Here is a 124,565-nt window from a genome sequence, read left to right on the forward strand (position 1 = left end):
CACCTCTGGTGGGTTGAGTCACGCTCAGTGTGGTGAGTATTAGCGCGTTCAAAAGGAAGTGGGGGCGCCGATACACTGGGCATCCTCGTGACCGTGGTAATCGGGCCCTCTGTGAACGCAGCATGGGTCTGAATCGCACTAACCGAGACCTTAGTCTGCGATAGTGCGCCATCCCCAAATAGCGGCTGCGTCATCATGTCTCCTGACTGAGACTACAGTACTCTTTGGAGTCTGTAATGTGAGGTCTCCTTGAGATAAACCAAGACGGCGTCTTGGTATCTTTCCTCCTTTCACCTCCTGTGTGCGTTCAGCTCTGCACCTCTGGTGGGCTGAACAACACTCAGTGTGGTGAGCATTGGCGCGTTCAGAAAGAAGTGAGGGCGCCGATACACTGGGCACCTTCGTGACCGTGGTAATCGGGCCCTCCGTGAACGCATCATGGGTCTGAATCGCACTAACGGAGACCTTATTCTGTGATAGTGCGCCATCCCCAAATAACGACTGCGTCATCATGTCAGAGTCTGACAGAGACTGCCGTCTGCTATGTGAAGCACTTCTTATACCTGAAGTGTTATGTGAACCTACTCAATGCCTGTTCAGCAGCGCACCTTTGGTGGGCTGAACGGCGCTTAGAGTGATAGGGAAGAGAGGGTGAGATTTGAATGCTCTCGGACGTATTATGGAAAAGGGGCTCTTTTTTGACAAAGTCAGGTGGAGACAACTCTTTATTCAACACATCAACAAAAGCATTTACATCATCACCCATCCCTTCAACCGAAGGGTGGGGGGGAACAGTGGTCACGTTCAAAGATGACGTGTCCTCCATTCGCTCCCCCGCATCCCGTCATGTGCGCCTCCTCTTGTGGCCTCCCTTAGGGGCCCAGGTCGGCGCTCTCACCACCTCCCTCGCCAGCTGCAATGGGGCCACCGTGGCTGCTGGGGGGGCCCGCTCTCCTGCCTCCTGCGGCCGCCGACTGGCGCCGGATATGCCGCCTCGCTGTAGATCCCTGTCTACTCTGGGGGGCGGAAGTGGATGGTTTACGAGACGGTGCAGGGCCTAACCTCCCTGCCAGTGGCAGGTGTCTGGCCAGCTGCTTCTTTTCCTCGTCCAACTTGGAAAACCTCTCAGTCGCATCTTTGACGGCGACTCCAAAGAGCCCGTCGTCAGAGAGGGGGGCATTCAACAGGGACGTTCTGTCTGCTTCCTTCATGGTTGTCAGGGACAACCAGAGGTGTCGCTCCGCGACCACCGAGGTGGCCATGGACCTCCCCGAGCAGATGGCCGATGCCTGTGTTAGGTGTAGGATGGCGCCAGAAATTCTAGACGCCTCCTCCACCTCCAGCGCTGTCTTACCCGTGGTTAAACTGGACAGAGCGGCTGCCAAGAGGGCAATGTTGTTAGCTGCTGCTACAGCTTGGGCTCCCAAATTGAAGGACTTCTCTAACAGCTGTGCTGTGAGACGGTCCTTCTGAGATGGCAATGTGGCCTTCCTGGAAGAGGGCCAGGGACTCGAACCCGGTACGAGATACGCCGCCATGGCGCTCTCTAACCTGGGGATTCCCTTAGCTTGGCCCTGGAACCTTCCCTCCACTCTAGTGAATGGGAGGTACGTTTTAGCCAGCGAACGTGCCGCTAAAGGTGCCTCCCATGAGCCCTCTACGTATTTTGCCAATGAAGGCATGGCAGGAGCTAGTGGCTCTGCCGCTCTTCTTGGCCTGGAATAAGGGCCGCCCTCCATTAAGTCAACCTCCGGTGCGGAGGGAATAGGGGGCAGCGGTATTTCCAGCCGTCTAGCAGCTCTCTCAATGAGACCCGGAAAGTCCGTTCTCAGAGACGCTGCGGTGAAGGACAGGGCTTCTGATTCTCAGAGCCCGTGTCGTCATCGCCATAGGAACTACAAGCCCTCTCGCTAACCAAAGGAAAGTGGGGCTTGAATGTATGAGGGACGGGGTCTGACTGTTCCATAGGAATGTCAGCCTCCTCCTCATAGTCCCCATCATCCCCTGAGTCTGCGCCGTCAGATGACGCCTCTGAAGCAGAGGCTAGTATCGACAACACGTCCTCTAGGGGGATATCCTCCCTAAAAAACGCCCAACGCTGCTTCCTCTCCTTTGTAGAAAGGAGGGCGCAGGAGGCGCAGTTAGGGGGACTGCAGACGCCCTCTTTGGCATGCTGGGACCCTAGACACACGAAACATAAGTCATGGGAGTCGCCAGCCGCCATGGAGGAGCATCTGCATTGAGCTCTGAAAAGAGCTTTTGGGGGTGGAAAATCTCCTGGCGTGCTCATTTTAGGACGACGTCGATGACTGGAAATCCGACGGCGTTCTCGTCCTGAGTCTTCTCTTCTTCTCTTTGTCTCTTCTTGGCTTCTTCAGTCTAGTCCAGTCGCTGAAGATAAAGGGAGGCTGATTGAGGGGAGGCATCCCCTCTTATAGGGACACCTGTACTCCTATTGGCTGCAGGTGTGTGCATAATTTTGTCTCAGGCTGATGCTGCCTTAGGGCAGTGGGTAAACCAATAGGAGCAGAGCTCCCCTATGGGGCGGAGCTCCACGATATAGAACTCAATTGTATTGAGTTGACCGACTGAAAGGGAACTTACAGTTATGACTATAACTACTGTTCCCTAAAGGAGGGAAACGAGGTACATCTGGTCGGCCTCCGGCCGTCCAAGTCTGGGCTCAGTGAAGAGAGGTACTTAATTGAAGGAATGAATCCGTGCCTCTGGGTTATCACCTGTGGAAAGCGGGGATTCTGGTGAGGCAGTGTTCATTGGCCTTGTCAGGCGTTATTCTAATGTTCTTCAGTAGAGGGCGCCAGAGCATGAACTCCCCATAGCTGTGTTGTACCTTGCTTCCTTCCATCAGGCAACAATAGTTATAGTCATAACTGTACGTTTCTAACATGGCTTCATTCAGTTACAGTATTACCATTTACACATACTTGACTTGATACAATTGAAATGAAGGCAACAAGAACCCAAAAAGGCGTTACAGCTTCCTCCTCTTGGGTTCTCAGCTGAAGGTATGAACCACAGCTGGCTCCATGTGAACTACAATCCCGACGCTCCGTTTAAAAGTTTTCGAACCTGTTCTTGGCGTTACTTTCTTCCTTTTCGATTCGGAAGAAGAGTATTTCTTATAAAAGTCTGTGTCCAGTTGAAGGTGGTTCTCCAAAAACCAGATAATATTCAAAAGATATTAAATCCACACATGGAAACCATGTGTTTGATACCATTCCACTTATTCTGCTCTGGCCATTACCATGAGCCCGTCCTCCCCAATTAAGGTGCGACCTACCTCCTGTGGTTTCTATGGGAAGTGGAGAAGTACATGACAACGCGTTACACAGTGTGATCAAAACAAAGATGTTCACACAGGCAAGAGGCATTTCTCAGTGAATAGAAAACGACAGGTACATTGAAAAATTCCTCCCGGCAGTTTACATTAGCTAAGCTGTAAGAGGTAATGGAGCATTACATATCCCATTACAATTCTGTAGCTAGTCTCTCTCTCTCTCTCACTCACTCACTCACTCCGGCATCAGAGTGGAAGACTGATCAACCCCTAAGGAATATCAGGTATTTTAACATAATCCGGATCAAGTCAACAGGAAACAGTGTGCGACTTCCCAAAAGTAACTTTTCTAGAAAACATAAAATCATGTTTGGTTATTGGAATGGTGTTGACTATTAAAGTCTTAATGAGATAATAATGAAACATGTCTCAGAGTGCAAATTGTCACACTAGCTAGGTTCCCATCTAATTGGCGAAAGATTTCCATGTGTACTTTCTAGAATCCACATAAAGAAAATAATATATGCATTTTCCCAACAGTGGTGTTTCCACCAAATGGAGTTGTTGCAGATAAAAATCAGCGCATGATGAAGTAGTGCACACAAAATCAGTTCGTGATGACGTAGTGCACACAAAATGTACTTTTTCAATTAAGTTTTCATGTACAGAATGAACATCTAAAATTCTGTTTCCATCGCATTTTCAATTCTACCACTAGTTTTGTCACAAAAACTATTGAGTTAAATAGAAAATGTGCCTACTCTGGTCTTGGCACCTGCGCTCTAATCAACAGCTCCCAGATACAGTGCGAGTAGGCTGTGCAGGTAGGCTAGTCTACATGATGAGATTATTATGGATAAGAGCGAGAATATTTTTATTAGTTAAACGGAAGTCAAGCATCGATCATCATGCCACCAGAATAAGACCCTCGATACTTATTGGAAAGGAGCATCAAGATCACTGTGCACTTTCACCACCCTGTGAAGTTCATAATTTATTTAATCTGTAGCCTAATAAACTGCATAGTTTTCCCAAGTCATAGTGGGAGGACCACACATCATATCATCATGTGACTCCAAGTTTAGTTCAATATGATGGTCCCAAGTAGCAAAAATACATTTTATAAAAGTTTTTTTTAGGTGTTGGATTGGTTGTCTAAACATTCTGAATGCATTCTAATAAATGTTCGGTTTTGGTTCAAGTGTAGGGGACAGATTACGTTTTGTAAACATTTGTCATAGGTGTTATCAACATTTGGTAAACGTTGGTATTAGTGTAATTTACAACGTTGGCTATTAGTTCCTTTTTAAACGTTAATGAACATCCAAAATAGGTGATTTTACAACATTGGTTTGGTTGGGTTTCAAACCTCAATCAACATTCGCCAATGTTTAACAAATGTGAAGATGGCTTCAACTAATAAAGGCAGGAAATGTCAACTATATATATATTATTTATTTATTTTAACCAACAAGGAAATACAAAATACAATATCCCCTGTAGCTCAGTTGGTAGAGCATGGTGCTTGCAACGCCAGTGTTGTGGGTTCGTTTCCCACGGGGGGCCAGTATGAAAATGTATGCACTCACTAACTGTAAGTCGCTCTGGATAAGAGCGTCTGCTAAATTACGTAAATGTAAATATACAACTGTTAGTTACTAACTCTTGATGAACTATAATTGGATTAGCAACTAATTACATTACTATTTCCCTTTCTTTCTTTTTTTTTACCACTTGACACATTTAATAAACTCCCTGGAGTTACAAAATGTCCTCTTTAGTCAAAAAGCATTAGGGTCGACTCAGTGCTTGTGCTCCTTCTGTCTCTTGGGCTCGTGCTTAAACTTCAGTCTCTCTCCATTATTTCAGGTGCTGTGGCCTGAAACAAAGTTACTGAGTGTTAAAACTCATAATTGGACAGGTAACATTTATTTGAGGGGCACAGTCAGCTCGTGCTCTCTCACACCATTTGGGCACACAGAGCTCTTTCTGTTTATCTGCGACTCTTCTTCTCTGGAGACAGGTGTGTCAATTTTGACAAGTAACGTTACAGAAGAAGAAAGTTACCAAGCTTTATGGGATAGTGGTGAAGTAAACAACGGTATTTAGCTAGACTAGGCTAAACATCCAGCTGTTGTGTTAGCGAGCTACGACAGAGTCGATCATACAAATGAATTATTCAGAGAAATTACAATGAAGAACAACATGTTCATGTAAGTAAAACACTTGTGCTACTGTTGCGTATTCCATAGCAATCTCTGACTCCGCAGGATCGATATGCCTTTCTTGGCCTGGCCTATTTAAGCTACAGTCCTTTAGTAGCTTTCTCCTTGAGGCAATCCATTTCCTGTTGTAGCAGCGTTTTCTCGCTCTATCCATTATATCCTGAAATAAATGTATTGGTTGTGTCATTGAGATGTAAACACAGTGGCAATGGGTGCTTAGTTGAGTAATTGGGTGGGTTAATTCATTTCAATAATTCAGATAAATCGCCTTACGTTAGCTGGCTGGAGGAGGAGGAAGACTCTTACGAAGAGTAAGTTACCAAGGGCTACAGCTGGTTCGTTGACTGGCTGGTTGGCAGGCTGTAACTGTAGACAGAAAACATAGATTGCCATGTTTCAGTGCAAGGTGACTTGATCTAAATTACATTGGAACATCTGTGTAAGTGTTAGCGAACACACCCGGGGCTTGAGAAATCCGAGGCAGCAGTAACTTACTTGGCAAAAGGAGAATGATGATCCGAAGAACACAAGGCAAGGGGGTAACGTAACGTTACGGCTGGTCAGCTGGCTGTACTAACTAGCGGAACGGTAAAGTTAGTGTTAATAAACCTAGTTTACTAGTGAGTCAGGTAAGCTAACGTTACCTTGTACTAAAACGTTAACTTACTTAACGCTAGCTTGCTAGCTAACACCAGGCATTCAGTTGTTTAATAATCTAACATCAACACTGATTACATGTTATTACATATAGAAATTACCAAGTGACCCGACGACGTTACTGCAGTGAATTCACTTAAGTGACAGTTAGAAAAGAGAGTCTTATCTGCGCGTGTCGGCATTCCACAAACAAGTTGATGGAACTGTGCATTTCTATGTCAATGGGAGTGCAAGCAAAAGTTCATTTTGAAAACTAGTGACAACGTTTATAAACGTCAAGAGTTCCCTTTCGTACGTGTCAAACAGTACCAAATCCCTATTGGCTACGTTGGAATAGGTTTCAAATACATTTATTTTTAAATTTCATTTTGAAACCTCCTGACAACGTTTAGAAACGTTGGCCAAGAGTTACTTCTTGTAAGTGACAAACAGTACCAAATCCCAACCTATTAGCTACGTTGGAAAGGGTTCAAATGCATTTATTTTGAAACATTCATTTTGAAACCTCCTGACGACGTTTAGAAACGTTGACTTCGAGTTCCCTTTCATACGTGTCAAACAGTACCAAAATGTCAACCTATTGGCAATGCTGGAATATGCCGGTTTCAAATACATGTATTTTTAAATGTTTATTTAGGAATGTTGAGAGAACGTTGTTACGTTTGTTTTTGCAACACCAATATACAACCTTTCCCAAACTAAGTCCAAAGTTGGTTTAGGTTCCAGGAACGTTTTGTGCTACGTGAGTTATTATATCAATATTAAGGCATAAAGGCGTTTCCACCGCCATTTCTCGCATAATTCATTTTACCGACACAAAAAGATCCCACCATGTCAAATTATATGTCTGCATTTATAAAATTGTACCAAAACTTCCTGTTTCCATCACAGCTGTCGTGATTTTTTTGCATATGGTATGACTTTACTCACATAAAAGCTTTGAATGGAAACGTGGTTAATGTAACCTGAGAGAGCAAGGGAAGGGAGGGGCATTGTTATGATGAGTTTCTGGTATTGAGAAGTTCAAGATGCAAGAATTTACTTAGACATTCTATGGAGATTTTACGAAGTATTTATTTGATCACGAGCCCGTGGGTTCATCTAACAAACGGACATAGCCTTGCCCCCTTGTCAGTTGAACTGCCCACACAAACAAATCTCACAGCTTTTATACTCTCTCGTTACACGTTTCTTCAACCACATCTGGCCATCGTCAATGAGCACTACCCCTTCTATGTCATGACCTCTTACCCCCAAGCAAGATATTCCCTCCGTACATAATTCTAATATAAACCCCACTATCTTCCTTGGACAGATTGGAATTTCTGCTTCAGACTTAGTCACCAATACTCACTCATCCATGCTAACTTTAACATAGTTATACACACTCATATGAAATGGCCTCATACCCTCATCATATCAGGCATTCAATCATTATTTACCAGTTTCAAATGGAATGATGACATAAGCATCAGCCAAATGTAGGACAGAGAGGTGACAGGCTTCAAAGAAGAGTATATTGTTAGCTACTTTCTTGAAAGCAATAACTTATAAATCTCTGGAGGGAAGATCAACACTTTCATATCAACTGAAGGCAGGCGATTATAAGCGCCTCAAATTTGAACCTTTCACAAAAACGCCAGACTGCCAGAGAAGCTTTTCTAGTAACGCTGATTCTGACTGAAAAATAGGGTCCAATGTTCCATCCATTCTGCGTTAGTTTCTGTGTTGAATGGGCGTGTCAGTCTTACTTTTCATTTTTTTAACCATTGGGCTGTCAGTGATTGGTCGTATATTGAAAAGGGTTGAGTCGCGGTCGTTCAAGGAAGAGACAGGCTGTGACGTCGGGGGTTGTGAATCTAGAGGGATTTTTTAAATAGTTGAAAAACAAACAAACTTCACTCGGTGTGGTGGAGGTTCGGGACGGCCGTGCTGTGAATGGGTCAGAGATGGTAGGAGATAGTGATGGAGAGGAAAGTGAAGCAAGTATGGAACATAGTGGTACAAATAAAGGAGGGAGTAAGAAAGAGAAAAAGAAAGCGGGAGAGAAAGGGAGTAGGGGTATGAAGGGGAGCGAGAGGTCTACGGAGGTAGAGGAGGCAGAAAAGGAAGTTTGAGGAGAGCAACCTAGCTTCCAACGCTAGCGGAAGTTCGGAGGTAGAAAGTGCAGAGGAAGAGCAAGATAAGACACGAGAGGAACATGGAGGTGAGGAGGAGCATAAAGTGATTATGAAGTTTAGGGAGGAAGGGGGAGTTGGGGCGATGAGTCCGATAAGGTTGACGGCTGTGATAAAATAGTTGATTGGGGAAGTTGTCAATGCTAAAGTGTTAAGAGATGGGAGCCTGTTGGTGAGCTGTAAGGACATGGCGCAGAGGGAAAAAGCTATCGGAGTGAAGCAAATAGGGAAGTGTAAGGTGGTGTCAAGCAGCTGGACTGATCAAGCAGGGAAGCAGTGGAGTAAAGGGGTGATAACAGGAGTGCCGGTGAGTGTTAGCACTACAGAGGTAAGGGAACATTTGAGAGGAGGCGTTCTAGTGATTGTACACAGATTGCAAGCAACAAGGGGTGGAGATAGGGTAGATAGCACGTCAATGCTGTTACATTTTAAGGACTGGGTACTGCCAAATAAGGTAACAATAGGATATATGAGTTATTATGTGAGGGCTTATGTACCGAAGCCTTTAAGATGTTATAAGTGCCAGAGGTTTGGGCATGTGGCAACAGTCTGTAAAGAGAAAAAGAGGTGTGCCAGGTGTGGAGGAGAGCATGAGTATGGGAAGTGTGGAGATGGTGTACAACCAAAGTGCTGCAACTGTGGGGGTGCTCATAGTGTGGCATATAGTGGGTGTGTGGCTATGAAGAAGGCAGTTGAGGTGCAACAAGTGAGAGCGGAGAGAAGGGTGTCATATGCTGAGGCAGTGAGGGTGGTCCAGGAGAGAAGGGTGTCATATGCTGAGGCAGCGAGGGAGGTCCAGGTCCAGGGAGATACAGGTTCAAGGGAGAGATGGGTAGGAGCATCTAGACCGGGGATTATGGGGCAGGTGGGCAGCGATATGGTGTACATAGAAAAGAGAAAGTTGGTGACGTTCATAGCAGGAGCTATCAATAGCACTGATAAAGTAGAGTCTAAAATGGAGAGGATTAAACTAATAGTGAAAGCTGCTGGGAGACATTTGAGTATGACAGGGTTGACATGGGAAGAGGTTTGAGATGACCTCAATCAGCCGATGGTGGAGTCATGTATTACTGGATCTTAGTTATGGTGGTAGTACTACAATGGAATGCTCGAAGCCTGTTGGCTAATGGGCAGGAATTCAAGCAGTTCATTGTTGATATGATAGTTAAGCCTGATGTGATTTGTGTGCAGGAAACATGGCTCAAACCGAATGTGGAGTTTATCATACAGGGATATGTTGTGGTTCGTAGGGACCGAGATATAGGGGGAGGGGGGGGATGTGCCACCTTCATAAAGCAAGGAATTCCCTACAAGATGATAGGCAAAGGTATTGAACAGGAGTACAGTGAGGGAAAAAAGTATTTGATCCCCTGCTGATTTTGTACGTTTGCCCACTGACAAAGAAATGATCAGTCTATAATTTTAATGGTAGGTTTATTTGAACAGTGAGAGACAGAATAACAACAAAAAAATCCAGAAAAACGCATGTCAAAATTGTTATAAATTTATTTGCATTTTAATGAGGGAAATAAGTATTTGAACCCCTCTCAATCAGAAAGATTTCTGGCTCCCAGGTGTCTTTTATACAGGTAACGAGCTGAGATTAGGAGCACACTCTTAAAGGGAGTGCTCCTAATCTCAGCATGTTACCTGTATAAAAGATACCTGTCCACAGAAGCAATCAATCAATCAGATTCCAAACTCTCCACCATGGCCAAGACCAAAGAGCTATCCAAGGATGTCAGGGACAAGATTGTAGACCTACACAAGGCTGGAATGGGCTACAAGACCATCGCCAAGCAGCTTGGTGAGAAGGTGACAACAGTTGGTGCGATTATTCGCAAATGGAAGAAACACAAAATAACTAAATCGTCCTCGGCCTGGGGCTTCATGCAAGATCTCACCTCGTGGAGTTGCAATGATCATGAGAAGGGTGAGGAATCAGCCCAGAACTACACGGGAGGATCTTGTCAATGATCTCAAGGCAGCTGGGACCATAGTCACCAAGAAAACAATTGGTAACACACTACGCTGTGAAGGACTGAAATCCTGCAGCGCCCGCAAGGTCCCCCTGCTCAAGAAAGCACATATACAGGCCCATCTGAAGTTTGCCAATGAACATCTGAATGATTCAGAGGAGAACTGGGTGAAAGTGTTGTGGTCAGATGAGACCAAAATGGAGCTCTTTGGCATCAACTCAACTCGGCGTGTTTGGAGGAGGAGGAATGCTGCCTATGACCCCAAGAACACCATCCCCACCGTCAAACATGGAGGTGGAAACATTATGCTTTGGGGGTGTTTTTCTGCTAAGGGGACAGGACAACTTCACCGCATCAAAGGGACGATGGACGGGGCCATGTACCGTTAAATCTTGGGTGAGAACCTCCTTCCCTCAGCCAGGGCATTGAAAATGGGTCGTGGATGGGTATTCCAGCATGACAATGACCCAAAACACACGGCCAAGGCAACAAAAGAGTGGCTCAAGAAGAAGCACATTAAGGTCCTGGAGTGGCCTAGCCAGTCTCCAGACCTTAATCCCATAGAAAATCTGTGGAGGGAGCTGAAGGTTAGAGTTGCCAAACGTTAGCCTCGAAACCTTAATGACTTGGAGAAGATCTGCAAAGAGGAGTGGGACAAAATCCCTCCTGAGATGTGTGCAAACCTGGTGGCCAACTACAAGAAACGTCTGGGATGGATGGATGGATGTAAATGGACAAGTGATGGAAAATTTGATAGAAAGGAAGGATCTGGTGTGTCTGAATGATGGCCGAGGGACCAGGATTGATGTAGCCACAGGGAAAGAGTCTGCCTTGGACCTCACTCTGGTATCTAGTGCGATGGCAGGAATCTGTGAGTGGGAGGTATGGGAGGAGTCGACAGTAGGGAGTGATCATTACCCCATTGTATGTACAGTAGGCTGGAGGGAGGAGGAGGTGTTAGTGGATGGAGTAGGCAGGTGGGTGTTTGGAAGGGCAAAGTGGGATCCGTTTCAGGAGCTGAGTGAGCAGGTGATGGCTCGGGTGGATATGAGAGGGGATGTAGATAGTATGAATAACTGGGTGAGAACAGCGTTAGTGGGGGCAGCTACTGAGGCTATACCTAAGAGTTCAGGGAGGAGGAGGAGGAAAGCAGTCCCATGGTGGATGGAGGAATGTGGGGCAATGGTGAGGATTAGGAACAGGGCATTTACAGTACTGAAAAGGACGATTAACTTCCAACATCTGATTCAGTATAAACAGGCCCAGGCCCTGGTGAGGAGAACTATCAGTCAGGCAAAGAGGTCATGTTGGCATAGGTTCTGTGACACCATTGGAAGGGAAACACCTGTGGGAGAAGTGTGGGGGATGATTAAGAGGATGAGTGGGATCAGAAGGGAGTGGGATTATCCAGTGTTGACGAGTGGGGAGGATGTGGCATTAACAGATGAGGAGAAAGCAGAGATGATGTCCAAATCATTTGTCCAAGTGCATAGCTCCGCAAATCTGTCAGAGTAGGGGCAGAGGGGGAGAGAGAACACGAGAGAGGAGCATCCTGGAGTGCTGGAAAGGAGGGAGGATGTAAATTATGCGTTGAGTGCACCATTTACCAGGGCAGAGGTGAAAAGGGCAATAGGTAAGGGTGGGTTAACTTCACCTGGGAAAGATGAGGTGTGCTATGCTATGTTGGCCCACCTTAGTGATGAGTCACTGGGTAAGGTATTGGTGTTGTACAACAGAGTGTGGGAGGAGGGGAAACTACCAGGCAGTTGGAAGGAGGCAGTAGTGGTACCAATCCGGAAGCCTGGGAAGGATCCAACGAAGCCAACAAGCTATCGGCCAATAGCTTTAACATCACATGTATGTAAGATTATGGAACGTATGATTACGGAGAGGCTAACTTACTTCCTTGAGAGCAGAGGGCTAGTAACACCATATCAGAGTGGGCTCAGGAAGGGTAGGGGAACTATGGATTCAGTGCTCTGCTTAGAAGCAGAGGTCAGGAAGGCTCAGGTGAACAAGGAAACTGTTGTAGCTGTCTTTTTTGATGTGGAGAAGGCGTATGATATGATTTGGAAGGAGGGGTTGTTAACCAAGCTTGATATTATGGGGGTAGGAGGAAGAATGTACAACTGGATAAGGACTTCCTGTTTGGAAGGTCTATCCAGGTGAGGGTAGGGAAGTCTTTATCAGGCAGCTACTTGGTGGATAATGGTACACCGCAGGGGAGCGTGATTAGTCCTCTGTTGGTCTCAATCATGATCAATGATGTTTACTCTCAGGTACAGCCGGATATAGGAAGGTCGTTATTTGCAGATGAAGTTAAGTTAAGCCAGATAGAATAGTTATTTGCTCTGACTCAAGTGCAGTGTTAATGAGCCTCCAGTCCTTTAACTCACGTAGCAGACAAGACCTGCTTTATGAGGTGCAACAAACCCATGGCAGGATTAAACAGATGGGTATACAGATAAGATTTACTTGGGTTCCAGCCCATGTGGGGGTGGAGGGGAACGAGGCTGTAGATGAACAGGCTTAACAAGCACTTAGTAGTGGGGATGTTGATGTTGAAGTGTCAATGAGCAAGGCAGAGGCAAAAAGACTGATATATACAGTGATGGTGCAGAGATGGCAGGAGCAGTGGAATATAAATAATAAGGGAAGGCATTTATTTCAGGTACAGAGGAAAGTTGGGGAGGGGGATGGCAGGAAGGGACAGAAGAGAGGAGGCTATTTTTACAAGATTAAGGGTGGGACACAGGCAGTTGAATAAGACATTAAACATGATAGGAAAGCATCCATAAGGAAAGTGTGATTATTGTCAGGAAATAGACTGTGGAGCATGTATTGCTACAGTGTTGGCAGTATCAGAGGGAAAGAGAGAGGATGAGATTTAGTATGAGGGAGAAGGGGATACAGGAAATTAGTTTAAAGAGTATATTGAGCAGAACGTCATTAGATATACTCCTGAGTGGCGCAGTGGTCTAAGGCACTGCATCGCAGTGCTAACTGTGCCACACAATTGGCCCAGCGTCGTCCAGGGTAGGGGAGGGAATGGCCGGCAGGGATGTAGCTCAGTTGATAGAGCATGGCGTTTGCAACGCCAGGGTTGTGGGTTCGATTCCCACGGGGGGCCAGTATAAAAAAAATATATATGTATTCACTAACTGTAAGTCGCTCTGGATAAGAGCGTCTGCTAAATGACTAAAATGTAAATATAGTTTCAAATATTTTTCTATCTTTTTTAAGAGAAACGGGGTTGTCAGGTAGGATTTAGTTTCTCCCTGTCTCTGGCCCACACTCCAGTACAGTAGGTGGCGGTAATGCACCATAATGTTGGATGCCAACCGCCGATAAACCCCACTGAAGAAGAAGTTCATCCGGGGCGTGGCATAGACAACGCGGGAACTGTTACTTTTAATTAAGTGTAAAGCGTTACTACCATAGAATAAATAGGATATCTATGGTTACAACCGGCTCAATTGATCCCTTTTATTTATTGTTGGATTGTCTTATTACAGTCTATGGATAATACTGATGTGCTCCCGCTACAAGTTGCAGTTTTTTCCCCCCACATAATTTTACTTAGTTCGCATGCTAACGTTACGTTTTCTTTGTTTAAAAAAATACAACGGTTTGTATCGTTAGCCAAACAGAACTCTTGACATGGAATTGTTTCAGAAAGTGGAAAAGATTGGAGAAGGGACGTACGGGGTGGTGTACAAGGCAAAGAACAAAGTCACGGGAGAGACTGTTGCCCTCAAGAAAATCAGACTAGACACGTAAGTGGTGTCTGACTGACACAACTAGCTGGCTAACTAAGTGTCGTTAGCCATCTAATTGTCGCCCTGTCAAGCAGCTGAATGACTCTCCTCACGGTAACGTTAGTCCGGATGTGACTATGTTTTCAATTTCCACAGTTGCTTGCTAGCTAACCTAGTTCACTATGTCGCTCCTCTAACTAATTATTTGACCTGAATTGATAACTAGTGAGTCTTGAAAGTAGGTAACGTAATTCTAGTTAATAACTAGCGAACTTTAAGCTAGCTAACGTTAGTTGCCTGGAAACCCGACGTTGAATTGCATTGAATTCTACGTCTGGCGTTTGAATCAGGAAAGTTTCTACTAGCCAGAACTTTGAATAAAATGATATTTTAACATAATTTACCGGTTGTCCGTGCGGTTCATCCTTTTGGCGGTAGGAATGTGAGACAAACGTCGAGTTTCCAGGCTAGCTAGCTATATAGCTTTGTATGACAAACAAGTCACTCATGACAGCTACTGCTCTAATATGGCATTGGTCACATGGACTATCTCATAAAACGATTCAGCTAGCTAGAAGCAGGAAGGAATCACGTATATATTTTGTTTTTATTAAATTTCAAATTACAATACAATAACAAAAAACAGGACATCACTACATTTGCATTTTCTCTTAAACAAAATAACAAAGTACAAAAAAAGTAAACATAAAAAAAAAATCATCACACATGAAGTGAGTTAAAAAAATTAATGTACCTAAAATAAATCAAATAAGGTCAGGGGTTACATTTGTATAAACCTATGATAGAGTTGTAAGAAGTGTTTTTTATTGTTAGACTCAATCTAGAGATTTGATTAAATATTGGATTTCAAGTAAAAATATATTGCATTTGGGGACAGATTTCAACTATTTGTTTTTGTGTATATAAAAGTTACCAGAGAGAATTAAGAAATTAACAACTAATTCAGTAGTTTTGTTTTCATTTGAATAATAACATATTACATCTCTCATTGTAAATACATGGGTCTTATTAATGAAATAAAAACGTAATTACTTATCTCGCTCCAAAATAACTTGAGTCACGCTCAAAAAGTGTATAATAGTTTCCCCTTATTTATCACAGAAAAGGTCCATGAATTTAAACGTTATTGCAATCACATCTATACTGAACAAAAATAAACGAAACATGCAACTATGAGGAAATTAGTCAATTGAAATAAATAAATTAGGCCCTAATCTAGCTATGGGCCTCAAAATGGGCCTCAGGATTTCATCACGGTATTTTTGTGCATTCAAATTGCCATGTTCGTTGTCTGTATCTTATGCCTGCCCATACGATAACCCCACCGCTACCATGGGGCACTCTGTTCACAACGTTGACATCAGCAAACCGCTTGCCCACACGACGCCATACACATGGGTCTGCGGTTGTGAGGCAGGTTGGATGTACTGCCAAACTCTAAAATGACGCTGGAGGCGGCTTATGGTACAGAAATGAACATTTAATCCTCTGACAACAGCTCTGGTGGACATTCCTGCAGTCAGCATGCCAATTGCAAGCGTCCTCAAAACTTGACACTTTTGTTCAGTGTAGATAGTGTAGATCCATGTAAAAGGGGAGGTATTAGCTGTGCACCATGTGTGCCGCACCCGGCTTTCCCACTGTTGTGTCAGCAGCCAATATACACATTACACAATCATGGATGGGTCTGCTTCTTCTTCTTCAGAGTTTAACGGCGGTTTGCATCCAATATGTTGCATTACCGCCCCCAACTGGACTATGTTATAAATCCATTATACTTGGTGATACAAAACGGGAAAAGGAAAAACAAAAATGACACCTTTCCAACTAACCCTACTCTCATTAAAAACCCACTACCCCATTCCATTACTTTGACCCTTAGTGAAACATATACACTACATTACCAAAAGTATGTGGACACCTGCTCGTCAAACATCTCAATCCAAAATCATGGGCGTTAATATGGAGTTGGCCCCCCTTTGCTGCTATAACGGCCTCCACTCTTCTGGGAAGGATTTCCACTAGATGTTGGAACATTGCTGCGGTGACTTGCTTCCATTCAGCCACAAGCAAATTAGTGAGGTTGGGCACTGATGTTGGGCGATTAGGCCTGGCTCGCAGTCGGCATTCCAATTAATCCCAAAGGTGTTCGATGGGGTTGAGGTCAGGGTTTTGTGCAGGCCAGTCAAGTTCTTCCACACCGATCTCGACAAACTATTTCTGTATGGACATGGCTTTGTGCACTGGGGCATTGTAATACTGAAACAGGAAAGGGCCTTCCCAAAACTGTTGCCACAAAGCAGGTAGCGTTCTCCTGGCATCCGCCAAACCCAGATTTGTCCGTCGGACTGCCAGATGGTGAAGCGTGATTCATCACTCCAGAGAACGCGTTTCCACTGCTCCAGAGTCCAACGGCGGCGAGCTTTACACCACTTCAGCCAACGCTTGGCATTGCGCATGGTGATATTAGGCTTGTGTGCGACTGCATGGAAACCCATTTCACGAAGCGCCCGACAAACAGTTATTGTGCTGACGTTGCTTCCAGAGGCAGTTTGGAACTCGGTAGTGAGTGTTGGAACCTAGGGGATATATATATATACACACACACAGGTAATGAGTGGAGAACAGGAGGGCTTCTTAAAGAAAAACTAACAGGTCTGTGAGAGCCGGAATTCTTACTGGTTGGTAGGTGATCAAATACTTATGTCATGCAATAAAAATGCAAATTAATTACTTAAAAATCATACAATGTGATTTTCTGTATTTTTGTTTTAGATTCCGTCTCTCACAGTTGAAGTGTACCTATGATAAAAATTACAGACCTCTACATGCTTTGTAAGTAGGAAAACCTGCAAAATCGGTAGTGTATCAAATACTTGTTCTCCCCACTGTGTGTGTATGTGTGTGTGTGTGTGTATCAGAGCATATGAGCGGAGTGGAGCGAGCGTGGAGCGTGAGCGGACGGATTTTGAACAGAGCGCAGAGCGGCATTTTTAAAAGGACGGAGCGTCGCCCTATGTCCCGCTCCAATTTCGCTCGCTCACACCACGAGTCTGAAGCATGCTCAAGCCTGACCCAGAATCCATCTGTTTAATTTAATTTGTGTCGTCCATGAATTTGTATTTTATAGAGCGAGAGGAGCAGCAGCAGCAACAAGAGAAAAGGGTTGAGGAATTCAAAAGTGTATTCACTGCACGCAAAGGCCCAACCATAACAAGGGAGAGAAAAAGAGAGCTGGATGTAGCATTTTTTGAAATTATTTTCATGGACTATGAACCGCTGAGTAAAGGAGAACGCGAAGGGATGCAACACTTCGCCAGCGCAGCTCAACCGGGCTACACCTCCCAAGAAGAATTTACATCTGAGATGCCCCATTCACATGCTTCAGCTGGCGATCAAAAACGCCTTTAACGAGCACGACAACATTAATAGGCTGTTAGTGAAAGTCGGGCACCTGGTGAAAAGTGTACGCAAGAGCACAGAGGAAACCGACCAATTAGGTGTCCGCCCCACAAATGCCTGCGCCATTCGATGGAGCAGCCAGCTGCGGATGATTCAGTCGTTCATCCGGTTGTTCCAAAAATACCCGTTATGGCAAAACAAACTCAAGTCTAATGTTGCTAACATCACCCTGAATCAAGTACGGCAGCTGACGCACCTTGTCAGTGTGCTGACACCACTAGCAGATCTCACAGACAAAATGCAGAAGGAGCTGGGGAACCTGGGGATGATCCTCCCTGCTGTCACAAAAATCAAATCCCTGCTCACCGATTACACTCACGCTGCACTTCCAATGGGCATCGCTGCTTTTGCAGAAACATTGGCAAACAACGTGTCAATTCGCTATGGAATATACTATACTGATTAACATCTCATTTTAGCGTCAGTGTTAGATCCCCGTTTCAAGACAGAATGGATAATCCGAGATGAGTCTGTATGCAACAAATTCGGGGAGATAAAGTAAGGCTGTGGTTTAAGCTAAAAGTGAAATACATGCAGATTTTGTTCCTTTTTTGGAGTGAGCGGGGGGCGATTTGAGTGGAGCGCGATGCAAACTGCGTTGAGCGCTGAGCGATAATGAGCGGACTGGCCTGATGTGGCTTTGAGCGGGGGAGCGGAGGGGTGAACAGCTCCGTGAGCGAGGAGCTGAGATTCTCACCGCTCCACTCCGCTCATATGCTCTGGTGTGTGTATGTATATATATATATATATATATATATATATATATATATACATACATACATACATACATACATACATACATACATACATACATACATACAGCTCTGGAAAAAAATAAGACTACTGCAAAATTCAGTTTCTCTGTATTTACTATTTATAGGTATGTGTTTGGGTAAAAAAAAAAATTGTTTTGTTTTATTGTATTAACTGACAACATTTCTCCCAAATTCCAAATAAAAATATTGTCATTTAGAGCATTTATTTGCAGAAAATGACAACTAGTCAAAATAACCAAAAAGATGCAGTGTTGTCAGACATCGAATAATGCAAAGAAAATAAGTTAATGTTCATTTTTAAACAACACAATACTAATGTTTTAACTTGGGAAGAGTTCAGAAATCAATATTTGGTGGAATAACCCTGATTTTCAATCACAGTTTTCATGCGTCCTGGCATGCTCTCCACCAGTCTTTCACATTGATGTTGGCTGACTTTATGCCACTCCTGGCGCAAAAATTCAAGCAGCTCGGCTTTGTTTGATGGCTTGTGACCATCCATCTTCCTTTTGATCACATTCCAGAAGTTTTCAATGGGGTTCAGGTCTGGAGATTGGGCTGGCCATGACAGGGTCTTGATCTGGTGGTCCTCCATCCACACCTTGATTGACCTGGCTGTGTGGCATGGCGCATTGTCCTGCTGGAAAAACCAATCCTCAGAGTTGGGGAACAATGTCAGAGCAAAAGGAAGCAAGTTTTCTTCCAGGACAACCTTGTACGTTGCTTGATTCATGCGTCCTTCACAAAGACAAATCTGCCCGATTTCAGCCTTGCTGAAGCACCCCCAGATCATCACCGATCCTCCACCAAATTTCACAGTGGGTGCGAGACACTGTGGCTTGTAGGCCTCTCCAGGTCTCCGTCTAACCATTAGAAGACCAGGTGTTGGGCAAAGCTGAAAATTGGACTCATCAGAGAAGATGACCTTACTCCAGTCCTCTACGGTCCAATCCTTATGGTCTTTTGCAAACCTCAGCCTGGCTCTTCTTTGCTTCTCATTGATGAAGTGCTTTTTTCTAGCTTTGCACGACTTCAGCCCTGCCCCTAGGAGCCTGTTTCGAACCATCCTCGCCGTGCACTTCACCCCAGCTGCCATTTGCCATTCTTTTTGTAGGTCACTTGATGTCATCCTACAGTTGTTGAGTGACATTCGAATGAGTTGGTGGTCATCCCGGTCAGTAGAGTCGTTTTCGCCCTCTGCCGGTCTGTAGCTTTGTTGTCCATACGTAAAAATGTATGCACACATGACTGTAAGTCGCTTTGGATAAAAGCGTCTGCTAAATGGCTTATTATTATTATTATTATTATTATTATATTATTATTGTCCCCAATGTCTGCTGCTTGACCTTGTTCTTATGAACCGCCGTCTTTGACATTTTATGGATGGAAGCAACCTGACGCTCACTGTATCCCTCTGCCAGTAAAGCCAGAATTGATCCCTTCTTTTCAACTCCTTTGGCATGGTCAATATTTATTTTTTGATTAATATTACTTTTGAGGTACTATTAGCACTGTTTTTGCCATCCAGCTGGTCCTATTGCAAGAGGATAGTGATGACCACAGCAGTGGTTTTTATAATTTTCCTTGTTAAATAAGATTTGGTTCAGGTGATCACCTAATCAGTACCTAATTCAGTAGAATGATGTGTGCCTGTGTTGGAATTCAACAGACACTGGAATGGAATGGCTGTCATTCTCTTAATTTTTTCCAGAGCTGTATATACACACACATGTATGTATGTATGTGTGTGTGTGTGTGTGTGTGTGTGTGTGTATATATATATATATATATATATATGTATATATATATATGTATGTATGTATGTGTATATATATATATATATGTATATATATATATATATATGTATGTATGTATGTATATATATATATATACAGTGGGGAAAAAAAGTATTTAGTCAGCCACCAATTGTGCAAGTTCTCCCACTTAAAAAGATGAGAGAGGCCTTTAATTTTCATCATAGGTACACGTCAACTATGACAGACAAAATGAGAAAAAAAATTCCAGAAAATCACATTGTAGGATTTTTTATGATTTTATTTGCAAATTATGTTGGAAAATAAGTATTTGGTCAATAACAAAAGTTTCTCAATACTTTGTTATATACCCTTTGTTGGCAATGACACAGGTCAAAAGTTTTCTGTAAGTCTTCACAAGGTTTTCACACACTATTTTGGCCCATTCCTCCATGCAGATCTCCTCTAGAGCAGTGATGTTTTGGGGCTGTCGCTGGGCAACACGGACTTTCAACTCCCTCAAAGATTTTCTATGGGGTTGAGATCTGGAGACTGGCTAGGCCACTCCAGGACCTTGAAATGCTTCTTACGAAGCCACTCCTTCGTTGCCCGGGCAGTGTGTTTGGGATCATTGTCATGCTGAAAGACCCAGCCACGTTTCATGTTCAATGCCCTTGCTGATGGAAGGAGGTTTTCACTCAAAATCTCACGATACATGGCCCCATTCATTCTTTCCTTTACACGGATCAGTCGTCCTGGTCTCTTTGCAGAAAAACAGCCCCAAAGCATGATGTTTACACCCCCATGCTTCACAGTAGGTATGGTGTTCTTTGGATGCAACTCAGCATTCTTTGTCCTCCAAACACGACGAGTTGAGTTTTTACCAGAAAGTTCTATTTTGGTTTCATCTGACCATATGACATTCTCCCAATCCTCTTCTGGATCATCCAAATGCACTCTAGCAAACTTCAGACGGGCCTGGACATGTACTGGCTTAAGCAGGGGGACACGTCTGGAACTGCAGGATTTGAGTCCCTGGCGGCGTAGTGTGTTACTGATGGTAGGCTTTGTTACTTTGGTCCCAGCTCTCTGCAGGTCATTCACTAGGTCCCCCTGTGTTGTTCTGGGATTTTTGCTCACCGTTCTTGTGATCATTTTGACCCCACGGGGTGAGATCTTGCGTGGAGCCCCAGATCGAGGGAGATTATCAGTGAACTTGTATGTCTTCCATTTCCTAATAATTGCTCCCACAGTTGATTTCTTCAAACCAAGCTGCTCACCTATTGCAGATTCAGTCTTCCCAGCCTGGTGCAGGTCTACAATTTTGTTTCTGGTGTCCTTTGACAGCTCTTTGGTCTTGGCCATAGTGGAGTTTGGAGTGTGACTGTTTGAGGTTGTGGACAGGTGTCTTTTATACTGATAACAAGTTCAAACAGGTGCTATTAATACAGGTAACGAGTGGAGGACAGAGGAGCCTCTTAAAGAAGAAGTTACAGGTCTGTGAGAGCCAGAAATCTTGCTTGTTTGTAGGTGACCAAATACTTATTTTCCACCATAATCTGCAAATAAATTCATTAAAAATCCTACAGTGTGATTTTCTGGATTTTTTCTTCTTAATTTGTCTGTCATAGTTGACGTGTACCTATGATGAAAATTACAGGCCTCTCTCATCTTTTTAAGTGGGAGAACTTGCACAATTGGTGGCTGACTAAATACTTTTTTTCCCCACTGTATATATGTATATGTATGTATGTATGTATATATATATATATATATATATACGTGTATATATATACGTATATATATATACGTATGTGTGTGCACACACACACACACACACAGAGTACCAGTCAAAAGTTTGGACACCTACTCATTCAAGGGTTTTTCTTTATTTTTACTATTTTCTAATAATGAAGACATCAAAACTATGAAATAACACATGGAATCATGTAGTAACCAAAAAAGTGTTAAACAAATCAAAATATATTTAATATTTGAGATTCTTCAAAGTAGTCACCCTTTGCCTTGATGACAGCTTTGCACATTCTTGGCATTCTCTCAACCAGCTTCACCTGGAATGCTTATTCAACGGTCTTGAATGAGTTCCCACATATGCTGAGCACTTGTTGGCTGCTTTTTCTTCACTCTGTGATCCAACTCATCCCAAATATTTCAATTGGGTTGAGGTCGGGTGATTGTGGAGGCCAGGTCATCTGATGCAGCACTCCATCACTCTCCTTCTTGGTAAAATAGCCCTTACGCAGCCTGGAGGTTTGTTGGGTCATTGTCCTGTTGAAAAACAAATGATAGTCACACTAAGCGCAAACCAGATAATAATAATAAATAATATGCCATTTAGCTTTTTATCCAAAGCGACTTACAGTCATGCGTGCATAAATTTTTTGTGTATGGGTGGTCCCGAACCCACTACCTTGGCGTTGAAAGCGCCGTGCTCTACCAGCTGAGCTACAGAGGACCACATGGCGTATCGCTGCAGAATGCTGTGGTAGCCATGCTGGTTAAGTGTGCCTTGAATTCTAAACAAATCACTGACAGTGTCACCAGCAAAGCACCATCACACCACCACCTCCATGCTTTACGGGGGGAACCACACATGCAGAGATCCTCTGTTCACCTTCTCTGCGTCTCACAAAGACACGGCGGTTGGAACCAAAAATCTCAAATTTGGACTCCTCAGACCAAGGACAGATTTCCACCAGTCTGTCTATTGCTCGTGTTTCTTGGCCCAAGCAAGTCTGTTCTTCTTATTGGTGTCCTTTTAGTAGTGGTTTCTTTGCAGCAATTTGACCATGAAGGCCTGATTCACGCAGTCTCCTCTGAACACTTGATGTTGAGATGTGTTTGTTACTTGAACTCTGAAGCATTTATTTGGGCTGCAACTTCTGAGGCTGGTAACTAATGAACTTATCCTCTGCAGTAGAGGTAACTCTGGGTCTTCCTTTCCTGTGGCGGTCCTCATGAGAGCCAGTTTCATCATAGCGCTTGATGGTTGTTGCGACTGCACTTGAAACTTTAAAAGTTCTTGAAATGTTCCGTATTGACTGACCTTCATGTCTTAAAGTAATGATGGACTGTCGTTTCTCTTTGCTTATTTGAGCTGTTCTTGCCATAATATTGACTTGGTCTTTTACCAAATAGGGCTATGTTCTGTATACCACCCCTACCTTGTCACAACACAGCTGATTGACTCAAACGCATTAAGTTAAATTAACTTTTAAGAAGGCACACGTGTTAATTGAAATGCATTCCAGGTGACTACCTCATGAAGCTGGTTGAGAGAATGCCAAGAGTGTGCAAAGCTGTCTTCAAAGCAAAGGGTGGCTATTTGAAGAATCTCAAATATAAAATATATTTGGATTTGTTTAACACTTTTTTGGTTACTACATGATTCCATATGTGTTATTTCATAGTTTTGATGTCATCACTATTATTCTACAATGTAGAAAATAGTAAAAAATAAAGAAAAACCCTTGAATGAGTAGGTGTTCTAAAACTTTTGACTGGTAGTGTAGAGTATAGTTCAGTACAGTACATTTCTGCAGCATTGAAGGTCACCAAGAACTCAGAGGCCTCCATTATTCTTAAATGGAAGAAGTTTGAAACCACCAACACTCTTCCTAGAGCTGGCCAACCGGCCAAATTGAACAAATCGGGGGAGAAGGGCCTTGGTCAGGGAGGTGACAAAGAACCCGATGGTCACTCTGACAGAGCTCTAGAGTTCCTGTGTGGAGATGGGAGAACCTTCCAGAAGGACAACCATCTTTGCAGCACTCCACCAATCAGGCCTTTATGGTAGAGTGGCCAGACAGAAGCCACTCCTCAGTAAAAGGCACGTGACAGCCCACTTGGAGTTTGCCAAAAGGCACCTAAAGACTCTCAGACCATGAGACACAAGATTCTCTGGTCTGATGAAACCAAGATTGAACTCTTTGGCCTGAATGCCAAGCGTCACGTCTGGAGGAAACCTGGCACCATCCCTACTTTGAAGCATAGTGGTGGCATCATCATGTTGTGGGGATGTTTTTCAGCGGCAGGGACTGGGAGACTAGTCAGGATCGAGGAAAAGATGAATGGAGCAATGTACAGAGAGATCCTTGATGAAAACCGTCTCCAGAGTGCTCAGGACCTCAGACTGGGGCAAGGTTCACCTTCCAACAGGACAATGACCGTGAGCACACAGCCAAGACAACGCAGGAGTGGCTTCGGGACAAGTCTCTGCATGTCTTTGAGTGGCCCAGCCAGAGCCCGGACTTGAACCCGATCTAACATCTCTGGAGAGACCTGAAAATAGCTGTGCAGCAACGCTCCCCATCCAACCTGACAGAGCTTGAGAGGATCTGCAGAGAAGAATGGGAGAAACTCCGCAAATACAGGTGTGCCAATCTTGTATCGTCATACCCAAGAAGACTCGAGGCTGTAATTCTTGCCAAAGGTGCTTCAACAAAATACTGAATAAAGGGTCTGAATACTTAAGTAAATGTGATATTTCCGTTTTTATTTTTCATAAATTAGCAAAAATAACTGATATATCCTAACAAGACTAACTCAAAAGGACACAGTGACTCCACCGGCTCTGCGTCGCACCCAACGGCGAGCATCATAAACACCACAAAGCTTCAACTGCAATTACTCTACCTACACACTTAACGCTACCCCAGAAATCACTCCTTTCAATGGTGCCCTGTTCCTAAGAGCAAAGCAAGAAACAGATCTTGACCCTAGTTGCGTGACACAGAGCGCCCGCTCCCTCTAGTCAGAAGAAACACAAACAAATATTCACTACAGGTTACCTTCACTGATTCAACTGCACCCAACTCCTTTCCCCCACCCACCCTGAAACCACAAATGGATCTGCCAAAAGGCAAGGATCCACTATCTCCAGAAATGTCACTCCTACTGGACCAGATTATTCTTTATCATGTCCATTGATGCCAGGCTCGGGTTTCAAGCTCTTCACCACATCTTCCACTTCACTTAACTTGCCCTCATTCAGTTCCATTTCACCCAAAGAACTCGGTCTGGCGCATGGCTCACTCTGTCTGCACTTGACGCCACTCCATCTCCATTTTTATCACCATCTTCCTCAAATTCAAATCCAACCTCTGCTTTCCTCATTCTCTTCAACCTCTTCTTCGTATTTCCCCACCCCTCCATTCCTCCTAAGAAATCCACGTTTCTGTGTCCCTGTCCCAATATTCCTCTTCTTCCGACTTTGCTTGCGGCCTGGTGGCATCCCGACGTCTCATAATCGTCCTGCTCACCTCGTAAGTGTGTCTTCTCCGGGCGCCAACATTTTGAGAGCATGAGCAGTGGCCACACACAGAAAAATGACACCCAAACTCAACTCTGTTCTACTCCCGTCACGGCGGAAAACCTTCAGCTCTCTCTTGATACACAGCTCCTGCGCTTTTCGTGGATGGGCCCCATGCGAATTCATATTGCTGTCAATAACCACGTTTCCATCCAACCATTTAATGCGGATGAATTACCTGACGCATGAAAAAAGTCACGACCGTGCTGATGAAAACATGAAATGCCGGTACAATTTTATGCCAACAGACAATTTGTTCGTTCGACATGGTATCTTTTTGTTTCTGTAAAATTAATTATGTGAAAAATGGTGGTGGAAACGCAAATATTGATATAATAAACTAGCTAGTAATCTTGTTTCCATTCAGTTTATATGCGAGTAAAGTCATACCATATAGAAAAAAAATCACGACAGCTGTGATGGAAACAGGAAGTTCGTACCATTTATTTAAATGCCGACAGATTGTACGTTTGAAATGGTGGGTTCTTTTTATGTCTAAAATATATTATGCGAGAAATGACGTTGGAAATGCCTTTATGCGCAAATATTGATATGATGGTTATATTGAAGTAAACTTGGGAGTCACGAATGACATGTTGTGTGGTCCTCCCACTACGACTTGTCGGGAAAGCATGCAGTTTGAGGCTACAGATTAAATAAATGATGATGAACTTCACATGGTGGTGAAAGTGCAAGGTGATGAGCTTGATGCACCTTTCCAATAAATATTAAGGGTCTTATTCTGGTGACATGATAATCGATGCCATTTGACAAATAAAAATAATCACGCTCTTTTGTCCATGATGATGATAATAATCTCATAATGTAGGCTATATGTGCGCTCTAGCCAACAGCGTGCAGATAGCACTGTTTGCTAAAGCGCAAGTGCCAATACCAGACTATATAACGCTACATTTCTGTGAGAAAACCATCAGTAGAGTTAAATGCGATGGAAACCCATTTAACTTGTATTTTTTATTCGGTAACAGCAATAAGTATTTTTATGTGCACTACGTCATCATGCACATCCTTTTATCTGCAAGAAGTCAATTTGATGGAAACAACACTGGTGGGAAAATGTTTTCATGTGGATTGTAGAATATTCGCATAAACCTGTCGCCAATTGGATGGAAACCTAGCTAGTGTCTGTGTGAGTAAAGGGATGATATTGTGTGACTAATGTCGTAGCTATATGCCTTCTTTTAGGGAAACAGAGGGAGTACCAAGCACTGCCATCCGAGAGATATCGCTCCTCAAAGAGCTCAGCCACCCAAATATTGTCAAGTATGTACAATTAAGCTACTTATGTTAAACACCAACTGTCTCTGTTAAATTGTGCTTACATTGACATCTCTATGTACTTTCACCCTGACAGGCTCTGTGATGTCATCCACACGGAGAACAAACTGTACCTGGTTTTTGAGTTCCTTCATCAGGACCTTAAGAAGTTCATGGACTCCTCCTCGGTCTCTGGTATCCCTCTGCCACTTGTCAAGGTACGCACATCCAACTTGTTCAGTTGAAGAAAAATAAAAAAGGCTTATAAAAGGAGTGATATGCCCCCATTGTGATTTAGGAAACGCACAAAACAATGTCTCCATCCCATTTGGGTCTTTGTCAGGTTGGCATATCATCTAACAACTGCTTTGCAATGTTATCAAGGTGAAAGAGCCAAGTGAAAAGTATACAGTTGAAGTCGGAAATTTACATACACCTTAGCCAAATACATTTAAACTCAGTTTTTCACAATTCCTGACATTTAATCCTAGTAAACATTCCCTGTCTTAGGTCAGTTAGGATCACCACTCTATTTTAAGAATGTGAAATGTCAGAATAATAGTAGAGAGAATGATTTATTTCAGCTTTGATTTCTTTCATCACATTCCCAGTGGGTCAGAAGTATACATACACTCAATTAGTATTTGGTAGCATTGCCTTTCAATTGTTTAACTTGGGTCAAACGTTTCGGGTAGCCTTCCAAAAGCTTCCCACAATAAATTGGGTGAATTATGGCCAATTCCTCCTGACAGAGCTGGTGTAACTGAGTCATGTTTGTAGGCCTCCTTGCTCGCACACGCTTTTTCAGTTCTGCCCACAACTTTTCTATAGGATTGAGGTCAGGGCTTTGTGATGGCCACTCCAATACCTTGACTTTGTCCTTAAGCCATTTTGCCACAACTTTGGAAGTATGGGTCATTGTCCATTTGGAAGACCCATTTGCAACCAAGCTTTAACTTCCTGACTGATGTCTTGAGATGTTGCTTCAATATATCCACATACTTTTCCTTCCTCATGATGCCATCTATTTTGTGAAGTGCACCAGTCCCCCCTGCAGCAAAGCACCCCCACAGCATGATGCTGCCACCCCTGTGCTTCACAGTTGGGATGGTGTTCTTCGGCTTGCAAGGGACCCCCTTTTTCCTCCAAACATAACGATGGTCATTATGGCCAAACAGTTCTATTTTTGTTTCATCAGACCAGAGGACATTTCTCCAAAAAGTATTGGAGATGTGCAGTTGCAAACTGTACTCTGGCTTTTTTATGGCGGTTTTGGAGCAGTGGCTTCTTCCTTGCTGAGCGGCTTTTCAGGTTATGTCGATATAGGACTCATTTTACTGTGGATATAGATACTTTTGTACCTCTTTCCTCCAGCATCTTCACAAGGTCCTTTGCTGTTGTTCTGGGATTGATTTGCACTTTTCGCACCAAGGTACGTTCATCTCTAGGAGACAGAACGCATCTCCTTCCTGAGCGGTATGACGGCTGTGTGGTCCCATGGTGTTTATACTTGCGTACTGTTGTACAGATGAACGTGGTACCTTCAGGCGTTTGGAAATTGCTCCCAAGGATGAATCAGACTTGTGGAGGTCTACAAATTTTTTTCTGAGGTCTTGGCTGATTTCTTTTGATTTTCCCATGATGTCAAGCAAAGAGGCACTGAGTTTGAAGGTAGGCATTGAAATACATCCACAGGTACACCTCCAATTGACTCAAAAGATGTCAATTAGCCTATCAGAAGCTTCTAAAGCCATGACATCATTTTCTGGAATTTTCCAAGCTGTTTAAAGGCACAGTCAACTTAGTGTATGTAACTTCTGACCCACTGGAATTGTGATACAGTGAAATAATCTGTCTGTAAACAATTGTTGGAAAAATTACTTGTGTCATGCACAAAGTAGATGTCCTAACCGACTTGCCAAAACTATAGTTTGTTAACAAGAAATTTGTGGAGTGGTTGAAAAACGAGTTTTAATGACTCCAACCTGTGTATGTAAACTTCCGACTTCATCTGTATGAATGGGAATTGTTTGAATATTTCCAAACTAAAACATTGTTTCTGTATGTGTAATGTTGTTGTGGTTTTGTTTATTACCAGGTCGTAGCATTACTTTTTTTGTAGATTTTGTATGCCAGTGCTTCATATATTTTGTCACATTAAATAACAATATGGAAACCTACGAGGTTGTCTGACTGTGTGCCTCTCTCTTAAGCTAATTAGGTGTGTATGTTTTGTGTGTGTGCAGAGTTACCTGTTCCAGCTGCTGCAGGGCCTGGCCTTCTGTCACTCCCACAGGGTTCTCCATCGGGACCTGAAGCCCCAGAACCTGCTCATTAACGCCCAGGGGGAGATCAAGCTGGCTGACTTCGGCCTGGCTAGGGCCTTTGGGGTGCCTGTCCGCACCTACACTCATGAGGTGAAGCATACACCCACCATACAGAATACATATACCACACTGTATTTTGCTGTGTTTTTTAGTTGGCCAATGGCTAGCAACATGAGTCTTTAGTGTTTCACTTGTGTTATGCTGCTGTAAGTATCTCAAATTATTTCTGAACCCATGATGGGGAAGCTAACGTTTTAGCATGTCTCAGGTGGTAACTCTATGGTACCGAGCTCCAGAAATTCTCTTGGGTTGCAAATACTACTCCACACCGGTTGACATCTGGAGTTTGGGCTGCATCTTTGCTGAAATGGTAAATGTATTCTCTGGCTATACTATTTTGTAGCTTTAACATTTATAAAGCAAGGTCTCACTTTATGTCCAAACCTTCCAATTGTTCCTTCAGATCACCAGGAGGGCCTTGTTTCCAGGCGACTCAGAGATCGATCAGCTGTTCCGGATCTTCCGTACCCTGGGCACACCGGACGAGGCGGCCTGGCCAGGGGTCACTTCCATGCCAGACTACAAGCCATCCTTCCCCAAGTGGGCCCGGCAGGAGCTGTCCAAAGTGGTGCCCCCTCTGGATGATAACGGAAGAGAGCTGCTCAGGGTGAGAACTCTAACAACATTGACCACTTTAATTATGTTTTGGTATTAGGCTGGTACCAATAAGGTTAATAATGGGCAGAATCTACTGCACATCCAAAGCTGATTTGTAAAGATACTGGAGGCAAAAGGCAAAACAGGAAAAAGTATCCGCGCACTTCCAGTCAGATGTACATTTATTCTAATTATAGCTGAGCTTTCGGTCAGTCGACCTTCATCAGAGCATATCTCCACAAACAACAGTGGGACAGATAAGGCCACACAGCGAGCCAGAGGTAATTGCAGATACCTGTGGTAATCGAAAGTACCCAAAAGGGCCACTAGATGTCATCACATAGAAAGTCATGATAGAACAGAATATGTTATAGATGTATTTCTACTAGAACAAAACACATGTACACAGGGAATGTGGTGTTAGTATAAGGAACCCATACTCTCAAAGAGAGCAATAAAGCTGAAAAACTGTGAAAGAAAAGGAAAACATACAACACTATATACATATGTAGAACCAGGGGAAATCTAGAAAACAACTAGATAAAGGTTAAGGTAACCTGTCGGGGAAGTATCGGGCCACTAGGGCCGTCATGAATACAGGACACCCTAATACCAGGGAGGGGGTGTGTGTGTGTGGCTCAGAGGATGACAATAGGAATTACAACATGACCCTCATTAAGTCCTTACGGCTGTAAGGTGCCTAAAGTATGAAACCAGAAGAGTTCTCTCTGGCAGAGTTTACGGTAGTTTTCTCCTCTTTATTAATAGGGTTAATAAAATAGAATTAATTGAAATTAGTGCTCAGAGCTACACTTTGCTTTCACATAGGCCTATGACACATGTAATCGATATGTCCCTTTTATGACGTATTTGTTCTTTCTTATTTTTCCAGCAAATGCTGAGCTATGACCCAAACAAGAGGATATCTGCCAAAAATGCCCTCGTCCATCGGTTTTTCCGTGATGTCACCATGCCAATGCCACACCTACGACTGTGAGACATGCAGACTGACAGGAACAATACATAGCCCAGGGTCTTTCCATGAGAGATCCCTGAGCAGAAGGACTGCCCCAGCTCTTATCCACACCTGAATACTACAGTCCAGGAGATGGGAGAGATCACAGTGAAATATGGGTGCCTTTCCAAAAATCATTCTAGCAGCCAAAACCAGCATTTTAATAAATTAGATGTCCTGTGAGTTTTTTTCTCTACAGCTATGAGTGCCTGTTATGTCATGGAGAATGAACTCTACAATTATTACAGCATTTTATGTGTGTTGAAAGGGTTAACTTGGTTTGTGGGAGGGGGGGATGTACATTTACATTTTAGTCATTTAGCAGATGCAAGCTCTTTATTCGTTCATTGCATAATTTATGATAGTTTATTAAATTCATTTGAGGTTTATATTGTGTGAAAATATTTGAATATTACTCATTTGGCCTGTGTTATAACCTCACTGGCAGTAAATCCTATTTAGCATATTTTTAATCTAGGCTTGACATAGGAAATCTGAATAATGCTGCATTCGTAACCAAGTGGGAGGTGGGAATTTACCAGTTGTAAAGTCGTAAATACCAGTTGGATGCATTCACGTGCTTTGAACTTGTTGAGCAACGCTGATTTGGCTAATGGCCAACAAGCTGCCTAAACCATAAACTAAAAGTACATCTATCATGCTTGTAAACAAATTAGTTTAAAAAACATAGTTGCTTTTTATAATGTTTTGTTGCATTTAACTGCCGAAAATGCAGTTAGAGGTAATTTCCATAGTAGGTCACGTCAGAGGTCAGCATGTGGGAGAAGTGGGAGCTCATGATAGAAGAGTTTCCCACTAGCAATTACCAGTTGGAGGGCCATTCAATTGGATTGTTCCCAGTCCTATGTGGTAAATTTCAACTTCCCACTTGGATATGAGTGGGAAACTCCTATAAATTCTCCCACATGCTGACCACTGACCTCACCTACTAAGGAAATGACCTCGGTAACAGCATTTTCTGCAGTTAAATGCAACAAAACATTTATAAAAAGTAATCTATTAATATGGCTTTTGAACACTAATTTCTTTACAAGCATGATAGCTTTACTTTTAGTTTGTTTTATGCAGCTTGTTGTGGGGCTGGTTTGGATATGACAGCCTAATACGGACAGAAGCATGTCTGTTCTACAAAATATATAACCAAATATTTTTATTTTACGCTGTGTGCACTGAACTGACATGCATGATGTTGATGACACTCCGATGTTCAGATGAAGGGAATTAAATAGTCTATAATAGTCGCTCTGGATAAGAGCGTCTGCTAAATGACGTAAATGTATAATGCGCACCACAGCAGCGCTGAACTCAGTGGTTTGTAGCCTATTGTAGCTGCTGGCAAAGTAATTCAAAGCCTACAGTGCTGTGAAAAAGTCCAGACCTAATCCCAATTGAGATGTTGTGGCAGGTCTTGAAACGAGCCGTTCATGCTTGAAAAACCCACAAATGTCACTGAGTTAAAGCAGTTTTGCATGCAAGAGTGGGCCATAATTCCTCCACAATTATGTGAGAGACTGATTAACAACTACAGGAAGCATTTGGTTGCATTTGGTTGCAGCTAAAGGTGGCACAACCAGTTATTGAGTGCAAGGGGGCAATTACTTTTGGGTGTTGTATAACTTTAAAAAAAAAAATAATAAACATACATTTTTGTTATTTGTAAACTCAGGGTCCCTTTATCTAATTATTAGGTTTTGGTTGACGATCTGACAACATTCAGTATCAAAAATAGAGAAAATCAGAAAGGGGGCAAATACTTTTTCACAGCAGGATGTAACTTTCCAGTGGTACTTTTTTTGCCATGTAATATTGTTATTAAAACAAAATCAGACAACCCCATAGTAGAAAAGCTAAATTACTTAAATGTAAATGCAGATGAACAAAACGCATGCTTCAGCCTATGTACATTTTATAGCCACTATGCTTCATCAGTTGGGATACAAGTCATAATGCTTACACCTGATAATATAGACTATGCGTAGGCTATATGCATGGTACAATATGTTAAAATAATTTTACCAATATGTTATTGGGCCCATTTCTGGAGGTGGAATTTATGTTTTAGATGGTGTCAACATTTTATTTTCATTAATTTTGAAGTAGAATGTCCTTTTAAAAAGAACTGAGCTTCTCAGTTGGTCAAATTCGCAGTTTAATACATTTATTTATTTATTTATTATCCCCTTTCCCTAAAAGCATGGTGGTCATGGCTTTCTTACATGAAAGGGGAGGTTAACTTGGACTCCTCAGTCATGGGATTTTCTTTAACCCATGTGAATGCATCCAACTGGTAAATTCCCACCTCCCACTTAGTTATGAACGAAGCATAAGGCCCAATCACAAATCGACCCCTTAACCCTATGCACTTGTGAGAGGATTTGATTGGTATAAGCAATATGGCAAAACTTCCATGTATCCTACAGAAGGCAAGGTTATGATTATCATATTGCTTACATCTGTCGAATCCACTCAGATCTCCACAAATGCATAGGGTGGGATTGGGCCTAAATTAGATTTTGGGCTGGATCAAAGATGTTCTATTATATTGAGAAGATAGTCGAGTGACCGCTCTAACAATGGAAATGTGTGTCCTCAAATATAGAAGTCAGGTGGGAGGAGGCAAGATCAGGTGGGACCATAGAATACCACAGTATGAGTCATAATACCCATAAAACCTAGCGGTCAAACAGGGAAATGGTTCCAATTGTTTTTCCCAAAAAAAAATCCAAAGGGGATTTTAGAATCACTTTAAATAAGCATTTCAACCATAAACGCAGCTTGTTGGCCATTCGCTAACCTAACGTAGCAGGCATAAAATAAACTCCTGTAACTATATATCCTACATACTGGTCTTGACGAGAAGGAAAAAAACAGTTGGGGGAAGTTCTCTTCTGCACTGTTGAACCAATCCAGTAAATGTGGAGAAGTTAAGATGGAGTGTCGCCTCGCTAATGTCCAAAAGCGGAAGTCGTGTCACAGGCTCTCTTTCCATTTCCCCTGAAAACCGGAACATCCGTTTGTTGGGGACTCGGCAGAGGCTATCCATTAGCCAATCAGTGTTTCTCAAGGAGTTAAAAGCATGTGAATGCGTCCAACTGGTATTTACGACTTCACAACTTATAACTTTCCCACTTGGTTATGAATGCAGCATCATTATACACTACATTACCAAAAGTATGTGGACAGCTGCTCGTCAAACGTCTTATTCCAAAATCATGGGCATTAATTTGGAGTTGGTCCCCCCTTTGCTACTATAACAGCCTCCACTCTTCTGGGAAGGCTTTCCACTAGATGTTAGAACATTGCTGCGCAGACTTGCTTCCATTCAGCCACAAGAGCATTAGTGAGGTCGGGCACTGATGTTGGGCGATTAGGCCTGACTCGCAGTCGGCGTTCCAATTCATCCCAAAGGTGTTCGATGGGGTTGAGGTCAGGGCTCTGTGCAGGCCAGTCAAGTTCTTCCACACCAATCTCGACAAACCATTTCTGGGCAGGTAGCGTTCTCCTGCCATCCGTCAAACCGAGATTCTCCCGTCAGACTGCCAGATGGTAAAGCGTGATTAATCACTCCAGAGAATACGTTTCCACTGCTCCAGAGTGTAATGGCAACGAACTGTGTGCGGCTGCTCGGCCATAGAAACCCATTTCATGAAGCTCCTGACGAACAGTTCTTGTGCTGACGTTGCTTCCAGAGGCAGTTTGGAACTCGCTAGTGAGTGTTGCAACCGAGGACAGATTATTTTTATGCACTTCACCACACCGCGGTCCTGTTCTGTGAGCTTCTGTGGCCTACCACTTCCCGGCTGAGCCTTGTTGCTTCTAGATGTTTCCACTTCACAATAACAGCACTTACAGTTGACTGGGGAAGCTCTAGCAGGGCAGACATTTTACGAACTGAAGGTGGCATCCTATGACGGTGCCATGTTGAAAGTCACTGAGCCCTTCAGTAAGCCCATTCTACTGCCAATGTTTGTCTATGGAAATTGCATGACTGTGCTCGATTTTATACACTTGTCAGCAACTGATGTGGCTTAAATAGCCGAATCCACTAATTTGAAGGGGTGTCCACATATTTTTGTAGATATAGTGACCATAATTATATCCTCCTGATTCCTGCTTGCAAGCAAAAACTAAAGCAGGAATTAAAAGTGACTCGCTCAATACGGAAGTGCTCAGATGATGCAGATGCTACGCTACAGGACTGTTTTGCTAGCACAGACTGGAATATGTTCCGGGATTCATCCAATGGCATTGAGGAGTATACCACCTCAGTCACCAGCTTCATCAATAAGTGCATCGATGACGTCGTCCCCACAGTGACCGTACGTACATATCCCAACTAGAAGCCATGGATTACAGGCAACATCTGCACGAAGCTAAAGGCTAGATCTGCCGCTTTCAAGGAGCGGGACACTAATCCGGACACTTATAAGAAATCCTGCTATACCCTCAGACGAACCATCAAACAGGCAAAGCGTCAATACAGGAGTAAGATTTAATCCTACTACACTGGCTCTGACACTCGTCGGATGTGGCAGGGCTTGCAAACTATTACGGACTACAAAGGGAAACCCAGCCGCGAGCTGCCCAGTGACGCGAGCCTACCAGACGGGCTAAATGCCTTTTATGCTCGCTTCGAGGCAAGCAACACTGAAGCATGCATGAGAGCACCAGCTGTTCCAGGCGACTGTGTGATCATGCTCTCCGTAGCCGATGTGAGCAAGACCTTTAAATAGGTCAACATTCACAAGGCCGCGGGGCCAGATGGATTACCAGGACGTGTACTCCGAGCATGCGCGGACCAACTGGCAAGTGTCTTCACTGACATTTTCAACCTCTCCCTGACTGAGTCTGTAATACCTACATTTTCCAAGCAGACCACCATAGTCCCTGTGCCCAAGAAAGCGAAGGTAACCTGCCTAAATGACTACTGCCCCGTAGCACTCACGTCGGTAGCCATGAAGTGCTTTGAAAGGCTGGTCATGGCTCACATCAATACCATCATCCCGGAAACCCTAGACCCACTCCAATTCGCATAACGCCCCAACAGATGCACAGATGATGCAATCTCAATCGCACTCCACACTGCACTTTCCCACCTGGACAAAAGGAACACCTATGTGAGAATGATGTTCATTGACTACAGCTCAGCGTTCAACACCATAGTGCCCTCAAAGCTCATCACTGAACTAAGGACCATGGGACTAAACACCTCCCTCTGCAACTGGATCCTGGACTTCCTGACGGCCCGCCCCCAGGTGGTAAGGGTAGGCAACAACACATATGCCAAGCTGATCCTCAACACGGGGGCCCCTCAGGGGTACCTGCTTAGTCCCCTCCTGTACTCCCTGTTCACCCACGACTGCGTGGCCAAGCACGACTCCAACACCATTGTTTGCTGACGACACAACGGTTGTAGGCCTGATCACCGACAACGATGAGACAGCCTATATGGAGGAGGCCAGAGACCTGGCAGTGTGGTGCCAAGACAACAACCTCTCCCTCAACGTGAATAAGACAAAGTGATGATCGTGGACTACAGGAAAATGAGGGCCAAACACGCCCCTATTCACATCGACGGGGCTGTAGTGGAGCGGGTCGAGAGTTTCAAGTTTCTTGGTGTCCACATCACCAACAAACTATCATGGTCCAAACACACCAAGAAAGTCGTGAAGAGGGCACGACAACGCCTTTTCCCACTCAGGAGACTGAAAAGATTTGGCATGTGTTCCCAGATCCTCAAAATGTTCTACAGCTGCACCATCGAGAGCATCCTGACCGGTTGCATCACCGCCTGGTATGGCAACTGCTTGCCATCCGACCGTAAGGCGCTACAGAGAGTAGTGCGTACGGCCCAGTACATCACTGGGGCCAAGCTTCCTGCCATCCCGGACCTATATACTAGGCGGTGTCAGAGGAAGGCCCAAAAAAATTGTCAAAGACTCCAGTCACCCAAGTCATAGACTGTTCTCTCTGCTACCACACTGCAAGCGGTACCGGAGCGCCAAATCTAGGTCCAAAAGGCTCCTTAACAGCTTCTACTGCTGAACAATTAATCAAATGGCCACCTGAACTATTTGCATTGACACCCCCTCCCCTCCCCTCTTTGTTTTTACATTGCTGCTACTCGCTGTTTATTATGCATGCACAGTCACTTTACCCCTACCTACATGTACAAATTACCTTGACTAACCTGTACCCCCGCACATTGACTCAGTACTGGTACACCCTGTAAAAGGCTTCTTAACAGCTTCTACCCCCAAGCCATAAGACTCCTGAACAGCTAATCATGGCTACCCAGACTATTTGCACTGCCCTGTTCCGAAGAGACACACACGACACATCAAACTTATCAAATCGGGTGAGACGCAACGCACGTTCCTTCTGATCCGCAGAAGCACAAAAAATCAAAACAAGCCCGCCTCTCGTGATCCTCACAGCCTTCACTTTACCCAGAACTCTCTTCACCAGTTTGTATATCTCAAATGGTTTCTTCAAGATTGGTAATCTGCTCCTCATTAACAAACCATACAAGGTACGAAGGGACAGTCTCATCACTGTACACTATTTTGCTCCGTTTTCCATTCTTTTGGACAATACTCAAATTCTCCTTGATTCTACCGCCATTGGATTCAGAATCCACTTCCGCCATCTTTTTCCAGCCATTTGAGTCACCATGGATAACTGGGTGTGCGCTAAAGAAAATAAACACAAGTTGCTAGCCAAAAGCCTTCTGATGTGTGATACGTCCTCTACACCGGTTGTATTCGGCGCATGTGACAAATAAGATTTGATTTAGTGTAGCTAACAATCACTTAGTTAGGCTGTGTTTACACAGGAATAATAATTCTGATGTTTTGCACAATAATTGGCAAAAGATCTGATCTGATTGGTCAAAAGACCAATGCTTTGGCAAAGCATAAGATATGGGTTGCCAGTGTATATGCAACGTAGTTGCTGTGGGAATGACGAAAAAAGACAGTGAAAATCTTCAAGCAAAGCTTCGGAAGATGGCAGCACCACTGAACATTTCTACCGTTTCACACGAGTACAAGCGGCATACAGCCAATCATCGGTCGTTTTTATTATACGTTTCCCTAAAACGTATTACCATTGGATCATTTTCTTCCGCTCTTACCCTATACAAAGAAGATGGCTGGGGTTGTTGAACTCCAGAAATTGAAGGTGAGAACTATTTAAAAATGCAATACAGACATAATTCTTTATAGTCTGGCTTTATGTAAAAGGTATAAGTAATTGAAATGTGCGTATTGTACGGTTTACAACTCACTTGATAATGTAGTTGTGCGTTAGTAATACTCGGTGTGATTTGCCAGCAAATGGAAGCTAGCTACCTAACACAGCTGTCTGCTAGTGTGAGCTAACTAGCTAGTTATCTAACATGCGCACGTTCGTTACTGTCACATGAAATCACGTCATTTTACCAGCTAGTTGTACGAATTAATTTAGCTAATAAATACATTTCACCTAGCAAAGTAATTATGTTCTTAGCTAGTTCTTGTAGCTACCTAGTCTGATTAGTCCGGATGTAATACACAATTGGTATATAACGTTACAGCATTATAGCCGATTTATGTTTGATCTGGCAATGTGAGCAGAGGGCTCCGTACGGAGGGTGTGACACAATTGTGGAGGCCAAATCGAGCTTCGTACGGCGTATCTTCTTCTGCAATGAGGTTTAACGGCGGTTGGCATCCAATTTGTTGCATTACCGCCACCTACTAGACTGGAGTTCAACTACCTTATCTTTCCTTGAAAAATAAAGCAAAGAAATATCCTACCCTAAAACCTATCTAAAACTACACTCACACCTTCAACACTACAACTAATAATTAACCCCACCCTTCACCACTGTTTAAATACACTCACTCCTACCTCATGCCCTCAACCTGAATTGATGGGACATCACCACTTAACACTCCCTGTAACTCTTCTGTCAAGTCTCGCACACCCAAATATCTCTCTGCAGCTGCCACCACCACCTCAATTTTCTTTGATTTGCGTTCCATCCCTGCAGTACAATTAATAACCATTGCTATAAACGCTAAAAATCCAATCTTGCTGAACCATATATCACTTTTTGGTTTATCCCTCTGTACTGGTACATCTCTACTACTCACACCATATCTCTCAGGATCCCTCCCCCTTGACCCATCTTCCTCTACTTTCTTCACTGCCTCCGCATATGACAACTTCTTCTCTACTCTTACCTTGGATACCTCAACCTGCTTCTCTCGCACTGGACATGTCTGATCCCCAGCCCCATGGCCACCCCTACAATTAGCACACACCACCACTTTCCCCACTGCTTCACACTCCTTTGTCTCATGCCCTTCTGCACACTTCTCACACCTTGGAATCTCCCTCCTACACACTGCTGCCACATGCCCAGAAGTTTGACACCTGTAACATCTTAAGGTATTCGGCACATACAGTGAGGGAAAAAAGTATTTGATCCCCTGCTGATTTTGTATGTTTGCCCACTGACAAAGCCATGATCAGTCTATAATTTTAATGGTAGGTTTATTTGAACAGTGAGAGACAGAATAACAAAAAAATAAAAAAAATAAACGCATGTCAAAAATCTTATAAATTAATTTGCATTTTAATGAGGGAAATAAGTATTTGACCCCTCTGCAAAACATGACTTAGTACTTGGTGGCAAAACCCTTGTTGGCAGTCACAGAGGTAAGACGTTTATTGTAGTTGGCCACCAGGTTTGCACACATCTCAGGAGAAATTTTGTCCCACTCCTCTTTGCAGATCTTCTCCAAGTCATTAAGGTTTCGAGCCTGACGTTTGGCAACTCGAACCTTCAGCTCCCTCCACAGATTTTCTATGGGATTAAGGTCTGGGGACTGGCAGGCCACTCCAGGACCTTAATGTGCTTCTTCTTGAGCCACTCCTTTGTTGCCTTGGCCATGTGTTTTGGGTCATTGTCATGCTGGAATACCCATCCACGACCCATTTTCAATGCCCTGGCTGAGGGAAGGAGGTTCTCACCCAAGATTTAACGGTACATGGCGCCGTCCATCGTCCCTTTGATGCAGTGAAGTTGTCCTGTCCCCTTAGCAGAAAAACACCCTCAAAGCATAATGTTTCCACCTCCATGTTTGACGGTGGGGATGGTGTTCTTTGGGTCATAGCAGCATTCCTCCTCCTCCAAACACGGCGAGTTGAGTTGATGCCAAAGAGCTCGATTTTGGTCTCATCTGACCACAACACTTTCACCCAGTTCTCCACTGAATCATTCAGATGTTCATTGGCAAACTTCAGACGGGCCTGTATATGTGCTTTCTTGAGCAGGGGTACCTTGCGGGCGCTGCAGGATTTCAGTCCTTCACGGCATAGTGTGTTACCAATTGTTTTCTTGGTGACTATGGTCCCAGCTGCCTTGAGATCATTGACAAGATCCTCCCGTGTAGTTCTGGGCTGATTCCTCACCGTTCTCATGATCATTGCAACTCCATGAGGTGAGATCTTGCATCGAGCCCCAGGCCGAGGGAGATTGACAGTTCTTTTGTGTTTCTTCCATTTGCGAATAATCGCACCAACTGTTGTCAACTTCTCACCAAGCTGCTTGGCGATGGTCTTGTAGCCCATTCCAGCCTTGTGTAGGTCTACAATTTTGTCCCTGACATCCTTGGAGAGCTCTTTGGTCTTGGCCATGGTGGAGAGTTTGGAATCTGATTGATTGATTGCTTCTGTGGACAGGTGTCTTTTATACAGGTAACAATCTGAGGTTAGGAGCACTCCCTTTAAGAGTGTGCTCTAATCTCAGCTCGTTACCTGTATAAAAGACACCTGGGTGGCAGAAATCTTTCTGATTGAGAGGGGGTCAAATACTTATTTCCTTCATTAAAATGCAAATCAATTTTTATAACATTTTTGACATGCGTTTTTCTGTTTTTTTTTTGTTCTTTTGTCTCTCACTGTTCAAATAAACCTACCATTAAAATTATAGACTGATCATTTCTTTGTCAGTGGGCAAACGTACAAAATCAGCAGGAGATCAAATACTTTTTTCCCTCACTGTATGCTCGCACTGGATAACTTATATCCTAACCTCACTTTCTCAGGCAAAGACTCAACTTCAAAACTCAAAAGAACAGACAATGACTCTTCTGTTTCCCCACTTTCGCCACCCTGTTTACGTCGCACCAAACGACGATCATCACACACACCAGGAATCATCTCCTTCAGTTGGTCAACTTTTACATTCACTGCTACTCCAGTAATCACTCCTCTCAATGGCGCCCTTTTCTTTAGAGCGAAACAATTCACAATTCTTTCCCCCATTTGTTTAACTCTGAGCGCCTTCTCCCTCTGCCCAACAGAAACACAAACAATTATCACTAGACCACTTCTGGTTACTCTCACTGATTCCACTTTACCCAACGGTCTTTTCACCCATCTTGAAACCACAATTGGATCAGCCAAAAGGCAAGGATCCATTTTTTCCACAAACTTCACTCCTACTGTCACAGACTCATCTTTATCCTGACATGCTGTGCAATCCTCGGGCTCCGAGTACTTCACCACACCTTCCACCTCTGATACATCACCCTCATTCACTTCCATTTCTACTCTTGTCTTCAGCTCACTTTGCTTACATTTCCTACTACTCTTCTTTAACAAACCTCCTCCCTTTGTCCCGCCATTTTTAACTGACTCAAACTCACAATCTTCCTCCATCTCTCTCTTAGACCTCCTCTGCCTCTTTTTCCCTCCATTCCTCCTCATTCATCCAAGTATACGTCTCCTTATGATAATACTGCATTTCTCCAAACCTATATCTGTTTCTTGCCTTCTCTAAGGACTCCATTTCCCCCTCCTTTCCCTTCCGGCGTCTATTCTATCCTCGGCCTTGACCTCTTCATTGCTCTCCTCTTCTGATCCGCTGTCCTCCTCTCCTGAATCACCATCGTCTTCCGATCCCTCATCCGAGCTGTTATCTTCACTATCATCAGGACTTACTCCCTTTCCAACTGCTCGTCTTTTCGCTGAAGACGCCATGCTCCATCCCCCTTCTTCCAATCCCTCTCTCTTCGTACGGCGATGCCTTGTGTCTCCCACATTTTGTAGCAATGTGGAGGGCTCCACATTGACATGATTGGTTGATGGAGGTGGGGGCGGGAGGTCCTCTATAAACACAAACTCACTTTCTTGACGACAGCTCTGCCCTGTTACCTGAAGTGCAAGAAGTATGAATGCCCTGGCCAGGTGTAAGCGCAATAAGTATGAATGCCCTGGCCAGGTGTAAAGTACTTAAGTATAAATATTTTAAAGTACTACTTATTTCGTTTTTTTGGAGTACTTTACTATTTATATTTTGGACAACTTTTACTTCACTACATTCCTAAAGAATGTAATGTACTTTTTACTCCATACATTTTCCCAGACACCCAAAGGTACTCGTACATTTTTTATGCTTAGCAGGACTCAATAAACACAGATGCTTCGTTTGTAAATTATGTCTGAGTGTTGGAGTGTGCTACTGGCTAGGCCCCGTGTAGCTCAGTTGGTAGAGCATGGCGCTTGCAACGCCAGGGTTGTTGGTTCGATTCCCACGGGGGGCCAGTATGAAAAAATAAATAATGTATGCACTCACTAACTGTAAAGTCGCTCTGGATAAGAGCGTCTGCTAAATTACTAAAATGTAAATGTATCTGTAAATAAAAAAATGTGTGCCGTCTGGTTTTCTTAATATAAGTAATTTGAAATGATTTATACTTTTACTTTTGATACTTAAGTGTATATTAGCAATTACATTTACTTTTGATACTTAAGTATATTTAAAACCACATACTTTTAGACTTTTACTCAAGTTGTATTTTACTGGGTGACTTTCACTTGAGTCATATTCTATTAAGGTATCTTTACTTTTACTCAAGTATGACAATTGAGTATGTTTTCCACCACTGGCCCTGACCTCTGCTGAGACTGTATCGCCATAAATTCGGATTGACCATACAGAGCCTTTAATGCCTCATGTCCACCAGATGCATCTAAGTCTTTGTGGTGGAAGTCATTCATTGTCAATGGAGCAGTCCGCAATGTTACGTTGGTGATGCTGCACTAGGCTGCGGTGCGTTCTGTGTACCGCATACATTCAATATTTTCAACTTGTGCGTTGCTTTACTGTGCGGTGGTACAAACGAAAGTACACACAGACTCCAACTAGCTAGCATTTAGCTAGTTGAAAAGCGAAGCACGTGCTTCAAGTACGGAAAATGCGGGCTTGACATCCAGCAAAACAAAACTCATATGGACCTGGTGGACATGGGGGTTAGCTCTTGAAAACTGCCTTCTCCCTTGCCTGGAAACCCAAAGTTGAATTGCATTGAGTTCTACGTCAGGCAGAAGGTCTGTTGCCAATGGTTGCATTGTTGTGTGCCAATACTGTTTACTCATGGTAGCCATGTTATTATGACTGATTTAGTTCATTGTTTGTAGTTGACCATTTTATATAAATGTAATCAATGTTAATTAACAGCTGTATTATATGCATACACTCTTCACTAACAGTCTTCTACATTTGTCGACCCTACCTTCTTCAGTTGGCTGAGCTCAAGCAGGAGTGTGCTGTGAGGGGTTTGGGCGTGAAAGGCAACAAAGGTGACCTTATTGGCCGGTTGCAGGCGTACCTTGAGGAGCATGGTATGATGGTCTTTCTTGCACTAACACTCACTCTTTTCTTACCAGCACTGATTGTAAAATGTAGCCTAAATGTGTGTTTTTTTTGTCGTACGAAAGCATAATGTTCCCCTGCCCTGTGAATGATGTGATGGGGAGTTCACTTCAGTTCCAACTATTTGCAGATTGTGTTGTCATGTTTAGGTGTCGGTATGTCTGTGGTTTCTTCTTTTTGCTCAGTAACAAACACTTTCCATCAGATCTACTTTTTCTCTTGACTTGTTTCTGAACTCACCTTAACAAAACCACTGCAATATAAACCTTACTCTTTCTTGGATGTTGTCATCAAATGTCTTGATTTCTCCAATAACTGAACCTTGGTTTGGTAGATGTATGTAGCATTATTCACTCTGACAGATGGGATATACATTATCTTCTGTACTATGCTCGGATAAACATTCTCGTTTTTACATCCAACTTGATGTCTTGAAAATGTGAGGAAAATATATATTTTACATTTTATGTTCCAGAAGATGAGGTGAACGAAGAGGAGGTTTTGGGAGAGTTAGAGGTAAGCATGTGAAACATGTTTAATCAAAAATTATATTATTGTTTAAAGCTGACTTTTTGTTCAGAATATTTAAAAATTGTGGTGATTTACGTGCTTGGTGTATATTTACAGGATGATCCTAAAGAGGAGGAAATCAGTGAAACACCTGCAGAAGAGGCAGCAGAAGAGGCAGCAGAAGAGGCAGTAGAAGAGGCAGCTGTACCTGAAAAGTCAGTACTCTATTTGTTACTCACACCTACCTATAGGATGTTTCATGTCCTAATGACTGGTTATTATGTGATTGAAGTAGGCCTAGCCTAATCATTGTTATCGTGATTCTCATTGAAAATTCAGCAGTTTTTCAACATGTTAAGATAAAGCTTGATGTCGGCATCTTCCTTTTTTGGTCTATGAATGTCAGTTATGATCAATTTATGTTGTCATACGGTATGCAAGATGTCTTTGGGGGATTATTTCACTGGCCGTGCAGTGGATTATTTTTGACCAATAGAGGGCAGGCTAGGTTTACAAAGTTTTCCGCTGGATAGTTTATTCAACTTCACATTTTGTCTTGCTTTTAGGGATGCTGAAAAGAAAGTTGTGAAAATCACTGCCCCATCAGTTGCGGATGAGGTATGTAGTACAGTATTCTAATTGTGTGCATGATGCACACAATAACTGCATTAAATAACTGGATTTAAAATCATTGTTTTACCCAATGTTATACTCATCAGCTCTGGGTCGTTCCATTTGATTTCAATCACTTTTGACTGCAGCCCATTTTATTTGACTGAAACTTTCTACCCATGGTCGAAGTGGTCAGAAAGTTACTTCTCGGAACTGAAAGCCAAAACATTTAGGTGATGGAGGTGCTAATAATTCACCCATTTTGTAAACCCCACCCTAGCATGAGACATCCATGTCTTCTTCAGTGGAAAATATAAACATTTGAGTTTGATATAATTGAAAAGCTTACAAACAGGGTTGTCAAACTATTTAATCATTTCTAGAATGTTTTAAAAATGTAAATAAACATCGTCATTTTTTGACCTTTAACATCAATTATCTAAAAGTCAGATGTTTTTCATTTTCACATATGTTGTAGATTAGACCCTATTTTACGTCATCTGAGGTGTTTGTGTTGTGCCCAACATCGGTTGAGACACAGCATACTCTTGAATACAGGGTGGATGTCATTTAAATCATAGAAATAGAATTCATAGAATGGACATATCCCTTCAGACTAAGGGCTGTGGCAGTCATGACATATTGTCAACCGGTTATTGTCATTCAAAAGACTGCCGGTTTCACGGTAATTGACCGTTAGTAAACATAAACACATTTAGCATCTCCAGGCCTCCATGCATACAAGCCGCTGATGCGCACCTTTGGAACATCTAGATAAATAAATAAAAAGTATATCAAATCAATTTAATATACACCATCACAATAAATCCATTATTTTAGGCAGGTCTAAAGAAACATTATGATATGAAGAAATTGTATTTCAGAAGAACAGAATATGAGTTGGCCTACTTACTGTATGTTATCTGGCTATGCACCTTGCCATAGGCTGTAGGCTAGTTCATTTAGCAGACAAGATATGCTCATAAGTCCCGTGCCATTATTTCATATTATATGATTTTATAGGAGGAAGAATATAATTTAACTTAGCAGAATAAAATAGAATGGATATTTTTCCCATTCCAGAGTGCACATATGAAGTGACTATGTTGAGCGTGTAAAAATGATCATTTGAAACAGGTCCTATATGCTAGATTTAGAGTTATTTGGCAACTTTACTTGTGAATGATACGAACCTTAGAATGTCTTAGAAATCAAAACATACAGTATATGGGCTGCATGATGCGACTATAGGCTATTGATGATTTGAGAAAGTCCCAAAAAAAGTTTGCGCTGTTCTTTCATCAAGTGATCATATACTGAACAAAAATATAAACACAACATGCAAAAATATATGATTTTACTGAGTTACAGTTCATATAAGGAAATCAGTCAATTGAAATAAATAAATTAGGCCCTAATCTATGGATTTCACATGACTGGGTAGGGGAGCAGCCATGGGTGGGCCTGGGAGGCCCAACCACTTGGGAGCCAGGTGCACCCACTAGGGAGCCTGGCCCAGCCAATCAGAATTAGTTTTTCCCCACAAAAGGGCTTTATTACAGACATAATTACTCCTCAGTTTCATTAGCTGTCCGGGTGGTTGGTCGATCCCGCAGGTGAAGAAGCCGAATGTGAAGGTGCTGGACTGGTATGGTTACGCGTGGTCTGTGGTTGTGAGGCCGGTTGGACGTACTGCCAAATTCTATAAAACGGCTAATGGTAGAGAAATTAACATTAAATTATCTGGCAACAGGTCTGGTGGACATTCCTGCAGTCAGCATGCAAATTGCACGCTCCCTCAGAACTTGAGACATCTGTGGCATTGTGTTGTGTGACAAAACTGCACATTTTAGTGTGGCCTTTTATTGGTGCACCTATGTAAATATCATACTGTTTAATCAGCTTCTTAATATTCCACAACTGTCAGGTGGATGGATTATCTTGGCAAAGGAAAATGCTCACAAACACGGATGCACAACATTTGAGAGAAATAAGCTTTTTGTACGTGTGGAACATTTCAGGGATCTTTTATTTCAGCTCATGAAACATGGGACCAACATTTTACATATTGCGTTTTATATTTTTGTTCAGTATATTTTCACCCATCAGACTAATCTCAATTTAATCTTGTCTTTACTCATATGTAAAATTAGTTTAGATTTAGAATGGCCAATTATCAAAGGGGCAGGAAGAAAAAAGACGTAATCAGTATGCACTCGAATAGCGAATGGAGACTGCTTTCCCGCTGGTTCGTTTTTTTCAATCTGGGTAGGCTACTCTGGTTATTTCACTCAATGCATCAACCACTGTTTGAGGATGCAACCTCTTGCTCAGCAACATGTGATATTCCGCCCAAATGCTGTATGCCATGGGTTCTCCAACCTTGTTCCTGCAGCTACCCAGTGCTTAATTGGGAAACAAAGTGAAATCTGTTCGGGAACATCGATAGTAACATGTTTTCACAACATAACATATTTCACTAAACTGTTGACAGCCCCTCTGTGTGCTCGAGAAAGGAATGAAGGAGAGATAGGAGATGGAAATACACGGTGGTGAGATATTCTGTAACTAAAGGTAATGTCAGCCTATTAATTATGAAGAAAAAAAAAAGCCCTATTACTAGGCTATTCAAAAACAAATGTACTATAATTTTAAGCTAACCCTGTAAGCCGCCCTGCACAATCAATGAAATAAAAGCATCGCCTAGGCCTATAGGTTCTCTCCCAGACTAATGGATAGAACGTTTGGAGGATAGCATAAGGTAACCAGTCTATCCAATACGCATAATTATACAGTCCACACTCGAAGACGATTACTAGAATTTGTTTAATTTTGGAGTATAGGCTAGACCAATTATGTACCAAAGACATCTTAAATCAGTTTTTTAAATGTTTTTCTGCCATGCGTAATATGCAGTAGGCAATGTATTGTATAACTTTTTTGGGGCTTGGGCTCATATATAGGCCTATGTGTATACATAAACTTTAATATGCCTATGGGTGTTTTTAATTAATCATCACCTTAGAATGCGCTGCCCATTTCGTTGTGTTAGGCTTTGAAACAACATCCACAATGACCATGCTTTCCACTCAGTTTCAACCTATTGTTTATCTTCTTTCTTCAAATTGATCAATCACAGTGAGGTGAGTTTTAAAAGCAAGATACTGTTTTAATGATGTGTTTGTGATTTCATTTACATTGTCAGAGTGGTTAGAGGGACAATAGAGCCCTGAGTACCAGGTCATTATGATGGTCATTAGCGAGTTGGGTACTACAAATGCATGTCACATGGAATTTTACTGCGGTCATGACTCATGACTGCAGGTGTGGTGGTAATACGGTCACCAACGCAATTTAGCTCGTACATCATTGACATTTTAATTGAGTACAAATGTGTACTTCTAATTACTACCACAAAGATGGCCACCGGTCCACCCACAGTCGAATGTCAACTTAAATGGTAATGTCTATTCTATTATCTGAACAGTGCATTGGGAAACTATTCAGACCCCTTCACTTTTTCCACATTTTGTTACGTTACAGCCTTATTCTAAAATTGATTAAATTGTTTTTTTCCCTCATCAATCTACACACAATACCCCATAATGACAAAGCAAAAACAGGTTTTTAGAAATGTTTGCAAGTTTATAAAAAATAAACTGAAATCTCACATTTACATAAGTGTTCAGACCCTTTACTCAGAGCTTTGTTTAAGCACCATTGGCAGCGATTACAGCCTAGAGTCTTCTTGGGTATGACGCTACAAGCTTGGCACACCTGTATTTGGGGAGTTTCTCCCATTCTTCTCTGCACATCCTCTCAAGCTCTGTCAGGTTGGATGGGGAGCGTTGCTGCACAGCTATTTTCAAGTCTATTTTCAAGTTTCTCCAAAGATGTTCGATCGGGTTCAAGTCTGATGGCTGGGCCATTTAGGACATTCAGAGACTTGTCCCGAAGCCACTCCTGCGTTGTTTTCGCTGTGTGCTTAGGGTCATTGTCCTGTTGGAAGGTGAACCTTCGCCCCCAGTCTGAGGTCCTGAGTGCTCTGGAGCAGGTTTGCATCAAGGATCTCTCTCTACTTTTCTCAGTTCATCTTTCCCTCGATCCTGACATGTCTTACAGTCGCTGCCGCTGAAAAACATCCCCACAGCATGATGCTGCCACCACCATGCTTCACCGTAGGTATGGTGCCAGGTTTCTTCCAGACGTGGCGCTTGGCATTCAGGCCAAAGAGTTCAATCTTGGTTTCATCAGACCAGAGAATCTTGTTTCTCATGGTCTGAGAGTCCTTTAGGTGCCATTTGGCAAACTCGAAGCGGGCTGTCATGTGCCTTTTACTGAGGAGTGGCTTCCGTCTGGCCACTCTACCATAAAGGCCTGATTGGTGGAGTGCTGCAGAGATGGTTGTCTTTCTGGAAGTTTCTCCCAACTCCACAGAGGAACTCTAGAGCTCTGTCAGAGTGACCATCGGGTTCTTGGTCACCTCCCTGACCAAGACCCTTCTCCCCCGATTGCTCAGTTTGGCCAGACGGCTAGATCTAGGAAGATTCTTGGTGGTTCCAAACTTATTCCATTTAAGAATGATGGAGGCCACTGTGTTCTTGGGGACCTTCAATGCTGCAGACATTTTTTGGTACCCTTCCCCAGATCTGTGCCTCGACACAATCCTGTCTCGGAGGTCTACGGACAATTCCTTCGACCTCATGGCATGGTTTTTGCTCTGACATGCACTATCAACTGTGGGACCTTTTATATAGACAGGTGTGTGCCTTTCCAAATCATGTCCAATCAATTGAATTTACAACAGGTGGACTCCAATCAAGTTGTAGAAACCTCTCAAGGATGATCAATGGAAACAGGATGCACCTGAGCTCAATTTCGAGTCTCATAGCAAAGGGTCTGAATACTTATGTAAATAAGGTATTTTTATTTTTTATATATTTGCAAAAATGTCTAAAAACCTGTTTTCACTTTGTCGTTATGGGGTATTGTGTGTAGATGGATGAGATTATTATATATATTTTGTAATCCGTTTTAGAATAAGGATGTAACGTAACAAAATGTGGAAAAAGTCAAGGGGTCTGAATACTTTCCGAAGGCACTATTATTTCAATAGGTTTCCTACGGAGGATTGACAGTAAAAAAAAATGATAAATTATATTCCCATTCAAGTCAACATTCTCTGATGTGTGGACCTCCAACCATCTTTGTGCTACCATTTGAAAGTTGACATTTCAATTCTATTCCCATTTTATTACATTTATTAGCCAAAACATGACTCCCACCCTGTATTCAAGAGCATGTTGTGTCTCAACCGATTGCGGGCACAACACAAACCACCTGATGATGTAAAGTAGGGTCTAAGCTACAACATATGCGAAAATGAAAAACATTGGATTTGATGCTTTTTTTGATAATTTAAGTTAAAGGTTTAAAAAAATCATTTTTATTCAAACAATTGTTTTTCAAGAAATTATCAAATAGTTTGCCAACCCTGTTTGTAAGCTTTTTAAATTATATCAAACTAAACTGTTTATTTTTTCCCAGAGATGAGGACATGGATGTCTCATGGTAGGGTGGGGTATGCAAAGTGGATTCACTTTTTACCAACTCTTTCTGGTAAATGTTTTGGCATTCAGGTCCAAAAAGTTACTTTCGGACTAATTCTACCATTGGCAAATATGCATAGAAAGTTTCATTCAAATCAAAAGGGGTGCAGTCAAAAAGTGATTGAAATCAAATGGAATGACCCCTCTGGTAATCCACACTGTTGGAATGTGAAACTGATCTATTGTAGGTCTGACCCCAATTAGTCAACTGGTCGATTGTTTGGTTGTTAGGCTGTTGGTCGACCGAGATTGTTTTAGTCAAGCAGTAACATATACACTACCAGTCAAAAGTTTGGACACACCTACTCATTCAAGGGTTTTTCATTATTTTTACTATTTTTTATATTGTAGAATAATAGTGAAGACATCAAAACTATGAAATAACACATATGGAATCATGTAGTAACCAAAGAAGTGTTACACAAAATAAAATATATTTGAGATTCTTCAAAGTAGCCACCCTTTGCCTTGACAGCTTTGCACACTCTTGGCATTCTTTCAACCAGCTTCACCTGGAATGCTTTTCCAACAGTCTTGAAGGAGTTCCCACATATGCTGAGCACTTGTTGGCTGCTTTTCCTTCACTCTGCCGTCCGACTCATCCCAAACCATCTCAATTGTGTTGAGGTCGGGGGATTGTGGAGGCCAGGTCATCTGATGCAGCACGCCATCACTCTCCTTCTTGGTAAAATAGCCCTTACACAGTCTGGAGGTGTGATGGGTCATTGTCCTGTTGAAAAACAAATGATAGTCAAACTAAGCCCAAACCAGATGGGATGGCGTATCGCTGCAGAATGCTGTGGTAGCCTTGCTGGTTAAGTTTGCCTTGAATTCTAAATAAATCACAGACAGTGTCACCAGCAAAGCACCCCCACACCATAACATCTCCTCCTCAATAGACATGGCGGTTTGAACCAAAAATCTCAAATTCGGACTCGAGACCAAAGGACAAATTTCTACCGGTCTAATGTCCGTTGCTTGTGTTTCTTGGCCCAAGCAGGTCTCTTCTTCTTATTGGTGTCCTTTAGGAGTGGTTTCTTTGCAGCAATTCGACCACGAAGGCCTGATTCACACAGTCCCCTCTAAACAGTTGATGTTGAGATGTCTGTTACTTGAACTCTGTGAAGCATTTATTTGGGATGCAATTTCTGAGGCTGGTAACTCTAATGAACTCTGGTTCTTCCATTCCTGTTGCGGTCCTCATGAGCGCCAGTTTCATCATAGCGCTTGATGGTTTTTGCGACTGCACTGTTCTTGAAATGTTCAGGATTGACTGACCTTCATGTCTTAAAGTATACCACCGCTACCTTTCCATAACACAACTGATTGGCTCCAACGCATTAAGAAGGAAATAAATTCCACACATTTTAAGGCACACCTGTTAATTGAAATGCATTCCAGGTGACTACCTCCATGAAGCTGGTTGAGAGAATGGCAAGAGTGTACAAAGCTGTCATCAAGGCAAAGGGTGGCTATTTGAAGAATCTCAAAGATAAAATATATTTTGATTTGTTTAACACTTTTTTTGGTTACTACATGATTCCATATGTGTTATTTCATAGTTATGATGTCTTCACTATTATTCTACAATGTAAAAAATAGTAAAAATAAAGAAAAACCCTTGAATGAGTATGTGTCCAAACTTTTGACTGGTTGTGTGTGTGTGTGTGTGTGTGTGTATATATGACAGACACAGCAAACCTTCTTGCCACAGCTCGCATTGATGTGCCATCCTGGATGAGCTGCACTACCAGAGCCACTTGTGTGGGTTGTAGACTCCGTTTAGCAAGAGCTCCCCCAATAAAGGACTGGTTTTGCAGGTGGTGACCACAGACCACTTCTCAGTTCCTATGCTTCCTGGCTGATGTTTTGGTCACTTTTGAAGGCTGGCGGTGCTTTCACTCTAGTGGTAGCATGAGACGGAGTCTACAACCCACACAAGTGGCTCTGGTAGTGCAGCTCATCCAGGATGGCACATCAATGCGAGCTGTGGCAAGAAGGTTTGCTGTGTCTGTCAGCGTAGTGTCCAGAGCATGGAGGCGCTACCAGGAGACAGGCCAGTACATCAGGAGACGTGGAGGAGGCTGTAGGAGGGCAACAACCCAGCAGCAGGACTGCTACCTCCGCCTTTGTGCAAGGAGGAGCAGGCGGAGCACTGCCAGAGCCCTGCAAAATGACCTCTAGCAGGCCACAAATGTGCATGTGTCTGCTCAAACGGTCAGAAACAGACTCCATGAGGGTGGTATGAGGGCCCGACGTCCACAGGTGGGGGTTGTGCTTACAGCCCAACACCGTGCAGGACGTTTGGCATTTGCCAGAGAACACCAAGATTGGCAAATTCGCCACTGGCGCCCTGTGCTCTTCACAGATGAAAGCAGGTTCACACTGAGCACGTGACAGACGTGACAGAGTCTGGAGACGCTGTGGAGAACGTTCTGCTGCCTGCAACATCCTCCAGCATGACCGGTTTGGCGGTGGGTCAGTCATGGTGTGGGGTGGCATTTCTTTGGGGGGCTGCACAGCCCTCCATGTGCTCGCCAGAGGTAGCCTGACTGCCATTAGGTACCCGAGATGAGATCCTCAGACCCCTTGTGAGACCATATGCTGGTGCGGTTGGCCCTTGGTTCCTCCTAATGCAAGACAATGCTAGACCTCATGTGACTGGAGTGTGTCAGCAGTTCCTGCAAGAGGAAGGCATTAATGCTATGGACCGCCCATTCCCCAGACCTGAATCCAATTGAGCACATCTGGGACATCATGTCTCGCTCCATCCACCAACGCCACGTTGCACCACAGACTGTCCAGGAGTTGGCGGATGCTTTAGTCCAGGTCTGGGAGGAGATCCCTCAGGAGACCATCTGCCACCTCATCAGGAGCATGCCTGGAGGCCACACACACTACTGAGCCTCATTTTGACTTGTTTTAAGGACATTACATCAAAGTTGGATCAGCCTGTAGTGTGGTTTTCCACTTTAATTTTGAGTGTGACTCCAAATCCAGACCTCCATGGGTTGATAATTTTGATTTCCATTGATTATTTTTGTGTGATTTTGTTGTCAGCACATTCAACTATGTAAAGAAAAAAGTATTTAATAAGATTATTTCATTCATTCAGATCTAGGATGTGTTATTTTAGTGTTCCCTTTATTTTTTTGACAGTGTGTATATATATATATATATATATATATATATACAGGGGTGCACATAACCTTTTCAGTGAGTTACTCAGGTGAGTACCAGCAGATGGTGTCTGGTACTCACCCCATATGTAGCGTGGTCTTAATAAGTGCAGTCTTCCTCACTGTCCTCCTCAGTGCCGCCACCACTGTCCTCTGCTTCAGCTTCCTGCATGGTAGATGATGAAGATGCTGCAGATGCACCTCACTGTCCTTGGTTGAGCCTCCGATTAGCTGTCTCCATCCACAGGTCAACAGCAGGCTTTGGGTCAAATGTCTCTGTGGTCTGCTTTGACAGGTGAATGTACATCAGGGCTGAGAGACGAGCATGTGACAGACGAGATCTGTACTTGGTTTTTATTATGTTGAGATATGAGAATCCCCTCTCACAAGCTGCACTGCTTAAAGGCAGTGTAAGAGACAGCTTAACCACCTTGTTGATGTTGGAGTAGCATCTGGGTTACTTGTATTTACTATTTGGACCAAGTCATACACAGAAGAGGCTCCCAGGCGTTTTCCTGCCTGCTTTAAGCGCATCCATTCTGTCACAGTGGTATCTTTGTCAAGTTGCAAGGTGGCCTCATATTTCTTGAGAATGCTGCAAACTGTTGTGTTTCCAAAACTGTGGAGGTCTTGCATTTCCTGAGGCCATGTTGAAGGATCAAATACTAAGAAATGATCACATGACTTGAGGGAGTCATATTTGATTTCAAACTCTTTGATTAACCCCCTGAGTAAGTGTGTCTTGTCTCTGTCAGCATCAGCATTGGAAACAGTGTGTGCCCTGTGGCTTTCACCATCAAGCAGAAGTGTGAACTGTCCAATGGCCACCATGAGTTCATCCTTACATTCTCCAATGGTCAGCTTTTCCTTCTGAAACCTAATGGAGGTGGTCTTCAAAATGTTGCAAATGTCAAGCATGTTTGACAGAAAGCACTGAAAACGCTCTGTGCAGATATGCTGCAAGTCACTGTTATCACTCGTAACCAGTTGCATTTTAATGGCTGGCAATAGTCTTGATATTTTTAACAGTGTTTCATGCCTCCATGCAGACCATCTGATATTATGAAACTTACCCAGTTTCACAAAGGAGATCCCATTTTCTTCACATAGCTTATTCAGTGCAGCAGTTTTTTTTGTAAATAAAACTGCAGCAGCTTGACCACAGAGCGATTAAATGTCTCACAGTAAGGAACGTTGCGATCAGCTGATTTCACGCAATTCTCCAGTGTGTGTACGGTGCACAGAATGTGCACAAGGGAGTCTCCAACCGCAGCAAGTTGCCTGAGTTTTGGCACAACGCCGTTGTAGATACCTACGTTGACAGCAGCCCAGTCTGTGCACACAGCGACCATCTTTGTTGTCCAGTCATCCAAGCCTGTGTCCTGGAAAAGTCTCACAAGTCCGTCTGTTATGGCCTGCGCGGTTCGGTCAGCACCCAATTCAATCAGTCCAATAAAGTCCGAAGTAAACTCTCCGTTGCTGGACACAGACACAATGTAAACGATTTCCTGCTCAGTTTTTGTGATGTCCTCAGATCCATCAAAAAGCTGCCCCCAAAATTCAGCAGACTGCAACTTGGCTCGTAACTCCCCGCTGATGGTGTGAGCGATGCTCTGCATGATCCGTGTGCCCCCTTCACGTGAATGATATGCACCTCCGACATTTACTCCTAGCCGCTTCAGTAAAGGAACAACCTCATAATAGGAAGACATGGGACGTGCGTGTTTAGCTTTATGGAAGGCGAGGAGAAAAATATTAAACAGAGCTTGCCGCTGTTCTTCATTCAGCTTGTTTTTTTTCCGAAAAAAGTATTTTCTTCAGCTCTTGCTCCAGTTGGCGTTTCTTTGTAGGTGGCGAAACGCCAAAGAAGCTGCTTAATGTCTGTTGCTTTTTGGACATCCCTGACAGTAGTTGACAAGCAACATGTCATGTGTAAGGTTAGATGAGAAGATCGGTCAAGTACGCAAAGGCGCGTAGTAAAAAAAAAAAAAAAAAAAAAAAAAAAAACATTGTAAAGTGGTTATCCCACTGGCTATAAGGTGAATGCACCAATTTGTAAGTCGCTCTGGATAAAAGCGTCTGCTAAATGACGTAAATGTAACACAAGTGGCATTACGCATTCATGATTTTGTCACGCTTGCGTACCTGCGTACCAGTTATGTGCACCCCTGTGTGTATATACAGTGGGGAGAACAAGTATTTGATACACTGCCGATTTTGCAGGTTTTCCTACTTACAAAGCATGTAGAGGTCTGTAATTGTTATCATAGGTACACTTCAACTGTGAGAGACGGAATCTAAAACAAAAATCCAGAAAAACACATTGTATGATTTTTAAGTAATTAATTTGCATTTTATTGCATGACATAAGTATTTGATACATCAGAAAAGCAGAACTTAATATTTGGTACAGAAACCTTTGTTTGCAATTACAGAGATCATACGTTTCCTGTAGGTCTTGACCAGGTTTGCACACACTGCAGCAGGGATTTTGGCCCACTCCTCCATACAGACCTTCTCCAGATCCTTCAGGTTTTGGGGCTGTCGCTGGGCAATACAGACTTTCAGCTCCCTCCAAAGATTTTATATTGGGTTCAGGTCTGGAGACTGGCTAGGCCACTCCAGGACCTTGAGATTATTCTTACGGAGCCACTCTTTAGTTGCCATGGCTGTGTGTTTCGGGTCGTTGTCATGCTGGAAGACCCAGCCACGACCCATCTTCAATGCTCTTACTGAGGGAAGGAGGTTGTTGGCCAAGATCTCGCGATACATGGCCCCATCCATCCTCCCCTCAATACGGTACAGTCGTCCTGTCCCCTTTGCAGAAAAGCATCCCCAAAGAATGATGTTTCCACCTCCATGCTTCACGGTTGGGATGGTGTTCTTGGGGTTGTACTCATCCTTCTTCCTCCAAACATGGTTTTCTTTGAGACTGTGGTCCCAGCTCTCTTCAGGTCATTGACCAGGTCCTGCCGTGTAGTTCTGGGCTGATCCCTCACCTTCCTCATGATCATTGATGCCCCACGAGGTGAGATCTTGCATGGAGCCCCAGACCGAGAGTGATTGACCGTCATCTTGAACTTCTTCCATTTTCTAATAATTGCGCCAACAGTTGTTGCCTTCTCACCAAGCTGCTTGGCTATGGTCCTGTAGCCCATCCCAGCCTTGTGCAGGTATACAATTGTATCCCTGATGTCCTTACACAGCTCTCTGGTCTTGGCCATTGTGGAGAGGTTGGAGTCTGTTTGATTGAGAGTGTGGACAGGTGTCTTTTATACAGGTAACGAGTTCAAACAGGTGCAGTTAATACAGGTAATGAGTGGAGAACAGGAGGGCTTCTTAAAGAAAAACTAACAGGTCTGTGAGAGCTGGAATTCTTACTGGTTGGTAGGTGATCAAATACTTATGTCATGCAATAAAATGCACATTAATTACTTAAAAATCATACAATGTGATTTTCTGGATTTTTGTTTTAGATTCCGTCCCTCACAGTTGAAGTGTACCTATGATAAAATTACAGACCTCTACATGCTTTGTAAGTAGGAAAACCTGCAAAATCAGCAGTGTATCAAATACTTGTTCTCCCCACTGTATATATATGTATATATGTATGTATGTATGTATGTGTGTGTGTATATAGTCGGAAGTTTACATACACCTTAGCCAAATACATCTAAACTCAGTTTTTCACAATTCCTGACATTTAGTCCTAGTAAAAATTCCCTGTCTTAGGCCTCCTTGCTCGCACACGCTTTTTCAGTTCTGCCCACAAATGTTCTATAGGATTGAGGTCAGGGCTTTGTGATGGTCACTCCAATACCTTGACTTTGTTGTCCTTAAGTCATTTTGCCACAACTTTGGAAGTATGCTTGGGGTCATTGTCCATTTGGAAGCCCCATTTGCGACCAAGCTTTAACTTCCTGACTGATGTCTTGAGATGTTGCTTCAATATATCCACATAATTTTCCTTCCTCATGATGCTATCCATCTATTTTGTGAAGGGCACCAGTCCCTCCTGCAGCAATGCCCCCACAGCATGATGCTGCCACCCCCGTGCATCACGGTTGGGATGGTGTTCTTTGGCTTGCAAGCTACCCCCTTTTTCCTCCAAACATAACGATGGTCATTATGGCCAAACAGTTCTATTTTTGTTTCATCAAACCAGAGTACATTTCTCCAAAAAGTACGATCTTTGTCCCCATGTGCAGTTGCAAACCGTAGTCTGGCTTTTGTATGGCGGTTTTGGAGCAGTGGCTTCTTCCTTGCTGAGCGACCTTTCAGGTTATGTCGATACAGGACTCGTTTTACTGTGGATATAGATACTTTTGTACCTGTTTCCTCCAGCATCTTCACAAGGTCCTTTGCTGTTGTTCTGGGATTGATTTGCACTTTTTGCACCAAAGTATGTATATGTGTGTGTGTATATATATGTATATGTGTATATACATATATATGTATGTGTGTATGTATGTGTATATATACATACTGTTCTTGATAAAAGACCAAGTCAATATTATGGCAAGAACAGCTCAAATAAGCAAAGAGAAACGACAGTCCATCATTACTTTAAGACATGTAGGTCATTCAATCCGGAAAATTTCAACAACTGTGAAAGTTTCTTAAAGTGCAGTCGCAAAAACCATCAAGCGCTATGATGAAACTGGCTCTCATGAGGACCACCACAGGAAAGGAAGACCCAGAGTTACCTCTTCTGCAGAGGATAGTTTCATTAGAGTTACCAGCCTCAGAAATTGCAGCCCAAATAAATGCTTCACAAAGTTCAAGTAACAGACACATCTAAACATCAACTGTTCAGAGGAGACTGTGTGAATCAGGCCTTCATGGTCGAATTGCTTTCTTGGTTACTACATGATTCCATGTGTTATTTCATAGTTTTGATGTCTTCACTATTATTCTACAATGTAGAAAATAGTAAAAATAAAGAAAAACCCTTGAATGAGTAGTTGTGTCCAAACTTTTGACTGGTACTGTATATTACCAGTAGTACATTTACCATTAATTCCTATAATTTCTAATCTACAATATTTGTTACTTTGGTTACGGTAATTTCTGTTAATGCATTCAATATTATTATTCCAGTCTTCCCGTTCTCATTGTCGGAGTGGAAACATTGTTTGCAGAGTGCACAACCTATGCTACACTTGTGAGAAACAAGTTTTGGTTAATTTCATTCCATTCACGAGTTTTGTCAATTTAGTAATTGTCTTTTTGTTTTGAGCGCTCCTGTCAATGTTGAGTAAGGATGTGCACGCATAGAAGTAGGCCTATTGGCTACCTGGCCTGGATGCAAATGTAGGCATATAAATGTGCCCATTTGGGGATCTGATAGTATTTCTGATTGGCTTAACGCACCACTACTAACGACCTGTGGAGCTTCTCAAAGTCATGTTTTTTTCACAACAAACAGCAAGCAAATGAAGTCTGTTTTTACATCCATTGAGAATTACAATAGTTCCTCAATGTGTTTGTATTTCGATTACCACTCAGCGTGACAGGGAAAAATGTCATGCTCTGATCCAGTGGAAATGTCATAAAATTGGCCTACCTGATTACTTCTTATCAGTGCTTGACTTGGACTGAAATAGGTTCTGGTACTCATTTTGGGTGCTGGTACTGTTTATATTTAGGTGCAGGAGCTCCACAATACCTTTTGAGCTAATATTCTATAAGAGGAACAGGAGCTCAAGCAGTAGAACATTTGAGGTGCTGGTACTCAGCTCCGGTGAGCTCCTTGCCCAAGTCAAGCACTGCTTAGCCCTTGCGCAAATAGCCTACAGCTGTGTCTGTGCGCAGGAAACTCTGAGGGCCCAGAATATTTTATACAATGTTGCAAGTTTGCTAGCTCAAGCTTCAGGCTGGACCCAAGTTAATAGTTGATACAATGTTTCAAGTTCGTTGCAGACAGGCCATGTGTAGCCAATGTGATTTATAGAATATTTATTTTTATCATAATATTTTCTACCTGCAGGTTGTAATGTTTTTATTTGTTGGCTTTATGTAGGCTACTTTTACATAGTAGGCAATGGCAATAGAAGGTACTTTTTAGGTTAGTATTATTTTCATTTAGATTTGGATAGAATTTTGATTAACCACATGACAATGATTTTGAGATGTGAAGACATTATTATAAATTAAATGAAACTGTTTCACGAAAACTGCCACGCAGATTGGTAGAAATGGTAAGATAAATTGAGAAAGGTTGCCGACTCCTCGTGTAGCCTATTACCGGCAACTTCAGGAGAGTATTGGCAGAATCTGCGAAAGCCAGCAGGAGCAGGAGGAGAATAGTTGGGTCAGGTTGAGTTTTTTTTTCTTCTGGTCATCTAGATCTCTGGCACCCTCTTGATGGATTTGTCTTATTTCATCAAACCGTAAGCTAAAAGCATCAGACAAGCTCAATGCGTATAGTTGATTTTATTACAACACATAGGGTGTGTCTATACAGTGGGGAGAACAAGTATTTGATACACTGCTGATTTTGCAGGTTTTCCTACTTACAAAGCATGTAGAGGTCTGTAATCTTTATCATAGGTACACTTCAACTGTGAGAGACGGAATCTAAAACAAAAATCCAGAAAATCACATTGTATGATTTTTAAGTAATTAATTTGCATTTTATTGCATGACATAAGTATTTGATCACCTACCAACCAGTAAGAATTCCGGCTCTCACAGACCTGTTAGTTTTTCTTTAAGAAGCCCTCCTGTTCTCCACTCATTACCTGTATTAACTGCACCTGTTTGAACTCGTTACCTGTATAAAAGACACCTGTCCACACACTCAATCAAACAGACTCCAACCTCTCCACAATGGCCAAGACCAGAGAGCTGTGTAAGGACATCAGGGATAAAATTGTAGACCTGCACAAGGCTGGGATGTGCTACAGGACAATAGGCAAGCAGCTTGGTGAGAAGGCAACAACTGTTGGCGCAATTATTAGAAAATGGAAGAAGTTCAAGATGACGGTCAATCACCCTCGGTCTGGGGCTCCATGCAAGATCTCACCTCGTGGGGCATCAATGATCATGAGGAAGGTGAGGGATCAGCCCAGAACTACACGGCAGGACCTGGTCAATGACCTGAAGAGAGCTGGGACCACAGTCGCAAAGAAAACCATTAGTAACACACTACGCCGTCATGGATTAAAATCCTGCAGTGCACGCAAGGTCCCCCTACTCAAGCCAGCGCATGTCCAGGCCCGTTTGAAGTTTGCCAATGACCATCTGGATGATCCAGAGGAGGAATGGGAGAAGGTCATGTGGTCTGATGAGACAAAAATATAGCTTTTTGGTCTAAACTCCACTCTCTGTGTTTGGAGGAAGAAGAAGGATGAGTACAACCCCAAGAACACCATCCCAACCGTGAAGCATGGAGGTGGAAACATCATTCTTTGGGGATGCTTTTCTGCAAAGGGGACAGGACGACTGCACCGTATTGAGGGGAGGATGGATGGGGCCATGTATCGCGAGATCTTGGCCAACAACCTCCTTCCCTCAGTAAGAGCATTGAAGATGGGTCGTGGCTGGGTCTTCCAGCATGACAACGACCCAAAACACACAGCCAGGGCAACTAAAGAGTGGCTCCGTAAGAAGCATCTCAAGGTCCAGGAGTGGCCTAGCCAGTCTCCAGACCTGAACCCAATAGAAAATCTTTGGAGGGAGCTGAAAGTCCGTATTGCCCAGCGACAGCCCCGAAACCTGAAGGATCTGGAGAAGGTCTGTATGGATGAGTGGGCTAAAATCCCTGCTGCAGTGTGTGCAAACCTGGTCAACACCTACAGGAAACGTATGATCTCTGTAATTGCAAACAAAGGTTTCTGTACCAAATATTAAGTTCTGCTTTTCTGATCTATCAAATACTTATGTCATGCAATAAAATGCAAATTAATTACTTAAAAATCATACAATGTGATTTTTTGGATTTTTGTTTTAGATTCCGTCTCTCACAGTTGAAGTGTACCTATGATAAAAATTACAGACCTCTACATGCTTTGTAAGTAGGAAAACCTGCAAAATCGGCAGTGTGTCAAATACTTGTTCTCCCCACTGTATATGGAAAAATACACATAATTTGTTTTCAACCAAAAGAACAGACTGCTTTCGGTCGACCAATATTTTTTTAGTTGGGGACAGCCCTAATCTATTGGTACTACATTGTTGAAGTAGTATTAATATTTAACTTGTATCTATTTGTGTCCATCACAGAGGCTGCAGAAGAGGGCGGAGCGTTTCAACCTGCCTGCCACTACTGATAGTAAGAAAGAGGCCCGCGCTGCCAGGTGAGGACCGAATTACACATTATCCCTGCACCGAATTACACATTATAATGGATCATATGTTGACTTTGGATAAAACTAGGGTTATACAGATTTTGGATAAAAAGAATGGGTTGCAGTCAGAATGCACCTCTGTCTGGTGACTGTTAGACGCGCGCGCATAGACAGAGAGTTCAGTTCCAAGCCTAAGAAGCTTGTCTGTTGGCGAGGAGTGAGACAACTCTTTTTCCTGTTTATCAGGAAACCCAGATTGCGGATATGATTTATCACTATCCTGCTGTGTGTCTTGGCCAATTCTCTCGACTTCGCTATTATATGTCAGTCGTCTAGATAGCACATTATCCGTATCCCCTATTGATCGTAGGGGGGCGATAGCTGCATTCACGCAAACGGTGAAGTAGCGAGGGCTTAAGCTCAGGCTGAACGAGAAGACACAACTTGTATTCTTTGTTCTGAAATGAGAACCTGACAAATTTCCTGTGCCTTTCCACAATAGGTACGTGAAAGAACGCGTCCTTCAGGTCCACCGTGGTGAAATAATCTGCCTGTCTGACTACTTTGAATAGACGGCGGTGTGTTAACATGCGAAAAGGTAGTTTTCGAAATTATTTGTTCAACACCCTCAACTCTAAGATCGGTCTCATGCCACAGTCTTTCTTTGGCACTAGAAAATATTTCTGATAATGACCCGTATTTTTGTCTGCTTCCCTCACTGGGTGAATAGCTCCTTTTCCTACAAGGGAGGTTATTTCCTGTTCTAGAATAGGGGCCTCCTGAGCTGAAACTGTCGTGGGCGTGACACCAGTGAAGCCCGGTGGACTGCGAGCGAAAGGCAACGCTTAACACTTCCGAATTGTATTCAGTACCCAAGGGGGAGCTGTGCATGCGTATTTCCACACACTGTCTGCTGGACAGGTCCGCTCTTTCTATTAGAGAGGGCAGGGCTGTCATTTGATTGGGAATATCTAACTGGGCTAAAGGCAGAGGTTGCTGTGCGGTTTGACGATTTAGATTTTGACTGTTTAGCCAAGTCACAGGCAGGGGGCTACTGCGTGACTGGATTTAAACTGTCTCGGTGAAACCTAACTGTCCCAGCCTTATATTTGGCCTTAGGCTCATGGAATATTTCTCTAAGGCTGTGATGCTTGTAAGAGCGAGTGGATGTGGGCACGAGAATGGGTGGGAGACATAGGAGTGTGCGCTGGAGGGATGTGTGGAAGTGTGTGTCTTGTGTGCACATATACCGGGCGGCTTTTGCTGGCAGTGGGCAATGTGTAGCTAGTCTTCTCTTTCGTGTTGCTAACAGGCGTGGAGCGGATTTCTCTGACTGTAAGATACAACACGAAGTCCCTCTCAGGAAGGCTGTCAGGCCCTCCGCGGTTTCTTCCCTCTGTACGCCTGGGCAGCCTGCTGCTGCTGAAGGCGGAAAGGATTACGGTTCCAGGCTCTCGCACCAGCTGCTGGAACGGCGCAGGACACCTCAGGCGTCTGTGTGGGTCTGTCCTGGGCCCGGAAGCACTCGCAGAGCGATGGCGAGGTGGAGGGCCTTCCCTGTTTTGGCGAGGCTGGTTGGGATGAGGTCGTGGGGCAGGGAAAGGAGCCGGGTGAATGATAGCCTTGAAGGCTGCAGAGCCTTTCTGTTGCTGCTCAAACTTGTGTGTGATGGTCTCCACGATAGGCCCGAAGAGCCCAGATACTGTGACAGGAGCTTTCAGCAGCATGTTCTTCTCTCGTTCTCAAATGAAATGAAATCAAGCTTTATTTATACAGCACATTTCAGACATGGAATGCAACGCAATGTGCTTTACAGGAAAAACGAATAAAAAACAATCAAAATCAAAGCTGAAATACACTACATAACCAAAAGTATGTGGACACCTGCTCGTCGAACATCTCATTCCAAAATCATGGGCATTAATATGGAGTTGGTCCCCCCTTTGCTGCTATAACAGCTTCCATTCTTCTGGAAAGGCTTTCCACTAGATGTTGGAACATTGCTGCGGGGACTTGCTTCCGTTCAGCCACGAGCATTAGTGAGGTCGGGCACTGATGTTGGGCGATTAGGCCTGGCTCGCAGTCGGCGTTCCAATTCATCCCAAAGGTGTTTGATGGGGTTGAGGTCAGGGCTCTGTGCAGGCCAGTCAAGTTCTTCCACACCGATCTCGACAAACCATTTCTGTATGGACCTTGCTTTGTGCACGGGGGCATTGTCATGCTGAAACAGGAAAGGGCCTTCCCCAAACTGTTGCCACAAAGTTGGAAGCACAGAATCGTCTAAAATGTCATTTTATGCTGTCTCGTTAAGATTTCCCTTCACTGGAACTAAGGGGCCTAGCCCGAACCATGAGAAACAGCCCCAGACCATTATTCCTACTCCACCAAACTTTACAGTTGGCACGATGCATTGGGGCAGGTAGCGTTCTCCTGACATCCGCCAAACCCAGATTAGTCTGTTGGACTGCCAGATTGTGAAGCGTGATTCATCACTCCAGAGAACGCGTATCCACTGCTCCAGAGTCCAATGGCGGCGAGCTTTACACCACTCCAGCCGACGCTTGGCATTACGCATGGTGATCTTAGGCTTGTGTGCAGCTGCTCGGCCATGGAAAGCCATTTCATGAAGTTCCTGACAAACAGTTCTTGTGCTGACGTTGCTTCCAGAGGCAGTTTGGGACTCTGTAGTGAGTGTTGCAACCGAGGACAGACAATTTTTGCGCGCCGCACGCTTCAGCACTCGGAGGTCCTGTTCTGTGAGCTTGTGTGGCCTACCACTTCGCGGCTGAGCTGTTGAAGTAAAAACGTCCTAGACGTTTTTACTTCACAATAACAGCACTTACAGTTGACCAGGGCAGCTCTAGCAGGGCAGAAATTTGACCTACTGACTTGTTGGAAAGGTGGCATAATATGACAGTGCCACGTTGAAAGTCACTGAGCTCTTCAGTAAGGCCATTCTACTGCCAATGTTTGTCTATGGAGATTGCATGGCGGCGTGCTCCATTTTTTTATACACCTGTCAGCAACGGGTGTGGCTGAAATAGCCAAATCCACTAATTTGGGGGGGTGTCCACATACTTTTGTATATATAGTGTATTTACTACATAACAAACATAAGATAAAAAACTAAAGAATGAAACAAACTGAACGACTAAAAAGCACCCTAAGGAAAAGCAAAGCAAAAAATATGTGTTTTAAGATGTCTTTTAAATATGTCCACAGTTTTTGACCCCCTTCTCTGGCAGGCTATTCAAGAGGCTGGGGGCATAATAACTCAAGGCTGCCTCTCCATGCCTCTTGGTCCTAGGCTTTGGGATAGTTAAAAGGCCAGTGCCAGAGGACCTGAGGTACATACTGGGTACATAACTTACAAGCATGTCTGACATGTATTGAGGTGCACAATCGTGGATTGATTTAAAAACCAATAGAAGAATCTTAAAATAAATTCTAAAACTCACAGGCAGCTAGTGCAGAGACCTGTTGCCTTCCTGAGCTCGACGTACATCTCTGGAGTAGCCTGGCCTTCCATGTCCCGGAGGAGATGGGCCTGGTAGGCCTGGAGGAGGGCCATGGTGTTCAGCATGGCTGCTGACTGGCCGGCTGCCTTGTAACACTTCTCCGCCAGGGAAGCGGTAATATGGCATGCTCTGGATGACAGCTGCGGTGGGAAGTAAGCCCCTGCCAGCATGGTTTCAGGGGCTGGTTGTGGATTTGGCCAAGACAGGCCTAGCTTAGTCACAGCCCTGCCCAGGACATGAACTCCTTGTTGTAAGGGTCCTTGTCAGAGATCGGAGGGGCAGCCTGCATCTCCTCCTTGTCCTCCTCCTCTATTCCACCCTCACTCTGAGCCCCTTCATCTTAGCCAGGATCTCCATAGGCGTCCCACTGGCTGTATGGAAGCCTCTCAGCTCCCGGTGCGCTGCGTCCTCGAAAGAAGCAGCAGGTTGAGGAAGGGCTGGGGTGGAGGCTCTGTCGCGTATTGGAGCGCCGCATCTCGGCCACTCGTCCGTAGGTGGAGAGATAGAGATCAGCACTACTCGATGGTGGAGGGAAGGCCGGGGAAGCCCACAGCAGTGGATACAGAAGAAGGCGTCCGTAAGAGCCACCTCCGCGTGTTCTGGTCCAAGGCATCGGGCGCACTCTCCGTGACCGTCCCTCCCCGACATGTTCGCCTTGCACTTGACGCACTGTTTTATCCCGGCAGGGAACGTCATCTCGGCCTGAGAAGAAATATCTTTAAAAAACAGAAAAACCTGAATGAATCCGTCTGGTATCTACACTCAAAGCTTACGAACACTGTTTGAGTGTGATTGGGAAGGCGATTATAAAATAATTACCTCAGAATCCTTGGTCTCCTCAAGCTTCCCTGGCGGAGAAGTGTTACAAGGCAGCCGGCCAGTCAGTCACTCACCACCTTCCGGAGACATTTGAAACCCCACCTCTTTAAGGAATACCTGGGATAGGATAAAGTAATCCTTCTACCCCCCCCTTACCCCAACCCACCCCGCCCCCCCTAAAAAAAAAAACATTGTAAAGTGGTTGTACTACTGGCTATAAGGTGAATGCACCTATTTGTAAGTCGCTCTGGATAAGAGCGTCTGCTAAATGACGTAAATGTAAATGTAAATGTAAATGTAAGTGCGACACGTTAGCTAGCAAGATAGCTAGAAGGACCATTAGCAAAGAGTGGCTAGCAAGCTAGCTGACTCAGGCTACTAAATGGACCGACGCCGAAGGAATCTAAATTAAATCTAAAATATCTTATTCACTGCTAGGTTGAATGTGTAGGCCGTCCGAAATTGAGCAGTTTAGACGAAAAATAAGAATAGATGAATTTACAGGTGATAAAATGGTGGCTTCGATAAACAGTGGTGGCTGAATAAAGCAAGAGTGACACTCCGGCAGGGCAGTGCGTATTATACCTTCAGGGGTGGGGCATTATGCGTCATGGCCCGGAAGGGGCAATCACTGCCTGCCGTGGCCTTGATGGGACTTGGGTGGCTTCAAAGTTGAAAATTTATTCAGTGGTGCTGTCTGGAGATAGCTTATAGCATAGTAAGAACTCAAGTTCGAAATGAAGTAAAACCAATCATATACTGTACATCTTGCATGTAGGCATCAGCAATGTTTCACACTTTTATGACCCTTCCCTTGACATCCTCAAATTGATTAAATATAGTAGTTGACAATCAAGTTTTGATCATTACTCAGTGAACAATGTCAGGTAGTTATGTTAAAATAATATTGAATGTATTATGTGGCAATTATCTACTCCAGGGTCAACTCGAATTGGACTGTCGAAAGGATAGTAAAATGGATGTTAAAAAGATGTAGGCTGTGCAAGTGAATATTAACTGAATTGATCTGATGTTTGTCAGATTTGGTTTACCGGCTCCAACACCGGCTTCCACACCAGGTGAGTTGGATTTTTAGCTTTTCATAAGTTCTTCAGCATGACCAGTCAAAATTGTATGTTGTAATTCATGTATATTTTTTCTCTTTTTCTATTAGGTGCAGCAGTTGCAAATAGTAAACTAACTGTGAGTATCAATGGGGTTTATCTATTTATTTATTTTTTCTATTGTGACAGTGACTGGACTTAAAATGGCTCATTTACAGTAGGTTGCTATGACAATGTTGGTGTTTCCCCTGTATTAATTTAGCAAACAAATATGGTACAGGAAAAAATATAGCGATGCTAATGGTAGATGGAAAGGCTTTCCCAAAAACCTTCTCAATTAAAGGACCCCCCCAGAGGAAGTTGCCGCCACTATTTCGAGGCAATTTCCTGTCATATGCACTTTTTGGTTCCACCTCTGAGGAATGACGAAGGCTACGTATACATATTCATGAATTGGGTGTGGGAATTTCCATAATTAAGATAAACATCAACAACAAGGCCACTGACAGCTGTCAGAGTAGCTAGCTAACATGCTAACCTTATATAGCTAGCTATCCTGCTAATCTTATTTAGCTAGCTAATGTTATCTGTTGTCTGTTGTTGCTGGGTTTTACTACACCGTATTCAAAAGATTACCCAGATGGCTCTATTGCTGGTTCTGTAGATGGATTTATCATAAGCATTGATTTAGGCAAAACTTTGCCACAGATGGAAACCACTGGCCTATCTTTGACTTCGCATCTATTGTTATTTCCAAGGTTTTGGCATCTTCCATAAATTGCGGCCGCGAATCCGACATAGAAATAGTTAGAAAGAATAAAATGAAGCACCGGGAATATGGACACGGTGCAACCATTGGTGGGTAGGCTGCTGGCAGGCTTGCAACCATTGGTGGGTAGGCTGCTGGCAGGCTTCGGGGCGGTACAGCAAAGCTGGCCCGTGTTCATGTTTCTCACAGGGGAAGTGAAATGATAAGCTACAATGACTTTGCCCATTATCATGTAAATTACATGTAACTAAATTACATGTAACTACTAAGTTCTTTGAATTTTCTTTCGCATGTGCCTTTTCATTATCTGGATAGACACTTGTATGGGCGAGTGGGTGTATGGGTGAGTGGGTGTGTCGGAAGGAGTGTGTGTGTATGGAAAGCAAATCAGCTAATTGGGCAGATTTGTTGCCACTCAAGAACGTTTTGTGTGGCTGATCGGGCTGCACAATAAGTCGGCAACCAGTGCAACAGTGTTGTATTGGCCTGCCTGCTGACTTGAAGTGCTTCCTACAGGGTATCACGGTCATGTCGCCGGCGGTAGCTAACATGATAATTTTTTCCCCAAATAGGATAGCAGCCAACACAAGAAATAACTAATATTGATAACCATCTACATGATACATAGCCTACATACAGTCTACTACTCAATGGGGAGGGCGTGAACGGCAACACCGGGACACAGTGCCCTTCGCTTCCACTTGACAAGCACTACTGTCCGGCAACGGCGTAGGAAGTAGCTGCCTAGTAGCCATTAGCCAATACCCATCATAAATACTTTTAATCAAAAATAAACAATCGTCAGGTTTTATAACTGAAAATTGACAGTTATTTGTGTAAAAGTAATAGTGAAATATGACTCAGACTCATCCATCCAGTCCAAACTCTCGCGTTACGGTAGCTCAATGTACAGTAGTTGCGTAGTAAGAAACAGGAGAGAAAAAAACAGCTCAATCAAAACCGTCTAACTTATAGCAGAGCGCTTTCGACACACCCATTCCATTCCATTCCACACGCCCACTACTTTCCTTTGGACACACCCATTGCTTTCCACACACCCACTACTTTCCTTTCGACGCACCCACTCGCCCATACTCAAATCAAATGTTATTTGCCACATGCACTGAATAAAACAGGTGTAGACCTTACAGTGAAATGCTTACTTACAAGCCCTTAACCAACAATGCAGTTTTAAGGAACAAAAAGTGTTAAGTATAGAATAGATGAGTACAATTGTTTACAGACAGATTATTTCACTGTATCTCAATTCCAGTGGGTCAGAAGGTTACATACACTAAGTTGACTGTGCCTTTAAACAGCTTGGAAAATTCCAGAAAATGATGTCATGGCTTTAGAAGCTTCTGATAGGCTAATTGACATAATTTGAGTCAATTGGAGGTGTACCTGTGGATGTATTTCAAGGCCTACCTTCAAACTCAGTGCCTCTTTGCTTGACATCATGGGTAAATCAAAAGAAATCAGCCAAGACCTCAGAAAAAAGATTGTAGACCTCCACAAGTCTGGTTCATCCTTGGGAGCAATTTCCAAACGCCTGAAGGTACCACGTTCATCTGTACAAACAATAGTATGAAAGTATAAACACCATGGGACCACACAGCCGTCATACCGCTCAGGAAGGAGACGCGTTCTGTCTCCTAGAGATGAATGTACTTTGGTGCGAAAAAGTGCAAATCAATCCCAGAACAACAGCAAAGGACCTTGTGAAGATGCTGGAGGAAACAGGTACAAAAGTATCTATATCCACAGTAAAACAAGTCCTATATCGACATAACCTGAAAGGCCGCTCAGCAAGGAAGAAGCCACTGCTCCAAAACCTCCATTAAAAAAAGCCAGACTACGGTTTGCAACTGCACATGGGGACAAAGATCATACTTTTTGGAGAAATGTCCTCTGGTCTGATGAAACAAAATTAGAACTGTTTGGCCATAATGACCATCGTTATGTTTGGAGGAAAAAGGCGGATGCTTGCAAGCCGAAGAACACCATCCCAACCGTGAAGCACGGGGGTGGCAGCTTCATGCTGTGGGGGTGCTTTACTGCAGGAGGGACTGGTGCACTTCACAAAATAGATGGCATCATGAGGAAGGAAAATTATGTGGATATATTGAAACAACATCTCAAGACATCAGTCAGGAAGTTAAAGCTTGGTCACAAATGGGTCTTCCAAATGGACAATGACCCCAAGCATACTTCCAAAGTTGTGGCAAAATGGCTTAAGGACAACAAAGTCAAGGTATTGGAGTGGCCATCTCAAAGCCCTGACCTCAATCCTATAGAACATTTGTGGGCAGAACTGAAAAAGCGTGTGCGAGCAAGGAGGCCTACAAACCTGACTCAGTTACACCAGCTCTGTCAGGAGGAATGGGCCAAAATTCACCCAACTTATTGTGGGAAGCTTGTGGAAGGCTACCTGAAACGTTTGACCCAAGTTAAATAATTTAAAGGCAATGCTACCAAATACTAATTGAGTGTATGTAAACTTCTGACCCACTGGGAATGTGATGAAATAAATAAAAGCTGAAATAAATCATTTTCTCTAATATTATGCTGACATTTCACATTCTTAAAATAAAGTGGTGATCCTAACTGACCTAAGACAGGGAATTTTTACTAGGATTAAATGTCAAGAATTGTGAAAAACTGAGTAAATGTATTTGGCTAAGGCGTATGTAAACTTCCGACTTCAACTGTGTGTGTATGTGTATATATATATATATATATATATATATATATATATATATATATATATATATATATATATATATATATATATACATACATACATACATACATACATACATACATACATACATACATACATACATACATACATACATACATACATACATACATACATACATACATACATACATACATACATACATACATACATACATACATACATATATATATATATATATATATATATATATATATATATATATATATATATATATATATATATATATATATATATATATATACATACATACATACATACATACACACAGTGCTATGAAAAAGTATTTGCCCCCTTTCTAATTTTCTCTACTTTTGCATATTTGTGATACTGAATGTTATCAGATCTTCAACCAAAACCTAATATTAGATAAAGGGAACATAAGTGAACAAATAACAACAATTACATATTTATTTCATATACAAAGTTATGCAACACCCAATTCCCCTGTGTGAAAAAGTAATTGCCCCCTTACACTCAATAACTGGTTGTGCCACCTTTAGCTGCAATGACTCCAACCAAATGCTTCCTGTAGTTGTTGATCAGTCTCTCACGTCGCTGTGGAGGAATTTTGGCCCACTCTTCCATGCAGAACTGCTTTAACTCAGTGACGGATGGGTTTTCAAGCATGAACTGCTCGTTTCAAATCCTGCCACAACATCTCAATTGGGATTAGGTCTGGACTTTGACTAGGCCATTCCAAAACTTCCAATTTGTTGCTTTTTAGCAATTTTCATGTAGACTTGATTGTGTGTTTTGGATCATTGTCTTGCTGCATGACCCAGCTGCGCTTCAGCTTCAGCTCACAGACAGATGGTCTGACATTCTCCTGTAGAATTATCTGATACAGAGCAGAATTCATGGTTGATTCTATTAAGGCCAAGTGGACACGAGGCTGTTTGGCTCATCTCAGTCCCGAAGAGGAATAACTTTGCAGCTTTCTGATTAATAAGCAATGCCATACTGGTGGGTTGTAACGTTCAAATAAAACTAAATGTAGGCTAAAAATAATTTCTATGTCAAAACATAGGAAAATACAGAAAAAGTGGGCAGTTCAGATTTGTCACTTCAAGCCCAAATATATCATACTTTGACTAAATCGTTGTGCAACATCATGGGTAAGGTTTGGCCATTTAGTTTTCAGCTTGAAAAAGTGGATTTCTACTGGTGTGGGCGTTTTTAAATGTTAACTAGCTACAAAGTAGCCTATGCCTACCTGACAGAATGAGATCGTGATTATTTGCATCAATCCAGTGGGCATTTGTTTTGCAAACTCCAACACGTGTGCTACAGAAACACTGCTAACCAAACAACAGTGCTAGGTGCATGCACACTTGAATTAAAGGGTAACTACATTCAAAAATAGAAATGTCTTAATGTTTCGAAGACCTCAAAAGCGGTCTCCTTGTGTTGTTTTAGCATTGTTGTGTACTTAGAACATCCAATTTTGTTGTTTTTCTATTTTAAAAAGTGTGATTTGAAAGATCTAATCCCTGAAAAAAGTGGGGAAAATCCGAAACCTGAACACTCCCAACCTCCCCACCACCCTTCTGACATTCTTGCAGGGAAGCAAACTTGTCACTTTTCGGCGGTATTCACCGCTTTGATCTCAAAATAGTCATCCACGTGAACCGTGTAGAGCTGTAAAAAAAAATTTGTGGGGGGAGGGGTCTGACTTAAAGTGGGCAGACGCAGTGCGTATCACCCATTGAACTATAAAAGAGAGGCGCGAACAGATCTTCTCCCTGTGTGATCCCCGTGGTCCTCTGTAGCTCAGCTGGTAGAGCACGGCGCTTGTAACGCCATGGTAGTGGGTTCGAACCCCGGGACCACCCATACACAAAAATGTATGCACGCATGACTGTAAGCCGCTTTGGATAAAAGCGTCTGCTAAATGGCATATTATTATTATTATTATTATTGTTATTATTATCACTACCTTCTCTGGCGGCTGTGTCGTCACTCACTCAACGCAACAAACTTTGTTCCTGACTGGGAAATTCGGAATGTAACTCGAGGTAAGCAACCTGTGTATGAAAAAGGCTGTGATTATACTTGATGAAAAGCAAATTATAATTGCATGTATGTTTCAATAGCACAAATTATTACACACAAAGTTAACATTAGCTAGCTGACGTTAGCTAGCTAGCTACGTTAGCATCTAAGTTGGCAAGCTAACATTACCACCTTCATGCCTCCACTAACTTTGTGTTGCCTCAGCTTACTTCACATGTCTGTGTGTAATAACCCACGGAACAAATTAATTAAATGCATTGGAGGAAGCGAGGGAGTAACTTTATAAACTTGGTTGGTTTATTACTAAACCTAGCATGGTGGCGTAGGCAGCTGCACAACAGCGGTGTATATTGGGGCCATGACGTTCCAATACTCTTAACAATGATACCAATGAATAAGTACCCGCTGGTGGCGTTTGTGTAAAGACCTTAGGCAAACCCACATTACCACACTGTGTGTGAGTAGTCTCTAGTTACTATGTAGGAAATTAGAAAATCAAATGTAATTATTATACTGTGTTGTTGGCATCTTTGTATTAAATCGTGTAATTTATGCTTTGGTTTTCAGAATTTGAGGAGAGGGTGTCTAAGCCTGAGTCAGGGCTGAGGTGCAAGTGGAGCTGGGCCTGGCTGAAATTGGATGCACAGACTGATGTCAAGGAAGTGCAGCACACCTTCCCACTTTTTTTTATTTATTTGTTTAAAGGTAGACAAGCCAGGTCATGCAATATGCAGGCTCTGCTGTATGTGTGATGCCAGTAACACAGATGCCAGTAACACAGGGCCCTGAAAATATGAGATAAAGGGTGCAGGTGCCAGTCCCTGCTTTTGAAAGAGTTGGAAATGCTGAGGTGGGTGCATTTAAGCTACTATAGGCTAGTCAGTATCTCCTGTGTTACTATATCAATATAATATCAGCGCTCCAACCATAGATTACTTTGGTGGGCAGGGTAGGCCTACCATGTGCGTTGCAAGTGTTAACGTACTGTTTTCCAGGTGTGTATTTTGACATTTTTAAGTTAATTCTTCATTCCTGATTGATAAACTAGATATATTCTCTGGGTCTCATCAGTTGGAATGTCATAAGCAAACCATTTGCCCTTAAAACTGAAAACCATCACTCTGTGTGGTCTTAAAATAGATGAAGTTGCATTTTACAATAACATGCCATAATTCATTCACAGGGCAGCCAAACCCTTGTCCACAAGCTGCATGCTTGAAGTGATCACCACTTTCATGGCATGCTTCCTCAAGGCTGTGCATCACCACACCCAAGAAAGAAGCAAATGGAGATGGACTTCATTGACAAGATGCTGCCTTCCAGAGAGTTGTATGTTGGACCAGTGGCTGATAAATCCAGGACACCCGCTTATTATATGTATAATGCTAATGAGAAATAATTTTGGGGTAACACGTTACTTGACACCCAGCGTTATGACACAGTCATAATGTCATAACAGCTGACATAACTTGTCATAACCTGTTATAATATGGTCATAACACTGTCATGACACATATTTAGACCGGGTGTGACATATATTGCTACAATGGTTGTGAGATGTATCCTAACAAGCAAAGTTTGAAATGTGTTCTACCCTCTTGTGGCTTTGAGTCTCTAGTGACTCTTGTCAAGGAGTGAAATTTAGGTAATAAAAAAACGTGTTGCCATGATATACTATAGATTGATTGCTTTTTGGATTCTTCTAGATGCACACAGCTAAAGAAAAAGAGCACTAGATGTCTTACTCCAGGCAAAAAGGAAGAAGGCTAACGTGTAACGTGGGCTATAGGTGTAGGTGAGTGTAGGCTAGATATGTGAGTGATAACCAGTTACTGTTATGTTTATTATATTGACTGTCTGGTCCTCTCCTACGGTTCCTGTTCCACTGGCTGAGAGAACTAAGCCTAGGAGAAGGTGGCTGCAAATGAGTGAGTGTATGCTAGATATGTAAGTGATAACCTGTTACTGTTTATTATTTTGAGCATTAAAATGATTTTCTTAAAAATAATGGGGGTTATGAGTCGTGTGTGTTAGACTGACAGGTCAGATTCTACTAAGATGAGACGGAGTTGTTTAATGTTGGCTGAAAATAATTAGTTATTTAGCAGATAGCCTAGTCCTTGACCTTCACCTTACAGTTCTTAATTAAACCCACTGGAAAGTACATGTCCTAAACAAGAAAATAAGAAAATCCTAACTTAAACTAAACCTTAAACCCAGACCAAAGAGCCCAACTCCCCCCAACCCCAGGACATACTTTTCTCTGTCTATTGTGGTTTGGAAAGTTAGGAGGATTGAGATTGTTCAAATATTTATTATGTTCATGTTATTCTCTGACAATATGTAAATTATATGCAAATTGTCACCTTTTTGGACCCTCACCTGTTTGCATCCCTGTTTATTGGAGAAGAACAAACCTGTGGTTTTCTGTTTGTAAGAAGATGATAGGACTTGGTTTCCCTCGCTTTTTCAATGTGATGTTATGAATAGGAATTTGTAAACACCTGACTTTTCTTTATGGAGCTCATAACTAACACCTCTCCTCCCTCTGTGGTGTTAGGTCAGCGTTGAGGTCCTGAAGAAGCGGGCAGAGCGCTTTGGCATGAACGTCTCCTCTGTCGCCAAAACGGTGAGCTGACTCATGAATTCACTACATGACCAAAAGTATGTGGACACATGCTCGTCGAACATCTCGTTCCAAAATCATGGGCATTAATATGGAGTTGGTCCCTCCTTTGCTGCTATAACAGCCTCCACTCTTCTGGGAAGGCTTTCCACTAGATGTTGGAACATTACTGCGGGGACTTGGTCCATTCAGCCACAAGAGCATTAGTGAAGAGGCAATTAGGCCTGGCTCGCAGTCGGCTTGCCAATTCATCCCAAAGGGGTTTGGTGGGGTTGAGGTCAGGGCTCTGTGCAGGCCAGCCAAGTTCTTCCACACCGATCTTGACAAACCATTTCTGTATGGACCTCGCTATGTGCACGGGGGCATTGTCATGCTGAAACAGGAAAGGGCGTTCCCTAAACTGTTGCCACAAAGTTGGAAGCACAGAATCGTCTAGAATGTCATTGTATGCAGTAGTGTTAAGATTTCTCTTCACTGGAACTAAGGGGCCTAGCCCGAACCATGAAAAACAGCCCCAGACCATTATTCCTCCTCCACCAAACTTTAGAGTTTGCTTCCAGAGGCAGTTTGGAACTCTGAAGTGAGTGTTGCAACCGAGGACAGACGATTTTTACGCCCTACGCTCTGTGAGCTTGTGTGGCCTACCACTTCGCGGCTGAGCCGTTGTTGCTCCTAGACGTTTCCACTTCACAATAACAGCACTTAGTTGACCGGGGCAGCTCTAGCAGGGCAGAAATTTGACAAACTGACTTGTTGGAAAGGTGGCATCCTATGACGGTGCCACGTTGAAGGTCACTGAGCTCTTCAGTAAGGCCATTCTACTGCCAATGTTTGTCAGTGGAGATTGCATGGCTGTGTGCTCGATTGTATACACCTGTCAGCAATGGGTGTGGCTTTAATGGCTGAATCCACTCATTTGAGGGGGTGTCCACATACTTTTATTTATATAGTGTACATGGAACTTAAGTACACATGTATGCCAAACAAGCACATATTTAAAGACTAAAGCTATATCGTTTTCCTATTCTATACAGGCTGTATCTTATGTGAACCAAGTAGCCTAATATTATTACATGTAACCCCAGAAACCCATGGGTATCTGAACATAATTTATAACAAGTGTGAGTGATCTTTTTCACAATTCTTCTATTAGTTAATCCAGTCAGCAGTTTTCCTCACTTCTCCTTCACTGCTAACATAACCATCTTATTTATGACAACTCTTTGCGTTGAGCTTGTCTGATGCTTTAAGCTTACGGTTTGATGAAACAAGACAAATGCCTCAAACGGGCACCAGAGATCTAGATAACCAGAACAAAAAAAAATGTTTACTTGACCCAACTATTCTCCTCCAGCTCCTGCTGGCTTTCGCACATTCTGCCGCTACTCTCCTGAAGTTGCCAGTAATAGGCTACACGAGGAGTCCGCAACCTTTCTCATGTGGATCTGAGTGCCAGTTATGGTTTTCATAGGCACATTTTTGTGAAACAGTTTAATTTAATTTATATTAACGTCTTCATATCTCATTCAGTGAAAAAGAGAAGATCCACCTTGATTTATTTATTTTTGTTACATAAAGTCTGCTCTTAGGGTCTATGGGTGCTCTTTTAAAACCTTTGCTTTATATGTTTTCCTCTCTGCTTCACTGGCAATGCCTTCTGCATATTTGATTGCAAGAACAGCTCAAATAAGCAAAGAGAAATGACAGTCCATTACTTTAAGACATGAAGGTCAGTCAATACGGAACATTTCAAGAACTTTGAAAGGTTCTTCAAGTGCAGTTGCAAAAACAATCAAGCACTATGATGAAACTGGCTCTCATGAGGACCGCCACAGGAAAGGAAGAACCAGAGTTACCTCTGCTGCAGAGGATAAGTTCATGAGAGTTACCAGCCTTAGAAATTGCATCCCAAATAAATGCTTCACAGAGTTCAAGTCACAGACACATCTCAACATCAACTGTTCAGAGGAGACTGTGTGAATCAGGCCTTCATGGTCAAATTGCTGCAAATAAACCACTACTACAGGACAAGCAAAAAGAAGAAGAGACTTATTTGGGCCAAGAAACACGAGCAATGGACATTAGAACGGTGAAAATTTTAGATTTTTGGTTCCAACCGCCGCGTCTTTGTGAGATGCAGTGTGGGTGAATGGATGATCTCCGTGTGTGTAGTTCCCACCGTGACGCATGGAGGAGGAGGTGTGATGGTGTGGGGTGCTTTGCTGGTGACACTGTCTGTGATTTATTTAAACTTCAAGGCACACTTAACCAGCATGGCTACCGCAGCATTCTGCAGCGATACGCCATCCCATCTGGTTTGGGCTTAGTGGGACTATCATTTGTTTTTCATCAGGACAATGACCCAACACACCTCCAGGCTGTGTAAGGGCTATTTGACCAAGAAGGAGAGTGATGGAGTGCTGCATCAGATGACCTGGCCTCCACAATCACCTGACCTCAACCCAATTGAGATGGTTTGGGATGAGTTGGACCACAGAGTGAAGGAAAAGCAGCCAACAAGTGCTCAGCATATGTGGGAAGTCCTTCAAAGCATTCCAGGTGAAGCTGGTTGAGAGAATGCCAAGAGTGTTCAAAGCTGTCATTAAGGCAAAGGGTGGCTACTTTGAAGAATCTCAAATATAACATATATTTTGATTTGTTTAAAAAGAAAAAATGGTTACTACATGATTCCATATGTGTTATTTCATAGTTTTGATGTCTTCACTATTATTCTACAATGTAAAAAATAAAGAAAAACCCTTGAATGAGTAGGTGTGCAGTTATGTATGGATGAGTGGGCCAAAATTCCTCCACAGCAACGTGAGAGACTGATCAACAACTACAGGAAGCGTTTGGTTGGAGTCATTGCAGCTAAAGGTGGCACAACCAGTGTAAGGGGGCAATTACTTTTTCACACTGTGGCATTGGATGTTGCTTAACTTTGTTAATGAAATAAGTATAATTGTTTTATTTGTTCACTCAGGTTCCCTTTATCTAATATTAGTTTGTGGTTGAATATCTGATAACATTCAGTATAAGAAATATGCGTAAGTGGAGAAAATTAGAAAGGCGGCAAATACTTTTTCACGGCACTGTATGTGCAGCTAATGCTCCTCCTTCAGATTCATCATATTATGAAGATCTGTTTTTTGACAATCTCCATACAGAAATCATACCATTTCAGGCAGAGGGTAAAGTGCTTCTTTGTGGAGATTTCAATGCGAGAACAGGTTCTGAGCCTGACTACACTGATGTGGGAGGTAACCAACACGTAATTGGACACCCCTCCTTGTACAGTAGCCCTATTATACATAAAAGAAACAGTCCTGACCAAATACTGAAGGAGTTAGTGCATTTGTGTCGAGCCTTAGGCCTGGATATGCTTCATGGTAGAATCTGAGGGTCGTTTTACTTACTGCTCAGCTCTTGGGAAAAGTGTAGTTGATTATGCCATCACTGACATGGAAACTTCCTCCATTACAGTGCCTTGCAAAAGTATTAATCACCCTTGGCGTTTTTCCTATTTTGTTGCATTACAACCTGTAATTTAAATTGATTTTTATTTGGATTTCATGTAATGGACATACACAAAATAGTCCAAAATTATAGAAAATAAATAACAGAAAAGTGTTGCGTGCATATGTATTCACCCCCTTTGCTATGTAGCCCCTAAATAAGATCTGGTGCAACCAATTACCTTCAGAAGTCACATAATTAGTTAAATAAAGTCCACCTGTGTGCAATCTGTGTCACATGATCTGTCACATGATCTCAGTGTATATATACACCTGTTCTGAAAGGCCCCAGAGTCTGCAACACCACTAAGCAAGCGGCACCATGAAGACCAAGGAGCTCTCCAAACAGGTCAGGGACAAGGTTGTGGAGAAGTACAGATCAGGGTTGGGTTATAAAAAAATATCCAAAACATTGAACATCCCACGGAGCACCACTAAATCCAATATTGAAAAATGTAAAGAATATGGCACCACAACAAACCTGCCAAGAGAGGGCCGCCCACCAAAACTCACGGACCAGGCAAGGAGGGCATTAATCAGAGAGCCAACAAAGACACCAAAGATAACCCTGAAGGTGCTGCAAAACTCCACAGCGGAGATTGGAGTATCTGTCCATAGGACCACTTTAAGCCGTACACTCCACAGAGCTGGGCTTTACGTAAGAGTGGCCAGAAAAAAGCCATTGCTTGAAGAAAAAAATAAGCAAACACGTTTGGTGTTCGCCAAAAGGCATGTGGGGAAACATATGGAAGAAGGTACTCTGGTCAGATGAGACTAAAATTGAGCTTTTTGGCCATCAAGGAAAACGCAATGTCTGGCGCAAACCCAACACCTCTCCTCACTCCGAGAACACCATCCCCAGAGTGAAGCATGGTGGTGGCAGCATCATGCTGTGGGGATGTTTTTCATCGGCAGGGACTGGGAAACTGGTCAGAATTGAAGGAATGATGGATGGTGCTAAATACAGGGAAATTCTTGAGGGAAAACCTTTCAGTCTTCCAGAGTTTTGAGACTGGGGTGGAGGTTCACCTTCCAGCAGGACAATGACCCTATGCATACTGCTAAAGCAACACTCGAGTGGTTTAAGGGGAAACATTTCAATGTCTTGGAATGGCCTAGTCAAAGCCCAGACCTCAATCCAATTGAGAATGACTTAAAGATTGCTGTACACCAGCGGAACCCATCCAATTTGAAGGAGCTGGAGCAGTTTTGCCTTGAAGAATGGGCAAAACTCCCAGTGGCTAGATGTGCCAAGCTTATAGAGACATACCACAAGAGACTTGCAGCTGTAATTGCTGAAAAAGGTGGCTCTACAAAGTATTGACTTTGGGGGGGGGGGGGGGGGGGGGGGGGGGGGGGGTGAATAGTTAGTTATGCACGCTCAAGTTTTGTTTTTTTGTCTTATTTCTTGTTTGTTTCACACAAAAAAAATATTTTGCACCTTCAAAGTGATAGGCATGTTGTGTAAATCAAATGATACAAATCCCCCAAAAATCAATTTTAATTCCAGGTTGCAAGGCAACAAAATAGGAAAAATGCCAAGGGGGGTGAATACTTTCGCAAGCCACTGTAGTGCATTCGCTGTCAGACCACAGACACCATTTTTAGATCACAGTCAGATCAATGTGTTTCTGAAGAAATTAACCAGCAATACTCATTAGAAAAAACAGCCCAATAAACTGTACAACCTGAACCAATCGTAACAGATGGGCTCCAAACAGTGCAGAGAAATTCCTCCTGTAGCTCAGTTGGTAGAGCATGGCGCTTGCAACGCCACGGTTGTGGGTTCGATTCCCACGGGTGGACAGTATGAAAAATGTATGCACTCACTAAGTCGCTCTGGATAAGAGCGTCTGCTAAATGACTAAAATGTAAAAAAAGGTAATTGAAATATTAAACTTTGCTTTGAGTAGCACACATATAACCCGGCTGACAGAACCTTCTCTCCCAGAGTTATAGCTACTGCTTTCCCCGTACTGGGCGAAGTAAGCCAAGCACTAAATTCCTAGAATTACTAGCTAGCCCTGTCTCGGACTTACGGGTCCTCAACAGCCATCTGATAAAAGTTAATGTTCCATATGCTTATGCACAATGTGCTGTCTCGCTCCATTTGTCAAGGTGATTCATTCACTACTGTCGATCTGCAGGATGCTTATTTTCACAAACATTCTGCCAGCACACAGGATGTTTCTCAAGTTCGCCTTTCAGGGCATGGCCTACAAGTATCTCACTGGTCCATTCGGACTATCACTAGCCCCTCAGACTTTCAGCAATGTGTGGAGGTGGCATTGAACCCACTGAGGTGCAAGGGGTTCAGAATCTCTGCCTACATAGATGACTACCTGCTCTGTGCCCACACACAGGAGCAAGCCGTGAAAGACACTGCTACCCTTACAATCCACCTCACAGCTAGGTCTCAGGATCAATCCGATTAATGAAAAAATAGATTTTCAAAACCTGCAATGAGTTTCTAGCCCAAGGGAGGGTATTTGCTTGCTCCCCATGTCACCGCGAATCTCATAGTGTTTAAAAATCACTGGTTTTAAAATGTTATGACTTCGGATGACGTCATCGGGTAGAACTTTTAAACTTTTTTTTTTCTTCTACAAAACTTAAATGTGACGTTTTCACATATATTGACCTGGTATTGTGCTGGAGATAATGAAAATGAGGTTGAAAAGTGGTGGAGTTGCCCTTTACTGCGACAGGCCTACCGCTCCGAGTCATGGAGACTATTCAGAGCGCTAGGCCCCTTCTACACACTCACTTTATGACAACAAGTGGCATGTGTTTGAGAGATGATGCAAGCAGAAATGGGTTATTCCCTTTCTATGCTCAGTTTCAGATGTACATTGCTTTCTGCAGGACCTTTTGGACGTGGAAAAGGTTTTTCCACTGTAAAGGTGCACCTGGCTGCCATCTCTGCCTGCCATATAAGCTTCAACAACGATACAGTGGGGAGACCCCCTTATCTGCCATTTTTTGAAGGGCGGCGTTGCTTACGCCCGGTATCAAAGCAGCTAGTCCCATCCTGGGACCTATCTATTGTGCTTGAGGCCATTTCACAGCCGCCGCTGGAAAGTGTGGAAGTGAAACTTATCTAATTTAAAACCGCTTTACTTTTAGCTGTTACATCCGCATAGCGAGTGGGAGAGCTGCATGCACCATCTGTCCACCACTCATGCCTGGACTTTGCCCCAGGGTTGTCCAATGTTACCCGACAACCTAACCCCGCTTTTGTGCCTAAAGTTAGTAGTGCTTACAATCGACTCACTTTTGAGCTTTCAGCCTTTCACCACTGCCTTTTTCCTCTTTGGAGGAATGGTGTCTCCACCGCTTGTGGAGCATCTACATGGACAGGACAAGAGCCCTTAGAAAGAGCGACCAGCTCTTTGTCTCTTGGGCACCTCCACAAGCAGGGAGGCCCATTTCTCGCAAGGTCTTATCCTATTGGATAGTGGATGCTATTATAGTGGCATATAATAGCAAGGGTTTACCACCTCCAGAGGGCCTGAGAGCTCATTCCACTGGAGGTATGGCTGCGTCATGGGCATTGTTCATGGGCGTCTCTGTACAAGAGATCTGCAATGCTGCATGTTGGGGAACCCCCTCGTTAGAGCATACGGTGTTTAGTGTCGGGACTTCTGAGGGTTGATTCTGTCTAGACAACCTGGCTTCGGAGAGTATATGAGCGCTACGGGAGTTGGCTATATCCCCATAGTAAAAGAGATCAAACAAGTATTTGAAATAAACCGTTGGGTTACTTGACGTAACCCCGGTTCTATGATAATGAGTGAGGTCTTTCACCGCGTTTCCCTTCACGCTTTGCGTAAAGAAGAAAACATATACTTGGAAAGTGAAGCTAGTAGGGAACGACGGAGCCTTATAAAAGAGTGGGGTCTCCCAACTATTCGCCATCGCTCGTGTCTGTCTACAACAGATGTTGTGTGATTGGAGCTTCCTTGACTCACTTACCCCTAGTAAGAGACCTCACTCATATTATCATAGAACCGGTGTTACGTCAAGCAACCAAATGTTTATTTCTTTCACAGGTGGTACATAATCAAACAACGGGATAACATCGCTAACTACACATACAGTGCATTCGGAAAGTTTTCAGACCCCTTGACTTTTTCCCAAAATATGTACTTTATAGCCTTATTCTAAAATGTATTAAATTGTTTTTTCCCCTCATCAATCTACACACAATACCCCATAATGACAAAGCAAAAACTGGTTTTTAGACATTTTTTAATAATAAAACATTACATTTACAGAAGTATTCAGACCCTTTACTCAGTACTTTGTTGAAGCACCTTTGGCAGCGATTACAACCTCGAGTCTTCTTGGGTATGACGCTACGAGCTTGGCACACCTGTATTTGGGGAGTTTCTCCCATTCTTCTCTGCAGATCCTCTCAAGCTCTGTCAGATTGGATGGGGAGCGTCACTGCACAGCTATTTTCAGCTCTCTCTAGAGATGTTCGATCGGGTTCAAGTCCGGGCTCTGGCTGGGCCACTCAAGGACATTCAGAGACTTGTCCCGAAGCCACTCCTGCGTGGTCTTGGCTGTGTGCTTAGGGTCGTTGTCCTGTTGGAAGGTGAACCTTACTGGCGGCTTTAGGTTTTAGTGATGTTATATATATGCAGGCCTCAACCACTACCCTGAGAGCACTTGATTCAGTATATCATGCGGCCCTCAGGTTCATTACCAATCAAAATGCCTAACACGTCATTGTGATCTCTACAGCGCCGTTGGCTGGTCGTCATTGACCTTGCGTAGGCTTAAACACTGGTATTCACTGATTTATAAGGCCATATTGGGTAAAATGCTTTTTTAATCAGGTCAGTAAATAAATATCAATTACAGTCCCATTCTCATTTGCTTTTAACAGTACCAAGAATTAGAACAGGTCATGGTAGAAATAGTTTTAGTTACTCAGCTCCGTGGTCCTGGAATTCTCTCCTGAACATTATCAAATTTGATGATCTAGTCACGTTGGTGGAGTTTTAAAAACTTGGTTGATGTAAATATCATAGAAGCGTGTAATTGTCTTTAGGACAGCTGTTTATTAGTTATGACATTTGTGTTTCTTTACGTAATATGTAATGGTTGTACTGTATGCGTGTCTATAGTTTTGTTTAATGTTGTGTTACTATATGTACGTTTTTTTTGTCTGAAACTTTGTTCCCCCTGCTGCTGTTGGACCAGGTCTCTCTTGAAAAATTGATTTTATCACAATGCGAAAAACCTGTATAAAAAAGGTTAAAAAAAAATAAAAATAAGGTCCTGAGCGCTCTGGAGCAGGTTTTCATCAAGGATCTCTGTACTTTGCTCCGTTTATCTTTCCCTCGATTCTGACTAGTCTCCCAGTCCCTGTTGCTAAAAACATCCCCACAGCATGATGCTGGCACCACCATGCTTCACCGTAGGGATGGTGCCAGGTCCAGACGTGACGCTTGGCATTCAGGCCAAAGAGTTCAATCTTGGTTTCATCAGACCAGAGAATCTTGTTTCTCATAGTCTGAGTCCTTTAGATGCCTCTTGGCCAACTCCAAGCGGGCTGTCATGTGCCTTTTTACTGAGGAGTGGCTTCAGTCTGGCCACTCTACCATAAAGGCGTTGATTGGTTGAGGGCTGCAGAGATGGTTGTCCTTCTGGAAGATTCTCCCATCTCCACAGAGGAACTCTGGAGCTCTGTCAGAATGACCAACAGGTTCTTGGTCACCTCCCTGACCAAGGCCCTTCTCCACCGATTGCTCAGTTTGGCCAGACGGCTAGATCTAGGAAGATTCTTGGTGGTTCCAAACTTATTCCATTTAAGAATGATGGAGGCCTCTGTGTTCTTGGGGACCTTCAATGCTGCAGACATTTTTTGGTACCCTTCCCCAGATCTGTGCCTCGACACAATCCTGTCTCGGAGGTCTACGGACAATTCCTTCGACCTCATGGCATGGTTTTTGCTCTGACATGCACTATCAACTGTGGGACCTTTTATATAGACAGGTGTGTGCCTTTCCAAATCATGTCCAATCAATTTAATTTACCACAAGTGGACTCCAAGTTGTAGAAACATCTCAAGGGTGATCAATGGAAACAGGATGCACCTGAGCTCAATTTCGAGTCTCATAGCAAAGGGTCTGAATACTTATGTAAATAAGGTATTTTTGTATTTATTTTGCAAAAATTTAAAAAACATTTTTTTAGCTTTGTCATTATGGGGTATGGTGTGTAGATTGATGAGGAAAATTTTTAATTTAATCAATTTTAGAATAAGGCTGTAACGTAAGAAAATGTGGAAATTTCCGAATGCACTACATACAATAAATACGTGTTTTTCTCATAAATGGTTTGCTTAATCAATTTCCAGTTATTCATTAAGGCAAGTCTTTAGATTAAGTGACAGAGGGCATAGGACAATCATCACACAGGTAACATATTTATTAGTTAAAAGTTATAAGTATTTCCCTAGCTAGTTATGAAAAGTACAACATTTCAATTTTCAGTTGAGGCTTTTTCTTTGTTGGTACACCACTTTTGCTGTATTATATTGAAGCTTATTCTTAAGTTACACACAATTCTGATAGCTTTTATAGTGTGGTCTTAATCACCATATGGAAGATGGTGGCATCTCTGTCAATTGATCTGTTAAGGGATTGTAACTTAGATTTTTTGTTGTGTTGATGTGAAGATATGGCTGTCGTTAGTAGTATACAGTCATGTGTAGCGTGCTATTGAAAACACCGTCACCGTTGGGCAGTCGATCTGTCAAGTTGCAAATATTTTTTATTTTTTTTCTTGACGGGAGGTAATCAGAGTGAACCTAACTTAACCCTTACCTCACCCTCCGACACATTTGAATACTTCCTTTGTTTTTTGTGATGTCGTCCCCCCAGCTATGAGGCCTGCGCTGTGAGGGGAGGGGTGTACATCAGATTTTGCTCAATGCCCCCCACTCGATTCCACCATCCTGGTGGGGATTGTCCTTGAGAGGTTCTCGCTGGTCAGGGATAATGGCTAGTGACAGGATGGAGAAAGGCCCTGGCAGCCACAGTGATTGTTACAGAGAAGGGGTCTGTCACTGCGGCCAGCCGGCCACCTGAAGAGAAGAGCTTACTCGTCCACCTCAGAGCTATTGTGCTGGGGTGGCTAGTCAAGGCCAGGCCAGGCCAGGCTGGGGAGAGAAGGCAACAGCAGCACATGGGAGCAGGCTCTAGGGGCAGCAGATCACATCATTGTTTAGTCAGGACTGAGGTTCAGTTAGCAGAGCAGGGAGAATGAACTGCTCCCCTTCCTCAGGGTTCTGTGCTCTTCTACATGATCTTTGTGGACTCTTTGTGCTTTATTGAAACAGCTTTGCTCTGCAACGTCAATGTGATGTGCTGCTACGCTGTCCATTCTCATCTGCTCAGATTTTGATGCAATCATCTTGATGTGATTGACGTTGTTCCCTCACATTCAGTTGAACTCTTTTCTTTTAAAATAATAACATTATTGCTGCTGCAGCCTTACTGTTCTGTCAACGGAATGCTACATTTCTTTCCTCCGAATAAGTGCTTTCTCACTCCAATTGAGCTGGTTAAATGTGAAAGCCAGTGAATGGAGCAACCTCAATAGGCGAAAATAAACAATTGCATTGGTCCAGGAGTACAGCGGGGGAGAGCCAGAGGGAGGGAGAAAGGCCCCCCTAACGAGCTAAGATTCCCATGGAGACTTACGCAGTTAGGCCTCTCTCTGTTTAAAGCAGGCTCTCGTAAAGTACTTCAGCAGTAGATGATTTCTTTTCTTTTAACACATACTCACTCTGAGACACACACACACACACACACAATTTGCTCCTCACTTGTCCAGCTCTAGCCCTCGGAAAAGCAGTCCATTGTTTGCAAGTGAAAGGCTCTTGTTTCAGCTGTGTAACTAAATCAAGAGCTCCTTCCACACAGAGGCCTGCACAGCCTCACTCCTCCAGATTGTGTCCGTTCGAGTGGCCGGGGTATTAACTGTGTTCCCCCATTGTTAGGAGTGCACCCCCACAACCCTAAACCACTTGCCCCACGCCCAATTTCTCCCGTGGTCCAAGTTTATGCCCCCGCCTTTCCTCAAGGTTTCCAATTCAACCCTTTTAGAAATACATCAGTGAAGAAGGTTGGTCAGTGATCCTATTAGAAGTTTTGTATTCCATTAGAAAAGGAGGCAATGTATTGTTCTAATTTTAAATAAATGGATGAAAATGATCAATTCCAGTCTCTTTTTAATTTGAATTGTCAATCTACTACTTGTATGGTAGTAGAATATGGTCCCCTGTAGCTCAGTTGGTAGAGCATGGCGCTTGCAATGCCAGGGTTGTGGGTTCGTTTCCCACGGGGGGCCAGTATGAAAATGTATGCACTCACTAACTGTAAGTCGCTCTGGATAAGAGTGTCTGCTAAATGACTAAAATGTAAATGTAAAATGTTGTATGGTCATATTAGAGCCATAGGCTAGATCTTTTCTATGTATCAGTAAGCTTATATCGAGACCTCCCACTGACAAAACATTTGTTTGTTTTTAATTTGTTGTTTTTTATGGGATAAGGCAAAGCCTGAGCACTGTGAGAAGTGCACATGGGATTTACAAGGTTGGGAGGGAGTACGCATGTGTTCCTAACCCTAGGAACTGACCCTCAGGTCAGGTCATTGGTTCCTCTTCCCAGTGCACCCTCTTTGTATGATGTCATTGTGGCAGGCCTCTGCCAGCTAACCCACTTTGCAGCTACATAAGGACATGAGAGAAGCCTTTTTAACAGGGTTTGTTTATCCTTGTTTTAATTGGTTAACCATTTAAAGATACAATCCAGCCATTTCTATCTCAATCAAATCCTTTTCTGGGCAACAATTAAGTATGTTACTGTGATTGTTTTCAATCAAAATGGTCAAAAAGAAACAAATTACTTCTTAGCAAGAGCAATTTCTCAAGCAATAATTTTGCTCGGATTGGAAGTGGTCTGAGTGGGGAGGGGGAAAACTGAAAACTAGCTGTTATTGGCAGAGAGGTTTAATTTACATAGTAGACAAGTTCAACAATATAGGCCGACTACTGCGGTGCAATGGTAGTGCCATTATCTGCTTGATTTCTTGCAGTGCAAACACTTGCCTGGAAAATCCCACCCTCAGCAACTATAGGGTTGAATAAATTCACCATCAAAAGGTTGCAATAGTAAACGTCACATCCAAGAGGAAAACAATTAGCCAGCTAGCAACTCCAGCAAAGTTTGCAAGTGCATTAACGTTTATTTGGCTGTTGGCTTAATCACCCACCGGTAGACTATTTACAGTGAGGGGAAAAAAGTATTTGATCCCCTACTGATTTTGTACGTTTGCCCACTGACAAAGACATGATCAGTCTATAATTTTAATGGTAGGGTTATTTGAACAGTGAGAGACAGAATAACAACAAAAAAATCCAGAAAAACGCATGTCAAAAATGTTATAAATTGATTTGCATTTTAATGAGGGAAATAAGTATTTGACCCCTCTGCAAAACATTACTTAGTACTTGGTGGCAAAACCCTTGTTGGCAATCACAGAGGTCAGACGTTTCTTGTAGTTGGCCACCAGGTTTGCACACATCTCAGGAGGGATTTTGTTCCACTCCTCTTTGCAGATCTTCTCCAAGTCATTAAGATTCCTCCCGTGTAGTTCTGGGCTGATTCCTCACCGTTCTCATGATCATTGCAACTCCATGAGGTGAGTTCTTGCATGGAGCCCCAGGCCGAGGGAGATTGACAGTTCTTTTGTGTTTTTTCCATTTGCGAATAATCACACCAACTGTTGTCACCTTCTCACCAAGCTGCTTGGCGATGGTCTTGTAGCCCATTCCAGCTTTGTGTAGGCCTAATTTCAGTTTGTGACAGAACAAGCAAGTATAGTGTAGAGAATCAATGTACCATCTAAACCGCTGTGAAATATACACTGCTCAAAAAAATAAAGGGAACACTTAAACAACACATCCTAGATCTGAATAAATGAAATAATCTTATTAAATACTTTTTTCTTTACATAGTTGAATGTGCTGACAACAAAATCACACAAAAATTATCAATGGAAATCAAATGTATCAACCCATGGAGGTCTGGATTTGGAGTCACCCTCAAAATTTAAGTGGAAAACCACACTACAGGCTGATCCAACTTTGATGTAATGTCCTTAAAACAAGTCAAAATGAGGCTCAGTAGTGTGTGTGGCCTCCACGTGCCTGTATGACCTCCCTACAATGCCTGGGCATGCTCCTGATGAGGTGGCGGATGGTCTCCTGAGGGATCTCCTCCCAGACCTGGACTAAAGCATCCGCCAACTCCTGGACAGTCTGTGGTGCAACGTGGCGTTGGTGGATGGAGCGAGACATGATGTCCCAGATGTGCTCAATTGGATTCAGGTCTGGCGAATGGGCGGTCCATAGCATCAATGCCTTCCTCTTGCAGGAACTGCTGACACACTCCAGCCACATGAGGTCTAGCATTGTCTTGCATTAGGAGGAACCCAGGGCCAACCGCACCAGCATATGGTCTCACAAGGGGTCTGAGGATCTCATCTCGGTACCTAATGGCAGTCAGGCTACCTCTGGCGAGCACATGGAGGGCTGTGCGGCCCCCCAAAGAAATGCCACCCCACACCATGACTGACCCACCGCCAAACCGGTCATGCTGGAGGATGTTGCAGGCAGCAGAACGTTCTCCACGGCGTCTCCAGACTCTGTCACGTCTGTCACATGTGCTCAGTGTGAACCTGCTTTCATCTGTGAAGAGCACAGGGTGCCAGTGGCGAATTTGCCAATCTTGGTGTTCTCTGGCAAATGCCAAACGTCCTGCACGGTGTTGGGCTGTAAGCACAACCCCCACCTGTGGACGTCGGGACCTCATACCACCTTCATGGAGTCTGTTTCTGACCGTTTGAGCAGACATTTTGCAGGGCTCTGGCAGTGCTCCTCCTGCTCCTCCTTGCACAAAGGCGGAGGTAGCGGTCCTGCTGCTAGGTTGTTGCCTTCCTACGGCCTCCTCCACGTCTCCTGATGTACTGGCCTGTCTCCTGGTAGCGCCTCCATGCTCTGGACACTACGCTGACAGACACAGCAAACCTTCTTGCCACAGCTCGCATTGATGTGCCATCCTGGACGAGCTGCACTACCTGAGCCACTTGTGTGGGTTGTAGACTCCGTCTCATGCTACCACTAGAGTGAAAGCACCGCCAGCATTCAAAAGTGAACAAAACATCAGCCAGGAAGCATAGGAACTGAGAAGTGGTCTGTGGTCACCACCTGTAGAACCACTTCTTTATTGGGGGTGTCTTGCTAATTGCCTATAATTTCCACCTGTTGTCTATTCCATTTGCACAACAGCATGTGAAATTTATTGTCAATCAGTGTTGCTAAGTGGACAGTTTGATTTCACAGAAGTGTGATTGACTTGGAGTTACATTGTGTTGTTTAAGTGTTCCCTTTATTTTTTTGAGCAGTGTATTTTCCCAAAAAATTGTTTTCAGTTGTTTGAAGCTGGTTTACAAAACCGAAAGTAAAAGATGCCAAAACGGGACGCATAGAAATAGCACACATGGAACAGCTCTACCGCTTCTTAGACTTGCGTTCAATGATAATGACATATCTATAACTCACATTTCTATGCTTTAACTAATTTACCGCCTGGTGATGTCACAAGGTAGACCAAAACTCCGTCACACCAAAACAGGCTGAAATTTCAGGTGGTCTTTTAAAACAGTTCTTACACTAAAATGGCATTGTCAATTTCACAGTATTTTTCCAACCTCATAGTGGGGGAATATATATAAAACACAGGAAAATCATGTTTTTGACTGCACTGGGTCTTTAAGTTTTCTTGTTTGGTAAGGCCTTCATACACGATTACTCAATTGCAGACTGCATGAAAATTGCATCTGCTGTTGGTATTGAATAATCTATTAAATGATCTCTGCAAGCACCCTCATTTGCTTTGCTTTCATTAACTGTCAAAAGGCCCATCTCTTTGTCATATTACATCACATTCACTAATGTTTTACGTCTGTAAAACAAGTTGTACCAATTTGAAGGTTGGTATTGTCTTTTTAAGCAAAGTAAAAGGCTAACGATAGCCTTCTGGTAATTATGTTATTGTGATTTAGTAGTAACTGGTGGTGATGAGTTTCCTCATACAGATCTATCATTTCAGTCAGTTTCAGCCTTTAAAATCCCTGCTCCTGAATGAATGAATGATGAACCCACCACTGCCCTTCTTTCCCTCTCCCCCTGCCTGCACGCCATGGTACAATAGGATGTTCTCCAACATTATGTAATTGCGCAAAGAAGCCATGTCACTGAGGTATGCATGGTTAGGGCTAGGGGAGCTTTAGTTACCAGTGATACCTCACCCCCACTGCCTTTTCATATCCACATCTCATTTCCTTGAGGACTTGGTTATGACCGAAGCTTCATTACTCAACCTCGGCCCCATGCAGAGCGTTCCAGTCCGACCTGGAGAGAAGGGGTGGCGTCTCTAATGAGGGGGCCCCGGGGAGCGGGGGCAGGGATCCGAGTTTGGGGAGGCGTGCATGGACTAATGTGATTGTTTAAATTACTAATTAAGAAAGCATTATTGGTGCTGCGATGCTGGCAGCTGGTGGTAGGGAGAGAAGTGAGAAGGTAGAGTTGGATTAGCTGGAGAGAGAAAGAGAACAATTGATAAGGTAAAGAGGCTTGAAGAAACAATCGGTTACAATGGCTTATGTTGAGATTTTATTATTGGTTCTCCACTCTTGTTGTGTTCAGACCGCTCTTGTTTTGACGTGACTTGTCAGAGCGCTCTAATTTACTTCTGCTAACGCTAATACAGGTCTCCAAGAAAATGATGGCTAGCTCCCTAGTGGCCACTGCGGGATTTTTCTGCCATTGAAATCCTTGGGCGGGCCGCCTAAGTGTTTTTTCGGGTCACCTAAGTCCAAACAGTGTTAAATACATTCATATATGAGGAAGAAAACCTGCACTCACTAATCACATAGTTGAGAAGCAAGATGGTTGAATGCCAAGTTGATTAGTTGGTCAATATTTTCAACTACAGTGACTTCAGAAAGTATTCACACCCCTTGACTTTTTCCACATTTTGTTGTGTTACAGCCTGAATTTAAAATGGATTAAATAGAGATTTTGTGTCAGTAATCTACACACAATACCCTATAATGTCAAAGTGGAATTATGGTTTTACATGTTTTTAGACATTTAATAAAAAATGAAAAGCTGAAATGTTTTGAGTGAATAAGTATTCAACCCTTTTGTTATGGAAAGCCTAAATAAGTTCAGGAGTAAAAATTTGCTTAACAAGTCACGTAATAAGTTGTATGGACTCACTATTTGTGCAATAATAGTGTTTAACATGATTTTTAAATGACTACCGCATCTCTGTACACCACACATACAATTACAGTGGGGAGAACAAGTATTTGATACACTGCCGATTTTGCAGGTTTTCCTACTTACAAAGCATGTAGAGGTCTGTCATTTTTATCATAGGTACACTTCAACTGTGAGAGACGGAATCTAAAACAAAAATCCAGAAAATCACATTGTATGATTTTTAAGTAATTAATTTGCATTTTATTGCATGACGTAAGTATTTGATACATCAGAAAACCAGAACTTAATATTTGGTACAGAAACCTTTGTTTGCAATTACAGAGATCATACGTTTCCTGTAGGTCTTGACCAGGTTTGCACACACTGCAGCAGGGATTTTGGCCCACCTTCTCCACATCCTTCAGGTTTCGGGGCTGTTGCTGGGCAATACGGACTTTCAGCTCCCTCCAAAGATTTTCTATTGGGTTCAGGTCTGGAGACTGGCTAGGCCACTCCTGGACATTGAGATGCTTCTTACGGAGCCACTCCTTAGTTGCCCTGGCTGTGTGTTTTGGGTCGTTGTCATGCTGGAAGACCCAGCCACAACCCATCTTCAATGCTCTTACTGAGGGAAGGAGGTTGTTGGCCAAGATCTCGCTTCACGGTTGGGATGGTGTTCTTGGGGTTGTACTCATCCTTCTTCTTCCTCCAAACACGGCGAGTGGAGTTTAGACCAAAAAGCTATATTTTTGTCTCATCAGACCACATGACCTTCTCCCATTCCTCCTCTGGATCATCCAGATGGTCATTGGCAAACTTCAGACGGGCCTGGACATGCGCTGGCTTGAGCAGGGGGACCTTGCGTGCGCTGCAGGATTTTAATCCATGACGGCATAGTATGTTACTAATGGTTTTCTTTGAGACTGTGGTCTCAGCTCTCTTCAGGTCATTGACCAGGTCCTGCCATGTAGTTCTGGGCTGATCCCTCACCTTCCTCATGATCATTGATGCCCCACGAGGTGAGATCTTGCATGGAGCCCCAGACCGAGGGTGATTGACAGTCATCTTGAACTTCTTAAATTTTCTAATAATTGCGCCAACAGTTGTTGCCTTCTCACCAAGCTGCTTGCCTATTGTCCTGTAGCCCATCCCAGCCTTGTGCAGGTCTACATTTTTATCCCTGATGTCCTTACACAGCTCTCTGGTCTTGGCCATTGTGGAGAGGTTGGAGTCTGTTTGATTGAGTGTGTGGACAGGTGTCTTTTATACAGGTAACGAGTTCAAACAGGTGCAGTTAATACAGGTAATGAGTGGAGAACAGGAAGGCTTCTTAAAGAAAAACTAACAGGTCTGTGAGAGCCGGAATTCTTACTGGTTGGTAGGTGAACAAATACTTATGTCATGCAATAAAATGCAAATTAATTACTTAAAAATCATACAATGTGATTTTTTGGATTTTTGTTTTAGATTCCGTCTCTCACAGTTGAAGTGTACCTATGATAAAAATTACAGACCTCTACATGCTTTGTAAGTAGGAAAACCTGCAAAATCGGCAGTGTATCAAATACTTGTTCTCCCCACTGTATATGTAAGGTCCCTCAGTCGAGCAGTGAATTATAAGCACAGATTCAACCACAAAGACCAGGGAGGTTTTCCTATGGTTCGCAAAGAAGGGCAACTATTGGTAGATGGGTTTTTAAAAAAGCAGACATTGAATATCCCTTTGAGCATGGTGCAGTTTCACTTTGGATGGTGTATCAATATACCCAGTCACTACAAAGATACAGGCACCCTTCCTAAATCAGTTGCCGGAGAGGAAGGAAACCGCTCAGGGATTTCACCATCAGGCCAATGGTGATTTTTTTAAATGTTTACAAAGTTGAATGGCTGTGATAGGCGATAACTGAGGATGGATGAACAACATTGTAGTTACTCCACAATACTAACATAAATTACAGAGTAAAAAGAAGGACGCCTGTATAGAATAAAAATATTCCAAAACATGCATCCTGTTTGCACTAAGGCACTAAAGTAATACTGCAAATACATATTTTGTCCTGAATACAAAGTGTAATGTTTGGGGCAAATCCAGCACAACACATCACTGAGTACCACTCTTCATATTTTCAAGAATGGTGGTGGCTGCATCATGTTATGGGTATGCTTGTCATCTGCAAGGACTAGGGAGTTTTTTAGGATACAATGAAATGAAGTAGAGCTAAGCACAGGCAAAATCCTAGAGGAAAACCTGGTTCAGTCTGCTTTCCAACAGACACTGGGATTCAAATTCACCTTTCAGCAGGACAATAACCTAAAACACAAATCCAAATCTACACTGGAGTTGCTAACCAAGAGGACATAGACCCCTTTCTGTGTTTACAAACATTGCCGCACGATGACGATGCGCGCAAGTTGGTGGCAGAACAAGGGGGAGTTCTTTTAGAACTCCAGCAAAAAAAAGCCTATATTTAATGTTGCTTATGAATGCATTACACACTACTTTTGGATTATAATTGGATTTTAAGGCTCATATGAATGCCCTGCTTAATATAATGTTTGTCATCATCGCAAATCAACTGCATTATACTTACAAAAACAGTTCAACTTCAACCAGTAAAATGGCGCTTTGGCTAGCATTTGCTACAGCCTATATCAATGAGTGTTAGCATTCTAGCTAACAACTGCTGGCCTTTTTCCCTTTATTCAGATTACAACCACTCATTTTCAGTTATTTGAAAGGGAAATCATCTCCCAAATATCACTATTTCTAAAACAAGCCATAGAAAGTTGGTTGCAATTTCAATTTAATCCTCCAGAAACGACAGAACAAATAATGCAACAAATATTGTGGTTAAATTCAAATATACTAATTGTCAAAAAACCTTTATTTTTTGACAGAATGTTAAAAAAAGGTATAATCTTCGTAAATTATATCATCGGTAGGACTGGTGGAGTTATGTCGCACATGCAGCTAACAAAAACATATGGAAATGTCTGCTTTACCCAAAATTACAACCAAATAGTTGCAGCCTTACCGCAAAAGTGGAAGAGGAAAGTGGAAGGGGGAGAAAGTAAGGAACTTGTCTGTCGGCCTTGCATTAAAGAACATAATTGGTTAAGGAAAACTGTGATAAATAAAAAAGTATATCAGTTTCACTTAAGGACCAAAGGATTGACAGCCGTCCCATATAGATTGCAAAATAGTTGGGAAGAGATTTTTGACGTACCGATCCCATGGCATAGTGTTTATGAACTGATACGCAAAACGACACCGGATTCAAAAATTAGAAAATTTTAATTATTATATACAATTCTTGCTACCAATAGAATGTTATTTATATGGGGGATACAATCTTCCCAGCTCTGCAGATTTTGCTGTGAAGAGACAGAATCATTAGATCATTTGTTTTGGTTCTGTCCATTTGTAGCTTGTTTTTGGACACAGGTCCAGGAATGGCTAAAGGATTGCAATATTTACCTGGAGCTAACCTTGCAGATAGCATTACTGGGTGATCTGAAAAGTCATAGTCAATCGATCAATAATATAATAATACTTTTAGCAAAAATGTTTATTTTTAATTCACAATCTGTAGAAGCAATGAGAATGGTTCAGAACTTTTGTAAAACATCACAGTACGGTTGAAATATATAATGCAAATAGAAATCCTATATGGATGGTGTTAAGAGATAGATGGGAGGTGTTGAATGGAGTTGAAGGATGGGACTAATAACAAATAACAACAAATAATAACAAGATAACTAATAATGTAAGCATACTGTGTCCATAATAAGTACACTGCTCAAAAAAATAAAGGGAACACTTAAACAACACAATGTAACTCCAAGTCAATCACACTTCTGTGAAATCAAACTGTCCACTTAGGAAGCAACACTGATTGACAATAAATTTCACATGCTGTTGTGCAAATGGAATAGACAACAGGTGGAAATTATAGGCAATTAGCAAGACACCCCCAAAAAAGAAGTGGTTCTACAGGTGGTGACCACAGACCACTTCTCAGTTCCTATGCTTCCTGGCTGATGTTTTGGTCACTTTTGAATGCTGGCGGTGCTTTCACTCTAGTGGTAGCATGAGACGGAGTCTACAACCCACACAAGTGGCTCAGGTAGTGCAGCTCATCCAGGATGGCACATCAATGCGAGCTGTGGCAAGAAGGTTTGCGGTGTCTGTCAGCGTAGTGTCCAGAGCATGGAGGCTCTACCAGGAGACAGGCCAGTACATCAGGAGACGTGGAGGAGGCCGTAGGAAGGCAACAACCCAGCAGCAGGACCGCTACCTCCGCCTTTGTGCAAGGAGGAGCAGGAGAAGCACTGCCAGAGCCCTGCAAAATGTCCTCCAGCAGGCCACAAATGTGCATGTGTCTGCTCAAACGGTCAGAAACAGACTCCATGAGGGTGGTATAAGGGCCCGACGTCCACAGGTGGGGGTTGTGCTTACAGCCCAACACCGTGCAGGACGTTTGGCATTTGCCAGAGAACACCAAGATTGGCAAATTCGCCACTGGCGCCCTGTGCTCTTCACAGATGAAAGCAGGTTCACACTGAGCACATGTGACAGACGTGACAGAGTCTGGAGACGCCGTGGAGAACGTTCTGCTGCCTGCAACATTCTCCAGCATGACTGGTTTGGCGGTGGGTCAGTCATGGTGTGGGGTGGCATTTCTTTGGGGGGGCCGCACAGCCCTCCATGTGCTCGCCAGAGGTAGCCTGACTGCCATTAGGTACCAAGATGAGATCCTCAGACCCCTTGTGAGACCATATGCTGGTGCGGTTGGCCCTGGGTTCCTCCTAATGCAAGACAATGCTAGACCTCATGTGGCTGGAGTGTGTCAGCAGTTCCTGCAAGAGGAAGGCATTGATGCTATGGACCGTTCCCCAGACCTGAATCCAATTGAGCACATCTGGGACATCATGTCTCGCTCCATCCACCAACGCCACGTTGCACCACAGACTGTCCAGGATTTGGCGGATGCTTTAGTCCAGGTCTGGGAGGAGATCCCTCAGGAGACCATCCGCCACCTCATCAGGAGCATGCCCAGGCGTTGTAGGGAGGTCATACAGGCACGTGGAGGCCACACACACTACTGAGCCTCATTTTGACTTGTTTTAAGGACATTACATCAAAGTTGGATCAGCCTGTAGTGTGGTTTTCCACTTAAATTTTGAGGGTGACTCCAAATCCAGACTTCCATGGGTTGATACATTTGATTTCCATTGATAATTTTTGTGTGATTTTGTTGTCAGCACATTCAACTATGTAAAGAAAAAAGTATTTAATAAGATTATTTCATTTATTCAGATCTAGGATGTGTTGTTTAAGTGTTCCCTTTATTTTTTTGAGCAGTGTATTTAGGTTGTATGTTGGGAGCTTTTGGGAAAGAGCACAGTTAGAAAGATATGGCATATAGAAGCAAACCGGATGAACATCATGAAAATGATCGGAGAGGTTGAGAGTAGAAGAAGTTCAGGAGCAAAAACAAATCAAATAGAATTATTGTAAAATTGACTGTGTCCATAAGGTTTAGATAGTAAGTATAGGCTGGAAGTAGAGGCCTGGGCATTGTTGTTCACTAATTTACCCCAAGTAGGGAAATGATGGCGGGGTTGAAAAGTAATAAAGGGGAGTATATATATAAAAAGCATGGGGGATTGGAAGTGATGCAGACAATTACATTGATGGAAGTTACAATTTATCTGCAATATTAAGCTGATTTACCCCCTAAAAAAAAAAAAAAAAACTGCTGCATCCAAAATAGTTAGTATTTTGCAAAGATCACAACCAAATATAATCTTAGCGACTGTTCAAGCAAGAATCAAAACGTATGAGAACCCCAAAAATGTGATTGGTTTAGATGTTTAAAAAAACGTAAATCTAGGCTATGAATGGGCGCAGATTGCGATGGCTTTCTTAATGCCGCCAAAAGTCGCACGCATCTGTACGTGACGTCAGTGTGTCATGTACTAGAAAAGGGTCTATTGAATGTTCCTGAGTGGCATAGTTACAGTTTTTACTTAAATCGGCTTGAAAATGTATGGCAAGACTTTAAAATGGTTCTCTAGCAATGATCAACAACCAACTTGACAGAGCTTGACAAATGTTTTAAAGAATAATGGGCAAATATTGTACAATCCAAGTGTGCAAAGCTCTTAAAGACTTACCCAAAAAGACTCACAGCTGTAATCGCCACCAAAGGTGCTTCTAGAAAGTATTGAATACTTGCGTAAATGAGATATTTCTGTATTTCATTTTCAGTACATTTGCAAAAATTAAGAAAAACATGTTTTGACTGTCATTATGGGGTATTGTGTATAGATGGGTGAGACCAAAAAAGTCAAGGGGTATGAATACTTTCTGAAAGAACTGTACATTAGAATGACAATAATTAATATTAGTAAAGTTATCTGCCAGCTCTAACTTAACACGATTGCACCGTTTTACTGTTTCCCAAAAATGTTCTGCGCTCTATAAAAAGCTGAGAAGAGAGATTGCGTAGGGGTGACATACAAGTACACCTTTTAATGGCCTTGGATTTATAGAACTTGGCAGCACATATTGCCTCAGCCTTTTGTCACCAGACTGTCCCACATTGCTCTGTGGACCTACTCACATCAGGAGTGTTATGGGTAAGTGATTCAGAGGCCAGGACTCCGAACACCTGAGGGACACAGCGCACGGGTTAGGGGGAGTGAGTGCCATCAGAAGACCAAACTCTTTCTCACAGATTTACTGATCCACTCCCTTGATAAGAGATGGGGCCTGTTTGGTCAAGCTTGTTTGTGGCAGGTTTAAGTGTGCTTCTATGTGTAAGGCCGGTTGTGTAGCCTAACTGGGGACGGCATTTGTCTTGGTTGTTTTCCAAGATGGCTGTGTGACTTGTGAGTGTTGTTGGAGTTGGAGGGGGTGTTCTGAGGTGAGGTTAAATGCGTCAATGCTGGTGTTTTGATAGGGGTACATTTGACCTGACATGGCCCAGGCTCTCCCATGAATCAAAATGTGTCAGGAAGGCGCTGGAGATGGAGGGGCGCCCATTGTGACATTGACACCCATGTGAGGGGCCTAGGCTGCTAGGGGTCAAGTGTGACACCTCATTAGAACAATGTTGATTTAGTGAGGCCACAACGCAACAGACCTCTTCCAATGGGGTACTGGGGGAGGGGGAGGGGGGGCACAAGGCACTGGACAGAGAATGGGGCCCACTGCACTTCATCTGTAGGGTAATCAGATGACAGCTTGCAAATCAAGCACCTCCCATGCCACGGCCACCCTGCCCCCTCTTTACATTTGCACCCTGTCCCTACATTATTTGATTTATTTGAAATATTTATATGTTGGATATACAGTTGAAGTCGGAAGTTTACATACACCTTAGCCAAATACATTTAAACTGAGTTTATTAATCATTCCTGACATTTAATCTTAGTAAAAAGTCCCTGTCTTAGGTCAGTTAGGATCACTACTTTATTTTAAGAAAGTGAAATGTCAGAATAATAGTATGAGAATGGTTTATTTAAGCTTTTATTTATTTAATCACATTCCCAGTGGATCAGAAGTTTACATACACTCAATTAGTATTTGGTAGCATTGCCTTTAAATTGTTTAACTTGGGTCAAACGTTTCAGGTAGCCTTCCACAAGCTTCCCACAATAAGTTGGGTGAATTTTGGCCCATTCCTCCTGACAGAGCTGGTGTAACTGAGTCAGGTTTGTAGGCCTCCTTGCTCGCACACGTTTTTCAGTTCTGCCCACACTTTTTCTATAGGATTGAGGTCAGGGCTTTGTGATGGCCACTCCAATACCTTGACTTTGTCCTTAAGCCATTTTGCCACAACTTTGGAAGTATGCTTGGGGTCATTGTCCATTTGGAAGACCCATTTGCGACCAAGCTTTAACTTCCTGACTGATGTCTTGAGATGTTGCTTCAATATATCCACATAATTTTCCTTCCTCATGATGCCATGTATTTTGTGAAGTGCACCAGTCCCTCCTGCAGCAAAGCACCCCCACAGCATGATGCTGCCACCCCCGTGCTTCACGGTTGGGATGGTGTTCTTCGGCTTGCAAGCAACCCCCTTTTTCCTCCAAACATAACAATGGTCATTATGGCCAAACAGTTCTATTTTTGTTTCATCAGACCAGAGGACATTTCTCCAAAAAGTAAGATCTTTGTCCCCATGTGCAGTTGCAAACCGTAGTCTGACTTTTTTATGGCGGTTTTGGAGCAGTGGCTTCTTCCTTGCTGAGCGGCCTTTCAGGTTATGTCGATATAGGACTTGTTTTACTGTGGATATAGATACTTTTGTACCTGTTTCCTTCACAAGGTCCTTTGCTGTTGTTCTGGGATTGATACTTTTCGCACAAAAGTACGTTCATCTCTAGGAGACAGAACCCGTCTCCTTCCTGAGCGGTATGACGGCTGCGTGGTCCTATGGTGTTTATACTTGCATACTATTGTTTGTACAGATGAACGTGGTACCTTCAGGCGTTTGGAAATTGCTCCCAAGGATGAACCAGACTTGTGGAGGTCTACATTTTATTTATGTGGTCTTGGCTGATTTCTTTAGATTTTCCCATGATGTCAAGCAAAGAGGCACTGCGTTTGAAGGTATGCCTTGAAATACATCCACAGGTACACCTCCAATTGACTCAAATGATGTCAATTAGCCTATCAGAAGCTTCTAAAGCCATGACATCATTTTCTGGAATTTTCCAAGCTGTTTAAAGGCACAGTCAACTTAGTGTATGTAAACTTCTGACCCACTGGAATTGTGATACAGTGAATTATAAGTGAAATAATCAGTCTGTAAACAATTGTTGGAAAAATTACTTGTCATGCACAAAGTAGATGTCCTAACCGACTTGCCAAAACTATAGTTTGTTCACAAGAAATGTGTGGAGTGGTTGAAAAACGTGTTTTAATGACTCCAACCTAAGTGTATGTAAACTTCCGACTTCAACTGTATAATGTAGCTAGGTTCACAACTGTTTTCAATAATGTGTTTGTTTCGTAGTATTTCCTCCCCCCTACCCCTTTTCTTTTTTTAAAGAAATGTGTGCTGGTCTGTTTTTGTGACCTCCCTCCATCCCTGTCAGAATATCCCTGACCTTTCACCTTTGATCTTTGGGGTTGGATTTGTTCTCAGTAATGTCAAGATTAGTTTTGACAATCTGCAGTTGAGCTTGTAGAGAGGCCTTGCAGGTTTTGGGAATGGGGGTGGGATGGGCAGAACACATTTTCACGTTTGATGTCTTCATTTTGTATTGCTCTCCCCCTGAATGATTTGTAGGTACTGGTGGATCATTCCTATTTTCTCTGTGATGTTCATCTTACATAGGCAATATGGGATCATGCTTTTTTTTTTATACAGTGTCACTTTTTTGTTAAACTTGCAGCTGTTTGTGCTTCTCACAAATTTTAGGTTCATTAGACTGAACTAAATTGCAGAGAAGTTTATATTTTTCTTCAGATATCCATGAAATTATATTACGTTGTATATTATACAGCCTAATCTATCTATTAGTGAGCTTACATTGATTGAAGGATAGCAGTAAATTGTAACTAGTGCCAGATTAAAAAATAAAATTAGTAAAGAAGCTTAAAATATGTATTTTTCTAATACTAGCTAAATAGCTATGTTCAATGTGTCTTTAAAAAAAATTCTGGTTAGTTCTGCGCATGTTATTATAGCTGTGAGTCTTTCTGGGTAAGTCTCTAAGAGCTTTCCACTCCTGGATTGTGCAAAATCTGCCCATTAAATTATGTTAAACACGATTATTGCACACAGAGTGAGTCCTTGCAACTTATTATGTGACTTGTTATGCAAATGTGTACTCCTGAATGTATTTAGGATTGCCATAAAGAAGGGGTTGAATACTTACTTATTGACTCAAATGTCAGCTTTTCATTTTTGATTAATTTGTAAAAATGTTGAAAAACACAATTCCACTTTGACATTATTGGGTATTATGTGTAGGCTAGTGACAAAGAAACATCTCAATTTAATCCATTTTAAATTCAGGCTGTAACACACCAAATTGTGGAAAAAGTCAAGGGGTGTGAATACTTTCTGAAGGATCTGTACATGTATAATCTCTTACCTCAATAACCATGAAATCCCTGGGAAGCTGTGTGACGCCATTACCCTACATTTTCCCCCACGTGCAATTAGCAATTTCAGTTTCAGCCAATGAGCTTCAGCCCCTCACCATTTGAGTGACACCTAGCAAGACGCACACACAGCAGAGTGAGAGAGCGAGCAATGATGTGGTGCACATATCTGCACATATGTGAAGTAGTACGCAATTTTCGGGGACCACTTTTGGCTCGTGAGCGCTACTTTCAGAACTACTGGCTAAAAAGTATGCAAAAGTACCGGAGAATCTCTTTAATAGCCTACTGAGGCATGGAATGCAATAGTTCGAACATGTTGACCATGTCCTTTGTGTACAACATGAAGTTTATAAACTACACCAGACAAAGGCGTCATCGCCGATCAAAGCGGCAGGGGAGCACTGAGCAAGCAGCTATGTAGGCAGTGGAGTGGGAAGCAGCTACATAAAAAATCTGTATTTTTAGCAAATCGGTTTCCCAGATGTGAATAGTTAAAGGGGTAATCCACCCTAGAAATGAAATAAGCCAATAGATGTTATCGGCATACTTGTCTAGAACACATCCATCTGTCTATATCGTTACGACAAAGTATATATTTTGTTCAAATGTTAATATACTTTCTTCCTTCAACTACCATTGCGCAAAGCAGTTTTCTCCTCGTCTTCCTGCTTGCAGGTTCGCAGGGCCCTTGCACGTTGCCATAGCAACTTGACTTACACAGCTTTGAGCTAGAAACCCAATCTCTACCAGGTTGAACATGGTGAGATAATGCAGTATGTTTCAGGGATTTTACAACTAGCTAACTACTTCACATGCTGATATTGACTTTGGTATTATTGTGTGTAGCTACGTTTTCTAGCTAGCTACCTTGCTAGGCAGCCAGCCTTTCTAGAGGCAGCATTGCATTGTGAGTTTTAGTCAACTTGAGCTCTGCAGATTTCCACAATTTTCGCATGTTGCTTCCTAACTTATTATAACGACGAATTGCCAAAAAAAATCGCAACATATATTGTTCTCACATTTGCGTTATTTAACAATGTAAATCGTAGGAATTTGTGGTTTTGAGTGGATTATTCCTTTGATTCGCTCTGGCTATCTACTCCGATTTCATAGCGCTCTCATCTGAGTGTGCCAGAGCACAGAATAACTGATGAATTTATGAACGCTCAACACCCGTTGAATATGGCCAGTGTCAGTAAACGTTGGCAAAAAAAGCATAATTAAATTGTTGCCAGCAGCACAGTTACAGTCACCAACGCTCTGTATAACATGAAAACAGCCTAACCAGCTCTGCTCGGGTGAATAAAATGGTCAGAGTGAGGTTGTTCTCTCATTTGTGTCTGGAAGTAGCTAGCAAGCTAGCCAACGTTAGCCAGTTAGCTTGGGTGCTTGACTGCCGTTGTGAGGTCAGAACGCTCGGATCAACCCTACACCTCGGCCACAGCGTCCAGTGTGCTCTCTGAACGCTCTGAGAGCGAAACGCTCTGAATTTACGAACGGACAATCTGACAACGCTTTGAATTTACGAACGCCCAGAGCGCACTCCAGATTGAATTTACGAACACACCCCATATCTACCGGTATTTAGACGCAAATGTGTTTGACTAACTGTGACATCACATACACAATTCAAAATCTCTGTTCTTTTAACTTAAAATCATGAGTGAGCATAAATTCACCAGTCGGATTAATCACCAACTCATTAGAATGTATTGTGGATGGCTGTTATAGAAATTGTGTAAACAAGCCTAGAGTTCAAAACTGTATCCCCCGCACCCCCTTGTCCTCTGCTCTCCATTTATCTTCTGTGTACCCATTTACTGAGGTTACGTGTACAGGTGAATGAATATTTTAATAGTGATTTGATTTGAGCTTGTTTTGGCTGATTTCATGGGGCAACAGATGAAAAACAATCAGTTTAATTTTACATATAGATTTTACATTTTAGTCATTTAGCAGACGCTCTTATCCAGAGCGACTTACAGTTAGTGAGTGCATACATTATTATAATACTTTTTTTCTCCATACTGGCCCCCCGTGGGAATCGAACCCACAACCCTGCCGTTGCAAACGCCATGCTCTACCAACTGAGCTACATCCCTTTTCCTTTCCATTTGGGACTTATTTTATTGTACTGATCAACAACATTTGCATAGAAGAAGCAATCTCTTTAAGACCTAATTATGTTATTCACACACACAGTGATGGAGACAGGAGAGACGTGACTGAGGCGAAGGAGACTAAGTGAATGAATAACATTTTTGGCAATTACTATGGTTTTTGGTGTATGGTTTTTGTTTTTTCAGCTTGAAATCAGCATATTTTGCGTTATGGTTTGCATATTATCACAAACAAAGTACTAGGGTAGTGAATTGATGTTAGCTTCAGCTGTAAGCTAGCAACAAGTTAGCCTACAAAGCTATCTTCTTGCATTGTAAAGTGTCCTAGCCTGTAATGGCCATTGTTTTGCGAACAGTAATTAACAGCTGCAACATTTCTACATGCTGTGTTGCATTATTCAAGTGTGTTAACTTCTGTGCAGTGGGGAGCTAACATGATGCATCACAGACTCCAAGTGAGTGCAGTCGTTCCTCAGGATAGGCCAGAGCTAGCAATGAGTAAGTGGAGCAAGTACGGCGCACTCGCACTATAAGGGGACATAGGCTGCACTGATAGACAGACTTGATCATCTCTCAATCTAGTACTGAACTGTTTTTCATGTTGTAGTATCGAAACATTACAGAAGTTTCGGTATACAGTGCAATACTAGTGCCTATTACTCCACAAAGCCACTCACTGTCACTGCTATGCTGTCAAAGGCTCCCAATAGCACCTAAATCATTGAGGAAATATTTTTATTTCTGCAACGGTTTGAATTGGAGTGGGGTGACACTGATGATTTCCCCCATATGTGATGGCCGGCAATCACTATGCTGTGCCCCCCTCTCCCTGCCCTGCATTCCACAAAATACAATTGAGGAGCCGTTTTCTGCATTACCACATCATGCATACTTTAATTTGAATTGAAGGAAAGCAATGAGCCAAATTAATTTATCGGCCCTGAGAATGAATGAGTGAATAATTGAATCCCCAGCTAAGGTCATTTATCATTCTCCACACATAGACAAGGCATTTGTCTACTCATTTGAAGGACCATCATTTACATGTGTGATTTTTAAGGAGGAGGAGGCTTGGCCGGACTTTCAGCTCTATCTGCATTTGAATCTGGAATTATAATAGCAATGGGCCCTTTCCCCCCCACAAAGTGTATGGAACCACACTCAAATGTACGCACACACTTTTGAATAGAAGTAAAGAGGGCCATCTGGCCATACATATCTGGGAAAATAAAGAATGCTTCTTGACATGTCACATAATTTAATGTCCCTCAGAATATGGGCACAGATGTCAGTTCAACGTCTAGTAATGATTTACATTTGATTGAGTTCAAATCAAAATCAAATCAAAGTTTATTAGTCGTTTACACAGTTTAGCAGACGTTATAGCGGGTGCAGCAAAATGCTTACGTTACTAGCTCCTAACAATGCAGTAAAATGTCAAACAGGTGTACACAAATAATCGATAAAAAAAGCTAAGAACAAGAACTAAAGATATGTCGGCACGAATCCAGTTAACAACCCAAATAGCACTGTGACAGTAATCCAAATGCAATCTATACGTATCTACACCGAATGAATTTACACAAGATATACTAGGAATTATATATATATACAGCAGGAAATATATTAGTAGTCCTGAGCAATTAACATAAATGTCTTATTTTTCGTTTTTAAGCCGTGGGGGGGGGGGAGATACTTAGCTAACATATGGAATTGTTTTAAGATGGTAATACCATGGATCATTTAGCATTTTGAATTTTAGGACCCCTTTAGGTATAAAAAAAATCAAAAGTATTTAAAAATGATTTGATACAATATTGAATTTGGCCTTTACTACTTTAGCATATTGAAACTCATTGAATAACACATTCATAAATGGTGAAAAAATACAGTCAAAAAAATGTACCATAAGGAATAAGGTTTTGAAGTGTCCTATATCTAGGAGATATAAGAAAGCTCAAGAAATATATGTGTTTTTTGACACATTTAGCCCCTTATTTTTGTTGGCACAAAACTACCTCCATTCGTTTGTATGGGTTACCTTCAGACGAGTCCCCTTTCCATGGAGTGGTCATATTAGTTTGTAAGCCAAACCGGTTGGACGCTACTGTTTTTCGGTAGGCCGACATTGGGTGGATGCGGTGGATTGAGACGCAGCCCATGCAAAAAACCTTATATCTCTAGCTTAAACTGACGGATTTTGATGGAGATTTGCACGATCGAGAGGGATAGAGAGCAGTTGCTTCGTGAGGTATCTCTTCCTGAAAATACATGATCTTAGTGAATGACAGTTGGTATTCAGCAGTCATAAAAGTATGCCTTATTTATATATAGAGATGAGATGATGACTTGGAATTAAATAATAAAGTCATAAAATAAAACACATGTAATATACACAACTGAAATGTTTTATTAGAGTAATGTGAATAAATGATGGTTAATAAGTGATAAGAAGTAATGGACAGTCACTACCATCATGGGACTTTTATTAATTGTTTTATTCTGTGTTACAGCATTCAACCAACATAATGCATAGTGCATTTAATTAAAACAATTATAATAATCGAAACCGAACCGACCTCAAAAACCACTAATTGCTCAGCAATATATATTACAGTGAGCTATGTCAAGAATCCAGTATATAAATAAATAAGCAGTGTGTATAAACAGTAACTAAAATGCAATAGTAGAAATATTAGTAATATTTGAGTTCTCAACTAATGTGAATTCAATGTGAAATAAATAAAAATATCACCATATCATTGGATTTAGGTTAAAAGTAGAAGAAAAAAGCAATGACTAAATGCCCTTAAATTTTGCAAACCCAAAAAAAAATTCCACGTTGATTCAACGTCATCGCATAGATTTTGGGGGGTTGAAATGAGGTGGAAACAACGTTGATTCAACCAGTTTTTGCCCAGTGGGTGATGTCAAGGTACAGAGATGATTGAGAGTTCTTTGTCAGTTTCTATTAATCAGAAATAGCGACGTCTGAAGGCTTTCGTATTTGAGTGTTTCTGTGGGCAAGGTTGTGATTTGTGAAAAAAGTGACATACGAAAAGTGTTAGACACGTCATCTCACCTCTGACCGGTTCATTTTTCCCCCCGTCTTTGCATTTAGCTAAGAATGATAGATTTATGAATGCACTTAGCTACATGACATGGTCCACTATTGTAGCCTCTGATTTTTTTACTCATTAGTCTGAATAATAACTGTCACTAATTCAAGCTGTTCTAGAATGGCTTTGTGAATAGAGAAAGAAAAAGAGCGAGGAAGAGGGAGAGCAAGAGAGGGAGGATAGAGAGGCCAGAGATTAACTCCAGTGAGCTCACTCCATGAGGCCCAGGAATGGCTGAATATTGTTCGGGGGGGGGGGGGGGGGGGGGAATGAACTTGATGATCTCGGCGGGTGGAGGGGGGGATTGCTGTTCCCTGCTCCTGACAATCAAAATTAGATTGGCCAGCACTGTGTCAACACTGGCCTCTGCTTAAGGCATCACAGGGGCAGGGGGGGACAACCGGTTTTTGAGAGTTTGCCATGTGAACTATGGAGACCCCACAGAGCCTTTCACTGACTGTGCAGGCCTTAAAGAAATGCACAACTCTTTTCATAGGCCAACACTGAAACAACCCTTCCCTCAACTCAATCTTTTGTGACAAACATATCCTCTAAGTGCATGCTTGTGTTCTTCTGTTCATCAATATCTTGTGAAACTATTGTGTGAAAATAGTATCAAGTAATTGGAAATGAAAAGATTCCCCACCTCTTCTCATTCCGTCGGCACGTCTTCACTGTGAAGGGGCCAAAACAATACATTCCTGTTGAATAGAAGGGTGGTTGGGGAAGGCGGAGCCAGTAAGAAGGTACACTACATTACCAAAAGTATGTGGACACCTGCTCGTCAAACATCTCATTACAAAATCATGGGCATTAATATGGAGTTGGTTCCCCCATTGCTGCTATAACAGCCTCCACTCTTCTGGGAAGGCTTTCCACTAGATGTTGGAACATTGCTGCGGGGACTTGCTTCCATTCAGCCACGAGCATTAGTGAGGTCGTGCACTGATGTTGGGCGATTAGGCCTGGCTCGCAGTCGGCGTTCCATTTCATCCCAAAGGTGTTCGATGGGGTTGAGGTCAGTGCTCTGTGCAGGCCAGTCAAGTTCTTCCACACCGATCTCGAAAACCATTTCTGTATGGACCTTGCTTTGTGCACGGGGGCATTGTCATGCTGAAACAGGAAAGGGCCTTCCCCAAACTGTTGCTACAAAGTTGGAATCGTCTATAATGTCACTGTATGCTGTAGCATTAAGATTCCCCTTCACTGGAACTAAGAGGCCTAGCCCGAACCATGAAAAACAGCCCCAGACCATTATTCCTCCTCCACCAAACTTTACAGTTGGCACTATGTATTCCGGCAGGTAGCGTTCTCCTGGCATCCGCCAAACCCAGATTAGTCCGTCGGACTGCCAGATGGTAAAGCGTGATTCATCACTCCAGAGAACGCGTTTCCAATGCTCCAGAGTCCAATGGCGGCAAGCTTTACATCACTCCAGCCGACGCTTGGCATTGCGCATGGTGATCTTAGGCTTGTGTGCGGCTGCTCGGCCATGGAAACCCATTTCATGAAGCTCCCGACGAACAGTTATTTTGCTGACGTTGCTTCCAGAGGCAGTTTGGAACTCGGTAGTGAGTGTTGCAACCGAGGACAGACGATTTTTACGCGCTTCAGCACTTGGCGGTCCCGTTCTGTGAGCTTGTGTGGCCTACCACTTCACGGCTGAGCCGTTGTTGCTCCTAGACATTTCCACTTCACAATAACAGCACTTACAGTTGACCGGGGCAGCTCTAGCAGGGCAGAAATTTGACGAACTGACTTGTTTGAAAGGTGGCATCCTATGACGGTGCCACGTTGAAAGTCACTGAGCTGTTCAGTAAGGCCATTCTACTGCCAATGTTTGTCTATGGAGATTGCATGGCTGTGTGCTAATTTTGTACACCTGTCAGCAACGGGTGTGGATGAAATAGCCGAATCCACTAATTTGAATGGGTGTCTACATACTTTTGTATATGTAGTGTAGGTCAGACATTTTGGGCACATGGGGTTTGGCCTTCCATTCCCTGCATTTGAGGCATGAATGTTGGTGTTGACTCACAGCTTGACGTCCCTTCAAAACCCAGAAATGACTGTGAATGTCAGCAAACACCATATCAGCACCAGGATGGAGAAGCTTGTCATCAGAGTGTTTGATAAGGAGCCGGGTGATTGGGTTCTTCGGATCTAGCACTAATGTGTGCACGATTCTGGTTTGAGAGTCTCAGATCTCCGGAGCCTGCCCCCAACTCGAATGAGACCTGTGTACTTGTCTAATTCAGGAGATAGGATTTTGAGGCAGCTTTTCAAGGGGACCGCTTTATCACTTTCCAGCAAATGGAGGTCTTCTGGGAAGGAATTTCTCTGAGAGTACTGGAGGAGCAGTATCTTACATTGAGAATGGTCAGTAGCTGGAGAACCAGGGTTTTAAGGGTGAGCTTGGTTGATGGACTGGTATGTGGCTTCAATCAAATCAAATCACATTTTATTTGTCACTTGCGCCGAATACAACAGGTGTAGACCTTACTGTGAAATGCTTACTTACAACCCCTTAACCAACAATGCAGTTCAAGAAATAGACTAAAGTAAAAAATAAACAAAAAAGTTACACAATAAAATAACAATGCAGAGGCTATATACAGGGGATACCGGTACCGAGTCAATGTGCGGGGGTACAGGTTAGTTGAGGTAATTTGTACATGTAGGTAGGGGTAAAGTGACTGTGCATAGATAATAAACAGCGAGTAGTAGCAGGGGTGTCAATGTAAATAGTCCGGGTGGCCATTTGAATAATTGTTCAGCAATCTTATGGCTTGGGGGTAGAAGCTGTTAAGGAGCCTTTTGGACCTAGACTTGGCGCTCCGGTACCGCTTGCCGTGCAGTAGCAGAGAGAACAGTTTATGACTTGGGTGAATGGAGTCTTTGACAATTTTTTGGGCCTTCCTCTGACACCGCCTGGTATATACAGTACCAGTCAAAAGTTTGGACACACCTACTCATTCCAGGGTTTTTCTTTATTTTTAAAATTTTCTACATTGTAGAATAATAGTGAAGACATCAAAACTATGAAATAACACATATGGAATCATGTAGTAACCAAAAGAGTGTTAGAACAAATCAAAATATATTTTATATTTGAGATTCTTCAAATAGCCACCCTTTGCCTTGATGACAGCTTTGGGGGTCATCAGCATAAGCCAGGGCCATGCGTCGGGCAGACACCAAGTGCATGTGGTGTAGGAGGATGTGATACTTGTACTTCTCTGTTTTCTCTTCAGGCAGGAGGTTTGTGAGGGCCATTTGCAACATGGAAAACTCCTTAGGGTCCATGAATGAAGTTGGGGAAGGAAGGTCCCTCTATGCGGGATGAATTCCTGGGTGTACGCTGCTTGGGGGGTGTAAGTTGGTAGCACTGGGACTAGCCATTGGTCAGGTGTTTGGTAGAAGTGAGCAGTAGGTATGGCAAAGACTTGTGAGGCTGGTTGGGGTCTACCATACTGCTGAAGGTCCTGGTAGGGTGCTGCAGAGGATTGGTGGTTCACCGGATGTCTCTCTGGGTTCAGGACATTCTGGGTTTGAGAGGTGGTGACCTATCGAGGTTGGTGTGCTGGCTAAGGAAGCTGCCTTGGTGCGGAGTAGGACGGGATAGAGTAAACCTCTGGCTGCCTGGGAGGAGGCTGGTATTGGTTGAGGAGACTCTGGGTGGTACTGTGGTTGTTTGTGAAACTGAACAGTAGGTTGAGCGTTCATGATGAGGTTCAGAGTGCACAGGAGGTTGATAGGGCACGGAAGGCTGGAACTGGGTGTGCACGTGGCGCTGTGTGCACGTTGGGAGGCTCAGAATGCACGTGAGGCTGTTTTGTGTTGGGGCTATTGTGGTGGTGTGTCAATATAGGCCCCCTTCCGAGGAAGTTGCTGCCCCTATTCTGGGTAATTCTCGTCCTAGAGCGGAAATGCTTGTTTAGGTTCCACCTCCGAAGAAGGACGTAGGCTCCTAATACATATTCACGAATTGGGGATGGGAACGTCGTGGTGATTTCCACGTGGAGTGGAGAAACAACTACAAATAGGGCACTGACAGCTGTCAGTCTAGCTAGCTATCTTGCTAACCTTATCTAGCTAGCTAATGTTATCTGTTGTTGCTAGGTAATTATTTTACTACACCTTATTCAAAAGATTAGCCAGCTGGCTAGGCTGGCTGGTTCTGGAGCTGGATTTGTCATAAGCATTTAAGGAAAACTTCGTCCAAAGTTTTGGAATCTTCCATAAATTGCAGCCGTGAATCCGCCATAGAAATGGTTAGAAAGAATAAGAAACTCTGGTAATATGGATAACTATTGAACAGTTTGGGATAAATATGTGTTTTTCTACATTGTAATGTAATGGACACGGTGCAACCTTTGGTAGACTGCTGGCAGGCTTTTCGGCTGCAGCAATGCCAAGTCAGCCAATGCTCATGGTTCTCATAGGGGAAGTGAAATGATAGGCTACAATGACTTTGCTCATGATGCATGCCTCAAATGAGATCAACACCCTGAGCGCATCGGACAAGAAACACCAATACAAATGTAACAACAGTACAACAAAATAGATAAACAGGGCAGATACAAGTGTGAACAACAGGCTATAGAGAGAGTACTCATCTTTGTATCTGTTCCATTATAGCGTCTGTGACAGCATGGGCAGCGCCATTGATGCTATCTCCATTTTAAAGTAGTCCGTTTTCATTTTCATTGGCTGATTGCTCTCAACTCATAGGAATCCCCACCCAGTTGAGTACTTTAAAATGGTGTAAGCCCTCAATTGCAATGTCCATGCTAAAACGAGTTATATCCATGATGAGTCCTCTATTTATATCAACAGGCACAACTCCGATATAAAGTCGATTTCTTTCAAATTGCCGAAATGACACGTGTGTTCACTTATATCAGTGCATTTGTAACCTAACCATTTCATAACTTCTATTCAATCAAATAAGCCTCACGTAGCTAATTCTAAGCTAATATGGAATTGTTTTAAGATGGTCATACCACGGATCATTTAGCTATTTGTTTCTGAATTTTAGGACCCCTTTAGGTATCAACATTTTTTAATAATGAATTGGTGAAATATTGAATTTGGTTTTACTGCTACTAGCCCATAGAAACACTTTGAATAACAGATTCATACATGGAAAAACAGATTGTTAATAAATAAATAAAAATATACTTCCATTCATTTTTTTTTACTGGTTCTGGGCGACCTTCAAACAAGTCTTGAGGCTTGTAAAAATGCATTGTTGGTTAAGGGCTTGTACAGTGGCTTGCGAAAGTATTCAGCCCCTTGGCATTTTTCCTATTTTGTTGCCTTACAACCTGGAATTAAAATTGATTTTTGGGGGGTTTGTATCATTTGATTTACACAACATGCCTGCCACTTTGAAGATGCAAAATATTTTTGGGGGTGAAACAAACAAGAAATAAGACAAAAAAACTGAACTTGAGCATGCATAATTATTCACCCCCCCCCCAAAGTCAATACTTTGTAGAGCCACCTTTTGCAGCAATTACAGCTGCAAGTCTCTTGGGGTATGTCTCTATAAGCTTGGCACATCTAGCCACTGGGATTTTTGCCCATTCTTCAAGGCACAACTGCTCCAGCTCCTTCAAGTTGGATGGGTTCCGCTGGTGTACAGCAATCTTTAAGTCATTCTCAATTGGATTGAGGTCTGGGCTTTGACTAGGCCATTCCAAGACATTTAAATGTTTCCCCTAAACCACTCAAGTGTTGCTTTAGCTGTATGCTTAGGGTCATTGTCCTGCTGGAAGGTGAACCTCCGTCCCAGTCTCAAATCTCTGGAAGACTGAAACAGGTTTCCCTCAAGAGTTTCCCTGTATTTAGTGCCATCCATCATTCCTTCAATTCTGACCAGTTTCCCAGTCCCTGCTGATGAAAAACATCCCCACAGCATGATGCTGCCACCACCATGCTTCACTGTGGGGATAATAATAATAATAATATAATATGCCATTTAGCAGACGCTTTTATCCAAAGCGACTTACAGTCATGCGTGCATACATTTTTTTTTGTGTATGGGTGGTCCCGGGGATCGAACCCACTACCTTGGCGTTACAAGCGCCGTGCTCTACCAGCTGAGCTACAGAGGACCTGATGGCCAAAAAGATCAATTTTAGTCTCATCTGACCAGAGTATCTTCTTCCATATGTTTGGGAAGTCTCCCACATGCCTTTTGGCGAACACCAAACGTGTTTGCTTATTTTTTTCTTTAAGCAATGGCTTTATTCTGGCCACTCTTCCGTAAAGCCCAGCTCTGTGGAGTATACGGCTTATGGATAGATACTCCAATCTCCGCTGTGGAGATTTGTAGCTCCTTCAGGGTTATCTTTGGTCTCTTTGTTGCCTCTCTGATTAATGCCCTCCTTGCCTGGTCTGTGAGTTTTGGTGGGCGGCCCTCTCTTGGCAGGTTTGTTGTGGTGCCATATTTTTTTATATCCCAACCCTGATTTGTACTTCTCCACAACTTTGTCCCTGACCTGTTTGAAGAGCTCCTTGGTCTTCATGGTGCCGCTTGCTTGGTGGTGCCCCTTGCTTAGTGGTGTTGCAGACTCTGGTGCCTTTCAGAACAGGTGTGTATATATACTGAGATCATGTGACAGATCATGTGACACTTAGATTGCACACAGGTGGACTTTATTTAACTAATTATGTGACTTCTGAAAGTAATTGGTTGCACTGGATCTTATTTAGGGCCTTCATAGCAAAGGGGGTGAATACATACAGTGCTATGAAAAAGTATTTGGCCCCTTTCTAATTTTCTCTACTTTTGCATATTTGTGACACTGAATGTTATCAGATCTTCATCCAAAACCTAATATTAGATAAAGGGAACATAAGTGAACAAATAACACAACAATTACATATTTATTTCATTTATTTCATAAACAAAGTTATGCAACACCCAATTCCCCTGTGTGAAAAAGTAATTGCCCCCTTACACTCAATAACTGGTTGTGCCACCTTTAGCTGCAATGACTCCAACCAAATGCTTCCTGTAGTTGTTGATCAGTCTCTCACGTCGCTGTGGAGGAATTTTGGCCCACTCTTCCATGCAGAACTGCTTTAACTCAGTGACGTATGGGTTTTCAAGCATGAAATGCTCGTTTCAAGTCCTGCCACAACATCTCAATTGGGATTAGGTCTGGACTTTGACTAAGCCATTCCAAAACTTCCAATTTGTTGCTTTTTAGCTATTTTCATGTAGACTTGATTGTGTGTTTTGTATCATTGTCTTGCTGCATGACCCAGCTGCGCTTCAGCTTCAGCTCACAGACGGATGGTCTGACATTCTCCTGTAGAATTCTCTGATACAGAGCAGAATTCATGGTTCTTTCTATTAAGGCAAGTCGTCCAGGTCCTGATGCAGCAAAGCATCCCCAAACCATCACACCACCACCACCATGCTTGACCTTTGGTATGATGTTCTTACTGTGGAATGCAGAGTTTTCACCAGGCATTACTGGAACCATGTCGTCCAAAAAGTTATACTTTTGAATCATCTGTCCATAGAACGTTCTTCCAAGAGTCTTGATGATCATCCAGGTTCTTTTTGGCAAACTTTAGTCAACTTTTTGGACGAGATGGGTCCCATTATGCCTGGCGAAAACCAAACACTGCATTCCACAGTAAGAACATCATACCAAAGGAGCATTTAATAGGATTTTCTACCTGTACCAAACCTAGTGGATCATGCTGGAAATACCCGTAAAAGCAAAGTGGAGAAAAAAAAGCCAACAAAGCATGGCCCTATCTACTGTATATTCTTATTTTGTATATATTTCCAAACATTACTTTTTCAAATGTTTTACTATTTTGTATTACTTATGGTGTACTTTTTTATAAAGGAGTATTGTTTGCACTATTGAGGCAGGGTTCAAGACTGTGACCAAAACACTCACATTTGCGACCCTTTCACTTGGCAGTACGACGACAATTTTTTTATTGGTCGCTAGGGAGCCAGTGATTTTATTTTTGCTGGTTATGTTATTTTTGGTTCACAATTTGCTTTTTTTATTATCATCATGATTTATTCAAAATGGGTATGTAAACCAGGTATTCAAAAATGTTAGTCCCAAGTCTAGGCCTATCTGGACTTCTGTGGATTCTGTGGTCCTCTGTAGCTCAATTGGTAGAGCATGGCGCTTGTAACGCCAGGGTAGTGGGTTTGATCCCCGGGACCACCCATACGTAAAAATGTATGCGCACATGACTGTAAGTCGCTTTGGATAAAAGCGTCTGCTAAATGGCATATTATTATTATTATTATTATTATTATTATTTATCTGGCAGAATAATGATTTGTATCAATCGTGGGACATTTAGCCTATGCTGTACATTGTACAGTACAAAAACACTGCTAGCCAAACACAGCGTTCTGCTAGGTGCGCAATTTAATTAAAGGGCAACTACACCCCCAACTACACCCTCTCCTGATGTGGTTTAAGCATTGTTGTGGACTTAAAACATAAAATGTTTGTAGTTTTTCTATTTAAAAAAAGTGTGATTTTGAGAGTGAAAACCTGAAAAAAAAAATAGGAAAACTCGGAAACCTGGAAAAACTAAATGGGGAAAACTGAATTTACCAAAAGATAAAGCAGATTTTATAGGGCCCTACAACTGTAGACTGACTGTTCAAAATCGCTAACAATAACACCCTTTTTGAGATTGCGCAAAGGTTTATTTTTTTCCCTCCAAACAATCTATGTAAATCTGATATTGTCAAGTTAAAATGTTATTATTTGTGTATGGAGGTTAGGTCATTATAGACTATAGGCTACTTGCTCAGCCCGAAAATTAAAGATAACATTTAAATGATGCGCGCAGCATCTGCTTTCCTGGGACAGTATTCTTTTCATTCGGTGTGCCAATGGCAAATTTACCTGAATGTCAAGCCCATGCTAATTTAACTTCAGAAAATAATGTAACTTTGACCAACTTATTTTTCTTCTTAATTGAACAATTATGGTGGTAGCGCAACCAAAAGCACATATTTGCCTTCTTTGTTGGTCTTTGAGCTAGTAAGGCTGTATGGGGCGTCCCTCTCTCAGCCCATCCCGCTCCTCACGTTGGTTCTGGGATGTGGACGGGATGGAGCCGACCTCAAGGGTTGTGTTTTGGAGGTTTGACCAGTGACCTGGAATCTGTCAGTTTGTTCTTGTTGGCAATCTCTACCAGAGCACAGTGTGTGAGGGAAAAGCTTGCTGTGTCCTCGCGTAACCTTAAAATTATTCGCCAGGCCACCAGATTTTCAGCCTTTTAATTTACACCCAGAATTTGGGGGTATTTTTCTCCCACCTTACTCAATGTCCTTTGGCATTTCTGTCAGCGGAATGTCATTTATTTGTTGCTTTTCCAAAACACTATTGTCTACACCATTGGAAGTCTCCTCATCCATTTCTGATGTTGTGTTGCAGGTTGAAGTCGACGAGAAGCTGAAAAAGAGGAAGGAGAGGTTTGGGATTCTCACTGCTGCTGCTGTAGTTGGGGCCGAAGATAGCGAGGTACAAAAGGTTTTGTTTTCATGTTCTTGGGCTATGACCTGTTGTTGCCAAAAGAGAGCTGGTAGGACAGATTTGTAAGTGATCAAACACTGTTGTGAGAAATAAGCGAACGGAATGTTCACATAATTGTGTGTTGGGGAGGAGGGTATAAGAATGTTTTGTAAGTTGCTATTAGAATGTTTTAGAACAGAAAAATAATGAAGAATAGCATAGTTCTGAGGGAAGAATCATTGGGCATTGCCTCAATATTTAGGCAGTGTTTGAAAGAGAAAACCAAAAGCAAACATTTAGTTGATGTTGTGAACCTATTTTGAGTCAATAGATGTGTCAAATCTGTTGGGTAAATGTATTGTGAGTCATCTTTAACAAGTGTAAATGATGGCTTAAATTCCACATTTCACAATTCATATTCTTGGAAAATGTCCTTGTTTCCAAGGTTCATAGGGGTATACAAGCATAGAGTCTAACTTTACAGTTCTCAAAGTTTATACATTGACAGTTTTTTGAAAATGTCTTGAATTATTATGATGTTCCCTTGAACATACACAAAGGAATTCCAGGGGATATCGGAGCGTGTCGATGACCTATATAGTCATCCAGCAATGACAAGCAGTTACAGTATTTTGTGCTTGCTTAGTTCTGCTGTTATGTTATCTAGCATGCAATATGGTTATTCATTATTATGCATAAATAAGAAATCAAATGACTAAATCATATATGTAAGGATGATGCTTGTAGTTGTAATGTTGCAGGTATCAGGCCTGCTTGTCTTGATACTGACTAAATACTCTGTGATCTTTCTGCTTCCTCACCACCACCCTGTCATTTAAATAATAATTCAGCAATTCTAATCTCACTTAATAAGAAATATCTATTTATTATTGTTGCACATGCATATTCCACAAATAGAAATCATGATTCTGTGGAGTCACAATTTACAATTAATTCTGTATGTGCTCTTCTGTATACCTTTGAAACACATGACATGTACACTACCTGTCAAAAGTTTTAGAACACCTACTCATTCAAGGGTTTTTATTGATTTTTACTGTTTTCTATATTGTAGAATAATAGTGAAGACATCAAAACTATGAAATAACACATGGAATCATGTAGTATCAAAAAAAGTATTAAACAAATCAAAATATATTTTATATTTGAGATTCTTCAAATAGCCACCCTTTGCCTTGATGACAGCTTTGCACACTATTGGCATTCTCTCAACCAGCTTCATGAGGTAGTCACCTGGAATGCATTTCAATTAACAGGTGTGCCTTCTTAAAAGTTAATTTGTGGAATTTCTTTCCTTCTTAATGCGTTTGAGCCAATCAGTTGTGTTGTGACAAGGTAGGGGGGGTATACAGAAGATAGCCATATTTGGTAAAATACCAAGTCCATATTATGGCAAGAACAGCTCAAATAAGCAAAGAGAAACGATAGTCCATCATTACTTTAAGACATGAAGGTCAGTCAATACGGAACATTTCAAAAATGTTGAAAGTTTCTTCAAGTGCAGTCGCAAAAACCATCAAGCGCTATGATGAAACTGGCTCTCATGAGGACCGCCACAGGAATGGAAGACCCAGAGTTACCTCTGCTGCAGAGGATAAGTTCATTAGAGTTACCAGCCTCAGAAATTGCAGCCCAAATAAATGCTTCACAGAGTTCAAGTAACAGATACATCTCAACATCAACTGTTTAGAGGAGACTGTGTGAATCAGGCATTCATGGTCGAATTGCTGCAAAGAAACCACTACTAAAGGACACCAATAAGAAGAAGAGACCTGATTGGGCCAAGAAACACAAGCAATGGACATTAGACCGGTGGAAATTTGTCCTTTGGTCTGGAGTCCAAATTGGAGATTTTTGGTTCCAACCGCCGTGTCTTTGTGAGACGCGGTGTGGGTGAACGGATGATCTCCGCACGTGTATTTCCCACCGTAAAGCATAGAGGAGGAGGAGGTGTTATGGTGTGGGGGTGCTTTGCTGGTGACACTGTCTGTGATTTATTTAGAATTCAAGGCACACTTAAACAGCATTGCTACAACAGCATTCTGCAGTGATACGCCATCCCATCTGGTTTGGGCTTAGTGGGACTATCATTTGTTTTTCAACAGGACAATGACCGAACACACCTCCAGGCGGTGTAAGGGCTATTTTACCAAGAAGGAGAGTGATGGAGTGCTGCATCAGATGACCTGGCTTCCACAATCCCCCGACCTCAACCAAATTGAGATGGTTTGGGATGAGTCGGACCGCAGAGTGAAGGAAAAGCAGCCAACAAGTGCTAAGCATATGTGGGAACTCCTTCAAGACTGTTGGAAAATCATTCCAGGTGAAGCTGTTTGAGAGAATGCCAAGAGTGTGCAAAGCTGTCATCAAGGAAAAGGGTGGCTATTTGAAGAATCTAAAATATATTTTTATTTGTTTAACACTTTTTTGGTTACTACATGATTCCATATGTGTTATGTCATAGTTTTAGATGTCTTCACTATTATTCTACAATGTAAAAAATAAAGAAAAACCATTTAATAAGTAGGTGCTCTTAAACTTTTGACCGGAAGTGTATGTAGAATGTTCCTTACATGTTCGTTTTTACCCCATTTCAGGCAAAGAAGAGGAAACGAGCAGAACGATTTGGAAATAATTGATCCAATTGGACATTTCTACTTTTTTAAAGATTTCATTTTGTATTTTTTAAACTTGTTACTCTTGTTCTACAGTGGTAAAATACCAACCTGTGCTGTTCAGTAAGAAATAATGTTTACAGTATGTAAAAGTTTAGAAATTAAAGATCTTATCCAATTTCCCACAAGTGTCCTAATAACCCTTGAGTAAACTTGTCCTATTGCTGTTGGGAAATAAGTCTGTGTACACCATTAGGGGTTAAAGGAACTCTGTAGGGGAGAAGGGTTTGATGTTCCCTGGCAGGGATTTGGGTGTGTCCCAGCCCCATTGGATAATGACTAAGCAATTTATAGCTAAACCTGTCAATAGTCTCCTGCGAACCAGGTGGTATGGTACCACTGCTCCAGGTTTGTGACATTTGTCACTCAATGGACATGCTGTAACAAGTGTGGAGGCACTAAGCAACTGTTCAGTTGGAAATTCATTGTTAAATCAGATATCCACTTCAATAGTTTGCCAGTTTGGATTCCTGGCTGCACACTTAAGCTAACTTTATAATCATCTTACAGTAACTTAATTGTGCTATACAATACATTTCAGACACTTTGGGATGATTTAGGCATAGCATTTCAAACATGCTATATTGACTTGGCATTGGTTTTTGGCAGAAATACTAGTTGGCATTTGGTGATGTGAGCCAGGTAAACAAAAACATGGATTGCGGTCTCTGCTTGTCCAAAGACTACTTTCATATTGGTTTCCTTACACTGTGATTTTTTATTTGGGCGAACTATCCCTTTAACACGATTGCTAAGTGGGTTTGTAAACAGTTAATAATGAGTACATCGTTTCTAGATCTGTAATAAAACATGTGACTGTTATTGGACTTCTGACAAATTGTTCTTACTACATTTCACAATATAATTTAAATCAAACTCCTACTGAACTCCAGCTAAAAGTCTCCTCAACCATATGCTATAGCACCACCAATACTGTTTTTTCATATTTAAATATTTAAACAATTTAACCAAAACACTTGAATATTCCCTGAGACAGTCATTTGGGATGGAGGCAATTATCACTTGAAGTTGAAGCATCCCTGAAACGGGCAGAACTGGACTCTTTCATCCTTCACACAAGTGTATAAGTGTGATATTTCTTGAACAATCTTCCTGTCTGAACACTGGTCCGTTATTGAGCCGGACACAAAGGTGTTACTGATGACTGTGTTCAGCAATCAATCCTATTGATTGCTGCCCCAATTTACCTTCCCTGAACCTTTCTTCACTTTATGGCTATTGCTGACATCATAAACTTCCCAACCCTCTTTCTTGGGAGGTCTGTAACATTTTAATATGTTTCCTGTTTTCCCCTCGAGTGCATTTCAACAGGTATATTTTATGATTTCTAGCTGTTGTCATTGGTTTAATGTTTTATGCAATAAAGTATAGTGACAAATGTAGCTGTAATGTTTGTGTTGCCAATGAAAATGACTAATGATGATAAGGAGTAGTTGTGGAAGTTGGACAAAGTGTTAGTAGCTAAACAATTGCCACTTTAGCACTTTAACCAGTGCCTGTCACTTGTAGCTTACCTGAGGGGATCTGATTGTCCTTTGGCAGCATGAAGTTGAGAGCTCTCCCACCTTCCCTCAAATTAACTGTGCACTAGTTTGACAGTTTTTAATTGAAGACGACATTGACTGAGAACAGGTCCCCTGTGGCTTTTAGTGGTCCATGTAGGCCAGAAATGAGTCATGAATATGTAGCTATGTGTGCGCATAGGTGAGAGTTTGTGATTATGGGCAGAGTGTGTGAATGATTGTTTGGTAAGGATTTTGTGTGAGCATGTTTACATTTACATTTTAGTCATTTAGCAGACGCTCTTATCCAGAGCATTTTCATACTGGCCCCCCGTGGGAAACGAACCCACAACCCTGGCGTTGCAAGCACCATGCTCTACCAACTGAGCTACAGGTTGTAAGGTTTATGTCATTGCTGGCGTCAATGTTCTCTTCTCTGGGGTGGGTGGTCTGTGTGCATTTGCATCAGTAAAGAGCTCCGTCTTCAGTCTCATTTGTCCCCCATTGATTCGCTAAATTAGGTTGATGAGAGGCCGTCCTATCAGGTGACATATTAATTGGGTCATGCTAGATCCCGTACGAAATCCAAACAATGGCCTCCCAACACTAAACCTTTCTCTTCGGGCCTGTTTCTCTCCTCCTCTCTCTCTTCCACCAATTAGCCTCAGAATTAATCTGTTTCCAGTACCCTCACCCCTCAACCATCCCAAGAGTCAGGATGCCACCAGGCAGTCACTGACCTCCTAAATGCATTTTGTGTGACCCATGACAGGTATGTTTATAAGTTAGGAGCTGGAAATGCCACAAGTAAGGTGTGGCAGTGGGCTAGGGTAGGGGTAGCCAGAGAAACACAGGGAAAGGACAATCAATCAGCCGTGAATTTCGTAAGCTAAATAAATGATTTATTGTACAAAATAAGACAGAAAACAAATAACAAAAAAACAAAAAAATAACAATGGAACCGTTATTAATATGCACAACCATTAAACTACAACGTTGGGGTGAATTTTATCTACACAACATGATGAACTGATGAAAGTGAAAGAAAAGAAAGTTGACAAAAACAGAAGCGGAGAACCTGTCCAAAACATCATAAAATGTCAACATTTGGGTATTTATTTACATAGAGATTTCTTCCTATCATATATTTATATATATGAAAACACTTTCTTACACATACCAGTATACAGACACAAAAATTCAAGATGCAACTTTATCCACAGCATTAACCAGAGTTCAGCCATGGTCCTGGGCACAGCCACTTTTATTTTTATTTTGTCAGTATACATTACCTTTAGCTATTTGCTTCAGTCACTCTTTTGAACTCAGCTGTCAATTACTCAATCTTGACCTGAGACCAAGGTGACCCTGTGGCTTTAGTAAAAAAATTTGGGTTTACTATCCAGGTTACATGTTTGCACAGATTAACTCATGACAAAACCTAACTGTCAAATTTATAACAGAATGCTGAAGTGAGGTAGACATACTTTGAAATTCATTGATTTGATCTTAATAAATACAGAGACACTTGACCAGTTGAATTGTTTCCAACCGCTGCCCATTCTACATTTTTTCTCCCTTTGAAATTGTTTAGCATATATATTCCTGCAGTTACAAAAGTTACAGCACACATGTCATCCTCTACTTTGGCTAATGATCCCTGGATACTTTTTCCCATTCTAATATGGGCACTTTCACTCAAAACACACAAAGGCAAAACATGTCTGTGTTAGACCGTCAACACAAGTCGCTCAAATTCAAAAGGACCGAAAGTCTCTCAGAGTTGATGACAGATTGATTGAAGTTGACAGAGGGGCATTTCCAGTTTAAAGCGTTCTATGTTCATCGGTCCAAACACTTGTTACACACGACTTATCACCCCGGGAGGGCGAGGAGGCCTTTTGGCCGCTGGTCAGTCCAGGTTTCTGAGATGGGTGTAAGAGGAGCGTGAGAATATGGACAGGCCTCCGCATCAGACGAAAAGGAAGACAGGAAAGCGTGATGGTAACAAAAGAAGTGATAGGCTCACTAGTCTATACACATGGTGTATCGCCAGACGTTGGACAGTTCTTTTTTCAATTGTAAAAGCTCTTGTGCTCGATAAGGTAAAATACAAACACAAACAACAACATGACTCCTCACTCCATGAATGTCCCATAGTGCAAAATTTATTGTTGGTAAGGTAGTACCCAGAAAGTATTTTTTTTGTACCCCTTTCAATTATATACATATATTATTTATATATAATGTCAGAAGGCTCTTCCTTTATCCAACAGCATAGTGCTTTCGTTTTTAACAAAGGGATATCTTCGCTTTGACATCCAGGAGACAAGACAGACTTCAAGCTTTCTAATCTACACTATGTTCAAGCACTTCCAATATTTACTGCATATTACAGATGCAGTTGAGGGGGGGGCATCGAGATATTCAATCAAAATATATGTTCTCTCTAACCTAGAAATGGCATTTCAGCTGTATTCTTGTCCGTATCAATGTTCCTTATTTCATATGATTCACAATCTAGCTCTTCTTCCCTTTACTTACTAGTATGAAGGCCTATGTCAATCAAGCATTTGAGTTTCTTTCCAACACAAGGTTGTCTTCTTTGCCACAACCATCATAACATTCCCACCATAGCAACTTGGCAGAATACATTTGGTCCTCTTATCATTAGGTTTGTTTGTGTAAATGGGAATGGTAAATGCAGAGTGAAAATGCGTTTACACAGGTAGCCCAAGTCTGATCTTTTTTTCACTAATTTGTCTTTTGATCAATCAGGTCCACTCTGAAAAAGATCTGATGTGATTGGTCAAAAGACCAATTAGTGGGAAAAAGATCAGAATTGGCTTGCCTGTGTAAACACTGCCTAAGTAGGCTATATTCATGTGGACCAGATTATTCAATGTACTTGTGGGGTTCCCTTTCACTGTGGATTTACTAATCTGACAATTACAGTAGTGTAAACTGGCACCCTTGCATGATTCCCATATTCTTGATTTAGTTGATATGTAATAGATATTCAAAGATGGGCTATACAAAGAAAGCTCTAACAAGCCAAAACTTTAATTCTAAAATTGCGTGTCCTAGACCACACAGAAAGTGTTATGAGTGTAGCTTTGACATGTTAGTTCATCTAAACTTTGTGCGCAGGTTGATATCGAGGTCATCTGAGCTGTTATGTGAGCTTCTGCAATAAAACAGATAGAAAGAATGTGTATTACAACCCTTTCCTGTTCACGTTTAAATGTCCAATGCAGGTGCTTTTATCTCAATATCAAATCATTTCTTGGTAACAATTAAGTAACTTACTGTGATTGTTTTCAATTAAAATAGTCAAAAAGAAACAAAAATAGCTTCTTAGCGAAAAGC

General features: G+C 42.5%; 2 protein-coding genes across 4 annotated transcripts; both read left to right on the plus strand.

Annotated features, from left to right (window-relative positions):
* The first annotated feature begins 5,377 nt into the window (after window positions 1-5,377).
* Window positions 5,378-31,104, plus strand: LOC311137874 (cyclin-dependent kinase 2-like). Of its 2 annotated transcripts, none has more exons than XM_084172480.1 (7): window positions 5,378-5,511; window positions 26,646-26,723; window positions 26,815-26,935; window positions 28,964-29,134; window positions 29,313-29,414; window positions 29,508-29,711; window positions 30,594-31,104. In XM_084172480.1, exons 1-7 carry the CDS (start codon window positions 5,492-5,494, stop codon window positions 30,696-30,698), a joined length of 801 nt encoding a protein of 266 aa, XP_084028606.1. In that variant the 5' UTR covers window positions 5,378-5,491; the 3' UTR covers window positions 30,699-31,104. The 2 variants fall into 2 exon arrangements, with proteins under 2 accessions (XP_084028606.1, XP_084028605.1); XM_084172479.1 differs by lacking the exon at window positions 5,378-5,511 and adding an exon at window positions 13,713-14,112.
* Window positions 31,105-37,468: 6,364 nt separating this feature from the next.
* LOC311138987 (SAP domain-containing ribonucleoprotein-like) lies at window positions 37,469-121,076 on the plus strand. 2 transcript variants are annotated; one of them, XM_084173806.1, is made up of 11 exons: window positions 37,469-37,919; window positions 43,316-43,415; window positions 43,922-43,962; window positions 44,074-44,171; window positions 44,523-44,574; window positions 61,583-61,656; window positions 67,026-67,063; window positions 67,159-67,187; window positions 75,155-75,223; window positions 116,900-116,986; window positions 119,596-121,076. In XM_084173806.1, exons 1-11 carry the CDS (start codon window positions 37,887-37,889, stop codon window positions 119,635-119,637), a joined length of 663 nt encoding a protein of 220 aa, XP_084029932.1. In that variant the 5' UTR covers window positions 37,469-37,886; the 3' UTR covers window positions 119,638-121,076. The 2 variants fall into 2 exon arrangements, with proteins under 2 accessions (XP_084029932.1, XP_084029933.1); XM_084173807.1 differs by having other exon boundaries at window positions 37,815-37,919; window positions 43,925-43,962.
* The last annotated feature ends 3,489 nt before the right edge of the window (window positions 121,077-124,565 follow it).

This window comes from Coregonus lavaretus (assembly GCF_964263955.1).
Source record: "Coregonus lavaretus genome assembly, chromosome: 12".
Classification (NCBI taxonomy): domain Eukaryota; kingdom Metazoa; phylum Chordata; class Actinopteri; order Salmoniformes; family Salmonidae; genus Coregonus; species Coregonus lavaretus.

What these genes read in the sequence shown, in the direction of transcription:
- LOC311137874 (XM_084172479.1), top strand. Translation starts at nt 13,997, where the DNA reads ATGGAATTGTTTCAGAAAGTGGAAAAGATTGGAGAAGGGACGTACGGG. An exon ending in TCCGCACCTACACTCATGAG is followed by an intron (nt 29,135 to 29,312) that starts GTGAAGCATACA and finishes AGCATGTCTCAG; the next exon opens with GTGGTAACTCTATGGTACCG. An exon ending in ACGGAAGAGAGCTGCTCAGG is followed by an intron (nt 29,712 to 30,593) that starts GTGAGAACTCTA and finishes TTATTTTTCCAG; the next exon opens with CAAATGCTGAGCTATGACCC.
- LOC311138987 (XM_084173806.1), top strand. Translation starts at nt 37,887, where the DNA reads ATGGCTGGGGTTGTTGAACTCCAGAAATTGAAG. An exon ending in GGCGTACCTTGAGGAGCATG is followed by an intron (nt 43,416 to 43,921) that starts GTATGATGGTCT and finishes TTTATGTTCCAG; the next exon opens with AAGATGAGGTGAACGAAGAG. An exon ending in TTGCAAATAGTAAACTAACT is followed by an intron (nt 67,188 to 75,154) that starts GTGAGTATCAAT and finishes CTGTGGTGTTAG; the next exon opens with GTCAGCGTTGAGGTCCTGAA.